Here is a 142,053-nt window from a genome sequence, read left to right on the forward strand (position 1 = left end):
GGGAGGGCTTGCCCATGAGGTTATTTTTCACCCCTCCTCAAATTCTTAATCAGGATCACTCTCATTATTCATAGCTTGCATATTTAACCTTCTTTTTCCTGTCTGGTTGCATTAGATATGCAGAATTCCTTCTTGATACTGAAGCAGACTTCAGTATGTTTCAGTCCTTTATGAAGATGTGCTCATTTAAGTTTTGGTCTCCATCTAGAGCTCCAGGAGCAGGAGGCCTGACCAAGGATCACCAAGGGCCTGTCATGGCTCCAGGTCCTTTGTTTGGGTCAGGGCCCAGGCCACTGTTTCGCAGCTGAAGGAAGTAGAAGGAGTCCACTCCGTGTGGCATCTCTACCCTACTTAGTTTCCTCTCCTGGAAATGTCTCAAGTGAGAGATGCAGGAGCCATGCCCAGCCCCACAGATGTGACCTAACCAGACATTTATAGAGATGGTTTGGTGGCCCCATTCCTCTGAGCATCGTCCCACACAAACAGCAATCTGTAACATCTTAGGTACAGCCATAGGGACAGTTTTCTTTCTGAGGAGCTGCTTTCTCACCCTAGAACTCAACACTTTAAAGCAATCTCTAGTCTCAATTAACTCCTACTGATCCCTACGATCACTTTTCAGCCCGATTCACTTTGAGATCTCAGAGACAATCTCCTTCCCTCCCCAACAGGCCATCATGCAATGCTGATAGGCACTCAGCTCCTCAATTTCTACTACCTATTCTGCTGAGGAAGAAAGCCACTGTAGGCAGTTGCTTGCCTTTCTCAGCTTATGTAAAAGCGTGTTTTTTTGTTTGTTTGTTATATTTTAAATTTTTACATTTTGTCGGCAGAATTCATTATCACTATAATCCACGCTGTTAATTAATACATACATACATATATATATATACACATTTTATATATATAGCACAAAGCAGGCTCAGGTCTAGCCAAAAATATATTGATATTTAAAAAAACAAAAAAGAGCTTCCTTAATATATACAAACCATTTCAACACATCTTAACCAAAGATTGCACTTTTTGAATAGGGACTGTGCTTTTCATCTCTGTGAAATCTGTATTGATCTCAAGTAGTCTTTAATGTCAATCTGCAACTTACTTTCCTTGAAGTATAAAATAAAACAATTAAACATTTGCCCCATAAGATTAGACGAAGTTTCACATTGGCTTTAACACTAAATTAGTGTTAGGCTGGTTATATTCAGGGTTTTTCTATTCTCTAAGGATTAAGGCTGTGATTTGTTGAATTATACTTGAACTGGACCAGATGTATTATTTATTGAGCTTATATAATCTTGTTAATTTAAGTTTTGGCTTGTAAACAGTTGGAATTTGTTAGTACTTGTTTAATTATGTAGGAACTGTCATCAATATTAACTGATCTGTGTAACTGATTGCAATTTGTGTTTCCTAAAAAGAAAGATTTTAATAAAGAGAATTAAAAAGCGTAAGTAGTGGTGGGCAATTGTCCCAGCAACAATGTGCTTCTGGCTTTCCAGGAAACCTGTTGCAAATCAAAATGAATAAAAGCTAGTTTGGGGAGTAAGGTGAAAATAGGAGGCCAAAGTGTTCAATATAATTTCTAGAAGTTGTGATTCTTACCACGTGGTTCCTGCCACACACCACGAGTGACTGCAGTCATCGGGTGCTGAAGTTGAAGTGAACACATCTTGGCGTTGCACTCCATAATTATTTTTAATTGTTACTACCTGCTCTAATACCTCCTACCTGTTACTACCTGCTGTCCCTCCAGATATGCACTCACTTCCCTTTTCTCTTTGTTTTCTCAAAATAAATTTGGCAGGCTGGCTGTCCCCACTGGCTTTTCCCTGTTTCCATCCAGACTGTCTTTTCATCCTTCTGAAAGTACCATAGAAAATAATTGTCCCTAACAAAGCTAAGCATGCCTTAAGCATTCCCTACCCGATCTCAGCCTAAGTCCCTCCGTTTGCCTGTTTCCTTCTCTCCTGTGCTCTCCTGTTGTTGAAACTCCCTATTTCGGCACACTGCCATTGAACAGCTGGGGAAATGGATCATTAGCAAAAAGGCTGGCACTCTGGTTTTCTGACTCTCCAGTTCATTAAATCAGAACTTTAATGTTTTCTAAGTAAGTGTTTTGCAGCCAAAGCACACGTGTAATGTATTTTAAGCACAAATGGTTTCAGTTCTTCTGCTGTGGATGTACTGAAACCTTCATACATGTGATTGTGGTATCATCTCTTCACAACTATGAATCTCTCTCTAAAAATCAGGCAAGTCAATTTTATAAGTGTTTATTTGGCATCACATGTCCTTAGCTAACAGAAATCCAAACTGCAGGGTGCAGGCCGCCGAGGACATCAGCATTAGTGTGGCAGGAACCCTGCCACGTTTGTGCGGGTGGCAGTGGGACAGCCCCAAAGAACAGGTTTGCCTCTGCTTGCTTTTCTGCCTCTCCCTCCACCAACCTCTGCTTATCTGTGTCAATACGCTGAGCGCTCCCCATGTGTTTGGCTCGTCTGATGCAATGCTGTGCTGTGGAAGTGTGCACCTGGAGGTAAGGTGCCTGTGTTGTGGAAAAGATGGGGACTGTGCAAACCCAGGGATCTTACCTGCCCTCTCTGGACCATCCTCAGTGGGATTGGATAATGCAGTGGTGGAACAAAAAGAATCCTTTTCCCTTGCACTAAAGAAACATCCACAGGCATCGATCAACCTCGAGCTTGGCAGCAGGCGTCAGAGCTGCAGGCCCAGCAGAACCCATTTTCCATGCACGAAGGTTTCTTGTTGGAGCTTATCTGCACACAATTGCATCAGCCTACTGCAGGGTGAGATTTCTGATCAGATACCCATGATTAAAAAGCTGGGGAGCTCTCATTTTAGTTTGTATCAGGCTGACTCTGCTTAAGCAGCACTCCGTCAGGAGCAGTGTTTAGCTACCAGAAGTAAGCTTCATTTAAGCTGAAATAGCAGCATACGTCAATATTTAATTAAATGGGTCAGATCTAAACGAGCGGGCACGTTCAAAAGCTTTTTGCGCACTAGAAAGCCCCATAAGGCAGGCTGTATCCAGCCTTTTAGATCAGTGCTGGGCAGAGCACTGGCCAATATCCCTCCAGGTAAGAGAGCACTGGCAATGCAGCCCTGGTTGGAGGCAGCTTTTCCAGCCTGGTTTCTTACCAGTGCCTTAGAAGTGAGGGATCCTGTTTGTAAGCTGCAATAATGTTGTTTGAGGACATGTATGTGAGTTCCACCTTCCTCAAACAAAGCCTTTGTGTCTTTAAGAGGGCACAGGAAGCCTGTTTTGTTTGTGGGTTTCTACTCCGGCTTGGTTGTGTTTGCATTGCAGTTGGGTTATCTTCAGCACAGAGCAGCGTGTTCTTGGCAGCAAACTTTCACCTTGTGCTCAGGGGGTGTAGCCAGGCAATGCTGTGCACACCTGTGCTGGGAAATGAGGAGAATTTGCCTGCTTGTACCACTGCTGTGATGCTAAAACCAGTTTCACAGCAGTGCTATTAGTGAATGCTTAGCAGCACTCAGCTCCCAAGGCATGGGTACACTGCAGGGCATGGGGGTGCACCTATGTGCATGTGCATGTGTGTGCAAGAGCAAGGCTTGCACTGCCTTGCCTGGATTTTAGCATTAAGCACTTGGCTCACACTTTGCCAGTGTTGCAGTAACAAGTCATGTTCTGGTGCATGCCCAAATTGTGTTTCTAACATCCCTATCTTGGGATGCTGTTGGCTTCTACTTCCCTGACACAGAGATCCACTGCAGTGGAGAGCAGCGTGTGCACTGAAGTGCATGAGGGGAGCAGTGCCTGTGTTCCCCAAGGTGCCCCCACCAAAGTGGGATCTTCAGAAACAGATCAGATCTTCAGATCTTAACCTGGCATGCCCACAGAAGGAGAATGCACTGAGACAAACAGCAGGGTCAGCCAGGTCTGTCCTGACAATAAGGGCAATCAGCGCTGCTCTGCCTGGGCTGTTCCAGGGCCTGCTTCCAGCTGACTGAAATTGGGACAACTCAAGCACAATATGCTGGATATTAGCCTGCTAACTGAACAACAAGAGGCTATAAATAATCTCTTTCGTTGTGTGACTGTTGCTGAGCTGTGTGTGGACCCAAGAGCTCTGGACGAGGCCAGTAGGACCCATGCTCATAGGCATTTTCCAGGAGCGGGCTGGTGGCTGTGGCTGTGTGTTCACAGGCTGTGTATCACCTGCTCTTCTGCTTTCATCTTTCTGCAGAGGCATATACTGTTGCCTCTTCCCAAACCTCCTACACGGGCTCTGAGCCCCAAAGTAGAGCAAGTCTGGATGAAGTGAGAGCCACTGAAGGCTTGAAGTTAAGTAAGTACCTATTTAATGCAGCATCCAATGCAAACAGTGACTCGCAGCATGAGAAAGTGCAGAGCCCAGTGAGATGAGAATAAAAAACATGAAGTGAAAGAAACCTGTCAGAAATGCCATTTGGGTATGTTTCCTCCTGAGAGCTGCTCTGTCTCTTGGCACTCTGAGCAGGCTCACAAACTCACTTTCATGAATTCTCAGCCAAGCAAAGTGAGAAGCAAAATGTGTTCGCTTAAACCAGCATGCAGGTGGTCTGAACAAGTGAGTGTGACCCCTGAAGGAGCATGTGAGAAGTGTGTACCGTGGGCTGACATGGGGCAGCTGATACACGAGCACTTGCCGTGCTGTTGTATCTTGGTTGCTTGTGACTGTGTGAAAACACCTGGAGATGCAGCTGGGACAAAGCACAGCAGTGGTCATGAGGTGCTTGAAGCTCACATCTGTTCCTGTTGGGTCCTGGCAGCTTTCAGCCATGGGCACCCACTGTAATGAGAAGAATTGCTTTCCTAAAATACAAAGGACCAAGATATATCTAGTTACATTAAATGTCCTTCTGTGATCTTGTGGAGCCTCCCAATTCCTCTCTGCCTACAAGAGGTGTACCAAGGAGCAAAATGAGTACCTAGAGCAAAAAGGCACTCCTTTCTAAGAGGATCTGGGGTGCTAATGCTCCAGGTCTTTTGTCTTTAAACATTAATGCCACAGTGTGCGTTGTCACAGGTTGCTAAAATAATCTTTTTCCCACCACTTTCCTCTTGTCAGCATTTCTGAAGCTCCACTGCATTGTGGCTGCTGCTGTTATGTAAGGATTTATGAATGGCTGCAGACTTCAAAGGCAGATTGGCAACCTCCAAATCCTGAGAAGCCAGCAGTCAGCCCAAGCCCTGCCCCATTTCCCAAGAAGTTATTTGCCAGCTACTTCTTTTCCCAACTTTAAAAAAATAATAATAAATCTTATTAGCCAATGTAATGCAGGATCTCTTTATTCAGTTCCCAATTTTTTAAGTTACTCTAGTTTCATATTTTCAAATCTTTCATCCTTGAGGGCTAGGAACATAACTTGTTTATAAATGAAAGCTACAGTTCCCTTGCTTCAAGAAGCTGGGATTTTATGATACAATCCCCAAAGCTCAAAAACTGCGATAAAATCACAGGAGCTGCCAGCAGTGCACAGAGTCTCCTCTGTTTGGGAAAGGTGTTGGGCTGCAGTGAGCTGCAGGCATCGGCTCCAGCTACTGCTGTGTTAGTGAGTCAAAGAAAAGAAATAGAAAGAACCCCTTGGCTAAGTGCAAGCTCTGCAGGCCCGGCTACAAAGACAACCTCATCTCTTTTTATCTGCAGTGCTGCACAAAACAGCTCCCTTTGTAAAACTCCAGATTAATTTTCATACTGAAAGGCCCCACAAGGCCCCTGCCACCCTGGCAGACTGCACTGGGAAGCACACTGGACATGCAGAGCACAGGAGGATGCAGGCGGGTGCCAGCTGGACGTGTGGCTGTGGCTGCTTGCAGTCTGGGAGCATTTGAGCCCGAGTAATCTTCCCTTCTCCCCTCTCCTTCCTCCTCATCACTGCTTTAATTGTGGCTCCCTGCTGCCTTTCAAGTAGTCCCCCTCAGCTTGAATCAGATCCCTATTGTGTGTGTTGTCAACACAGCTGTTTAAATCCCTTCCCCCAAATCCCCAAGCTTTCCAGAAAGCTTCTGTCTGCAAGGAGCTCTGAGCTTCTGGCTTTTTGTTGGACCCAGGCTCAGGTCAGATTCCCAGGTGGAGCTGGATGCGGGAGAATCCTGCACTCCCCCAAAGCCTGCTGCTGGTAGCTGGATGCTCGTGGCTTCTGCAGCGCTCCAGCCTGAGACCGACAGGCAGCTCAGAGGGAAGCGAATGACGAGCATTATTAAAAACGCTTTGCAATTATACAGCGCCTTTTCATCTGAAGATTTCAAAGCTTCACAGCGCTCATGCAAAGTTACTTATTATCCCTAGCGTTTAGCAGAGTCAGGAAATGAAGGGGAGCAGCTAAGTGACTTGCCCTAGGTCATGCAGTAAGTCAGCGTCAGAGATGGGAACATGGCCCCGCGGTGCTGACTGTGCTGTGCCAGGCCTTGTCATGAGGGCACCGGCCTGGTGGGCTCAGGAGGCTGGGGCAGCACTGCCGTGCCAAAATCTGCTCCACACCATGGGGCCTGTTGTGACTGAGCCTGTTGCCCAGATCACTGTTACATCGGCAGCAGCCACAGCTTGAAGCACACACTGTGAAGGGCAAGATGTGGTGTGGGCCCTGTCTCCAACACACTTCCTTCAGCCCGCTGGACCTTCCTTCATGGATGTCTTCTCCAGAGCCCCCCGGAGCTGGACGGCCCAGAACAAGTCGTGCAGGAACTGGAGGGGAGCAGGAGTGGATGTGCTTACATCAGCACTGCACTGACTGCAGCTGTGACGAGAGGGAGCACCAGATGCCAAACTTGTGTGCCTTGCAGCAAATGAGTTGAGAAAGCCAAGCCTTTGTGCACGGTCCCTTCTCTATCTTCCCATTCCATGCTGGGACTCTGGGGCAGCGTGGTGGGACCAAGAAGGAAAGGCTGATGGGGAAAGGAAGAGTGATGAGACAGGCGAGCTTCAGCTGAGGCTCCAGGCCTTGCAGAAGTAAAATACCAAAAAGAACTTTGTGAACTACCACAAAGGGCCACCTACACAGCTATATTTTAAGGTTAAAATGGATTTCCAAAAGGAGCAGCAAATCTACATCTGCTCTTCCATTCTGTCTCGCTGATATTTACCCTAGAAATATCAGAAATATCTACTTCTGTCATGTTGTGTTTTGTTTTGTTCTGCTTTTTTTTAATGGAAGACTCAGGATGCTTCAGGTTTTTTAATAATAAACAAAGCTCTGCTTGAAATACTATATCTCTGTGATGAAGACGGGCATTGCTGGTACAGCTTCAGTTTTCCAAGGGACATATTTAAATAAATAGCAAGAACTAATCCATTTTATCAGCTGTTCTAGGAGCCTGGGGATTTTTGTGTCTCAGCGCTGCTGGGATGAAGCTCCAGGACCAGTGTTTATTATGCATTACCTCACTGGAGATAAAACCCAGCAAGGGGAAAAACTGGAAAGCACAGGCTGCAGTTAAATCAATTTCAAATGTAGAAATGCTATTGAGAATAAGCAGTCATTGCAAGGAGTTATTTGATAAAAGCAAATAACTGATCGGTCATAAAACCTATGTTTCACAAGTTAGGCAGTTTGCTCTTCTAAATGGCATTAATAAAAAGGGGAAAACATTTTTTCCCAGTTGCATATGGCTGAGGAAAACGGGGAAAGAGGAAAAAGAGTGAGATTGCTCTCCAGTAAGAACGGTATAGAGGTGAATGTACATTAGGTATGTGCAAAACCCAAATTCTTTTAGCTTTCATTGAGGGTGAGGATGTTAATCATGTGGCTAGAGATGAGCATGCTGGTGGGACGGGCAAGGGAAATGTTCACAGGCAGGATAGAAGCAAATCCCAGGGATCCCTCATGCACTGCAGGCAGAGGAACGGGCTCACCCACATGCCAGAGCTCCTGCAGAACTGGCCCCAGTATCTCCAGCACATCCCTGCAGCCAGGGACCGGAGCAGAGCACACGACCTGTGAGCACTGAGAGAACCGATGTGGGCAAGAGCAGGCATGAACACTGCAGCTTAATGGTGTGTGGAAAGCTCCAGCACAAACTGCGAAGGAAAGGACAGCTAAAGAAAGGGGGGTAAACAGCATGAGATTAAATGCGTTTGCCAAACCTGTTTATCTTTCTTGGGTGAGGAAAAGCATTTACTTAGTGAGAGAATTGGGGTGGATCTCAGCCCTCTGGATTTAGATTCCATACGATGCAACATGGAAAGTTCTTAGGAACAGGGAGAAGAGATTTAGGACAAGGTGTAAATGAGTGAAACTTGCTGTGAGAGGGGTGGGAGGCTGCCAACCTAGTAGGAGGCTACTGGGGGCTGTTAGGCACCACTCCTGGGAAAGTGCTTTTGGGAATGAGCCTGGTACAAACATTGGTGGAGAACTGGTAAAAATTGCTGATGACAGAAAATATGAAGTGACCTCAGGTCAAAGGAAGCTTGAAATGTTATACATAGGAAAAAAAAAAAAAAAAAAGCCAGCTGCAAGGAGAACAATCAACAGAAAGAGAAGGTCATAGGTCTGAACCTTCTCCTACATGCAAACTGGCAGCTCATACTTTGATCACAGAATAACTAAGCTGCCAACACCATGGAAGCATGAGAAAAGCAATGAAATTGTAGAACACAATGGGAAAAGTGCAGCCCAGGCTGCAGTGAAAGCTGGGTGTACCCAAGGAGAGGCTGTCCCACTTGATTTTGCAACCAAGTGGATTTCTCTCTGTAAAAGCATCGTGGAAGTGTCTCCCAGGGAGGGCGAGGAAAGACTTAGTGGTGCTAAAGGCCAGTGCTGGTAAAGAGTAAATGAGCAAAAAGATGCATTAGAGATTTTGATTGCTGCTAACCATCTGGTTATCTGGGAGGAACAGCCTCCCAGTTGCAGTCATGCATGCAAAGTATTGAATGGCTTTGAGGACAGAACTTGTTAGGTTTATTAAAGGAATTATATCACATGTTGCCGTGATAGGAGACCTGGTGGCCCAGAAGTTCCTGCCAGTCCTATGCACATAGGTAAATATTTTGTAAGCTTCTGTCAATATAAGTGTGGAGCATGTGATTATACACACACAAAAAGCAGGCACGTGATTTATTAATCACAGTACGTCAGTTTGTCAAATAATAATTACAAGGCAATAGCACAGCTTGTTTGGTACAAGTGGCTCCTGAAGATTTTCTCCCACAGTAAACCAGTAAGAAAAAGACAATTACTCTGAAGTATTTCACTATTACATGTCTCTGGTTGTTAGACTGTAAATGCTCACTATCTGGAACACTTAACGGCCTTGCACATTTCACAACTTCAGCCCTTGCAGTAAAATGTCTTTTCAGAGGCACGATTGTCTTTGTTAAGGCAAGAATAAACAGATGACAAATGTAACACAGAGGAGACATGCCTGAAACAGTTTTAAAGAGCAAACCCAATTCCAAATTGCCTTACAGGAAGGTGCACAAAGAAACGCAAAGGGGAAAAGGTTTTTGCACACTATCAGGGGCAAGTCCTGGAAAGCCACGGCAGAGATAGTCTGTGTTTCATGAAAACGTTTGTCCAAAACCATCTCAGCAAGTGACACTTGAGCTTCCACACCCAGACAGATATGACCTGCATTCCCCCTGTTGGCCCTTCCTGGGCAGGGGCTGCAGATGCAGCATGGAGCTGCAGCACTGTTGCCAGCTCTTGTATAGAGCTGTAGGAAGATGTTCAGAAGCAAGTCTAATTAATGAGCATTAAAAAAGAGAAAGCGTGTTTCAGTATCCTTTCAACCTGGAGCTGATGCTGACTGGTGAGAATGAGATTGCTGTGCTTGCAGTTCATTTGAAGAAGGCACCTTGAAGCCAGTGCAGAAGATGCAAATGAAAGTGCAAGGAGGGAAAAGAAATCAGAAAGCCAAGAGACAGGCAGGCGAACAGAGCAGATGGATTTAGCAGACTCGATATGCTATTGCTGTCTGCATTATGTGTGGAAAGCTATATTCTAACTGTCACTGCAGCAGAGTAGATTGTAATGAAACAGAACTGCTGAGGTGTCAACATCACAGGTGCTGGCATTTGAAAACAACCAAAACAGAAAGCAAAACTCTGAAGAAACCCACATTGAGGAGTACAAAGAAAATGCTGGGTGATGTTTTTAAGTAAACACAGCCTCTCTGCTTTTCACTGCTCTCTGGGTGCTGGAGGGCAGATAAACAGTGTGAATCCTGCTGAAGTGTGCTGAAAAGCAAAGGCTGGCAGCAGGAGGGTGCAGGGTGTGTGTGCCCCCGACCCTGGGCTGGCGGAAGGCTTCTCCACGTGTTTTGGGGAACTGCAGCCAACGGATCCCTCCCCTGGGTGTTCTGGGAGGGCTTGGCCAACATGTGAGAAAGGGAGGGGAGAGTCTGAAAACAACCCAGCCAGCGCTAAGGGAGGAAGAGAGCTGGGAAGTGACCTGCTCGCCTCTCTCCCAGCAGTTTGCTCCAGGTGGGAGAGCAGGAGGGGAAAGGAATCCCTGCAGATCCTGTGTGGCAAAGCACGGCGTGGCACAGTGGAGCTCACAGTTCAGGTAAAAGTGGGATGTTAGCAGCTTTTCCTAACAGCAGCTTGTGTGGGAGCTGAGCACTGGCCAGGAACTGGGTTTGGTTTGCTTTTTCGTTTCTGTTTTTTTTTTTTTTTTTTTTTTTTTTTTTTTTCTTTTCTTTTTTTTTTTTTTTTTCTTTCCTGAGTTTGAGTGGTAGATGGGAAAGGGGAGAGTGGGATTCTGCCCTCTTGTTTTTATGGGGATTGAGTGCTGTTCATACAGCCGGGGAGGGAAGCAGGGAAGGAGCAAGCTGCTTCCTGCAGCCTGGAGATTAGTATGTAATGGACTATGTCTTTTTAACATTAAGGTTTTAAGGCAAAAAAGGCAAAATGGAGATATCTTTGAGTAGTTTGCTTGATACAACAGGAAGATACAAGTAATCTTGCATGCACATCATTCCTTTTTCAGGTCATAGTGTTCTAGAAATCAGAAATTTTGTACTGCAAATAAAAAAAAGACAAGATTTTCAGTGGTTGATAACCAGGCTGCTACTAGAGACATGCAGCAGAAGATAGGAAAAACACACTGTTTCCTTGTCTGGAAAAGCGCTGGTTGGTTCAGGAGTTTTCCTCTCCTTCTGATTTAATCAGATAGCTTTTGGGCCTTGGAAGTGATTCAGCCCTAGATATTACAAGAAAATCCTCCAGCAGTTTTACAGAATGCTTTAAAACAGGTAGTAGCAACAGGCAGGATGCACTGAGGTGTTATTTTGTGGCATCTTCTCTGGTGCGGGTTCCTGTTACTGTATCACCTCTCGTTCTGTCATCACTCCTGGCTGCAGAATCTCTTTCAGTTCCTCTGTCTTGCTGTGGGGAAGCTGAATTCCACGAATTCTTTGTTAATGGATAGATTCTATTTTCCACATCTCAGTGATGATGCTGTAGCATCACATGCTAGGCAGTGAATATGCAAAGAGAAAAGTAAGAAATATTTTTTGATTGATGAGAGAAACATCTTTTGAGAATCCGCCTTATATGAAGAAAGGCTTGTGTGATCATGCCAAGCTGTCCTGCCTGGAACATGGCCGGAACCCGGAGTTATCACAAACAAGAAAGATTTTCTTTCCACTGTGTCTGCTGGGGGAAGTGTTTATCACTAAAAATACAGCAATCATGCCACACAGTCCTTTAAAAGATCACTGTTGTTTTGGTTCTTAAACTTCCTTCTGATGATTCATGCCGAGCAGGGCCAATAAGTGAACACAGCAGCACTTTTTACACAAGGGAAATTTGGCTGCAGTTCAGACTGATTTTGGGTAGAAATACATTGGAATGATACGTAAAAAAAAAAAAAAAAAACAAAACAAAACCTAAAACCAACAAAAGTCAAGTTGTAATGTTGTAATTCCCTCGCTGGCAGCTGAAGAACCCTGTGGTGCTGTGCACTGAAGCAGAATGGCTGCTCAGGGCTCTCAGGCAGGACGGACTGCAAAGGGAGAACAAGGGCTGAAGAAGCTGTTGGGAGGGGCTGAGCAGAGGCAGAGCACTTGACAATAAAACAGGCTGTCACCTGTAATCAGGTGCCTGGTCTTAGGCACTGTGGATAGAAAAAAGGGTAGTGCAAACTAATCTGAGGTAGAAAACCTGTGAGCCGGTGGATGGTATGCAGGCTTTGGTTATCAGAGTGCGTTAGCAGCTTTTCCTAACAGACCTCATAAAAAAACGTCGGCTCCGAGACAGCCGTGCTGCTCCTGGGCAGCCCCTGTGATGCCCGCACAGAGGAGGGGCAGAGAGGTGCTGTGTGAACGGAAAGGGCCTGAACCTTCCCCCTCCTCCCGTTAGCAAGGCGAGGACGAGGTGATGCACCAATTTTCTCGTGGCTTTGTTTAAAACATAGCAAATATTGATTTTTTACAGTAGGAGCACACGCTGCTGAGCAGCCAGGCCCTGCGCAAGCAGGCTGGGCAGGCAACGAGCGCAGCTGCACAGGGAACCCCGCTGAGCACCGCCCGCTCTCCACACGAGAGGCCCTTCCCGCCCCCACACCGACGCGGCCGACATGCTTCCCCCCCCGCCCACCGTGCCTTTCCTTTCCTGCCACCCTTTTCCTTTGCCCACCCACCCGCCTCTCTTTCTTCCCGCCGATTGGCTGCGGCAGCGGGAGGGAGTCAGCCAATCGGCGGCGCCGCTCTCCGCCGTGTCGCTGGGGGGAAGAAAACAAAAACAAGCAGAGACGGGGTGCGCGCGGCTTGGGGGTGGGGCCGAGCGGGGCCGAGCGGGGCCGAGCCGAGCCGAGCCGAGCCGAGCCGAGCCGAGCCGCCGGTAACGGTCCTGCCTCGGTGTGAGGGGGCTCGGCAGGCTGCCCGCCAGGTATCCGGGCCGCGGTGAGGGGCGGCTCTCCGCACCCATCGCTGAGGTAACCCCTCGCTCAGGGGGCGGTGGGAGGCCGTGAGGCGGCGCTGGGCCTGCGGCGCGGGGCGGGCCGGCAGCGGTGGCTCGGGCGGCCGCAGGCTGTGAGCGCTGAGAGGGCGGTTTGCGCGGGAGGGAGGTGCCGAGCGGCTCCGTGTGGCGTAACGCGGCGGATTTTATCCGTACGGTGATAAAAGCGAGGTGCTGGAATTGGAGCGGGGCAGAACCTGGGCTGGGAGGAGGCGTTGCGGAGCTGAGGGCGGTCGGCATGGCAACGGGGATGGTGGAGCTCGGTTATTCCACGTCCTAGTTACAGACAAAGCGGGGTGCTGCGTCCTGACGGCGTATGGGGGCTGTGCTGACTGTTATGCTGCCATATGGGGAGGATTTCAGTTAGGGCTCCGTGAGGAAAAAGTGTGCCTCTGCCTCGAAGGGAGAGCCTTGTTACTAACGGTGAATGCCTTCCTCTTGATTGTTGTTTAATGCCGGCTTTGTGTCTTGTCTGCTTTTTATAAGAGGTGGACCAACAGATGGAACATTCCGCTAGGAAGAACGAAACTGTTCTTACAAGGTAATTTACTCCGGTTAGATTGAAGTCTGCTCAAGGAGGCTTGTGGTCAGCGGTGACTGGAAGCGCTGAGAACACCTGAGTGATCAGCTGAAGTAAGTTGGGAGCATATTTACTTAAAAAAAACAAAACCTGTGGGCTGGGGAGGACTTCATAGTCCATTAAATTGTTAACTGTTGAGACAGATGTTGAGAAATAACCAGATCATGAGAGCTCAGCGCTGTGCCCTAAGACGGTTACTTTATTTTCAACGGTCTGGGCTGAATCATGAGCAGTTAATGGTTCTGTGGTAGGAAAGTGGGTATGAGAGGGAAAAACAAGGAAAGAAAAGCGGAAGGGAGGGATGTCGTTTGGTGTCACAATGTGACGGCTCAACTGTAAGCAGTTTTCAGGGCAGCAAAAGGTGAGAAAGGGTCTGAATTCTTGTGAGATGGACACATGCCAACGGTACTTGCAGTGCTACAGGGTGATAAGTGAAAATCTTGCGGGTAAAAAGGTGTGTGGGGATTCATGAGGCTGCACTAATTTTGTGTAAGTAGAGATGGATGGTGATCCTTTTCACAGTTACCTGTGGTCATTTGTAGAATAGCAGCTGCTAGGAAGAGCGAGTAACAGAAAATAGAGAAGTGTTGGGTTGTATCCCTTGCTGATTGGCACAGAAGCGTGTGAAAATTTGGCAGCTGTACATCAACATAGTGTAAAATATGAAAACTGTGTTCCTGAAGGGAGCAATTAAAAATGTCTTGTTTTCTAAAGGTTTGTCTGAACTTGATAAAGTGGTATCATTTTATCACTGTAGTTCAACTTGGAGACTGTTTGTCTTATGGATGCAATTACAACATTAATGCTGTATGCTTATATAGATAACTGCTCTGCAGAAGTGAACAGTCTCGAGTTGATAGAGGTCACTTATCAACTTAAGAAAGCTGCATGTGGAGGGCTTTTATCCTAAACGTAATGGCTTTTATCCTGGTTCCACCTTTATAAGCAGCAGAACTGACAAGTGCTAAGACATTAAGGCTTAAATAGACGTGTTTAAGGGTGGTGCTTTCTCATGTTACATCTTCTACCTTCCCAGGAATTTTTCAGTGGATACTGGTAGTTAATTATAACTTAAAAAACATTTATTTTTGTGGGTGAAGCCTTTGCAGCTCTTTATTCCTTCAGGAGTTACTCTAGCGCTTTTCTTCCCCCTAAGCTTCTCCATTTTTGTTTAGGCCTTGAAGGGAGAACATTAAGACTACATTTCATTGTCAGTTCTGTTCAGCAGCTATGGAAATAGAAAAGCAGCATGTTTACGTTAGCACAGTAGGTAAGTAATGTATTCAGTATTCTTTTTGCCTAAAATTGCTTATCTGACCTGAGCTGTTCTCTGTTGTAAGTTGCATTTCTGGTTATTTTAGAAATAATACTACTATATATAGATATAGATATAGATATAGATATAGATATAGATATAGATATATCTTCATCAAATATTTACAGAATTGTTGTTTCATCTATGTATTACAGTATCCTGCTTGATGTTCATTTTGAACCTCCTTTAAAAGCAGTCAGACACTTAACATATCTCTAATAAGTTACTGGATCGTGACTCTGGACTCCTTGTATGCTATTTCAGTAGTGCAAATTTGAAGACAGAGGTAAATTCAAATGTGCAGCATGAAGGTACATTTAGAGGTGCAGGTTCAGCCTTACCTTTCTGTCTAGCTTAAGATTAGAAGAAAGGCTTGGCTAAAGTGAGCAGCAATGGGAAAACATTACTGAACGCATGTTATGCTGTCTTGAAATTGATGACTTTGTCCACATAAGAAGTGCTACATTATGCTTAGTCCGATTAATGCAATGTCAAGTTGTGAGGGTCTGCACTGACCTTTCTATCCCAGTGAGTTGTTGTAAGTTTTAAATGATTTTTAGAAAAAAATACATATAGGTTAAGATGATATGTGACACAGCTGAAGTTGCATCATTTTTCCTATGAACTCCTACTTTAAATCAGAATCAGTTCACTGTAGTAGGTTGCTTTTCAGCATTTTAGAATTACATTTGGGTGGTAGAGAAGAAGCTGTGAGATATCTGAACAGATCTAATTTGGTCGGATGAAACTTGTGGGTAGGGAAGTACTTGCTGAGTGTTCTTTTTGCTACTTCTTGCTGCAGAGTACCACAGATTTTAACTGGCTTAATAGCAGATTAACAAGAACAATTTGGATAACTTTTTAACACATGGCAAGCAAAGCCTTAGAGTGTACAGGACATGTTGTTGCTTGTATGTGTGTGTATAGATATGATGCCACAGTGAGAAGCTGAAAAAAAGCATTTCATTTGATGTATACATTTTATAAAAAATGATTTTTTAAAAATAAAAGTATTCCAAATTAGTAAAAGTTGAATCTGTTTTCTCCAGAGTAACGAGGTAACTAATAGTGGAGGGGCAGCAGGTCGCAGTGTTGTACAGAAAGAAGCTGCAGCTCCAAGTTGTATGCTGCTATATTAAATAATAAATACAATACAGTGTGCAATTTTAAGTCACATAGGCTGCAAAGGATTGCATTTAGTCTCAAACCTGAGATCAGGAAGGTGTGTGGAGACTGTCTTGTAGCCTCACTTTTTTCCTTAGCAAGGAGTGACGTGTTTTCATTAATTGGTGACCATTTCCTTTGAAAACTCAGGGAGAATGAAGTGATCAGTGAAGCGTGGGGTCTAAACTGGAGAAACAAATGGGAGGCTGGGCTGGGAGTTCGGTTAGCTGAGATGAGCTGGTTCTGCAGAGGGCTCCCTGGGGAATTCACTGAAGAAAACCTGTTCTCTTCAGCTTTGCTTTTTTGCCCTGTGCGAGCTTTATGCAAACCTTTCATTGTAGTATTAAAATATTAGACAAACTGAGAATGCTTGTTGTGGGAATGTTTTTCAGTAAAGGGACGTGGTTTTTCTCTTCTTAGCTCGCTGCAAGCTTAAAGGGAATACTTTTGTGGGAGTACAAGCTTAATACAAGAGTGCCTGCGTTACTGTTCAGCTGTAGCATTCACAGCTGTGTGCTCCTGAACGGTGGTTCTGTGATCATGAAGCAGGCAGTTGCATCACGCTGTCATTTTGTAGTGCAGTATCCTCTTTGATATGGATATGCACTTTGAGGTTGGAAATATTTTATTAGAGTACTTTGCTTTCAAAACCCATTTTCATGAGCCTGTTTTGAAACGAGAAAATACAATTCTGGAGCTATTGTCAAGTAGACGTTTTTAATGGAGTGGATTGGAATGGTAAAGTAATATATTCAGCTACGTTCAAATCACAGTTTAAAATATTCTCCATGTTGTGGGTTTATGGCTATGAACGTTTCTGTGAAGCAGGTTTGGCACAGCTGGAAAAGCAGCTTCTGTGTGCCTCATCTGTGTGCATCCTTGGGCTGTGGCTGGAAGTTGTATCTGTGAGTCTTCTGACTGCAAGAAAAGGAGGCTGCGTAACAGAGCTCAGGTTGTTGCCTTTGTGTGTGTCTTTAATTCACACAGAGTCCCAGAGTGCTACCTGGAATATAAAGCAGGTCCTCAGTTGCTTTTCTTTATTACTATGTATTATTCATCTTCATGAGTTGAGGAAGATGAAGAAATTGCAAAGACTTTGGCACTTAAAACATTCTACTGATCCACAGAGTTTGTGTGGGAAGCTTCTTTGTGAAATAAGACTTAATCCACGTATAAAATTTGGATCTGACTTCACAAACGAGTGACATTAAGAGGGATTTTTTCCTTCTACAGAGGGTGTTTTAAAAGGAGACCAAGCTAGTTAGTTAACTGTTACATATGACTGCAGCGAGGAATAAACCGTGGTGACTTTCAGAAACAGTCTTGCCTTAGCAGACAATAAGGAACAATCCCTAGGGAAGTGAGATCATGTTGGTTCAGAACATTTATTCTGAGTCTTTGTTTTCAAACTCTCCAAGTTTTGTATTAAACAGCTTTTTTTTCTTTCTTCAAAAACAGAAATTAAAGCAATCTCGTACGCAGGCTTTTGTGTGTCTGTCATTGATTTTCCAGACAGTGAGCCTTGTTTGAAGTTCCTTGAATGAGAGGAATGCTGGTTGATGATGTAGGAAATTAATTACAAAGTCACTGTGGTGACTATTCAGTTAATGGCATTGAGTTCTTACAACATTCACTGCACGGACAGTTGTTTTTTTCCACAACAAGCATTGAGTGGGTGGAGTGATAACCAGTCACATAGGTCTTATGCACTGTGGAATTCTGATAAATTGTTTAACAAGGGTGGAGTTTTCTGTGGTTTACCTATTTATAAATGGTTCATTCGTTTGCTTTCCAACTATTAACATAAGCTCTGTTTAGATTGTGGGTAGTATGTGTAAGGGGATAAGGAACTCCTTATTACTGTGATGTGTAGACACATCTAAATAAAACACCACCATTTATCTGTTGGAAGTAAGAGTAGTATATAATGTTGTAAGCCATTTTAAATGCAGCGTCTTCTGGTATTTTAACATAAACCAGTTCAAAGCAATAACAGATTTTTCACTGTGTTTTCTTTTAAAGAAGTGGAGAATCTGAGTGATGCTCTGTTCTCCGGTGATGAAGAAAATGGTGGCTCTGAGGAACGAAAGACTGAAATCAACGGCAATTGGATTCCTGCAACTTCTATTACCGAAGCCAAAATAAATGCTAAAGCAAAGAGGCGGTTGAGGAAGAATTCTTCAAGAGATTCTGGGAGAGGAGACTCTGTTAGTGAGAATGGAGAGACGCAGAAGGCTGGGCTGGTTGTACCAACAAGCCCTAAGGGGAAAGTCCTGGACAGGCGCTCCAGGTCTGGGAAAGGAAGAGGTCTTCCAAAGAAAGGTCGGTGTGGTTTGGTGATGAGAGTATTTGGTAAAGATTCTGTCCAGAATGCAGTGATGGTGTTTTTATTGAGAACTGCATTCGCAACACACAGTCTTTGTGCAGGCACTTGGTTCTTTGTTAGGCAATAGGAGTTAATTGCAGGTGGAATCTTACCAGGAAAAAATTGTGTGTATTCTTAAATAACTTTAAGTATCTTTTATTAGTAAATTGAATACACAGGCTTGAACTGTTGTGGTCAAGTGGTTCGCAGAAGTGTTACCAATGTAAACTGAGGGCTTGACTATATTTAGAAGTACAGTTGTTTCAACCTTCGGTAATTCTTGTGTGCTTCTGTGCACGCTGCTTTTAATATCTTAGTGGAAAGTAACAAAAAGACTGGTTGCTGAATGTCATACAGATGCTTCTGCCATTTTCAGCATATGTTGCCAGAGTCAGTGGCTACAAGCACACCTGTGAGTGAAAGAATGTTGGGTTGTGTTCAAAGTCTTGTTTGTAAACTGTCTGTCCTTGCTTAGTTTCTTACTGTTCTTTATTTTGCCAGGTGGAGCAGGTGGTAAGGGAGTCTGGGGAACACCAGGTCAAGTGTATGATGTGGAAGAAGTAGATGTTAAGGATCCTAATTATGATGATGACCAGGTAGGCAAACAAACTTCTTTGCTCAGTGCTTGTTTTGATTTTATATTAATTAAAATTACTGTGATGCTCATATTAATAAATGCTTAATCTCCCAAGTTATATGGATGTTTGACTGGCTGTATTAAGTACTCGTTTGTTTGTTTGAGAATGGATTATTGACTTAAAGAAGACTGGTATAGAAGTGTTGCAATATTCAGCATGCACAGGTCTTACACCCAAGCCCTCCTTCTGTGCCTGACTAGGCAGTGTGCCTTTCCCAGGTGTGTTCTTCTCTTGCTGGTTTTCATGGAGGTGAATGCTGCAGTGCTGCTTGGAGTTGCAAGCAGGCACTGTGTTAAAGTACGACACAGACTGCAGTTGGGAGTTTAGCTCATGAGGTTATCTGCTAGGGGCTTCTTTCTTCTTTGTATCTCCAACACTGTGGATACAATATCTTGTATCTTCTTGGTGCAAACACTCGAAAGTGGTATGAAGTTGAAGACCCGGATTTTCTGTTTATTTACATATATTTATTTAGGATATGTTGTGGAAGATTCTGCTTTACAGCTGTGTAAACACCAACAAAAAGAAAGCAATTTCCTCAGTAAATTTTTATCAGATTAAATCTCTGAGATTACAGGCACAGATTATTGATGTCTCTGTGACAGATGCATTTGTGAGACCATAAATAAAGCCCTTGTAACAACAGCAGAGTGATGGTGGTGTTCTTTGAGCTGCAGCTTTTTGTTGTAGCAGAGCTGCTGAGATGATGCTCTGTGGGTATCTTAGAATCCCTTCTTCCACCAATTCATTGCAGATTAGCAGACAGCTATTGAAAATGAAGTTGATGATTGCATAAAATAAGTTTGTATGAAAATTGAGAATTGCATTAAACTCCTGCTTAGCTTTTCTAAGATTGTAAACAAAGTGTTATGATAGAAGAGTAGGCTTTTGGATTTCTGCTGTAATTCTTGGTCCTAGAATATTTCTTTTCTATAAGCATCAGTTGGATATTTCTTTGAAACTGCAGCAATCTGTAATATTGCTCTGAATATTCTGTAGTCTGTGAGAAACTGAATCACACTGAGGAGTCCTGGCAGTGCTAGAACTCTTCAGGACCAGTTGCTGCATAAGGTTTTCCTCTTAGGGAATAGCTTGGCTTACAGATGTTCTGGAGGTGCTTTCTCTTCTGGCAGATCTGTACATGCTGTCACCTGTCTGATCATGAAGACCCCCTGAGGAAGGGGGCAGACAGACAGGCTTGCTGGCAGAAGTGTCAGTTGCAGGGAGTTGCTAAAAGTTTAATCTTGTGGAACTGATAATTCTGTGGGGCTGGGGTAGGAGTTTCTGTCACCCTCCCTTGAGTACCAGGGTACTTGATTCTGTGTTCACGTGGTGTCAGAAGAATGCTAGGAGCAGAGTGTGGAGTATTTACTGTCATTTAACAGTGAATTCAGTTAACACTAAATTCAAATACAAGAAATATGACATTTAGCCAGCACTGTCCACACTTCAACCATAGGGACATGATCTGATACTTTCTGGTGGAACACTGACTATGAGGACTAAAGCATTAGAGGTATAGTTTGTGTTTTGATGCTGTTAGCACTTCATAAAAATCTTTGTTTTGTTTCCTTTTGAAATAGGAGAATTGTGTCTATGAAACAGTAGTTTTACCTCTGGATGAAAGAGCATTTGAAAAAACCTTAACACCGATCATACAGGAATATTTTGAACATGGAGATACCAATGAGGTTTCGGTACGTCATGTGCTTTACACTTATTTTAGGGGGCAAACTTACAGTGCACAAGCGAGTCTCGAGTGCTAGCTGTAAATGAGTGTTTGCCAGAAAAGTGCATAGGAATACCTTAGCAGTTAATTCATGACATGGGTAGAAGCATACGTGTAATTGTGGAAATATTTGTTAACAGCGTACATTTCTATCATGGTGAGATCTTAACCTGTTGTCTTTTACAAATTTTATTTTAGGAGATGCTGAAGGATTTAAACCTCGGTGAAATGAAATACAGTGTGCCAGTGCTGGCTGTTTCCTTGGCACTAGAGGGGAAGGCCAGTCACAGGGAGATGACATCTAAGCTTATCTCTGACCTGTGTGGGACAGTAGTAAGCAAAACTGATGTGGAAAAATCATTTGACAGACTGCTAAAAGATCTACCTGAATTGGTGTTGGATTCTCCCAGGGCACCACAGGTATTCTGACAGATTTTTATGGTGGTCATCGAAAGTTTTTCTTTTTAAATTGTGCCTAAAATTAACGAAGCGAAATGAAGTAAGACTGTATTTTGAAAAATAGCTATGGAGAGTCTTCCAGTTTGTAATCCCCGTATCCAGTTCCCCAGGCCATGCTTTTACACTGAGGTAAAAAATAATAAAATCTGAAAAGCAAGCGTATTTTACTTGTCTGCTTGAAACTGTTTTCTGATTCAACTTTTACTTAAAAGTGCTTCTGTTTTGTTGTAGTTGGTGGGCCAGTTCATTGCTAGAGCTGTTGGAGATGGGATTTTGAGCAGTACTTACATAGATGGCTACAAAGGCACTGTGGATTGCATCCAAGCTCGGTAAGTTTCTTGCGGTCTATAGCTGTGGTTTTCGATTTCAAATGCCTAAGAAAACCAGGAATTTGGGACATGGGGACAAACCATTTGGTTCTCAGAGTTCATTTCTAATTTCAAGCAATCAAAAACGTGCAGTCTGCAATAACAACAAAACCCAGATTTGCTCAGGTCAGCTAAGAAATGCTGGAAGTGCCTTAAAAACACACTGGTATGTTTAGGTCAGTTTGTGGGGTTTGTTGTCCCACTTCAGTTTGAATGGGGAGCCTGAGGTGAAACAAGAAGTGGTTATAAAAGGTTTTGTCTTTAGGAAAAGCTTTAATGTGACTAATGAGTTACAGTGTCAGCACAGCTGCTTTAAAGTTGTTGTGAAATACACAAGGGATGAAGTGTTTTGCTTCATAAAGGTTTCAAATTTGTATATTTTGTAAGTTTGTATATTTGCAGTATATTTTCCTAGAATGTGGCACTTTATTCATCAATAAATGTTTTCAGTTCCAGGCTGTTTCAAGGAACATCAGAGAGAAGAGACATTGTAATAATTAGCCATGTTTTTTTTTTTTTATTGTTTCTTCTCCCATAAGTGTTTCAGACTTGGATAATGAGGTGCTGAACTCCTAAAACTTACAAAAGTTCCATTTGTTCTGATTAAAGCTGCATACTTCTAGGAAGAAGGCCAGGGCTGAGCCGCCTAATTTGGGGGTTAAAGTTGTGAAAACTGATAGTCTGTTACACAAGTTTCTCTTGTGGTATGAAGGATTTTAGCCTGCATATTGCACATCTGGGATGTTTTGCTGCCACTACAATTTTTTGGTCAGTCTTTGCTGTGTGTTAAATCTCAGTGAATAGCTGTTTTTTCACTAACGCTAATATGAGCACTGGGAGATAACTGGTCGTTTTTTAGCCAGATAGTGCTTAACTGGATCTGCCATTTCTTCTTTCTCTCACCTACTTCAGTTTTTTCATCTCTTTGCAACTATGTATTTGCCTTCTGAAGTGCTGTTTGGGCTTGAACTCCAAAGTTTCACAATTTTTTAGATAGCAAATTTATTTCAGCACGAAAGTCACTTCTGTTTTGAGATGTACCTGCCAAGCTGCATTCTTGGAGCAGTCCAGCTACAATTCATCTCAAAAAGAAACTATTCTTTCCTTTGAGAGCACTTCAGGTTCTGCACTGATGATTCAGACCTCCTGCCTTTGCAGGATTCTTCCCTGTCCCGAGTTCAGTATAACCAAGAGTGTAAAGGTGGTGTGGCCTCTTCCCAGTCAGGATCACTTTGACTGAAAGAGAAGTGATAGATGAGGTGGGGGGTTGCTGTGGATGTTACAGGTGTCTTTCAATGAAGTTTCCTCACTTCCTAAAACACTGCCTTTACTTTCTAGAGCTGCACTGGACCGAGCTACCGTGTTACTGAGTGTGACAAAGGGTGGAAATCGCATAGACAACGTGTGGGGCTCAGGAGGTGGCCAGCAGTCTGTGAAACACCTTGTTAAAGAGGTAGCTGACTTCTACAAGTCTCTTCCCTCCAGAGTTTACTCTTTAAGCTTATCTAGTTTGGGATGAGCAGAGAAATACACATATTCTGCAGCTAAATGATGTTTGGTGTCATTTTTAAACAAGTGTTCTTATTTCAGTTTGTTTCATACAAAGTAGGTTTTGAAAATCGATGATCATTTTGCTGATAGACGTGGCTATCCGTAGTGACCAGTGGTGGAAACATACTGGTTCATATTCTGCATTGCAAGTGCAGCTATTCTTGATTCAAGCTAAACCTCAAGCACTTACTGTTAGGGTTTATAGTACAAAATGGTGAAGTAATGTTGGATTACAAAAGAAGTTTATTTCTTGGCGCCAGTGACTAAAAGCACAGCAATAACTTGAAAGTAAAAGAGGCTGGAAGGATTGTGAAAACTTAAGAGATTCATGCTATGAAGTAGGTGGAAGGTTTAAAATAGTCATGATGTAATCGCTCGTGCTGCGAGTGCAGCAGATGATAGAGAGTTCAGGCATTAAGATAAACTGACAGATAAACTTGCAGCAAAGCTTTTAGTGCTAGCACATCTGTATTATGCTCCAGAGAGAGGTATTGGGCTTACACTGCATTTCAGGTTGCTGTTCATGCCTCAACTTAATTACATTTACTAGAACTCTAGCTGCAGGTTTCAGGAGCTGGCTTGCTACTAGGTTGATCACAGATCACCAAAAGAGTTGGTGAGACAGCTTTTAGATCTTGTACCTAACTAGTGATGGGTGTTTTGCTTGTTTTAAAATGCAATAGATTGATATGCTGCTGAAAGAGTACTTGCTTTCTGGAGACCTGCTGGAAGCTGAACGTTGCCTTCAGGAACTGGAAGTACCCCATTTTCACCACGAACTTGTATATGAGGTAAGGAGAAATGGGTCACTTTAATGACTGCCAGTACCACCAATGGGTTTTGTTTTGATGTGGGTATGCATGCAACTGGAATTTGAAGCTCAGTTGCAAGTTTTGATGTTACTTAACTAAATTATTTCATGTAAAGTTAATGGTTTATATGCTCACTTGTGTGTTGTGCAACAAGCTGCTGGTCCCTCTGGGAAGACCCAGAATTACATTTCGGTTGTTGGGTTCAGGCAGACATCTGACAAATAAGAGCCTAGCTTACTTTCTGCTGAGGAATACCAGCAAAAGCCCCAGGTTGTATTGGAGTTTATTTCCTTTTAATTACACATTACAACAGATTTCAGACATCTGGGTATACTAACAGGTGTTACCTGTCTTTGCTAAGTTGTAGTTTCCTTTTCAGTGTGGAACTGTTCCATCTAAGTATGTGTAGAAGGCTGAGATAATTCAGAACCACGCTATATGAGAAAGAACTCTGCTGTATCTAGTAGCTGAAATGGTTGTTTACCAAGAAAGCCAAACACTCAAAGTTATAAAATCATCTTTTCAATAAATTGACTCCTTATTCTAGGATAGAAAACTGATACCTGTTGTTGATGGGGTTTGTGGAGACTGGTACATTTTGAACTTAGGAGTTCTTGTTCTAAAATCCTAGATACAAAATTAATTGCCATCAGTGCTGCAGCAGCCATGCAGATGCAGTCACGTACCCCTCACAGTAGGCAGGGCTCTTCACTCTGTCTGGTCCTTTCTCTTTTTTCATACCTTCTATCTTTACACAAATAACTTTCTATCTGGCTTTCCTTTCAAATTGGGACTGCTTGTAGCAACTGGACTTGTCTCCCAGAAAACAGTGTTATGTTCACTCTTCTTTGCACGTGGGTATGCTTACACAGCATGTACTTGAACCACTATTTTATTTTTAGTTAAAACCTCTGCATGGTTTGTTTTAGGCAATTGTGATGGTTTTGGAGTCAACTGGAGAAAAGACCTTTAAAATGATGCTGGATTTGCTGAAATCTCTCTCGAGGTCTTCTGTCATTACTATGGACCAAATGAAAAGAGTAAGTATGGCATTGAAAGAATGCTGGGCGAGATCTTCAAGTAGCTTCTATTTTCTTTTAAACGCTATTTGTAATTTATTGCATCTCTCATTGAGATGTGTGGCCTTCACTCTATCTACAGGGCAGAGCAATTAATCCTTCTTCCTTGTGTTACTAGCAGCTAGGCTATCGTATGCAGTCTGTACTGTCTGGATTTGTCTTTTTAAGAAGCTGAAATACTCAGCTAGTGTATTCATATAGATACGCTGTTGTGTAACACCAGCTCTTGGAACGGGCTGGTATGACACCTTGCTTTGCCACTAATTTGCAGGTGTTCTGCTTTCAGTTTGTTGAAACTGCTTAAAGAATACATGAAATTGCATTAAAAAGAAGTCCTCTTCTGAGTGCCAAAAGATGTTTAGAAAACTGTAATTCCAGAACAACCAAATCATTATTTGCATCCTTAAACTACAGGGCTATGAACGAGTTTACTGTGAAATACCAGACATTAACCTGGATGTGCCACACTCCTATTCTGTGCTTGAGCGGTTTGTAGAGGAATGTTTTCAGGCTGGAATCATCTCCAAACCACTGAGAGACGTCTGTCCTTCAAGGTACTTGTTTTATTACAAAGAGGTGCTGGCGCTCAGTTTGAAAGCAGGATCTTATAACCTGGGTGTGACAGGCTGGTACAGAGACTAGGGAAGGTGGAGGAACAAAAAGAGCAGGGTGGATACGTATCTGAGGGAAGTGAGCCTCTGCTGGAATCCCCAGCAACGTGCTTATGTGCTGCAGCAGATGAAGGCCTGCCTCTCCTCTCGGTTTTGCTCATTTGCTTGGCAGAGATGAGCGCAGTGGAGCTGGAAGATTCAGGAGTTTTAACGATCCGTGCAGACAAACCTGAAGGGGGGAAAAAAAAAAGTTTTAAAACAGTTTAAAACACTGTAAACTGAACTGAGTTCCAGGATTAGACACCAATCGTAATGTTTCTGTCAAAAAGCAACAAGGCATTTATGTGGCAAAATCTCTACATCCCTGATTTAAAAAAAAAAAAAGACAACCATGAGATGCACGTATATTGTAGTGTTCTCTGTTTTATTATTGTTTTACTGTAGCTAATCAGTGTTCTGTATTTTCAGTCAGAATACAACCTGTAAATTTCATTTCCTATGGGGAATTCGTAAAAGTTTAAATTTGATGCTAAAACTATTCATGATTTCATGCATCAGAAATGCTGTCAGGTATTTTCCAGTCTGTCTGTATCTCAGTATCAACTTGCACGTGGGTTTGGTAGGGCTGAAAGTTGTTGCTGTGACAAAAGCTGGATTATACTGCAGCTCTCATCAATATACTGAGGTGTTTTGAGCTTGTATTTCAGTTTGGGGTAGAAAAATATCATTTTTAGGCTTTCAAGCTAGCAGCTTTTAGAAGTGTGAATGGTAATGTTCAACGTTAAACGGTTAGGAGAGTAGAAATTTGAACAGCCTAATAACCTTAGATGTAGCATTCAGGTGCCTTAGTTTGCTAGTGATCAAGACTCCTTCTGCTCATCTCATACACCTCACATTTGGCTCCCAAGACCAAGAGAAGATTCTTCACAATGACAGATGAGCAGAAGAAGTGATGCTGCTGTACACTTGCTGAAAATATACTTTCTACTTTTTTTTACAGGGGCAGGAAGCGTTTTGTGAGTGAAGGAGATGGAGGCCAGCTTAAGCTAGAAAGCTACTGAATGTTGGAACCAACTGCTGAAGACTTAAAAGCTGAAAGGGAAAAAAGATAGGTATCTATATATATATATATATACAAACACACAGGCCTTTTTGGCACGTGTGCATGTATGTATGTATATGCATATATTATATACCAAATTTCTAAGAGTTGCTTAGCACAGTTCATATTTTTTTAAGAGCACATGTTTTGGGTACAGATCATTTTTTTTAAATAGTTTTATAAATTTCAGAAAGAAAAGTTCTTTCTCCGGGCATCCAATAGACCAACTGGCCACTCTGTTGTGGTGCCTTCAGATAAGCTATCTTTTTGTAAGTGCCATGTTTATGACCTGTCATTCCATGTTTGCATCCACGTTTGACTGCCGCTGTTTCTTTCAAGGACAGTGTTTTCATTGTACAATCCCTGATTTATACAGAGCTTTCTAGAAGGGTCAGGTTAAGCCGCTGTGATCCCCTTCGCTGCTGCTGCTGAAATACTGTGCTTTGGGAGGAAAAATAGCTGTTTCTTTGTCTTAAAGAGCCCAAGAAAAGAGAGCTGGGTCATTGGACAAGTTCACCTGTTCCACTGGTCGGTTTTAGGTATTCCAGCCAGCACGTACCAAACCGGTCCTTTTTTCTATGTAACTGGAAAAGTGAAAAATTCTGGTAAAAACATATTAAAAATATTTTTTGTGAAGCTCTCCTTCCTGCCTTTTGCATTTAGGCTGTTCCAAACTCTGAAGCACGTGCACTGCGCAGCACTTCTGTCACCAATATTTGTATTACAATAGGTGTTAAGTACAGAATGACAGACAGTCCTGAAGGGGACCCACAAGGTGTGAGTCCAACTGCTGGCTCCACACGCGATGACGCCACGTTCAAGCTGTGTTTCTAAGAGCAGCTCCGTGCCGGGCCGTGCCGGGCCGTGCCCGCTGCCCTGGGGCAGCGCCTCTCTGTACCCACCCCTGCTCGGCCGCAGCTCTGTGCCGTTCCCCGGGGCTCAGTCGCTGCTCTTGCAGAGCAGCAGAGCTCAGCTGCCCCTCCGCTCCCTGGGAGCAGCTGAAGGCCGAAGTAATTAAACTAACGGTACGAATGTACGGTGCGGAATTAACAAGCCTTTTATCGCAGTGCCCCTGTGCCCTCTCAGTGCTGCACCGCGGCCTCAGGCGGGGACGCAGCTGCGGCTCTGCGGGAGGAAAGCCGCCTCCTCGGGCCGCGCGCGTCCGTTCGCAGTGCAACCGTGCGGGAAGAACGAGACGAAAGGAGGCCCCGGGCCGCTCGGCCGGTACCTGGCACCCCGCCTAAGGCTGCGGCTGGGGGCCCGCAGTGCCTTCGGGCGGCCGCGACGCCTCCATGGCCGCGCGCTGCAGCTGCTGCAACTGCTCCAACTTCTCCAGTGACACCGATTTGAGGGGCAGCACCTTCGGCTTGCACAACACCATGCCGGCAGTGTCCTCCACCGACAGCTGCCCTGCGAAGGAGACAGAGCACCGCGTCAGCCGCCTCGCGGCGGTGCCCGTGGCCGCGTCCCGCCCGCCGGCCGTACCTTGTTTGGGCAGCACCTCCCGGAACGCGCCCTTACCCTCCGGCATAGCGGCTTCCGACCGCGCGCGCATGCGCCGGGCTGCCCGGAAAGCCACAAATCCCGGCGTGCGCCGCGCCCGCACGCAGTGCATGCTGGGGGTTGTAGTCCTTGGAGGGGAGGAGAAAGGCGTCGGCCGCCCACCTCCGCGGTGGGCGCTGGGAGGGGGAAGCAGCTGGTTCTGCAGCGCGGCGCCGTGCCGGCTGCTGTCGGCGCACGCTGGCTCGGCTGCGGCCGGCCTGCCTGAGTGCGTACAGCCGGCGTGGCCGTGAGGCGCGGGGACCGCTGCTTTTCATAAAAAGCCAGCGGGTACCGACCGACGGGTGGGCTCTGCCCGGTCTGACGCGTTCCCGAGTTCGTCTCCGGGCAGCGCCTCGGGGTTCGTGGGGTGAATCACGCTGCTGGTTAGAAGGTAAACGCCGGTAAAAGCCTCGAAGGTCGAGGGCATAAATGCAGCCAAACCAGCCCGGCCGGTGCGCCGGGATCCCCCCCGCAGAGCGCGGATTTGCATTTCCGAGCTCCCTCCTGCCGCTCTGCAGCAGCTCGGCGCGCAGCCGTGTGCGGAGCCGCCTGCAGCGCGGGGCGGTGCGGATAGGTTCGGCTCACAGCCCTCGGGACGGGCCCGGCCCGCCCTCCGGAGCTGCCGTACCCCGGCTCTCGCCAGTGAAGTTGCCTGTGTTCCCACACGCACTGTTTGTGTTGGCCGTGGGTTCCTCGAGGGTCTGCAGGTAACAAAGTCTTCACAGTAAGGGCGGTGAGGCAGTGGCACAGGTTGCCCGGAGAGGCCGCATGTCGCGTCCCTGCAGACAGCCGGGGTCAGGCTGGTTGGGTCTCTGAGCACTGATGGAGCTGTAGGTGTCCTTGTTCAGGGCAAGCGTATGGACCCGATGGCCTTTAAAGCTCCCTTCCAAATCCAGCTTCTTACAATTCTGTGATAATTTCTGTGCTGGCCATGTGCTTCCCTCTGCTGTCTGCTATGGAACCTAAGGCACTCTGTGGTCTACGGTAAGACCTGGGATAAACCTTTAACTTCCAGTAAGCAGCATCTCTCTAACAGTTATTTAAAGCCTGTCTGCATTGTTCCAGAACTATTTCCTTTTTCCTCTAAGGCAACCTACAGTAGGAAACTGACGGTCCCTCAGGTAGCCAGCTTTCACTTCTCTTGAAGTCTTGCCTGTTCGTTGCATTTGGGGCCAGCAGAGCAACCTGCAGAGGCTGAAAATGGGTCCCCAACTTCCTGCCTTTTGTGGAGTCGGCCAAAGATAACACTTTTGGTTTGGTTTCAGACAGCCCAGAAGCGGGCCCGATTCTGCTGTGATTCATACGTTCCACTTGCAGGTCAAAAGATTGGCATTGGTGAGACTGTAAAATGGATGTGCTTGCTTTGGACATCCTTCTGTACCCTTTGAAGTGCACAGAAGTGTTCTCACTGATTTCAGTGGGAAAAGCAGTCTCTCTGGTGTGCTCGCTGGTGTGCCAATTGGTATTTCCTACTGATTGGAAGGGAAAGGACGAGGGCCTGGGGTCTGATTTATGAAGACTATGAATGTTTGCAGACCAGGGCGTTTGCACATCACAATTTGCAGATCAGTGACTTGGTAGTTTGTTTTAACTGATCCATCTAACATCTTAACTCTGGTTAAAAATGAATGGAAAAGACAGCCTGTTGTGAATGAAAATTGTGTGCTGTGAAACCACCAGTTACTCCTGTGGTAATAAATTTGGTCTGCAGAGAAAGAGAAAATGAACTGAAAGCAAAACGTTGAAATCAAATTGTGGGATAGGTTTTTCGACGTTGTGGATGACCATGAGGATCGGCATCTGTAGCAACCAGAGCCCATCTCAGTCCTGCAGGGAGTCACTTTGTAAACGCAGTTTTCCTGCCAATGAAGTTTGTTTGCTTGGTGATAAGAAACAATGGTCAACTTGATGTGCTACTTAAGCATTTTAGTGCTTGAGAAGAGGAATCCAGATTTGTGCTAAACCTATTTTCTTAGTCAAATGCCAGCTTGGCAGCCCATCTGGAAAGCTGGTAGCACTGAGGCAGAGTGATTATGAGGATTGTTTTCAGCAGTCTCTGGTAAGTCTGCTTTTAAGAAAGTTCTTTCGTTAAGGAAAACGCAGTTCTTATCTTCGGGATTGGAAAGACTGCATGAGAGAAAGGCACGGGCATTGCTGGGTGCTCAGGGTCATACTTTTCAAGGTGCCTGAAAAGCAGCGATGGTTTTGGCTTTGAGAAAGACTACTGTTCATCCACTAGAGTGATATTAGCTGCAATTACCTGATATTCCAGTTATATATGAAGGACTCCATTTTTGTTCTGCTAAGGAAAGCATAGTTATATTGGTTTAAGTTGGTTATTCCATTTCCTACATCTGGGGGTTGTTGTACTCTAATACATGCTCTTTTTCTTATGGTAGCAAGACATGTGCTTGCAGTGGGACAGCACGATCAGTGTGTGACCTCGGGGGGCACCCAGGCCTGAAGTTGTGCCCTCACTGTGTGCTGTGCCTTGGGGCAAAGCCAGATGGTGTCTGACACTGGGTGAGCAGACATCCAGAGACAACGCACTCTAGGTTCCATCCTTTTTTACTGGTGTTGCAAACAAGTTATTCTTGTACTCTGCAGAAAGCCTCACGACCACAAAACCAGCAGTAATTGTATAAATGATAAGCTTGTCTTCCTCCTCCTCTACCCAGATATTCTGAGTGCGACGGGCAGCAGAGATGTGCATTGCTGGAATCCAGAGAGTTTCATAATGTGGCAGTCGCTTGCTGCGTATGCCACTGCATAAATAAGACAACATTTATTTTAAGTACTGAGAAACATTCTAAGTAGAAGAAAAAAGTGTTCAGGTGAAGCCAGTCCCATTTGTTTACAAGTCTTGGTTTTTGTCTTCATACATATTAAATGCTTTTCATTTGTATGCTGATTTTTTGAACCTTTCAAGTTTATGCTTTCCTTCTTTTTTTTCTTTCTTTTTTTTTCTTTTCGTGCAACAAGAAAGTCTGGATTGAGACCTTACTTTAAAAAGGAAAATCTGGTTGAACGTCCTATATAACCATGCAACCCCAGACAAAGGGTGTTTAAAAAATACACTTTGAGAGAATTGCTCATCTTGAGAGCAGTTTTCAGCTCTGAGTTTAAGTAATTTAAGTAAATACTTCGTTGACAGTTTAAGAAGCTTTTAACAACACCTATCTCTGTTTGCTTTTCAGGGAGGTCTCTCTTCTACTCTTCTGAACATTTAGAGCTTGTTTCACCTCTGTATGTGCTGATGAAGTCAGAAATGTGGTGTACCAGCATGAATAACGTGTGTTGAATAATGCATACAGATGCTTTCAGAAATGCATGCACAGATTTCATGCAGTTGTTCCCTTAAGCTGCTGAGCAGTAGGGGGGGTGCAGAGCCGTCCTCAGGGCAGCAGGAGGAGGTGGGTTGGCATCCTGGGAGGAGCAGAAAACCTCTGTGATTCCCTGAGGAAATCATAAATGCCTTCAAGGCCTTAAGCTTGGTAGCCTGGTGTTTAACCCTGTGCTTGTTTTTGGAATGCTGTTAACATATAAGTGATTTCTTCTAGTTCAGGCTGCTGAATATACTCATTTTAAATTCGTTGTTGTTTGTTGCAGTGCTGTTCTCAAGCTGTACACATCAAGACAAGAAGGAGACATCCTTCCTCAGCTCAAAGATTCTGTCTCTCCCTGCTATGGATGCAAGTACGAGCGCCTGGCCATACGTTCCCCAGGGTGCACAGACAGCTTTCTGACCAGCTGCTCTCCCTGGTCTATCCCTAGCAGTAACATCCAGGGAAAGCAGAGGCCGACTGCTGTCCTGTGGCTGTGTAAGAGCCCCGTTCTGGGCTCGCAGGCTAGGTGCTCCAGAATGGCGTTTCTAGGAGGTTGCTGCTCCACTTGTGTGGTTTCAATCGCTTAAGTCTTTGGCCTTGTGCCTTGAAGTGCCAGCAGAGACATGCTGTAATTGCCCGTAAACGCACCTTCTGTCATATCATTGTTTAATTATTCCAGCTTCTCACCGCCACGCACTGCTTAGTGTCTCTCCTGCTATCTTTATTTAATTGAGTGGAAAAAGCCTGAGACTTGTGCTTCACTCACGTCGCTTTGTATTTATCCAGCATCACTGGATCCTGCTTTGAAGTGCCAGCTTTTGTATGCAGAAGTCAGTCTTCTATACAGAAAAAATAATGTCCATGTCAAAAGCGTATGTTAGAAATAGAATCAATATTTTAACATATGGTAAACTCTGGCCATAAAGCTCTTAACACAGTCAAATGATTGTATTATTATCCTTTGAAACTTGGCTCTGCCCTGAGAAACAAGGAAGGGAAAGAAAACTCGAATAACCAAGCCCTTGTCCTCACAGTGCAGGACTGTTCTCAGTCTGTCGCTTTGTCTGTGCCACTTCTTCCTTTTCTGTCTCCCAGCTCTGTTTTCTTCCACATTGAATGCATTCAGCTCCAGGAGCCTTCTTTCCTCAGCCCATCCCTATGGATCTGTTTTAGGGCAGTACCAGATGTCAGTTCAGTCCCAAGATTCACCCTGCAACATCCCCATGGGAGTGCCACCACCGTTTCAGACAGCTCTATGCTTCTATACCAAGCCTTGCAACTAACCAAATATTAATGTGTAGAAAAAAATAATCTGAGATCTCTCCAATGCTCCCCTTGTCTGTATGGCCTGTAAAAGACGTGGCAGCTTGTTGGCTGCTTTTCTTTTCTCCCCTTCCCTGTGTCAGTGACAAATGCACATTGTTTTTCTGGTCTTCAGTTCAGCTTTCAGTCTCTGAGCCAGAAAAACGCTTTGTGCAGCACCTAGCACACCAGATCAGTATCAGGAGCTGTGTGCTCCTACACCAACACGAAATATTAGGGTTGCTGGCACTCACTCTGGCCTAGTTTGCCTCTCTCCTGGCAGGAGTTTGATGACGTCCTCCTGGAAGATCACTGTACATCTGAACAGATCTAGCTTTCAGGATCCTATTTTATTTCTTCATAAATCATCAACTGAGATTTTCATTTGCAGGTGTGCTCCTTATAGCGTTCGGCTCCTTGACTGAGCCAGCATCATTTTTGGGGTTGTACTTTCCAGCTTCCCATAACTGTAAGATTATTCATTTCATACTATTTTCTGATTTGTTTTATTTTTCATCCATCTTTTTCCTGCTGGAAAGAGCAATTTATATAATGATTTCACTGTGGAATTGACTTCAAGCTTTACTGCTATTTGTCACCGTTCAGGAAATCCATCCCTGGCTCCAGAAGAACACTCGGTCCCTGCCGACAGTCTGAAACAGGGAGAGAAAATAGATAGCAGAGCTGCAGCTATTAAAACCAACAGGCACATATTTTATTCCAACTCAGTTTTCCATTCCCAAATGCCTTTTGAAGAAAATCTTTTTTGTTTGAGAGAACATGAAGGAAGGTTGTGGGTACTGGTGAGTTTTCGGGGGGGGATGGAGGGTTGTTTTGGTGGTGATGGTTTGTTGTCAATGTTGTTTCATAGGGACTGTCCTGTTTTTGCTCATCTCCATCTTCTTCCACTTTTCAGGCAGCAGGCTCACAACAGTGACAGGATGTCATCTAAGGAAAGCTGCTGCTGCTTCTGGCCTTGGTTGACCTGTTGGTGATGGTGCTTGCCTGGGCATGGGGCAACTGGCTTTTCATACAGCTCAGCATGGACGTGTTGCCACTCCCAGTAACTTTTAGGACACAGTCGAGTTGTTTTTCCTGAGATTACTGTACCCATTAATCTTAAGAAAAACATGTAATAAAACTGTTCAGCCTTCTTGGGGCCACCACTCCCAGAGACCTTTCCCCCTTTTGGCTTCTGCATTAGCTTCTTTCCTTTGGCTTTGCAGCTTTATCAACTAGAAATGATAAACTACAGAATTGGTTGGCTTCAGGCTCTCTTTTTTGCAGGATAGGCTATGCTTGTGCCTATTGAGGAATGGAAGATCATAAAGGACGAGGGGAGATGGAAGGCTGCTCCCTCTTGTACACAGTGCAGGGGCAGGATACAGCCTTTTATGAAGTTCAGCAAAGAAAAACTTGGGCTGCACACTGTGCCATACCAGTCAGCCTGGTACTAATGTTCCTGGACCTTTGAAGGCAAGAAACGACATGCAGTGTGAATGAAATCTAAGCCTTGCTGCACCACAGCACTGGTGCCAGCCAACTTTAGAAGTCTGATGTGAGAGTCAGGTGGAGCAGGTAGCATGGCAGGAGATGCCATGTATCACCTGCAGGCGTGTAGATCTGCAGTGCTGCTACAGCATCCAAATCCAACCGCAATGTGTGGCCTGCAAGAAGCTGGTGAACCCATGGCCACATTTGACTTGAATGCACTTTCCTTGGGAGGAAGTGGCTTTTCCCTTGAAAAGCTCAATTCCCCAGGGTCCCTGGGGAGGTCAGGGGAAAAGTGATTTCATCAGAATATGTTCCAGAATGCCTTGACAAACTCTTATCATCTTGACTATGGAGTCAAACTTAGGCAAACTTAACCTCTGTAGTTTTAAAGCCACTTTTGTGAGTACCAAACTCCTCCTCCTCCTTGCTTTGAGAGTTATGCTGTCCCTGGTAGGCACATTGCTTACTGTGGTTGAGGTGCTGCAGACCCAAGCTGAGAGAAGCTTGTCTACCAGTGTACAGCGTGTCCTTTTGCATCCTGCTCCATCCTTTTGGCTTATCCTGGAATAGGTTAGCAGGTACCAGAGAAATGAAATGAGTCAGGAAATGTTGGTTTCTTTCTGGATAGCCTGACTGGGCTGGAATAATCAGCATCTGTTTCAGTTTAAATGAGTTTTCATTCCAGCCTTATTCCCTTTTCAAAGTACAGAAAACCAAAGCCTTTAATTTGCCCTGTCTTTTACTGTAGAGAAAATTAGAAGTTTCTGTCAGCTGATACTATCCCACCTAGAAAATCTATGCTAAAAAAAATACAATGTATTGTCTATTATGAATGAAAAAGCTCTTGCTGGTTTCTCTCATTTGTAGTGTTAACTTTGAAAGATAAATTGTTTGAACTGGTTGGCTCTCCGATTGTGTAACTGAAGATCAGCTTGCTTGGTAGCCTGATGGATCTGCAGTTTTCCCTTGCACTAAATAAGCTGCAGAACTGCCAGCCCTGGGGCAGTTAGGACACAGCACATACTTGAAAAAAATTGTCACTTTTACCAGTAAATCAGAGAAAATAATCTCATGCATGACATCCTGGATGCTTCAGGATTGATCCATTTGGAACACCTCCTGTAGGGCCTAGAATGTGTGTCTGAAACTCACAAACATACGTAACTGCTAATGAGTTTAAAGTTGAAGCTGGCAGGCCCAGAACTGTTTTTACGTGGAAGTTTTGCAACCCTAAACCATGAAGCTTGGTTTTGAGGACACAGGCATGTGGAACAAACTCCATCCTTTTTTTCCTATGTGTTTGCTTTGTAGAACCAACAGCAAGAAAAAGTAGAAAGAATTCCTTGTCTCTCAATTGAGCAGACCTGACTGAACACAGAGAAGGAACAGGGTAAAAAATAGTAACATCTTGCTGCACTGTAGTCCCTCAGCAGAGAACCACATTTTCAGGTTCCCCTTCTTTGTGTCTTTTGTATTGCAACAGAAGCTTTGGCTCTGGTGGGCAGTCTTTCTCTTCAGTGTGGTGGATCTTGTTGGCCATTCTGTCCCAGTGCTGGTTCCTAGGAATTGCCAGTGGTTCTGGATGTGTACGTGCATTCCCCCAGGTATGTTTTCTGTGCCTCATATTCTCCCTCTCTCCCCATTTAGGCTGTGCCAGCTCTTCCAGCCTCCCCACTTTCTGTATACCTGTGACCATGGCTGTACAGCCAGGATTACATCTAAGGTGAAGACAGAAAAACCATGATGAAGGCTTATGCTATTTTCATGATGGATATGATGCTCACAAAAATGAAAAGGTGATTGTGGTGCCATCAGCCTTCAAAGCTTTCTTCTTTCCCACAGAACAAATGAACACGCTGCAACCCTTGGCTGAGAGACTGAGGCCAAGTTTCTCATAAACTGACAATTCAGGAAAAGGAAAAAGAAAAGGATAGGATGGGAAGGTCAGGGCAGAGTGAGGTGTAGATGAAAGAATGGTAAAACCTTAAACTGAGAATTTGGAGGTTTGAGATGAGATGGAGGGAGGCTGAGATTCACAAAGAAAGCGTAATCAGGAATTAGAGGAGTTTTGTGCTGAGACCATCTGTGCAAGGAACCAGTAGCAGGGGAGGGACAGCAGTCAGCAGAATTGTTTGTCAGTGCAGAGAAAGTCACAGGGGATAGGAAGTTAGAAGAAGAACTGGACAAAGGAGACTGAATGAAGAGTTGGCATAGGGAACTGGAGCTGGAAGCACTGTTGGATGCTAAGAAAAGAGAGGCAGGTGGTGGACATCTGAAGGTGTCAGCTGGGCATAGGCAGAGGGGAAAGGAGAGGAGTACTGGGGAGAGCTGCGGGCTGGGCAGCAGGAAAGGCTGCGGGATGGGGGGATGTGCTGCTGGGCCATCTCTGCTCTCCAGGCTGGCAGCCAAGCAGGGCTTACCCGAGGCTGGCCTTCACTGTGGCTCAGCCAGCAAAGAATTTGCCTCTTGTTGGTCTGCCCCAGACAGCGAGAATTTAGTGCCCTGGGATGAGGCGGCAGCAGCTGCCTGCTGGGGGAGCAGAGGGCTTGCTTGTAGTTAGATAAAAAATAAAATTACAGTTGGGAGGAAGTAGTGAAAAGGCCACATGAACAAGAGAGAAAAGGTCAATTCATCAGTCCGGCAGCCACTAAATTAAGAAAAGGCAGGTGGGGGCTATAATATCAGAGGTATCTGAATTCAGTCAAAGATGATTCTGAAGTTGCTGGATTGATCTTGTGGTCAGCTTAAGCAAGCTTAACAAATTAATTACAGTATTTTAGTTCATTGTGTAAGAGCTAGCTAATAAATCATGGTGCTTTGTAGAAACATGCTTGAGACAACTAGGAATGGTCTTATGAATCCACGGAATAATCCAAATTCCAGCACTCCTCCCCCTCCACTGCTGGTCTAGATACAGGATAACAGTCACTGCTGTCATCTGCTCCTTTTTGAAGCAGGGGGGGCAGAGGTCTGTGTCAGACATGAGGAGGTACCAGCAGTGCTGGGGACCCAGGGAAGTGTCGCGATGCTGTGTGATCTGCACCACAACAGTCCTTTTAGGAACATGGGGAATGCTACATGTTTTAAAGGAACATTACTATGGTTGCAAAGTCAGGCATTTAAAAGTTAGGCAATGCTCAAATGAAATGCCTCTGAAACCTTAATTCAGTCTGTGTACACATGCAGTTATGAAATGCTTGTTAATTATATTTGCCCTGCTGTTCATTTCAGCATGAATGGCAGTAATTCAAGAGCCTCTCCCAGTTCTATAGGTTTTCCTATAGAAATGGAGGCTGAGCAGCCTTTGACTTGCTGTCTTACAGAGAGGTACTCAGAGGTAAATACTATGAGATTCAAAATACGGGCCAGCTGGTGTGATCTAATGCTAAGGGACAAACCCTGCTTAGGATGCTGATCTCCCTTACTCGTCTTCTCTCCTGGCTCAGGTCTGTGTCAGTGAAGATTTGGGAAGAAATGTCCTGCTAGGGGCTGAAATTGAGCCGGAGCTCAGCTACCCGACATCCAGTGGGTGGGTATAAAATTAACTACTCAATTTGTGCAGATTAAAAACAAATCTTGCGTGTACGAACTCTGCCTTTGCAGAAATGTCTGTTAGTTTTGATTGTTGGCACAAGCATTACTGTAGTATCGGTCTAATCCCATAGTACATATTTAAGGAATTGCAGCAGAAGGGTGGAGCTAACAGTGTACATTTGCTGGCTGATCCCTGCTGGCTGACCGTTGTCCTGCCACGCTTCATTTCAGATTTTCAGTTTTACGTTTCACCTGTTTTCGGCCCTGTGCCCCATGATACAGAAGAGCCAATCCTGCTTCTAACACTGCCCAGCATTTATTAATAAAAGAGCGTGCAAGCATATTGAACTGAGAAGCGAGCCGAGGGGAGCGGGCAGACCGCAGGTAAGCCGGGTGCACAGCCCTGCTGAGCCCGGGCGGGCCTGGCCCGTGTGGTGCGGACGCGGCGCCGGCGGGAACTCCGCTGCTCTGGTCCCGCAGGGAGAACACGGCCGGAGCTCCCCGGGACGCGAAGCCTCCTCGGGAACGGGAACGGGAACACTCCGTGAGGCACCGGGCCGCCTCGGGGCGCGGTTCAAGGAGTCACCGCCCGGCCGCGCCCCGGACGGCCGCCAGCGCCTCAGCGTCGCCAGGGGCGACGGGGCCACTTCCGCCCGCGGCCAAGATGGCGGCGGCGTCGCGACCCGGAAGTAGATGGCCGCCCCGTGCCTCGGCGGGCCCGCCTCCACGGTGCCGCGGGAGGGCCGTGGGCGGGGAGTCCCGTGACGGCTCGGTGCGCACAGACGGTGGCCGGCAGGGGCGGCCGGGTCGGGCGGGGAGGGGGGGGCCGAGTGAGCGAGCCAGCCAGCCAGCGAGCCAGCCAGCCAGCCAGCCAGCCAGCCGCAGGAGGATGGCGGAGCCGCACGGTAGGCGGGCGGCGGGGCCGGGGCTCTCGCGGCGGGGCCGCGGGGCTGCGCCGAGGCGGTGGCGGCTGACAGCGGGCGGGGCGGGCCTGGCGGCGGGAGGCCGCGGGCACAAAGGCAGGGAGGGAGGGCTGGGCGGCGGGTACCGCGCCGGGCGGGGGTGGGGGCGGGCAACCTGGGGGTGCTGGGCAGGGGGTGCTCCGCCGCACCGTGCCGCCGAGTGGTGGCATCGCCCCAAAGGCGGCATAGAAAGAAGAAAGAAAGGAGGAAGCCGAGCTCCGCAGCCTCACCTCTGCTCTCGCCCGGTACCGGGGGCTGCGGGCAGGGAGGAACTCGGGGCGTCGGGCCGGGTGCCGCCCCAGGACGGGCGCGGGGTTCTCCTCGTGCTTCACGCGCTCGGCTGTTGCTCGTGGCGGCTCCAGCCGGCCGGCGTCCCTCTGAAGTCCTCGCCCTCCCGTCTGGCCGGGCGGCGCGCACAGCGTACCACGTACGGCTGGCACCGAGGGCGCGCCGACGGCTTTTCGCGGCGTTCGGAGCGCATTTTCGCCCGGCGGTTCTGCGCGAAGCGGACGCGGAACTGCGGGAGCCCCGGGGAAGGCGAAGGGCCGTGTCAGCGCCCGGCGGTGCGGAGATCCGCTGGACTGAAGTTCCGCGAAGTGCTGCTGATGGAGCAGTAGGTGTGGGAATGAAACGAAAATCGCGGCGTGTGACAAATCCGTTACCGAGTGCTGGAGTGTCAGTAGTGATTTTTGATGGATGTGTTTGGGATGGGGCTGTGGAATCTCTACGTGCTGTGCAGCGTGCACATGTGCGTACACAAAGGCACTTCTGAGGCAGAGCGTTGCTGATAAGGAGTTGTGATTATGTGTGGTGTCATTGCTGCGGCACTCAGTCTTCGTTTTTGGACTGTTGCCTTTAATAATTAGAATCAGGCTCTCAGTTTTCTCCTGTCTGCTTGTTTTCACGTTTTACTTTATACTTATTGTTTTCCTTTTTGCCTTCTGAACTGTTTTCTTTTAAATCACTAAGCATTATTGGGTGCTTCTATTTATAAAATTGAGGGCTTAAAGTAGGAAGTGTTCAAATTAAGTAACACTTATTTACAGCCATATCTCAGACATATGTTGTATGGTGATCTCGATATAATCCTAGGCTGGTTTTGGGGAAGATTTGCTGTATCCTATGAATTTATTAATATGCTGTTGTGCATACATTTTTAGTAGCACCCTTATCCTCTTAGTTCCTTTTGAATGATTTGAGCTTGACTATTTTGGTTTCCTGTGCGATTATTCTTTGTTCTGGGTAAGGAGAGTGGAAGGCTATTTTCGTAAGGTGAGGCTGGATACCTTTTAATTTTAGGCTAATATTTGCCGGTCATCAGCACTTGTGTACGTGTGGCAAGGCAAAACGTGTACATCAGGCAGAACTAATTTGTTATCTAACCTTGTAGCACAGCATGATGCTTCCAGACAAAGCTCTCCTTGTACCCGCAGCCTTTGAGGAACACATCCCCAGTGAGGATGCTGCCTTCTGCCGTGTCCCTCTTCTGCTCTTTCTGGAAACACAGAGCAATCCTGGGGCGATGCAGGCAGAGTCAGCTGGGAGCTTTCCTTCCCCGTGTGCCACGTCTGTGGTGGGAGATGCAGGAGGGGACGTTCTTTGTTGTGTGACACTGAGATCGCCCTGACGGTGCGTTCTGCTCAAGGAATTGTGCGTGGCACGGGGGATTCCTTCAGCCTATGGATGTTTTCTCTTTACGTGCTCTTAGCTCGCAAACAGAAATGATTTTCTCAGAAGATTCCTGTGTGTGTTCCTTTTAGGAAAGCCTTGGATTCATTGTTTCTTGGCTGTGGCTTTCTAGAAATGTGTGTTTCTGCATGGTGATCGTTGCTTATCGCCGTGGCCGGCTGCTCCCAGTGCCGTGTAATGCCAGTGAAAAAGGTGGATGCATGTGCTTGGATGCATATGTAATGCTCGTGCATGTTAATTGTGTAAAAGTATCCTCTGTTTGTTCTGCTGCGAGGGATCGGAGTGATCTGTGCTTGACAAGGCTGAGGAAGCTGTGCAAATAACTGCACTCCCTTTTGGGAGGATTTTGCTGGGTGATAAGGAGATGAAACTGAACGAAACGATTTCACGTTTCCATCGCATGGCTGTACGGAATTTGGGTAGGTGCTAAACACGAGCCACTTTTTTCTTCCAGTGATGTCTGAAGAGGAAAACTCCTATATTGCAGTGTGGATGGAGGACAGGAGCTGCCTCGCCCCGCTCTGCCCTGCAGCTCGCCCTCAGCTCAGGCACTGTGCTCTGCTCCTGGGCCCAGCTCTGCCTCCAGCACTCGAGGATCACTGTGAGCTCCCCAGTGGGCTTCGGGTGGGCTGAAGTTCCACCAGTGAGGGCTGGTGATTAGGCAGCCCCCAGCCCATGGCTAGCCCCACTGCTCAGCTTTCCCTTCCACTCACAGTGCTCTGAGGCTCATTCCTTCCTTTTTATTGTGCACACACACACATATATTTATGGCAGAGCTTTTTGGATACTCTTTTATTGGAATTGCTTCGTGCTCCCCTCTGTTGCTGTAATATCTTGTGTTTATTTGTATTGAATGCAGCTCTGCATATTGGCAGAGATATTTCTGCCTTTTTTTTTTTTTTCCTGGTGGGTTTGTTTGTGTGAGAGAGGGCTGGGGAGGACACAGCAGTGAAGATTAAGCAGCCAGTTGTAGCTAGATTGTGGAGATAAGAAGAGCCCTTGTTTACACTAAAATCCCACTGCTGACATATTTTAGTTTGCTTGATACAGTAGTTCTGGTATGTTACAAAACCCACCCAGATAAAACGTATAGCAAGAAGGTAATGTTTGCAGTATTAGCCATTGACCTTAATTTGCTTGGCTTTTGTTTTTACTGCATTGCTTGGGCTTGACTGTATTGTGAAATGCAAATAATGTGCTATTAAATCTGAGTGTTGCCTGACACAAAGTTTTGTTCAGTAAAGGCAGTTTGGGTGCAGTGAAACAATGATCCCCTGGTAAAAAGGGGACTTTAATTACTACAAATTTTTCTATCCTTAACCTCTAGGTAATGGATATGCTTTGTAATTGTGCAGTGTTGATTTGTTTTTAAATAGTTCAGTAGCACGTGGTTGATGTTGGCATGTTTTAGGCTCTGTGCAGCTGAAGCCCTGGGTCTGTGTTGCTGTACAGGAGAAATACGGACTGTGACAGAGCTGATGGTGGCCATGCTGATAGTGGTATGGTGAGGGGCTGCCGGTTGGTGCAGGCACACGCTGCTGTGAGTAGCCAGAGAACTTCTTAAACCAACCTGACACGTGTTTGTACTTGGTTCTGTTAGTGTTGCTTTGCTGTTGAGGTGGACGTGTGAAATAAACCAAGAGGACTTGAGGGACTTGAGCATAACGGTTTGCTTTTTGGCTTCCTTCTGAAAGGATGTCTGTGTCTGAGTGGATGTACACGAGAGCCTGATTCCCTTATTGTTACACAAATGATTGTGTAGGAGAGCACGCAGCTATGGCCTGTGTGTGTGTGTGCATGCTCGCAGATAGCTGTGCTCCTGCTTACCTTCCCGTGCTCACCCTCCACGTGCCCTCCTGCATTACCAGGTTGTGTGTAGGAGCAAGACGAAGGGCTGCAGAAGGCACCATTTCCACGGAGCCCGGCGATGCCGTAGATGCTGTATCCGGACCTGCCTCCCCCGTGGTCGGAGGCTTTGTGTTAGGCATGCATCCTAATTGTTCTTCTGTTGGCGTTGTGCTGCGCTGAAGGGCTGGGCACCAATGCAAATGGCCTTTCTAATACCTTCCGTATTTGCATTATAATGGCTGCGTAAATACTGCAGCACGTCTCGGTTCGCTCTCTGCTTTGACTGCTGGAGTTTAAAGCAGGCTCCTTCTGGAGCCTGGATCCTGTTCGTGGCTGGGATTGTTTTGCAGAGGGGTTCTGAAGCGCATCTTTCCTAAATGCCGAAATGCGTTTGCGATGCGATGCGGTTTTCAGTTGCTGGTGTTCTGGTCTCGCACTCCTGCAGCCCGCAGGCTGGGACAGGCACTGGGAGGCAAAAACCCACCGCCATCAAAGCGTAACCTCGAGCAGTTGGGCCACTTTTCACCAACTATTTCTAAACGGACTGTATTTGGGGTTACAAAGCATGCTTGCTTGAGACTTGGTTTTGCGTGTGTTCTATCTGCAGAACTCCTCTGGATGTCTGTGGGAATATTTTACGTGTAAGGAATACAAAATGTTGTGCCATCGTTGTTTTGGTGCTGAAACATCCAGTGGCTTATGAGTAACTTCACCAAAAGCAGCCTGAATTTCCTTGGAAAGTGTCGACACAGTGATGTGACTGAAACCAGAGTCTGGTTTTGGGAACTGGTGGCAAATTGCCATCACCTCTCCCTCATGACTGCCTTACAGAGCTGTTAAACAGGGCAGTGATTAGTGACACTTACCTAACTCTTACTGATCAGTAGTTGCCTAGAGATGTTGTTATCCTTGTTCAATACCGTCTTTTAAAGGTTTGGATTCACTTTGTGTCTCTACCACCTGGTTGTTAATGTATTAGATATCAAATGTAGGGAAGGGCAGAGTTTTATGCTACTGTTTGTATCTTTGGCTGGCCAGAGTGAACCAGTGACAGCTATCTGGTGTGATGTAGTTTGTGAGAACTGCAGCGAGATGTGTTTAAACCAGACGTGTTTGTGTCTTGTGTGTGTGTGGCTCTGATGTTGGTTTGTTTCCAGTCAGCACATAATGAAGCAGCGGTAATGATATGATGAGTGACCTCGTTGGAACTACAGTTAAGAAAATGCAGTTTTCTAAAGCAGTGATATTATTGCAAGAAACCACAGATCTGCTCCGCTTCTTAGGTGTCACTGCGTAGTGCTGCAAACAGTATTACTGCAACACAGCAATTTTAGCACCCTGCCAAGAGCTCGTGCTTTGTCTGCTTCAAGTTTAGAAGTATTATGCAGGTGTGAGTTTAGATCCACACTTTCAGTGTCTCCATTCTAACAGGAATTAGTAATAAACCAAGAAATTGAAGGGGTGGTTTGTGACTGTTTAAGTGGCCAGAAGAAGCCATCGGGATGTCGCGTGTTGACGAGGAAGAAAAAATAGGCATATTTATTACTTTTGTGAAGAATTACTTGACTGGCAGCCAAGAAGACTGAGGCCTGATATTTATTCATACACAAGGTGCAGCAGTGGCCATGGAGACTTGAACTTTTTCCTTCTCCTTCCTCTCATCTGTGTCCTGTTGTCTCGGTGTTGGCAGGCAGGGTTTGGATCTCTGCAAGGCTTCTCTGCAGTTCCTGGCACTGATGGCAGCCTGTGTGCCACAGCACGTGAGCTGTCTGCTCTGCTGGGTAATGAGACGGTTGCTGCTGTGCTTTTTTGTTGCTGAAAGTTTGGTTATGATCTATTTTGTAATACACAGCATTCATCGTGTTTATTGATCATTGTCTCAAGTGGAAATATTCGTGTTGTATCAAAACATTTGAAGCAAAAACAAATACTCTCTGCTTTAACTGTTGCGTATGTGTGTTTATATGTGTGTATATGCATACGTATATAGTTGAACAAGAGAGGAAGTTTCAGTATGTCACTATGGTTTAAAGTTTATGTAGCACCGCAGTGAAAGTCTTAGTAAATTTATAAATAGTTGGCATGCAGTGCAGCTGGAGGTACCAAGTGGTGTCCTGTGCTGTGAGAACATTCAGATTCTTCTCTGAGCTCCGGTCCTGCTTTATCATCATATTGTATCTATTGCATTGCTATCACGGAATCATTTGAGTTGGAAGGGGCCGTTAAAGGTCATCTGATCCAGCTCCCCTGTAAGGAGTGGGGTCAGCTATAACCCCATCAGATTGCTCAGAGCCTGGTCCAGCCTGAAATACCAGAGTTTATTCCATCTTCGTTTTAAACAAAGCAATTATAAAAACACTACAGCCTATAAACTCTCCCACCCTTCTCTCCAACTCAGCCGTGAATGACCCCAATCAGTGAATAATCCTTGCTCTCCTCATTTGATGAACAGTTGTGTTTCTGAACTTGCAGTGGTAGTTGTGTGCTTTCTGGATGGTGCTCTTGTATTCCCTTCCCCCTGCCTTGAGTCAGCGGCTGCAGAAAAGCAGAACTGCGCCTTTCTTTTAATTCTAAGTGATAACCATGCAGACAGGATTCTTCTTCAGATTTCTGTAAATGCTGACTTCTATTCAGAAGTGTTGAGTTGCATGGAGTCACTGAGCGTAGCAGAGAGAAAGTGACTTTGCAAGCAAACTCCTGGAGGCATCAGGTGGCTAAATGTGTAAACACAATTACACAATGATCTGAAATGGGTCCTTATAAAAAGAAACAGTGCAGAGAAGTGATCTCCTAATCGAGGAAGTCAACAGGAGAATCCATCTGTGTAGTCCTGCAAAGTGCTGATAGTGGCAAAATATGAAGGACTTGTAATGGAAACCCATCCTGCTGTTGCTTGCTTCTGACATCGCAGTTAGGATGTGGGGTTTCTGTCTTCATTCCTTGTTCCAGTGATGATACGATCAGTGGCTTTAAAGCCAAGAAAAAATCCTATGAAGTATGCATAGCTTGAAGTGATCTGCATAGTTTTCTTGTTGAAGGGATGAAGGGGTTAAAGGAAGCCTTAGCTCAAATGTTAACAGACTTCATCTGTAGCAATTACCTTCCTAATAAATTCAAACATTCTAGTGGCTATGTGTATTGCGCAGTGTTTGCAAAACCTAAAATATTTGTTATTAAAGAGACTTTTTTTAACACTGTCAGTCACACGGATTACAGTGAATTTGAGATGTTTGGGGGTCGGTTTTCCTAAAGAGGGAAATTTATTGCTAAAAAATACGAATTATGATGCATGGGAACTTGTGGTTGTGCGGCAGTTTTGTTCTGGTAAGTCCCCCGACGCCTTTGAACTCCTGTGCAGTGCAGTTTGGGGCAGATCTCAGGCTATCAGATTTGTTTTGCTGTGGTGAGCCCCATGTTTGCTTTTTGGAATATTCAAACAATTGTTTGGCAGCTTTCTTGACAGCATATTGTGTATGGCAGGCCTTGTTAGGAAGGAAACAGAAGTTTAAATATTAGAACCATGAGTTGAAATTCACATACAGATACAACGACCTATTTATTTTTTTCATGACTTCATCCATGAATTTATTTTTGTGCTTTAGGCTGTTATTAAGTACATCTCTACAAGTCATTTCTCGGCCCATCTCTAGGAAAAGTCTTCACAGAAGTATCAGAGCCATTCCCCGCGCTCAGCCTGCCTTCCCTCTCAGAAGTGCTGTTCTGTGTCTGGCTCTTGGGAGCAGCCCTGCTCCCATCCCAGCAGGCAGAGAGGTTTCAGCCGCGCGCTCCGACTGCAGGTTTTCTTCTTCTAAACCAAGATTCTCTTTATTGAACCAATAAACCTGCTGGGTGCAGGCCAGAACTTTCTCCTGAAATCAGAATTAATGGATAAACAAATCAGACTGGAAAGATTTCTCTTGACAGTGACAGCGTGTGACGGGGATACGGCTCTCATCCCGCAGCCATGGCGTACGCGTGCCTGGTTCTCATGAAGCCATCAGGTACACTTCTGAGCACAGATCACATGTTTGCATCGCCCATCTGAAGGCATGCCTCTGTTGGAATGTTTCTGAACCAATTCCAGCTCCTCTGCAGCAAGGAGATGGGGTGCACACGCCTTCATTAGTGAGCAGTTTGCCCTGCTGCTGGGGCTGCGGCTCCCTGCGCTCCGCTCTCTGCCTTGGCTCTTCCTGCGCTCGTGCTGCTGCTGTTTGCTCTGCTCAGAGAAATCAGGAGCTGCATTCCATGCTCCTGCCCTCCTGTGGCAATGGAAATGTGAAGGCTTTGCTCAAAATCATGTTGTGTAAAAATAAAAAAAGAAAAAGAGACGAGAATAAGGAACTGGTTTGTTTCCTCTGTAGCAGCTTCTCTCATCTCTCAAGATACGCATTTGTTTTGGTGAAGCCTTCTGTGTCAAAGGCACTAAAAATATCAAAGTACTTTCTAAACTTGCTGTTACAGTTTCGAAGGCATCTTGTAGACTTTCAGAGCTTTGAATTAACCTCTGGCCCTTTGGTGATACGTGCTGTCCCTCTGGCGCTAAGAAGGCACAGCAATTAGAGGGAAGATTCTGCCAGGCAGAAATGGAGATCGGATGCTGTGGTTTCCCTGCTGAGAGCTGGTGGATCTGCATGCAGCTGTGTCCTGGTGAGCAGGGAGCAAAGGCGGGTTACCCCCAGCTCCTGCTGCGGCCCCAGGGCAAAGCTGGTGGGTGCACAGTGGTTACTGCTGCCAAATCTTATCAGCAATTAAAGCCGTGCAGTGACGTGCTGGCCCTCCCAGCGCGTGGTGTGGATAACAAGTGGTCGTGTTGGCTGCAAGGATCCTGAAGTGGTTGTAGTGCGTGTGTGTAAGTGACCTCTTGTTTCTTTAGTGTGTCTGGGAAAGGCTCTTTCTATTTCTTGTACTTCACTCTCATTGCTTCCTGCCAAGATTGGCTGCCCTCAAACATGACCCACCTCATCTTCTTTGGAAGTATTTTTTCTTCCTAACTGCTTGAATCTGAGGGGATAATCCTCTTCTAAAAATGCTCTAAGAAGTCAGCTGGCATCTCAGTTTGAAAGCGTGTGTAAACAGGTATGTTGCATGTGGACGTACAACTCCTATCTGTAGGCTGACATTTTTGTGTTGCTCTCAATCTGTAGTCTCATAATCAGAAATCTGTCTCAGCTCTCACTCCTGTGAATTCAATTTCTATAAAAATCTGTTTTTTTTTTTAAAACATATAAAGGTGCTTCACGTTAGTTTCAGAAATAAGGAGTATATTCAGTTGTGTGCTGTGGTGATTTAAGCTCGCTTTATGGTTGTATCCACTGACCTTCCCACTGTGTTTTATTCGTTTTCATTTTTGGCCTCTCTTTGTCTCTAAAGACCCTTAACTAACAGTTTAAATACAGCAGACAGAATTCTAACAAATAAGAAATGCTCCAAAGTAATCTTTGTTGAAAATGTCTGATCTTATGATGGCCAGATGAGTTAATGCAAGATCAGATGGTGTGAATTTAGAGCAGGAAAGCAGTTGCAGCTGCTTATCTGTGTTCCCACATCTCAGGACAGTGCGAGGTGCGCAGCCTCTCTGCACCTTGACCAGGAGTGAGTGGTTGTGTGCCCCAACTTTCTGCAGGTAACTGGAGTTCTGGAGCCTTCAGCCATGAAGTTCACTATCTGTGAGCCTATTGGGCGGGTGGAGTTTTCAAACAGAAGTAAGGAGAGGGTTTGTATGCAAATTCTGGCTTCAAAATACTGCTGGTGATTAGCCTGTTGTTTAGGAAGGCATTAAGGAATGATGTGAGCTTCTCTTTCTTGCTCTTTCACCGTCAGAGCTGTGACTTTGCCACAGTTGGAGATGGTGAGCAAGGATGCTGCAGTCGTGCCCAGGCTGTGTGTGGCTGGAGGAGTTCAAGGGCTGACTTTCAGTTTGCTGCCTATTTCGGCGCAGAGTGCAAAGTGAGTGCTCAGACCTTTGTGTCCCTGTCAGCAGCAAGCTTACCATCTGAGCACGTTGCTCAAGCAGTGCGGGATGGGGAGGGTGACAGCCTTGCCTATCTATTTTTATTATGATTTTAATTTAGACTTGGTGTTGTATGAACTGTTTTATGGACTAGATGAGAGACTGCACAACTTGTTAACAAGTTTACATTTTTGCAGTTGCACTTTGTTAGCTGTTCCATGTGTGCTGCAGGTGTGTGTATGTGTTCATTCACTACAAACACGTGCTGGTTTTCACTTACCAGAAGCAAATGGTCAGAGTTTAACACTGAAAAAGTTCCTTTTTGCTCAGATTTTTTTAAAGTGGCTGCTCTGATCAGAGGTTTACCATAATCGAGATGGTAATTCCACAGCTCCAATGTGTAGCATTCATTCAAACTCTGATTTTTCTTGCTGTCAAACTCTAACTAGCAGCTCCTGGGCACTGCATTCTGTTATCAGTCAGATCAAAGGGTCAGCTGTAGATCCTTCATCTAACGTGTTCAGGGCACTGTATATCTGAGAGTACTGTCTGGCTTTGCGTGTTAGCAGGGCACAGTTTGAAGCACTGTGTAGTGCTCACAGCCTGGTGTAAACAAAATGCCTAACCTTGAACAGTAATAGAAATTTTTTCTTTCTTAACCATGTGATCACAGGGCAGAGTTATTAGGAATTTGATTTGGTTCTTTCAAATCAAGCTTTTCATTTGTCTGTAAGCTTTGTTCTTTAGTGTGAGGTGTTCTCGTATGCTGATGCTGTCGTAATTAAAAAAGGAAAAGGAGGAGGGGAGGAAAGAAGGTGATTTTGCAATGTGCTGGGCTGTGGTGCTTGGCAAATTCACTTGTGGGTTGCTCCCTGATTTTATTTTCTTTTTTTTAATGGTGGAACAGTGATTTCTGAAGGAGTAAGGTGCCTTTTAAGCAGGTCTCTTAATATCTGTAGAAATATCTAGAGATAGTGACTAATGAAATGAAAGCTTCTAAGAAAGGAAATTACAGTTGAAACAAATGGCATTTTTTAGCTCCGCTCAGATTTATTCCTTTATCCCTATGTCTATTTATTGGAAATAAGACTTTGGGGCTGAAACATACTCATTGTAACTTGCTGTCTGGAAACGTCTGAAACTTTCCTTGCGGTTTGGGACTGGGTTGTGTTTCTTTTTTTTTTTTTTTTTCCTCTGTGCTTAATCCATCCCTTAAGCTAAGCAGTCTGCTGTTGTCCTGGTGCTTGAAAAACGGAAAGGAGGCTCTGGGAGATGTTGGGTAGGTGTTGGGTTATGGCTGCAGCTCCTACTTGCTTTAGTTTTCCTTAGAAAACATTGTAGCTACTAGATTATTAATAGTTAAATTTCAGTTAAATCACAGCATTTAGAGGCTTGAAATAACCCCTTAACCAAGCACAATTGCATTTTCTTGCAGTATTCTCAGACTTCAGTATTTTTTTCTTGGAGTTAACCATGATGAAGGGCTGTTCTTTAACTGAACTTCAGTAGGAAGAACTCAGACTGCTTTGTGCTTGCTTTTGATTTGTGTGCAAGGATGCGCACCCATTTTTGATCTTGGAAAGAAGTGTTGTGTAACTTCCATGAAATACTCAAATGTTGCACTTCTGTTTTACCTTATTATCACTACATTCAAGTAATCACTGTTGGTTAAATTGCTCCTTTTATCCGCCCTTTCATTCAGCACCTGAAATCGGGTCCTCCAACAGTAATCAAACACAATTACTATTTGCAATTACTTCTGATTCCAGGGGGAAGCCCAGATAAGTGTCTTTCTTGCCACAGGGACCTGTCCTCTCCATCTTCCTTGGAAGTGGCATTCTGTGTCTTTTTCTCTTCTGTTCCCACTATTTCAGGAATGGTTAAGTAAAAAAAGAACACACAGGTATCAAGTATTAATTAAAATCAATCAATATAATTAATATGTATTGAGGTTCAGGTGCTTTGTCTTTCTGTTGAGGAGCTCTTTTTCGCATCTTCAGGTGTTCTCTCATCCTCGTTGTGTTCCTGGGATGTGGATGGCAGCTTGGGGATGCTGCATTGTGCCTGAGGAGGTGTAGAGGTTGCGTTTGCCTTATTCCTTGCTTTACAACTTTAAGGTGCTGACAGACAGATCAGGTGATTCATTGGTGAGACCTCTGTCAATGACATCTGTTTGCTATTATGAAGGGCAATAAGGTGAAAGGATGTCATCTGGTATAAATAGGCATGCAGAACAGGGTTTGTGCTTTCTGTTCTGCTGTAGCAGCTCTCAGCCTGGCTGTCTTTTCATCAGTTTTTCTAATTTCCATTATCTTATTTAATTCATTAGAAAGTGATGAAGCTTATTGTTGCATAATACCTGTAGTATTAATTCAGTTTGTCTGACTTTTTTTCCCATGATTTTTTTTAGATGAACTTCTCTGCTACTTTCTGCTTTTGCAGTAGGCAGAGCTTTCAGGCATGCTAAAGACAGCGTCATGCAGTTGATTTTTGGCAAGCAGAAATCATGTTTTTCACTATTTCTAATAAAAATGTCATTTAAAAAAAAAAAAAGAAAGGATGCCTCATCTGAACAGATTTTGAAGAATCTGTTTGGAAGGGATTGCGATGGTTTACTTCTCTCTCTTTCTTTCTTTTTTGTTTCCTTTCGAAGGAAAACATCTTGTTCCTGTGAAGATACCCAATTTATCGTGTTTTCCAGAATCGATAGTGCATGAAATAACAAGCAGCCTGGTTAAAAGATTATGAGCAAAACAGTATTCAGCTCATTAGCTGATAGATGTCCTGATCATCAGACAAAAAAAAGCAACTAAAACCTAAGTCTTAGAAAACCTACCTATATATATGTAGATGTATATAAGAAAGTCAAATATTGTCTTTGTTTTTATGATGCTTGTGTTAAATGTTTTTTTTTTTTTATTTAAAGTAAAAACTGAATAAAATTACTGTTATGACAGAAGTTATGACAGTTAGGTTGGCAGTGTGAAGTACTTAAAATTAGCCAGGTGTGAGCAAGATGGCCTCTGGTGCTTTAGGTGCCTGTGCTTGTTGGAGTATTTAATGCTCTTCAGTTACTGCATGCACCAGCCTTCTGTAAGACCCCTTCATTGAGTGTTGTACAGGACTGACACTTGTGGGATGATTGCTGTCTTGATAATTTTATATTTGTGATACCCTCCTAGGTGTGGTTTCTGGTCCCTTCCATGCTCTGTCCCCATTCCTGCCCCATGTGCTGCTTCCAGGCCTATGTTTTACATCATGCTCCTGCTCCACAGAGTCATAGAATGATTAGGGTTGGAAAAGACCACTAAGGTCATCCAGTCCAACCATCACACCCCCATCACGCCCACTAGCTCACGTCCCTCAGTGCCACATCCCAGCAGTTCTTGAACACCCCCAGGAATGATGACTCTCCCCCCTCCCTGAGCAGCCTATGACAGTGCCTCACTGCACTCTGAGAATAAGTTGTTCCTAATAACCAACCTGAACCTCCCCTGTCTCAGCTTAAGGCTGCTACCTTTTGTCCTGCCTCTCCAGGCAGGCTGTTGGTGCTTTTTTCCTTGGCGCAGCTTCTGTGACCCCACAGAAAGCTTGGAGGGCTGTAGGAGAGCACTTCTCAGCCATATAGGAAGGGTCTGTTCAGCCACTGTGCCGTTGACTTGCTCTGTGGGAATGCCTTATATCAAAAGAAATAGGTGTGTAGGAGTTGAGGAGGTGAAACAGGCTCAGGGTTTATGAAATATTTAGTCCTTTGTTGCCAGAGGAATCCTTGCAGCTTTCTTATTACAGGTTTTGAGGTGGCCCGAGGTAAACGTGGTGAAATTCAGCACTGCACAAGGCGACTTCTTAGCAGATTGCAGGTCCCTGATGTAGAACAAGAGTACACCATAGGGTTTTGTGAAATCATTTTCACATTACGTTCAGTATGAACACCGTGCTTTTAGCAGCACTTGGTCTTATAACCCCCTGAGCCAAGTAATGTCCCTCTGCTGTCTTTTCCCCCAAACAGTGAAAAAACCAGAACTGTAAAACCTAAAGCCTCAAGGATTGGCAGGCAGCTACTGGCGAGCGTCTGCTTTGAGGAGTGAAGTCTAAAGAAGGTCAGTACACTTAAAAGAGCTTTCCTCACAGAGAGCACTGGCTGTGTATAGCTCCACACAGTGCTACCTGAACCACCTATAATATACATCTATTTGCTTAAATAGTCTTTCACTGCTTTATGCCATTAGATCTAATTTTGCTTTGCTCTTGGGGGGGGGAAACATTTGAAAGCTTTGGAAAAGCCTTGGGAGCAATTTTACTCTGCATCACCTTATCATGGTGTATAATGAGCCTACGTTTGTGTGGTGCTGCTAATTTACCAGGTTCCCCAAGGTATCTTAGAGTTGCTGTGTTTCCGCAGCTGTGGCTGAGTTCCATTCCCAGAGGTGTCACAGGATGCTGGGTTGTCCCTTGGAATGTGGAAGTCGTGTAGTCCTGGAGGTGTGCAACATGGGGTGAGGACAGGAGGGGCATAGTGCAGCATCCAGCTGAGGCTGTGGGGAGTCCAGGTGAGCAGGATACAAGTGGTGGAAATACAGGGAGCGGCTGCAAGTGAGAACTTAGCTGAAGCAGGCACACGTACAACAGGGAGAAAATGTCATTTCTCTTTTTGGCAGTCAGTGGTTCTTACATCTCAGTGCAGATACTTGGAAAGTAGAAGTGGTCCCTCGCATCATGGCGGGGCGAGTGTTTGCTGGAAAAAGAGAGGAGGGGGTTATAAATGATGTTTGAGACACAGCACTCTCTTACAGTGTAGGTAGGAGAGTACAAAAGTTAGCCTGAATCCCTTTGCTTTCACCAAAGCATTTGTCTGACATGGTCAGATAACAAAAACAACCAGAAAAATCTCACTGCAAAGACATTGGTTACACAGGAGTGGGGGAAGATGGGTAGATCTTTTGATCTTTTTCACTTAAACTTTTCTGACTTTTTTTTTTTTCCCCCTGTAATTTTAAATAGCGTGAACTTTTGAAAAATGTCATTCAGAAGGAAACAACTCCAGCTCATGATTAAGCAGTTTTCAAATAATTTTTTATTTCATTTAGTTGTAAATGAAGTGGAAATGTACATTTAAATGGGAGTGAATTTGTTTCCAGTTATGGTTGTTCCCTTTTCTATGGGAAGAATGCAGATCTTTTTCAGAGAGTTCTGTTTTCTGAGAGCAAGTTAGCTGCAAAATGTGCTAATGACTTTTAAAAGCAAGGAGATTTATAATTGGAAACTTGTAAATATGTACTTTTTGGACTCTACCAGACGCTTGTCTTCCAAACTCATGTATGTTGGTTGGAAAGTGAATCGTACTGCGTACGTCCTTTTCTCTACCCGAGTTATATTTATACAAGGTGTTCAAACAAATCCAGTTTTCTCTTAGTTGAACATCAAGAACTGCAAATTATCTTAGCTAGAAAAAAATTTAACAAGGGCCAGACAGTGTGCAGTAACAAACTGCCATATGTACTTATTGTGGCTTTGGCTTTTCATGTTCTGTGTTCTTGCAGACTTCATTCCTTTTCATCTTCAGGATTACGTTAAAAGTGCCTTTTAAGTAGATTTTCAGATAGGCTCTTTTCCTAGCATGGTAACCCTCTGCAAAGGGATCTTGTGACTTACACAGTCACTAATTATGGTCAGAAAATGCAAGGACTGAGAGTCATCCAACACTGAACTTTGCAAAATGGTCATAATTATTACATAAAAGCATGTTGAAAAAGATGAGCAAACTTACTGGATCAAATTCAGAGGCAAAGAAATGAGGAGAAATGGTAACAAAACCAATAATTTAGCTTTTTTGTAAGGTAACTGTGTTGCTGGTAGAAAGTTGGGTAGGATGCTCCCCTAGGTAGTAATAGAGAAATGCTGATTTAGCTGAGCTGAGATTTGTGGTTTCTTCCTATTTCTGTGAGATAATGTAATGTAAGTTCATACAGAATACATCACTCCATTCTTGCATCGTGTGTTTACTTTCTCTCCTGCCCATCATTCTTGTTTTGTCTCCTGTTTGGTTTTATTTTGATGCGTTGTCTTGATTGCAAAGAGGAGATGATGAATAGCAAAGAAGATCCTTGATGCTGGCTTAAAGCTTGCACCTCTCTGGAGACACCAGTGATATTTTCCTATGCTGTTTGTAACAAAGCAGTGAGTGACAGACTTCGTCCTGTTTGTAGGACTTGATGAGGAGCTGTGATGGACCACTTCTGCCTTCTAAGGACCACCAATTGCCAGTGAGAAACAGTAGCATCTGAGTGCTGCGTGATGGTGACAGCAGAGCTTTTTGTGGGGAGATGTTGGCTTTTGCCACAACAAAGTAACCTTTGATCAAATGAGTGTCGTGGGTGGATTCTACCATTCGCTTTTATGGAAGGTAGTGTATGATCATAGGTGCAGAGTTTGTACACCTGCAGAAATGAAATAACCTGCAGGTAAAGGAGATGCTGCTAGTTGCTTATTCTTACACATATCTCAGTCCTAATTTATGTTAACTGAATTCATTTCTGTTTTGCTCTTGGATTTTCCTCGTCTGATGACCATTTTGGATAACTTTTTAGGCATGTCTAGTTTTCAGGACATATGCTAAGACCAGGAAGCGTGCTTTATTGAGCTAGTTCAGATATTCACATTCTACATCCTATGCAGGGTTGCACTGCCTGCTGGCACCACAAGTTCCCCTGAAAATGGGACATGCAGCCCCAAAGGTCTGTGAGGGGGGACTGGCACCTCTTTGCTTTTTAAAATAAGCTCCTTCGTGGCGTTAGCAGAATGCTTTGTACTTGTTCTTGGAATCTATTTCTGCAAACATGAAATGGCGTTTTATAACTTGGCTAACAACTAGTGGTTTTTTTTCTTTCCTGTAAAGGAGAAAAAGAGCAAATGCTTCATTAAAAGTAGTGTTGGAGCATGCAGCATGAATCACGGTACGTATATTTTGGTACTAGTTAGATGTGTTCAAAGGCAGGGCACAAAAGATTATCCCTAGGAACGTAAGATGTGGATGGTTTTCGATCTGCTAGCAGGTGGCCTTTTTGTCATGGTAGACCTGGACTTTGGTATGTGACATGGCACTGCGTGCAAGCACACAGTGGGTGAGCAGGTGAGCTCAGAAGCTTTGTAAGCAACACCTCCATCCATGCGCCTAGGTGCTTGCTGCGGAGCTGGGCTGGGTAGTGCTCTGGGGCAGGATGTCCTGGGAGATGTGCCTTGTTCTTGCAGTACAAAGCGATTGGCATCTGAGCACCTGGTGAAGCTGAGTCACTCACTCACAGTACCTTTGGCTGTAAGTGCAAATTGATTTGTGATCATATGCCCACAGTTCCAGATTTATGTACAGATTTAAGAATCATGAATAAGATATTAGGAAACCTTTGTGAATGGTCTGTTGTCCCTGCTCTGCCCTGATGCTGGTGTGGTTATTCCCCCCCATACCTGCAGGTTTTGTTCAAGTGCAAACTCAGGTTTGCTCAGCTGCTCCGCGTGCATGGAAGGTACAGGCAGGCAGAATGGACTTGGCTGTGGTCCTGTAGCAGTTAGAATATCCCAGAGGGTTTGGTGGGCAGCTGTGGTCCGTGCCTGCCCCTGGGCTGCGTGTGGAGGAGACGGGGGGAGGTGGGATCACCTGCAGGTGTACTGAAAGCAGGAGAGACAGACAGGCAGCAAGCCAACATCTGCTGGCTGTTTGCTTACGGGATAGAGGTAAGTTTAAGTTTCCTTTCTCTGTAGGATAAGGCAACCATTGCAGTGTTGTGCTGCTGCCGTTGGCAGTCCCGTGCTCTGACATAAAGGAGATTTCTATCCAAAGAAGAAAAACAAAGCAGTGTCTGGCCAGCATCTCTCAAGAGCGCTCCTTTCGTCGATACGAATTGGGCTGCTGTCTGATCTGTCGCTGCATGCTGGCTCGTTGTTCTGCTGTCTGTGTACCTCGAAATGAGGTGTTGTGTGCAGGGAGCGGTGCAACCGCTTGCTGACTGAGTCAGCACTTTGCTCCCGGCTGGTCTGTGCGGCTGCAGCAGCGCAGCTCAAATGCACTGACACAGATGAAAACTCGGTAGGTCAGATGTTTGAAGCTCATAAATCATAGAAGGAAATTTGCTTTGTTTGCAAGGGACCAGTTGGCTTTGACTTCTGGGGTTTAGAAATGAAAGTAGTGGCCATCATTTTTTGCATATGCGGTGTGGGGAATGGAAAGTCTTTGTAGCCACTTTGGCTAAATTTGAAGTTTCATCCATGGCTTATTTGTGCTTGTGGCGTAGCACGCGATGCGATGTTTCTGATACACTTTCTAAGTGAAAGGCAAGTACCTGAAGAAATAGATTTTCTTCAGTGCTTTATTTGTGAGTTAACAGGTGTTGCTGCAGTAACTCGGTAGCATGGGAACTCTGCCTTGTTGGTAGAAGCCACCCATTCTGGCTCATCAAAATTTCCTAGTGCAGAGTTGCCACCTCAAATTTATTTTTTATTTCTTTTTTAATTGCTGTGTAATGCAATCACTGTTTGCCAACTCTGTTTGCTATTTCCTTATTTCTTTGGCACATTTAATGTTGGTGATCTTTGAGATTTGGATTGAAAAGCCGGAGCTGTGGTGTGTGCCGCATTGGGTTTGGTTGAGGACAACTGTAATAAAGAGAAAGATCATTCCTGTTCTGTGAGATAAATTCATTATTACATGAATAATTTCTCATTTTATATATATATATATTTTCTCATTTCTCTCTATTTCTTCCTCTGGAGGTCTTGGCTTTCATACTGTATGAATGAAGCCTACTGGAGATCTGGGAAACCTAAGGAATTGTTGAGAGGTCTGTTGTTAGCTTTTAGGACCAGAGCTTTGCCTTTAAATACCTTGTTAAAACTAGAAATTCCTTTTTGTTATTCACGTAAAGAGGAATTTAAAAGATGGAGGGAAATCTTTGCTGACCTGGGAGGTGATATTAGCAGTGTATACATACATATATATATATATGTATATATTTTTTGTGTGGGTAGAGAGGTAAGATTGCTTTGCAGCGGCAGGTAGGACACAGTTCTCTCTTTTACGGCCTTCCCTGAATAGCAGCTGGGTGAAATCCTTTTGCTCAGACATCATATTGTATGAGATAACATTCAGGAAACGGTATTTATTTACCAGGCTGCAGGTGATTGCAGATTTAGTCTTCCTATGATTGCAAATGTTACCATTTCTCCTTCAGTATACTTCCTGTAAAGCAATTATTGCTTGAATGTTTCAGGTAGTGTTTTTTAGGGATACAGAAATCTGTTTCAGTTACTTGTGTATTTCAGTATGTACAAGGTAAGTGTGTTACAGTTTCAGGCACCTGAGGAGGGTGATGCAGTTCAGGCTACAATCAGTTGTTTCTGTAACTTCAGCAGTTAGAGCTGCCAGGAGAACAGGAGCACTTTGGGGTCTGTGTCTGTGTCTGCCCAGCCCCAGAAGAGATGAATCAAAATTCTGAGGCTGGTTATTTGTATCTATTTACAAAGATTTTGACATTAAGAAAAGATATTCAGAACAGGAAAGGGATTATATTCTCTAAAAGTTGCATTTTCCTTTATGTGCTGCACCACGTGGGAGCCTTACTCCATTTTGCAAGTTCTCCAGCGCATCATAGTTGAATGGCTTTATGTCAACTGAATGGCTTTATGTCAACTGAATGGCTTTGTGTCAATTAATATTGACAGGAAGTCAGTTTGAGCAGCACTGGAAAATGGAAGTGGTTGGCAGAACTGGCTAATTTCACTGAGTTTCCTTTTGCTAAGAATATCTTTAAAAGAAGCCCTCCTTTGGCAATACAATGAGTGCTTGTTTGGCTGTAGTTTGGAATTGATGGTGACTCTTGTCCTTTAATGAAAAGGGCTTGAAAAATATGAATAACCTTTTGAAAAACCCTCGGCTTCCTCTGTGCAGTTCGTGGTTGTGCTCGTGTCCTCCAGGAGCTCACTTGGGTAAGCTTACATAGCACCTTACGTAGATGCTTACCTCTGGTGCACGTGTAACTCTATGGGCTTGAGGGGTTGGCAGCAGCAGTGAAGTTGTGTGGTGATGCCTGTGTGAATACCCTGAGATGGAAGGGACCTGTGAGCATCATCGAGTTCATCTCCTGCCTCCACACGTGACCATCCAGAAAGATTATTTGGGATGTGTTGTGTGGTGTTGGGTGGTAGCTGGAATCCTCAGAAAAGAAAGAGAGATGCTACAGGTGCAGTCCATTTAGCTGTCAGCCTGCTGCCATGGCTTTGGCACGGTGCTTTGGAGGTGTGCTGCACTCTATGCGCTGCTCCTGGTTCTGTCACAGAGCCACGGCTGCCTGCTGCTTGCTTGCAAGCTGCCTCCTGGCATCCTGAACGTGGAGGGAAGGTTGAGCTGTCTTTGTAGTGCTGCCATTTTGTGCCAGGAATTGTCTTCGTCTTCTGGATGATGATTTCAATCCTTCTTTTTCAATTTTTATGCTTTTGTATAGGCAAAAGTATTTGTTTTTTAATAGAAACATTAAGACAGCGTGTTGTAACAGGGAGCACCACACCTGTTTTTTTTCCCCCAGGTACAACTACACATTGTTGCTGGTGAAGGCAGTGAAATGCTGCAACCTGTTTGCTCCACTGAGCTCCTTGCACCAGCGCCTATCTGCAGCTCTCTCCTTTCTCAGTCTCCTTCAAAACCTGCTCTGCATTGCCCATGAGACACTCACCAGGTCTCCGCTGTTGTCTCTGAGATTCAATTGAACTGAAAACAGCAGCCTTTTTAAAGTTTATTTTTTTATCTTTAAAAATATTCTCTTTTTTTTTTTTTTGTTGTTGTTGTCGCTTTACAACACTGATCTGTGTTTTATAGCTGTTGGGCACTGCTACATGAGCTGAGTTTACAAACATTTAGAAACAGAGTGTGTTATTGCTGAAGACCAGCTGACAGCCACAGCTCTTACCCTGCTGTCAGCTGGGTTTTTGCATGTAGCCATTGCATTTCCGATTGCTGGAGGTTTGCAAGCATGTAGATTATACAGCACAGAGAAGTTTTAAAATAGAATGTAGCGAGGCTGGTAATCTTGAGATTAGGACAGGTTAATGGATGGTTTAAAAGCTGGGTATAAAATCTTAAGTATGTAGTAAGGAACCAGCTTATGCTGTTTTGGGGACCTCCAAGAGAGTAGTTAAAAGCTGCTGCTCCCAGGCTGCTGTAGCCCTTTACAGCAGAGTGCTCCAGAATATGGTTACTGGGAACAGCAGGGTTTTGCTGGGGGGTTTGTAGCACAGTCTGTGATGCTGCCACAGGAATGAATGCGGGCGGAGGGCTGGGAAAGGTTTTGTAGTTCTAGTTCTTGCTAATGGTTCAAGCATGCAGAATATTATTTAATTGATTTTGGTTATCAGCTCTATGAACTTATGCAGAGGATGGAATGAGGGAAGAGGCAGAGCTCCTGTTGTGGGCTTGAGATTCTAGGCAGCTCCTGTGCCTGGGAAAAGCAAGGAGCTCTTCTGGATTGCCAGCAGAGCTCTGTCAGTGAATGCTGCCCTGCAAAGAAAAGTTATTTCCAGGTTAAATGGTGGGAACATGAAATTCTTGCTGCTGTTGATTGTCCTTTTATTTTCTTCCATGGAGATACATTCAAAAACCTCTTGGGAGAATTGTGAAGTTCTTGGGGGGTGCAAGGTGTTCTGAATTCATACGAGAGTCTGTGCTACTGTCTGTGACACGTGATGATGATTTTGTAGAAAGGTAAAAGGAGCTCTGCAGGTTTCAGACATCTCTTCAGTTAGTCTGCATTATAGCCATTGGTGGAAAAGGTCAAGGTACCGTTAAAAGACGTGCTATAACTTATCCTTATGAGAAACTCCTTCCTAATTTTGCTTGTCTGGAAGGATAACATGATGTATTCCTTCAGAGCTCCCAGCTGACTTCTCAGTAGGTTTATTTGAAAATGAACTTCAGGTTTTTTTTTTAATGTTCCAGCTCTGCAGGTGACTGCTGACTGCATGCTGTCCCGTGCTGGAAGCAGAGCGCAGCTCGTGGCTCAGCAGGTCGGAAGGCAGATCTCAGAGCACAGTGTTGTGTTGCAGTGCGGCGTCAGATTTCACTGCGGATTGAATCGAGGCTCTCTTGTGCTGAAAGAATGAGGCTGCATGGGTTTGTTTGAAGAGACAAGCGCTTAAAATTAAAGCAGATCTCTTCCATCAGGTCAATAAAGAACATTCATGTTTATGACCAGGGCGTTGTGCTGAGAACTGGTGATGACGTCAGAGGGTGGCTCACAAGTGCAGTGTATTACTGTACGCAAATACATAAGGCTGTATTATGTTCAAGAAATCATGTTGTTGTTGTTTTTTTTTCACGTATACTAATTACTGTAGGTCTTCTGCAGTGGGTCTTCAGAGCCATGGACGTGGTATTTTTGTATTAACACTGGGCTTTTCAGTTTTTTTTGCCGATGTTTAAATGATGGACAAATATTAACCTGAACAAGTGCTGGCTTGAAGTAGAAACATTCAACTCTTAACTGGAAGAGAGATTTTATATTTATGCTAACTTTGGCTTCTTTTCTCTCCTGTGTTACAGAAGTACTAATACGGAGCGCTTGACCTTCTAATCTCTAACAGCTGAATCTCCTGAGACCAGGATTAGGAAAAGAGTGCCTTCGGAACCAATATGTAGCAAATGGGTATCGCGCCGCTGAAGCTCCTCCCTTGGTTCAACACTTGCATGTTTTAAGGATCCTTGTAGCCACAACAGTGAATTGCTCTTGTTAACTTCAGAAGTGGATTTCATGTGGTGCTTGCTAAGTGTTGAATCACCATGAGTAGTAATCTAGGAAAAGAAAAGGACTGTAAAGAGAAAGATCCAAAAGTCCCGTCGTCAAAAGAAAGGGAGAAGGAGGCCAAAGCCTCTGGAGGATTTGGGAAAGAAAGCAAAGAGAAGGAGCCCAAGACCAAAGGGAAAGATGCCAAAGATGGAAAGAAAGACTCCAGTAGCACGCAGCCTGGGGTAGCTTTTTCAGTGGACAATACGATAAAAAGACCTAATCCAGCCACAGGTACCCGCAAAAAATCCAGCAATGCTGAAGTGATCAAAGAGCTAAATAAATGCCGGGAAGAGAATTCAATGCGCTTGGACTTGTCCAAGAGGTCTATACACATGCTTCCATCAGCTGTCAAAGAGTTAACGCAGTTAACAGAACTTTATTTATACAGTAACAAACTGCAGTCTCTGCCAGCAGAGGTGGGCTGTCTTGTGAACCTGATGACACTGGCCCTGAGTGAGAATTCACTCACCAGTTTGCCTGACTCTCTTGATAACTTGAAGAAACTGCGCATGCTTGACCTGCGGCATAACAAACTGAGAGAGATTCCTTCGGTGGTGTACAGACTGACTTCTCTCGCCACTCTTTACCTACGCTTTAATCGTATAACTACTGTGGAAAAGGATATCAAAAACTTGTCAAAGCTCACCATGCTTAGCATACGAGAGAACAAAATCAAGCAACTACCTGCTGAAATTGGTAAGCGATTGCACTGATTAAAGGCTTAATTCTGTGCTGAAGTTGAGCTTTCAGTTCAGTTAGGTATATGTAAACTGCCTCTTTTTTAGGTGCTCTGCTCCACTTAAAGTGTGCATAAAATTGTTGTCTTGATCATACTGTCGCAATGTTGGCTTATAGTGAGAGTAATCAATACCCTGGACATAATGTTTCATACAAAGCAACCTTCCTTTTTCTACATCTATCATCTTAAAACCAGCTAGATCTTGTTTTCATTTTGTCTTGTGCTTCCACATATTGTGTCTTTGGAGCCCAGATGGTTTGAAAGAAAAAGAGAAGATACAAGGGCACATCTTTCTTTCAGATCTCTTTATAAATCATTTACGAGCTGTTGCAAGGTATAAATGCATTATGGGCATGTTACAGAGGGATATGACCATGGTAAGAGAAGGTAGAAAAGGTGCCACATGCTATTACCATGAGCAAGCTGTTGGATGCCATAACAGTTCATAATGCAGGTTAATGATTTGTGAAAGCCTCTCCTGTCTCCAAGTTCTGAATATATTAATGTGTGGAAGCTTAGTATAATATGGCTAAGTGTTGTGTACATGGTTGTTGATTCTTATGACTTTTTAGTGGATGATATTTGCTTTTTCCAAATGTTGTTACAGAACGACGAAAGATGGCTATGTGAAACGATATGGAAGTGGTGTATTGATTTAAATAGTCCATGACAGAAAGTGTGCTGGAATGGCTGTATTTCAATAACTGCTAAGTTGTTCCTAATAGCTTCAGATCTGTGGGATATGTCTCTTCATCAGACTGTTTTCAAGCAGTATTTCAGTATCCTAAGTGCTTCATAAAAGGGAGAGTGTATCATAAGCTTTTTTTTTTTTTCTTGTGTGGCTCCAGTTTTTACAATACAAGCACTGGTTAGTGCTGTTAGGGAGAGGGCACAGAACTTCATGCATGGAAGAAAGTTGAAGTAGCTTCTTTAAGTGGGTAGAAAAAGCTCCCGCAAGATGCTTAGCCCTTGTAACACTGGGAGTAAAATTCCTGTACCTTTATTTGTTTATTTATTCCTAAAGTGGGTGTGGGACTTCTTCCTGTTAACACTTCTGCACTGGCTTGAGTACGGGTTACTGAAGTCGGTCACTATGTTCGCTAACTTTTACAAAGGTTGGGAAATGTTTTTGTTTTTCAAGCCAGCAGTATTTGTCTCCTCCTGCACTTTGATCTGGAGGATATCACTTCTGGATAGCGGGAACTCCTGGGACTTCTGAAACACCTGTCAAATTACCAGCAACGTGCACTACAGACAACGGGTGCAGCATGAAAGAGGAAGTGCAATGTTGGTGGTGTCAGTCTTTGGCTCCCTGCAGGTGCTGTTGGAATGGATTCTATCATAGCCACAGAAACAGGATTTTACTAAGCAGAAATTAAATAGTTAATGTGGTATGTTTTCTGATGAAACAATTTCTCAGCTGGCACTGGCATTTCGGCAGTCCTAGGAATTTCCCCTGAGAGAACTAAGGAATGGTAATTTTGACCTATTGTTTGACACTTCACTTTAAACCTCACAGCCTCTGAATATTTCACGAACTGCAGAATCATATTGGAAACCATGGAGCTGATGTTTGCAACTAAAACATGCTGTGTGTTCTTACATCCATTGGAGAAACTGTGACTGACTTAGCTTCTGAAGTTATGTTATGCATTTCTCAGTGTTTTACCCATGTCCATTTTGTGGCTCAGTTATTAAGTCCAGCAAAGAGTCAGCCCATGAAGTTCAGCTGGGGATAGTTCTGCAGAAGTTTAAATTAGCAGCATGTGAGGAAAAAGCTTTCCAGTGTTGCATTCCAGTGCTTGGTGCTGCCCTCTGAAAACCTTTTGTAGGTGTGTTTGATACTGCAGATATTGTTGCTGCTGGGAGTGCCTTGTCTCTCAGCTGTTTTGTTTGCTGAGTTCATGTGTTATGTTTCCATTTAGGTATATCCTTTTTGTATGTACTTGTTCACAGCAGTCTTGAAAGAGGTGATATGTAACAGTTTTGTGGAGAAACTTAAATAACTGAATCATGGATGCATGCGTGCGTTACTTTTTATTGCTACAGGTCAGCAGCTCAGCATGGAAGGTGTTTCAGAAGCACAAATACAAGGAGGCTGTCACTCTGCTAAGCTTCAGTGCAGTGTTCCCATGTTCAACTGCAGACTTGATGCAGAGCAAACCTCTCTGATGAGGTTGCCTGTAATTAAACTGGTTGAAAAATTAAAGAATTGTTAAGCTTAAGTAACACAGTTACAGCTGCCAAACATGCAAAATAATTTGTTTGAAAACTCTTTTCCTCAAGTGGTGGAAACAGATAAGATGGTTTCACTTCTGTGATTTTCACTTTCATGTGTCTTTGTTCTGGTACAAAGATGAAATGTTTGAGTTGGACACAGCTGAGAAATGTATTTCTTACTTTCCAATGGAATTTCTCTGTTTCTTTAAATGCTTCTTAGTTCTCTACATTTTGTGTGCATGCTTTAAAAGCTGCTGGCCTTTTCAGCCCAACAATGTTAATCTGTACATTTATGGCATTGCTCCTAAATATTACATGCCAAGGTGAACTTAACAGTAGACATTCTTGTATTATCAACTGGTAAATAACACAGAAATTCTCGTTGCTCCAAAGCAGGAAGTAAAACGAGGCCATTATCTTTTATAAAGCAATATCACGAGGAACATTTCAAATTCTTTTCAAAAATACCCCGTTGTTCTATGGCCTGAGGCTCACATATCTGATGGTAAACTCGTCTACTTCTTTGTGTTTTTGAAAACTCACAGATTATGTGACCTGCTGACTTGTTGGGGGTTGGAGATTCATGATCTTTGAGGTCTCTTCCAACCTGAGCCATTCTGTGTTTCTGTGAGAAGTCTTGCAGCGCCTAGCTGTGATGTGCTGGTTTAGCAGTCCTGGTGGGCAAGTGTGCAAAGAACCCATGGTTTGCTTTTGCTGGTAGACCTGCTGCAAAAGGTCTGAACAAAAACAAAGTCCAAGCTTGAGGCCTGCAAGGTGGGGTGCTGTGGCTGTTTGGTAGCGAGGAGTGCACTCAGAGAGCTGGGGCTCAGTGCTCTGCATAGCACTCAGGTGCCCTTTGAAATCTCCCCTTGTTTTTTCTCCTTTCTTAAACTTTGAACTGATCTCTTTGATCCTATGGTAGCATTCCTTCTTTGAGAAATGTCTCATTGACAACATGCTGCTGGTGATGCGATTTCAAAATAAGGTTCTAGGAATGCTTATCTGCTGGCAAGTGCTGGTATTTGTTAGAAGGAAATTCTTTTCAGGGAGACCTGAAACTAACGCTAAAGCATTTCTTAAAAGCTTGAGTGAAGGTAAAGTATTTTACAAAACATTTGTAAAGCATGTAATCCATCAGATTTGAAGTGGACTCTGCTATGAAACAACGGGACTGTTAGTGTAGTAAGTGTCTTGATAAGGATCTATAAGGGATGAACCTTCAACCATGGAGCTGTTGGGATACAATCTGCTATTTGGTTCTGTTTGGGATTTCAAGGTGTCCTTAGTTGTTTGGCAGTACAAACTCAGATGAGGTGACTACAGCAGGGGGAAAAGTAGCTTTGCATTCAGAATGTCTTTATATGAAAGAGGAATTGTTATTATCTATAGTTAGTGAACAGATGTGTGCATTTCTGGTCTTTTTTTCTCATCAGAATGTAGTACCAGCTTGGTCCCTTGCATCCAGTTGCTTTGTAATAGAGAGGATGATGATTTAAATTTTCCAGTCTTTCCAGCATTCAGAAGATTTCTTAACTCCAAATAATAGCTTACTGTACTTACTTACACAGTAAACCAGTAAATGGTAAAAATATTCTCTGTACTTTGGAAAAAGATTTTTTTTAACTCAGCAAATTCAGGCTCTAGGTACATAGCAAGTCATTGCTACCAGTTATTTGCTGGGCTTCCCTTACCACTTTTCCAGCAACATATATATTGCCTCTGCATTTGTAATGCAAGCGATTTTAGTAGGCTGCATGGTAACTGAGGTCTTGATATGCATCGTTTTATTTTTAAAATATAAATGGATTTGTTTGAATGAGAGCTGAACACGCTTAAAATGAGTGACTGAAAGCATTCAGAACATCCTTTTTAACTCTGTTCTGTTTCGCAGGTTTAGCTAAAAGCTAAAAGCTTGAAGAGCGACTGAACTAATGCTCCATCCTGCTGCTTTCATCTGAATGATTCCCTGGTCAGCTGATTTATCTCACTAAACCATCAGAAACATTTGTGATTTCTCTACTTTTGTTTTCTGTTACTTTAGTTAGATGAGTACAAGGAAGTTTTCACTCAAAGTGGAACTAGTGTAGGAGCAGTGGGCCTGCATGGCCTGGAGCAGGGGAGCAGGAGCACTGCTACTGGTAGCACTCAGCTGCTAGATCAGCTTGGGAAATCTTACAGGTAGGAATTGCATGGGTTAGGTGACAGCAGGTGAAATGTACTGCATGTGGCTTGAGGAAAGATGAGTTACTACCTACGGAACCACTGAAAATACACCAGTTTATCATTTCAGAATCTATTCCTTTTCATCACTGCTGTCCAGAAAATCCTGTGTGACGCTAGGAGTCCTGGTAGCAATAGCTATGCTTCGCCTCCCTGAAGGAACTTTTGTTGTGTTTGTGTTTTTATAATTTTTTTCTTAGCAATGAGAATTTATTTACACAAGTTTATTGATGGCAAAGCTGCTCTACGTTTCAATTTGTGTACCTATTTTTTCTTGTAAGAGTGCATCCTGCTCCAATTGTGGCCCTAATAAAATGTCTGCATAAAACCAGGGCAACTGTACATACAAGACTTAACCTGACCCCTTTCCCGGATCCAAACTATTTTCATATTGGGGATTTCCTGAGTCTGGTGCAGCTTTTCTATTTAGGAATTCTCAATAGACTCCTTGTCCAGGGGCTTGACCATTTTTTCCTTTAAACTCTTCTCATCCTTGGCAAAGTCCACAAGTTTGCTTTGGACACAGCTTTTGATTGCTACATTTAATGAACTCCAGCTCTTGCATTTGGAGGTGCTCAGCTGTCATCCTCATCTCCATGCAATTTACAATGTGTAAATCGGTCTTCCAAGTTCTGCTTCTGACCAAGAATGGATTGTTTGAAGCTGATCGCTCCACACATGAAGCTAGGTGTGTCTTTCTCCTGGTCCCCCACATGCATCACTTTATGTCCCGTTGGTTGACTTCACAGGATTATAGAATTGTAGGGGTTGGAAGGGACCTCTGGAGATCATCAAATCCAACCCCCTGCTAAAGAACATTCCCCACAGTGTGTCGTTTTGTTGCTCAGTGACTTTGTTTTTTGAAGTTCTGCAGTGTTTGACCTTGCTCTTGTCCTTATAGTTGTGAATAATTTGGTATTAACTCTGCTGCTCAGCCTTACGCTTGTTGAACATTTGTACGTTCCAAGTGCAAAAGCAGAACTTACCTGTTCACTTTGCTGTTGAATCTCTGGTCGCATCCATAGGGAAAAGTGTTAACAGGAAGGATTCCACATGGAAGCTTTGCCAAAACAATCTCCAAGAATAAATGTGGAAGTGAGGTCACAAGGTGGACTCTGCCTTCATCGCCATATCTGGTAAATTGTCCTTTCCAGGGAGATCAAAAGTTGAAGTTTAGAATGGAAGAATGTGAATGCTATTGTGAGTCAGGCAGGGAGCACGAGAAGGATGAAAGCCAGAGGAACTGCTTTGGGTTGAAGCCAAGCAAATGCTTCAATCTGCAGGCTGTTGAGCTTGCCTTTTGCATTTCTTGTATCTAGATTTTATTGCATTCCCCCACGCTATATTGAAAGTCTTGTTTTGCATAATCAAGTTGATATTTTCTTTGCAAAGACTGTTGCATCTTGTACAAGTGTTTGACTTTTTCTTTATTACGTAGAATTAAAATACAAATATATTGTCAACATAGTTGAAATTGCATCTACACAGTTTCTGCAAGTTTCTTAACACTAAATATTGTGTTTTCTGTCTGTGAATGCAACTTTTATTCTATGGAAATCTGGTCAGGGCTGTTCTGCAAGGGAAATATTTTTAGATTGTAATTCAGGGAATCTGCCTACACCAGACTTGGAATGTCACTTACGGCTCTCTTCTGTTCTTCCCTTCCCCCATCTACCCATTATTTAGATCATTTGTGGTTTCTTCCCTACTTTAAAACATTTTCACAAGACTTGCACCTGTTCTAAGTAGCATGGGCAGCAAACTAGATGTGTGCAGCTGCATTACTTTGTATGTCTCACACTGAGTGTAGTGCCACCTTATTCAATGGCTGGTTAGTTGCAAAGCTTCTCAGTGATGCTTTTAATTTCATTTCCCTTTTTTTTTTTTTTTTTTTTTTTTTTTAGCAGATCTAACAATATTGAGAAAAAATTACTGTGGTTTTATCTAAAAGCCCCTTCTTCAGTTTCAGCAATTTGAAAGATGCCCAGCTGTGTTCCTGGGTTTGCCTGCCATGCTAATACCTGCAAACACAGTGGTTGAGAGTATTTTCATATGTTTGTATTCTAATGTGGTTAAAGCCTGGAGCTGTGAACTGGAGTGTAATAAATAGAGGCACTGCTACGTGTACCCAAGGAGTCAGAAAATGACTGATGCGGTTCTGGTTGCTTTCTTAAGCTGCAGGAATGGTGGACCACTTGCTTTTGGCTAGCTTCAGCTTTAGAGACTGGGTTCCAATTCCTGTCAGCCCCCTGTGGGGCCTTGGTGTTGTGTTATCAGCTGGTCAGATTTGTCCTTGTCTTTTCTTTTTTTTTTTTGACTGGCTTTATGATAATGATTAAGTAGCCCTGCCTCTTTGATCTTTACTGGGTTGATGCCCTGGATGTTATTCCAGTGAATGCTGGCAGCTTGTTAGAAGTCCAGCAATTTTTTAATATCAGCTCTGCAATTTATTTGAACTTCTTGAACGCTTCTTAAGCCCTGAACAGAGGGAAATATTCAACTTCTCTATGCCTGCCCTTGCTAATGCAGTGCTACGTGGTTAGCCCTTACCAATGTCAGAGCACCATGCTGCTCCTCACTCTGAATGCCCATCACCCCAGGGCTCAGCCTCCCTGGGACCCTGGTTCCTCCATGGCTGCTCCGCTTTGTGTTCTGAGCATCCTGAGCTGCTCCACACTGCCCATCCCAAAGCCCATCCGTAGCCCTCTTGCGTGTTTCATGCGCTCATAATGGTGTTTGGACATGCTTTCATTTGTATTTCTTTATTTATAACTGAAAGTAATAAGAAGTGGTTTTGCTGTTGTCTTGTCAGAGCTTGTTTTAAACCAGATTTATAGGTTTCTTTTTGGTTCAGCTTAGCTTCTGTCTGTTTGGTTCCCATAGTGAGATTCTGCTACACATTCTGCAAATTGTAAATATTGCACCATGCTTATTACTGATTTATATGAATATTTTAGCTTCAATATGTGATTTCTGACCTTGTTAAGATTTCATTCTATCTAATCCCTAATTCCTCCTTGTAAGCTATGTGTTGTCAATAATAATTCAAAATAACTGTGACTTCCTAACTGTTGGGCAGTTGGTTATGTGTACAGAAAATCCATTCTTTCTGTTATAATGATGCGCTCAACCCTCGTAGTGAGGCAGAAGGCTCTGAAATTGTAATCTTTTTGTTTCTAAAATCAGAACGCTTCAAATAGATTTATAGACAGGCTAAGAAAATCTTTTGCTTTTTTGCCCAGATCAGGGAGCCTAGTGAGAGATAAACAATTATCCCAGCAATGGGAAAAATTTGAAATTAGTTCACAGTGCAGCTGATTGCAGATAATTGCCCTTACAGACCAGCTTGCAGGCAGAGCACCGGCACACCAGCGTGCACCTCCATTACTGCCTGCGTCCTCCTCTTCCTCACGCTTTCTGCAGGTCTTTATCCTCTTGCTGTCTGGCCCGGGATTTGTCATGTTGTGAAGGATTTCACAATTTTCAATCTGCTTAAGCACGGGCAGGCATGGAGTTAATCCTCTGGAAAACAGGTTCTGTTACAAATTGCGTTTGCCATCCAGGAGAATTGCCTACCGGGTGAGTTGGTGGTTGGAGGCACCGAAGCCTGTTTGATATTGCCCTATGCTGCCTGCCTACATTATTATTAATTTGTGAGTCCTTTGATATTTTTTAATGCAGCTTTACACTGGTTTTAAATGACCATGAGGAGCACTGGGTTACATAAGTCAGGGCAAGTAGCTTGGTCCTCTTGTCACAACAGGCTTTTGAGGCTGGCTGTGTTACGGGGCTGCTGTTCTGCCTCACTGGGTGGAAAGCACCAGGCTGCCTCTCCATCAGGCTGTGTTTTTCCAGGAGGTATATTTAGCTGTGTCATGCTGTAACATTTTCTCTGTGTACCTCTCAGTAGTAGTGAGGTGATTGCTCATAACACCTTGCTTAGGGTTTTTTTGAGCTGCACACTTAGCTGTATTTTTAGCCATGTTTTTAACCAGAAGTTAGTTGGAAGACTACAAAAACGTTCTCTTAAAAGTGCATGTGAATTGTCTGCCATTTGTAAGATTTTAAGAGCTACAAAATATGGTGTAATTAGCCGTTCTGTGAAGACTATTTATGGGCAATCTCTTTTATGTGTTTCACATGGACATTACTCCTAATTTAAAACTTCTTATTACCAAACCAGCAAGTACGTGCAGTTTCTGCCTGCTGTTTTGGCAGTCTTTTTTTAGATAGCTTTTCTTTTTTTCACGTCAATTGCACCAAAATGTAGTCCTTAAAAACAAACAAAAAACAAACAGAAAACAGAAAACAAACAGTCCAGCCCCAGCACTTGTCTAGCTTGTTTCCCAATTCTACAGTGCAGTTGCAAGTGGTCAGTAGAGGGTCCTTTCTTCACTACTCTTATGTTAAAATCCATGTATTTTGGACATTGCTTGTAGTGGGGCAGGGAATGGGTAAGGTGAGGCTTCTTTCCAGCTGTGGGCAGTGCACTTCTTTTCTTAGCTGAGTTGAGATACAAACATGTTTCAGCAAGATTTATCAGTGTTGTAAAGTAGAATGGAATAATTTTTTGGTTCTTTTAATATGAATGAGGTCTTGAGTGCCCTTCTCATTAGCAATTTTCGTTTGGTTTGGGTTTTTTTTGTGCCTGTGCAATCTTTTCTTTAGTAAAACTTTAGTTTTGATTCCTGACGTAATTAGAGAGTGAAGCAAAGTTAGCGAGAAGGCAGGCCAGGTTGTCCTTGTTGGGTGGAGGGCATGGCTGTGTTGGTTTGTAAAGGAGCGGACCCTTTTTCTTTATCCTCCTTCTTTCCCACTCTTACTTTTCCCAGACTGACTCCTTCCTTTCCCCACCCCTAAGATCTCACGGTAAGTCTTGCACTCCCCAGGTGTTCTTCCTTGCATCCACATTAATTGTCAGAGCACCACTAGGGTTCCCCCTCCAGGGCTGGAGCTCTGTGTGCCTTTATGTATGCAGGTGAGCCTCTACCACATTGCCTAAGTATTTTTACCCTTGCTAAGAGAAGCATATCTGATGTAAGAATTCATGTCACAGGGTCCATTCACTTTGCATGCTTTCTATTAACTTGCACATTATCAGTTTTGTCTCAGATAACGTATTGTAAGAATTTTGCTTCCTCCCTACTCTCCTGCCTGTAGGCTAAGAAGGACATTTTGGTGAGATGCTGTCAAACCACGAATATCACTGCGTCCAAGAGCAAGATTCCTTACAGAGCAATGTGAACTAAAAGCTGAACAGTACAGTATCATTTGAATGTGCTCTGGCCTAAACTTTTTCCTGGTTTCCATTTTAAAATCTAAAATTTGTTGGGCAATCCCCAAACTATTTTAACATTTAATATTTTTATTAAAAATGTTTTCCATGCCTACATCTTCAATGTGGAAACAATAAAGTCCTGCCCAAATCAAGCCAAAATATTAGCTGACCCGTAGCTGGCTAAATAACCACAGGTGTCTCTTTATTTCTTTCTCCTCCTTCCCAACATTAGCTATGAGATGCTTGTGGCAGTGTGTATCTCACTGTCAAAGTTTTCAGCAGGTGCAAAAGGGAAGTGCAGCAAATGGTACTGCAAAAATCCACGTCTTTCTTCAACAGATGTAGGGTGGGAGGAGTCAAGTAAATGAGAAATCGGTGTGATGGAGTGAAGTTAGTGCCACATGTTGTGTTTGACATCATTACTTTAGGTTGGAAGTGAAAACAAATGAAACCGGTATCACCAGGTCTGAAATTCAGCAGTTGTGATGTAGAAGCTGCTGCCTGAATATGCTTTGAAAATGTTTGGGTTATGTTATTAAAGATGTATGGAGTTCTTTTTGGTTTGTGTAAAGAGGAGTTAAAGTCTTCCTCTTCTTTTCCTTCTCCTTCTACGCTTTGCCCACTTGTTTCCATGAGCATCGAGTAGATGCTGCTACCACAGAATGTTAAATCTTGCTCAGCCTTTTTCTTATATTTGCGTATTTCTGGGTGCAGCAGGGTTGACTTTTGACTCTATGGCTGACCTGAAATCTACTTGAATGCTGACCTGAGAGGTGAGCACATGCAGTAACAGAGGTGACAGTTAAGTGTCACCTTTACATTTTCATGTGCCTAACTTCTAGAAAAAACATCTTAGTTTGGATCAATAAATACAAGAAATAGGATCAGTTTATGCAAAACTTCTTTTTTTTTTTTTTTTTGGCTGGCCTTTAACAACTGTTCTAAGATACATACTAAGTATTGTGGATAAATGCCACTTGCAGCTCAGGAACAGAGTCTGAGTTTGTAAATCTGTTATGGTTTAATAAATCAATGTTTATCATCCCACACTGAGCTATTGGGTGAACAGTCCGTGCATCAGAACTTGCAGGCTTGTGGGAAAATCCTTAGAGGATTGTGCTAAAGTTATCAAACTTAAAAATAGACATTCACCCCTCAAAAGGAATTTGCTGCTCTTCCAAGTTTGCTACTGTCTGCATGATGCTCTGGTACGTAGAAACAGTGACCTGGTCTTTACTGAATAAAGTTCAAGTCATTCAAACCATTTCCATAAATTTCACATCTGCCAGCTCCAGAAAATACAGATGTCTGCACCTGTGTTCATGTATGTACACGTTTTCCTTAAAGCCAACAAACTTGCTCAGAACGCAGTGCGTTTGTCATTAAAACAGGTGGAAATACTGTGCTTTGGGAGCTGTGCCTAGTTGTACTTGGAGATTGGTATGTAAAAGTCAGAGGTGAAACAGTTCAGCGTGAAGCTGCTCTGAGCTCTAAGCAAGTCCTGTCCTTTCTAAGGCTTAACAGATGTCTTTTGTTTCAAACTTTCACTGGCTATACCTGTGCTTATGTATACGGTGTGTAATAATCTGTATAGTTGGTTTTACGGTTGGCTTTTTTGATGGCCAGAAATGATGAAAAATGTCAGCCGAATAATTTAGCTATCTCTTAAGTATTGATTTTTCTGTCTGAAAGTAGTATATGCTGTACAAGCAGATCTTGATTTCTTGTAATTCAATACAGCCACTCACTGAGGTTCTGTATTTTTGGTCAGCATGAAACAGGTGTGCAGTATAGATTTTATATTCCTATATTCTACAGCTTGAATTGTCAAAAGAAAACCAGTAAATAAAGTTTCTTCAGAGACTATAAAAAGCTTTATCCAAGTTTTTAAAAATTGCTAATCAGGTTTTAGAGCTGACTGATAAAATTACAATCCCCTAAGGCCTTACTTTATAAAGTAAGCAATAGGTGATTTATTTTTTTTATTATAATGAAATCCTTCTGCTACTATCAATCGTTGTGTGAAACTAGGCCTGTATGTTGGAGTTCTTGATGTTTGGATTTTCCTGTGTGCTTTCAGGTGAGCTGTGTAACCTCATAACGCTGGATGTAGCGCACAATCAGCTTGAACATCTTCCAGAAGAGATTGGAAGTTGCACGCAGATCACCAACCTTGACTTGCAGCACAATGAGCTCTTGGACCTGCCAGAAACCATAGGTATGTCAAGAGATTGGGGAAGGGAAAATGGATGACTTATTCAAAATGTCTGGTAAGAGGAGTAAATTTAAAATAAGTAGTTGATTGGTGGATGCAGAATGACTGGTGTTCTGCTCAAGGCGCCTTCACGCTTGAAATTGCAAAGAAGGCTTGCGTCTTTAAACAATCTTACTTTAAAACAATTAAAATCCTTCCTGGTCCATAAAGTAATCTTGCTGCAATACAGTAGAGTGTTTGCAACATAGGTTGGGAGTAACAGACTGAAGTAAATGCTTTCCTGGTCATTTTCAGAATCTCATGTAGGTTGTGGTTTTGAAAAGACAAAAACCAAGACAGTCATAATTTTAAGCCCTTGTTTCTCACAACATACTCAAAAGAATGTACCTTATCACTTAGACAGTATTTAATATTGAACTTTGTTGAATGTTTTCTTTTATGTATAGAAATTTTGGCGTGAAGTTGCTCTGGTTTCTGGTTTAGAAAGTTTGACCTGCACAGAATTTACATTGATGAACTATCCAGTGTAGCTAAATTTCCTTCCTGGTTTGATATTTTTATTCTCCGGAGGTCTTATTCCATCTGGAGTTTGCATCTAACTTACATACTTCGTAAGCACAGCCTTTATTTTTGTATCAGTTTTGTAAGTCTTACTGAAAACTGTTTTAAAAACACTTGTGTGTATTATCAGTTTCATATTTAGGGAGAGAGTTCTCTGGATAAAGTGCTACTTACGGGAAAAAATTCTGTGAGCAAGTTGATTTCCATCATCAGTGCTTATAGACCACTGTTGGTGCTCCTTGGTAGGAAGATGTACCCAGCTGCCAGTACTGGCAGTCTCTGAGCTTCTCAGAGGACTTGAAAGATCTTGCTTATAATGTGCTGTGTGACTGTGCTTATGGGAAGGATTTCTGGGTAAGAGAGACAGAGTTACTTAAGCAGTTGAGCTGTTTGTGATACATAGGAGATTGCTGACTCTCAAGTTTGGACTCTTCTGTTTCTCTAGGAAGTTACTGTAAGCCTAGATTGTTTGCACTGAGTTGAGTTTACACCTAGTCAAACTGGATTTCTGCATGTTTTCTTTGTTTTGTTTTCTCATCACAGTGTTTTCATAAGGTTTTGAAGTCAATTATTTTTAAATGTATACACTGTCTCTTTACGTTGCTTATCAGAGCTGAACATCACCGCTGTGCAGCTCAGCAAGCTGCGGAAGGCAGATGAATAATTACAGCACACTCTCCTGTCTCTGCACACTGGCTAAGTGTGTGCACTGGAGAACCCCTGTTTGTACTGAGGAACGTGTCTAGGAGCTGAACACTGAAGCGTAAAACTTAAAGTCAGAAATCAGTACTTGTGCCACAAATAGCTCCTGAGCAGCCAGACTTGGAAACTTAAAGGGAAAAATGTTGAACTCCAGCGTAAATGATAACAATCAACCTACATTTCTGCCTGTTACAGAAAAGGCAGCCGTAGCCAGTTCAGCAACATTGGCTTTATTTCTTAGTCATCACAGTTTTGGTTCAACATTAAAGCAAGCTGTGGCTTGATTTCTGTATTACAGCTTACTTTGTGGTTACGATTGTTCAGTGAGAGAATGCGAGCACTGAGAAAAACACCCAGGGCATGGCTGCTGCTGCTGTGTGCGGCTGGGCTGGGCTGGGCTGGCACGTCTTGCAGCCTCATGCTCCCTCTCAGGTTTTGGCCTTTCCTTTTCTCACTGAGATGGGCCTGGCACTTGGCATTGCTCACTACCCTTAGCACTGCCAGTTTTCAGAGTGCTGCATGCAGAAGCTCTGTCAGCGTTTCGCCAGTTTACTCGAAGTGCTGTGGGGGTTGCACGCCTGTTACAAAACAGACCGAACTCATTTGCACGTTGTAAATATTAATACTCTGAACCTGTGAGCCTCCTGCAGTGGAGAAGACTTTCCATTACTGCCAGAGCTTCCCCTCCTCCTGCACCAATACCTTTGCTGGAGGCCACCTTCAGCTTGTGATGGGGGTTTTGTCACACTCCTGTGAAAACCCAGCAGCTCCTTCCTTCCCTACTGATGGAAAAAAAAAAAAAAAAATTACCCAAACTTGCAGGATGCTTAAATTTACTGCTGTGCTGTCGAATTCAGTTTTGGTTTTCTCACTGAAAGATTTCTGAATGTGCCAATATTCTTTTAATTTTTTTTTTTATTTTTTTAAAAGCTTGTTTTCTAATTCCCAGCTCTGTCCTGGAACGAGGTGGCGTTGGGAGGCAGGACGTTGGAGGGTGACGTGCAGGGGAGTGGCAGGGAAGGGATTATGCATCAGCAATGATTGCAGAGGTAGCACAGCCAACATATTCGCTCTGTAAAAATACAAAGTTCTTGTTTCATCTCACACTTCATAAGCACGCCTTCTTGCAGTAACAAATGTCAATTTTAGATATTAGTTGTCAGGAAGTGACCTCATGTCTTGCTTTATAGATATTGGCTTAATGCATTCATATCTGTATTTCTGTTGATTGAAAACCGTGAAGTACTTTGTATGTTAGGTCACTTCCTGTAAGAAAAATGAGCTTTGTGGAACAGCTTAGTACATTCCAAGAGTCTCAAGTCTAGAATCAAAATCGTAGTGGGATCTCAGCTTCTCAGTGGTGTCATTGCAGATTGCTGTGTGTGTGAGAATTATGGCATGCTTGTGTTTTTGGTGTCTTATCTCTGTATGCTTACCTAATAAGAGGCACACTAATAAGAGGAAAAATCCAAAAGATATGTAAAAGGAGATAAATTATTAAAGTTAGTAATTGGACTTCTGAAAGAGAGGAAATTTTGGGTGGAGTAAAGTGTTTCTGTTAACTGCTCATTGGATTACAAGCTAGCTTCGAAAATGTGCTGCAAATTGCACGTTGAGTGCTCTCTCGTTTGAAAATTTGATTTTAGCACTCTTTCTTTATAAATGTGTTTGCAATTTCTTATTTAAAAGCCCAGCAGCGATTTTTTTGAGAGAGAAGTTCAACAGAAACAGAACTTTGACTTTTAAAAAATCAGATTCTTCACCTATTTTGTAATTTTCCACTTCTGTGTTTACGTCTGCAGCTTGATTGTAGTCAAATGTGGCATATTCGTAGACATTTAAGGCAACAGACGTTTTAATAAGAAAAAGAATAGTCAGTTGTAAATGTTCCAAAATGATGCTTTAAAAGCACAAAAAATTCTGTCAGTGGACACGCTTTCCAGTGTCTGCCATGGCACCGTTCCTAAAAGATGGTTAGGAAAATGAGAGGCACATTCAGAGCCTACAATTCACGCCCTTCGCTTCAACTGAAGAGCTCAGAAACTGAAATCACAACTTGCATGAAAGCAAATGTTCTCTGGGGAAGCTTTGCCATTTGCATTGGTTGACACTGCACCACAAACTGTGCTGCTGGCTGCTTTAGCTTCATTTACCTTTCAGAGCACTGTTGCAGTTCTATGCCATATACTTGATAAAATGGGGACCCTTTTGAGCTGGTTTGGACATCAGCGATTCACGCAGCTTAGGTTATACAAATTGTTGCTGAGAGCTTGCAGTCCTCACAAGTCCTCATAAAGATTTTTCTGTAGAAAGTGGAACTACTTGTAAATGGGCTTTTAAGTATAGCAGGCTTAGCAAAAGCTTGAGAGGTCTTGCTCTGAATTTTCAGAAAAATGTGCTGGTCTTAATGAAAACCCGATGAAGCCGTGCACAGACTCCAGCTTTGATGGCAGTGTTTGTGTTCTTAAAATGTAAGCGTGTTGACCTGGTGCTTTGGTCAGGCGAGGTCTGAGCATTTGGTGCTCTGTAGGATCAAGCCTGTTTCCAGTCTCAGAATGAGGGGTCTGGTCAGATTTCACTCTTCTTGCGCTGTGCTGTTAATGAGGCATTTTCAATTAGATTCTGTTACTATTTGGCAATCACAGTAACCTTTTTGCCCCTTCTTTACCTCCTTGAAAGCAATGGCTCCCATTCTTTTGTTCTAGTTTTTGAGTTGTTGTATGTCTTTTTCGGATTTCATAGCGTTCTCATAAAGGGAATGGAGCTTCTGGTGATTGTTAGCTTCGCTTCTAGGTTTAGTCAATAGAAAGCAGTGAAACTGCCCAGAAAATCCTGGGTGGCACTGAGATGGTAGGTGGGACGTGACAGCTCACCGCGTCCTCTCACAGCACAGCCAGAGGGTGCGGGGCAGAGCCGGGGGTTGGCAGCCTCCAAACGTCTTTGTTTGGGCATTAAGGCTGCCCTTAATGCAGCGCAGGTAACGCCTGGGCGTCAGTGTTTGCACAGCTTGGGGTGGATGCCAAAGCTCAAAGGACAGCTTGACAATTTTGTAGAAGAAAACTGTATCAGTCGCTGCTAAATGCAGGCAGTCATCGAGCCACGTGCTGCTGAATCGTCCCAGGCTCCTGCAGTGCTGTCAGGAGGTGCTTTCCCTTTCCTCAGCTGCTTCTGTTGGCGTTGGCTGTTGGGTATTTCTTTCTAAGAGAGAAGACATTTGTGATCTGGGTATAAATTGTTCTTGGGGATTTACATTTTTTGTGAAATTAAAGATACAAAGATACAGTTGAATACACACATACTATTCTGTTTGTTTTTTTAAAAAAAAGCTTGCTTCTTTTAGTTTATTAATTCTGAGATTATAGATTTGATCTGTATTTATGAAAATGTCTCTTATATTGTATTTTAGTTGGTGTATTTTCTGTTAGGACTAGGATGGGACTGCTTAGTGTAGTGACCGCGTGTGCCATCACACAGCAGCTAGATGCAAAAACCAGTATGCAGAGATGGGTTATAACTGCAGCTCAGCATTTCCAGAGTGATTTGTATACTGTAGGGAAAAAAAAAAGCTCATAATCTTATATGTAAGAAGCAGCCATGAGGGAATAGTGCTTCAAAGGAACGCATCAGAACAGAGACAAGCAGGTCTATTAGCTAAGTGCGTTTTGAACACGTGCTAAGAAAGCTGAATTTTCAGAAACACATCACTGAATTTGTGCTCTTCTGCCTTATACTGGTGCTGTGTGTGGTACATGTCAGTACTTCAGCCTTTGTCACTTGGTTCTTGCCAGCATCAAACAAGCAGTTTGCAGTGATGAGGGTTTTGAATCACAGTTTAAAAACATCTGGTGATGTGATCATGCTTTTGTCTTAGTTCTGAAATAATGAGGAGACTTGTCTTTGGTTGATACTGTCAGATTGAAAATAAGCAGGAATCTCTTTGCTCTCTCCAAGTGGCATTTAACTCAATGAGGATGGTAGAGATGCATTTTAAAGTGATGTTAGATAGTTTTTTAATAGGTGGATGTCTTTTTAGAGAATTTCTAGGCTTCCTGTAAATAGGATAATAAGCTTTGGTTTGAACAGAGCAAGAAACAGTGGAGCTTGTCGACTTTGTAACTTGGAAGCCTGAATCTGCCTCCTACACTGTCCTCGTGCATCAGGAGGCATTGGTGGCCAGAAAGAAAAATAACAATACATTGTGTTGCTATCAAGCCAGTAAAATCCAGAGTCTGTAAGTCAAACCGTGTGTTGCTCAGTGGTCTTAAGCTCACTGTACCTTTGCATTTTGAAAAATACAACTATATTTCTTGCTTTGGCTTTGACAGTTGGTAGCAGTGGTTAGGAAGGATTCTCTTTTCTTCTCCACTACTGTTACCCTAATGTCCCCCCACTCCTTAAATCACCTTTGTTCCCCATCTGCAGTTTTCCTAAAGCATCAGTAATTAGACAGAAGGTATCTTAAACGTGAGGAACGTTCCAACCCTGCAGGTTATAGAAAGCATTTGACCTTTCTTGGTTAAAGTGTGCTTACATTCATACAAGTCCATGGGCTTTGGTTTAGGGAGGAGTCGCCCACAGATCAGATGAGAACAACAGTGGGATTGTGTTCTGCGTTCCTCTGCAGAGGGCTTACTGAGCTCACATCCAGGGCATCTTGCCTGCCCAGCTTCTTGCTGGAGCAGTGCTGGACATCGAGTGGCGTGGCCTTTGCTTACGGAGTACAAGTGGAGATTGAAATGTTTTAGCTGAAGCCTTTCGTTTTACTCTGTAGCTATCAGGAGAAATGTTTTGTTTTCTGACAAGAAATTAGATTAAACATGTCGACAGCTCCTTTCACCTAAAAATCTGTGAAACTGTTCAGCAGTTGTCGTGGAGTATGGCTGACATCTGGGAAAACTAATAATGATAAGTGCAGAGTGTGACACAGGCATCTTCCAGCCTGCCTTGCGGCTATTTTAGGTTCCAAGCACTGCTGAAACATTTGAGCACAGTGTTTAATCTGTCTTCAGTTGGCCATCTCTAGCTTGCCCAATCTCTCCTGTGAAGTTTTCAGTTCTTCTATGGCCCTTATTCCCACCTGCTTTGGGTATTATAATAATTTTTAACGTGCTCACTGAACCTCTTGTGGCTTTTTCTTCTGTACTGTCATTGTAGTTATTTTATGCAAAATTAATTCAATGTGGTGTTTTAAAGTTAATCAACGACATCTGGTACCTTTTGTATGCAAAAGAATTCATTTTCCTGAGAAGAAAAACTCCTCGGGGAATCAAGTGAACTGAGCTCTATGAAATGATAGACAGTAATAGCAAGGTGGCTGTTTCTCAGGTGGCTACCTGCTGTTTGTGGGGTTTAGTCAAATAAAAATCTAAGAATATGTATCAGATTAGAAAAGTACTTACTAATGTCATGTTTGTAGAATGTTCTTGTGAATATCTGCTCCATGAAGAACTTTTTGTATGCCTTTTATCATAGTCTTAAGGGTTTTTAAGGTGCAAGCTCTTGTCAGTCCAATTTGTGTGTTAATGTTACCTGCAAAATGCTTTTTTTTTTCTTTTTTCTTCTATTGAACAGATTTTAAATTGATCTGTATGTTTGGGCTAGCAAGTTAGCTTGATGCAAGCTAAGTTGCATAAATCAGAGTAATGGCTCCATCTTTTAGTAATGATGCAGTAGTATTTTGTGCTAAGTAGTGACCCTTTATTTGACTACAGGGGATCTGAAGGATTATTTTAACTAAGGGAGGAAGAGAAGAATGATGAATTTCAAATAAGAGAGCATGTTTCAACTCCTTTAAAGGTGGTAGCAGGACTTTGGAATAGGAATTTGGATTTCTTTATCTTATTTTATCCATCACAGCCCATTTCTCTTGATTCTGAAGTATTCAAGAAAGAGATGTGCTGCTCCTAATTAGAAAACTGCTTCATGTGGTCTTTCCAAAAATGTGTGGATAAGCATGGTGTTCTGCTTCAATTTAGTCTTCTCTCTGAGGAAATGATGGAGCTGAGCACTGAGAGGCAAGGAGATGTGCTGCTGGATGTTGTGTGCCTTAATTGTGATAAAGTCCAACAGAGCTGCCGCAGAGGTGGTGATGTGAAATGGGACTCCCAGCGGCAGCTGTTCATACTTGCTTATGCCTGGCTTGATTTTAGGGTTTAGTTAGTCTATAGTGTGATACTTTAGAAGTATCTTTTCATGGGGCAATTCAATTTACAAGAGCTTTTTTTCTAAGTGCTCTTCCTAAGAAAACAAATTGGAAGAGCTTTTACTTGCATTTTTTTTCTGTCAGTAGCTGAAAAAAATTGTGGTTATCTGACTGTCACATCTGCAAACATCTAGTTCTGCTTCTTCTGAGTCACCCTGCCTGCCACCTTGCTAAAGAGCAACCACTGAGGTATGATTTCAGCAGCAGAAACGCAACTGCAGAAGATCCTCATCATGTAACTGACTGAACGGATCGTGATCAGCTGTTACCAACCCTGCAGAATATGCAGCCTGACTGCGTGTCAGTGGAGAGCTTCGTGTGGCTCCAAAAAAGGCATCAGTAACCAAACTGGAGAAGGCAGATGGGCAATGAGGTGACTGCAGGGCTGGCTGAGGGATGTGGCAGCATTCTTCAGCTCCTCTGGGGCCCCTTCTAGCAACAGTGCAATTTTGGGCAGCAAAAGTGAATGCCTGGAAATGAAAGGATTGCTCACTGTGGTACGTCCCCAGTGAGGAGTGAAGGGTCTGACTCCACGATGGCTGCCTCGTTGCATTTTTCTGAAATGCCACATTGCTGTAGGAACAGAGCAGAGCTGTAGCCATGCAACCTGTGCTCGCAATCTGGAGTCAGCACAGCGACGTCGTATTGCTAAGCAACAGTTGGCAGCATGCTGGCTGCTACAGCCGTGTGCCCTGCTTGTACTCTTGGGGGGAGCCTGAGAAATCAATACTGGAGCCTAGCTCAAGCTTTACGTGCTGAAAAAGAATGAATTATTACCTTATTTGTGTGAAGCTTGTCACGTTTAGTAAGAGAAGTGTTGTTAGAAGCTAATTCAGAAAAGGGCAATCAGGGTATGCTTTGTTTATCCCTAGATCAGTGAATCCTCGTGTTCTCCATTCCTTACAATAGAATGTGAATCTTTTGAGGTGAGGACAGGTTCCTATGCAAACAGGTTATACTGAATATGGCATGAAATATCCCACTTCACATACGAATATCGATATTGGTGAATTATAGGATCAAAGCAGCTCTTAATTACTCTTGTACGTGTATGTACTCTAGGATTTAACATCAGAAGATGAATATTTGTGTACTAGAGAGCAATATTGATAACCTTAGATTTTAGATGCCTTTTTTGATTAAGGGAATAGTTTGCTGCTTCTGCAAAAGCAAATTACGTACTTGCTCGGAAAGAAAGCACTTAAAAATACAAATCCCAGTGGGAGATAGAACTGGGTAAGCAGCTCATGTGGTACCTGTTTGAGTTTTGGTTTCATTATTGACAATACCAAGTGAAATTTGTTGCTAAGCTTGTTAGCTTGCTATCAGATATGTACTGACAACTTCTCTTCTCTCTTGATTTGTAAGACCTGGAGGGTTTTTTTTTTTTCCTTTCCACTGTTCTTGTGAATCTCCATTTTAGTAGCTCTGAAACCATCAAACATTCCCAAAGTTCAGTTCTAATGAGGTATGCACCCAGTCTAGCTGCTCAGTGATGCAGGGTCATTTTTACAGTATAGTTTGACCAATCCGGAGAAGTCCAGGAAAGATATTTTGCCAGTTCCTTTGGTGAGATTCTTCCCTTGTCTAGTGGACCTCATTGCATCATTTGTATTACTTTTCATTCTCTATTTCCCATATAGTTAGTTTAATATGCTGCTTCCAAGTTTCGTACGCTACATTTGTTTCTTTGCTGTGTTCCAGTAACTTCTGTACAAGTACGCACGTATAGATGTTCATTTATTCTTCAGTTGATGCATAACTACTTAGACTATACATAGAAAGCTCCCTTCATATTTTTACAAAAAACCTTCTGATTATTCTTGCTGCAGTTAAACCTTCTATTTCTTTCCTACTGTTACCTTTCTGGTATTTCAGTCTGTGGAAGAAATACGTTGTTCTGTGAGTGGCTGTAAAAGTATAAAACAGGGAATGTTTTGCACGGATTGATTATGTGGATTTCTTTAGAACCTTCTGCTATTCAAATGTGCACTTGTGCACAAATGCTTTTTAATATATGACTGAGTCAGAAGACTTTGTATTGTTCTTTATACTGTGTACTAGTTGACATTTCAGTGAAATTCAATACCTTCTTACCTGCAGGAGAGTACCAAATGCTCCAGTGCTAGAAAGGCTGAAGACATCCTTAAGTTGAAAGCTTCTTTAGATTTTATTTTTTTTTTAATCACATATATGTCAACTGGAACTGTTGGCCTGGCAATATTCAAAAAATATATTTTAAAAAATGCCCTATTGTCCATATTTCCAAGGACATCCTCCAGACTTTTCCTTAAATGATTTGAAAAACTTGGAAGAATTTTTTTTCCTATCACTTTTTAAAGACTGTTGCTTCTGGAGGATGGTAAAGATATTTTAGGGTAACTAGAAAACATTTAGAGTTCTTTGCTGGTGAAAAGATCAGAAGAGAATACTTCTTCGAGATGATGTAGACATTCCTTGCTTACCAGATCACGTGCAAGTTAAGAATACGTGGTATGAACAATGTACTTCTACTGCATAGTTGATCTTAGCATTGGAAAGCACTGCAAACTATGAGCACCCTGTTTGGGAATGATAGCCCCATTTCACCCTTTGAAAGCTGTGAAGTGTAGAGTGTGAGACAACAGAAGAATCAGAATCAAACCTTGTTCTGTTCCTTGATGTTATGTATTAATGTATTAATCACTGCTTCCTCCCTGTAGGAAATCTATCCAGTTTAAGTCGTCTTGGCCTGAGGTACAATAGGCTGTCAGCAATTCCGAAGTCTTTAGCAAAATGCAGTGAACTCGATGAACTGAACCTGGAGAACAACAATATTTCTACTTTACCAGAGGTGAGAGATGGAGTGGATTTGGAGAGAATGTATTGGAAGGGGTCTCAGTTTTTAGAGGCATTGGAACGTATAAAATAATTTCATCTTGCCTTGCAATTCTGAGGAATGCCATTTGTTCTAATCATAGAGTCATGGAATGGCCTGGGTTGAAAAGGACCATAACGATGATCTAGTTTCTACCCCCTTGCCCTGAGTAGGGTCGCCAACCACCAGACCGGGCTGCCCAGCACCACATCCAACCTGGCCTTGAATGCAGCCAGGGATGAGGCATCCACAACTTCCTTGGGCAGCCTGTTCCAGTGCTTCACCACCCTCTGTGTGGAAAAACTTCCACCTAAATCTACACGTGTAACATGAAAAATAACAATTCTGTACACGTTAGATATATCTAACTCGTGTAGAAGAATGTATGTTACACGACTTCTGTCAGAAGTGGGACTACTAGCACGTGTGATTGTATTTGCTGTCCTGAGTCTCTTCAGGAAACCTTAAATAAGAAGCCCAGCTCCCTGTCATGGATACAAAGTGTTTCATGGAGGTGGGGATGATGTAGAATAGGGAAAAGTAAAAGGGATATCTCTGTCAGCATTTAGTTAAGTCAGGAATGATCTTTGAAAGAATGGATAAAGCCTGCTAAGGATACTTTGCCTTAGCATTCTCATTTTAACCTGGAAAAAGAGTATGCTGTTGGCATGCATCTGATATCATCCAGCAACTCATTGATGCTCATTTATTGAGCTATGAAAAATAAAAAAAATTGTACAGTTTTTTTTTTTTTTTTTTCTTACAGTTTGCAGTGACTGCAAAGATCTCAGGAGAAAGGGGAAGAGAATCAGCTTTTGTGCTTTTCTTTCCATGACTGCTGTCCTTGATTGTTTTACCTGTTCTCTTGCTTTAGTGCATGAGCAAAGAAAAGGACTGTAGATTTAGAAGTCGTGGAGCCACATTTTCTGTTCAGGCAACACATTTACTCTGAGGTGGAGAGTGCATCTTTGTTCCTCTTTATTCCTCGGGAATTCCCTGAAATGCAGCCCTAAGAAACAGAGAATTTAATAAGTGTTTGGATATAACTGTCATTTAGGAAAATGCAAATAAGTGAGAGCCACCAGGCTGCTTTCAATATAAGAGCTAAGCTAGCCCATCCCACCCATACATACTATAAAAGCAACTACAGTATAATCACAGAAGGATAATGTGGGAGTGATTACTTGCTTTGAAATGCATTCAATCCTAATACAAAACTTCTAGAGACTATGCTGCCTTCTTCACATATTTGCCAACAATATCTTAACATTTAAGCTGCTAACTTGCAGAAGTGTATAATTCATACTGTAATCTGTTTAAAATAAAACATTCCTTGCTATAATATAAAGAACTGCGTTTGTAAAAGAAACTTTGGAATTTCCAAACATAACTGAGGTTGCTGACACAACGCCTAATAAATATTTTATTTTAAAAGGATGGATTGGGAGAAGGCAGCACTGCTACAGATTTCATAGACATATGAGCATTGTCTTTTTGCACTGCCAAAGCTCTCTTACTTTCCTTCAAATGTGGTTAATTAATCTAGGCTGGTAGAGTGTGTTAGCTAACATATTTCTAATATTTTTTGCATGGATGCAGGCTCTAAAAAATGGCTTCTGGAAATGCCAAGATCCATCTGAAGCCTTAAAGTATTTTTGTGACAGAGCTCAGGGACTGCTTAATGCTAGGACAAAGAATATCAGTTAATTAAAGAAAGTACAGCTAGAAGGAGTATTTCCTAATCAAAGATTGTACTAGTTAATGATTAGATTTTAATTACTAATACTGATTTAACAATCCTTTATTTTGTCTTTGGGGCAGAATTGCTTCATTGACACTTACTGAGATGCCCCCAGAATTATATTTCAGTGCTAAAATGTTTTAGCCATGACATGTAGAAAATTCCTATTAAATCCCGTTTTACTAACAGTAATGTTAATAAACTTAGAACAGGAAAATTACCCAATCTTCCCTGATCAAAGCAACAAAACCGTATTCTTAAAGTTCTTACAGTGCACGTAGAGCAGTTCAGAAATACTGATATTGGAAATAGAGTTGGAATCATTATCCTGTTAGCGCTCTTTCCTGATTGCAGATGTTGCATTATTTATGGTATGTAATGCCATGCATAAATCTCCAATTTCTGTAATACTTAAGCAAATGGAGCTGAATTCAAATTGGCATAGTAATAAGCCAAGGTGACACTTCAGCAGTAATTCAGCTCTCATTATTCATCCCTATGGTTCCAGCAGCGTGCTTGGCACGTATCTAACATAAACTCTGTGATCCTTGCTGCTGAAATTTCAGAGTCTGCGTGGATTATGAAAGGGGCACAAAGAGCCAGTCGACTCAGTGGGCAACCATTGCTATCCAGATTGGCTCTGGGGTTTTGCTTTTTCATTTTTGAAGACAAGACAGGTGGAGCAATAACTATTTAGGGGTATTTTGGAAACAAGAAAGAAAGAAAAAAAAAAAGGGAATTTCCAAAAGCTTCTGCGTTCTTCTCTAGACTGTCCAGCTATCTGAAAATGTTGTAGCCTAAAAAGAAACCTCTACCAGATGCATTCACAGCATGAGTTGTTATTAAATTACAAAGATTGGAATTCGAAATATCAAACACACCTTTGAGAAATCGTGCTTGGGTCTGGTGGTTCTTTGGGCCTTGCTGTCACTTGTGAGCAAGGTTAAGGGAAGCTCAGCTCAGCAGTGCAGGCCATGCTCTTTCAGAGCCTGAATATGAGAATGGGCACACTGCTGCCAGAGTTGCCCAAGAGGTAGCAATGTGTTATTAAAAAATTCCATTTGGAGGATAAGAAAGTTACAAAACCTCCTGAGCTTTCAGGTGCAAAATGTTTGCTTTTCTTATATCTGGAAGTATATAAGCAGAACTGAGGAAACAAGGTGAAGGCTGACAACTGCAAGGGGAGTTTGCTGCTCTTGGAAGTTTTATCAGATTGAGCAGTGGTTTGGGTGTTGCAATGCTCATTGAGACTTGGGGGATAGCATTTCTAATTAGACCCATGAGGAAAAAGAGATGTATTCAAATAAATCTGTCCTAAGTTCCTGGGTGGTTTTCTTCTCTCTACAGGGTCTTTTATCCAGCCTTGTCAAGCTGACTAGTTTAACGCTGGCCAGGAACTGCTTCCAGTCCTATCCTGTGGGTGGCCCGTCCCAGTTCTCCACAATCTACTCTCTCAACATGGAGCACAACCGCATCAATAAAATCCCCTTTGGAATTTTCTCTAGAGCTAAAGTATTAAGTAAGCTGAACATGAAGGTGAGGCACAGAAACATGCTACAGTTTGTAAAAATCAATGAAGAGCACTGTTTCCTATTCCATTAATTCTGGCAAGCGTAATGATTTAAGGAATGAATTTATCACGATTGGGTAGACACTGCTGCCCTTAGATACAGAAGCAATTCTGGATTAGTTTAAAAAATATACTGTCACACTGTTATTGATTTCTGTCTTCATTTTTGTTCCTTACACGGTTGTGTTTGCAGGAATATGAACAGCAACAAAGTGGGCTGCAAAGTTCTCTAGTGTTCAAATAGGGCATGAGCATGCAGAGTAACACGTTTCTTTCCTCCTCTCTGCACTGTTTCAGTTTAGGCTAAAAACAAAATGATGTAAAATATCTTTGGAATATTTTATTTCAAAGTCTAAGTTTGGAGGATTTTGGCAGTAGCTGTAAAGCACAGAGGAAAGAGGACCTTTATGTGTGTGCTCTGTACACAGAGTGATGAGAACCTGGGAAAAGAGGTGACATCTTTCAATGAATGGGCTTGTTTTAAGTTTTTAAAACAAGTTATTAATCAACTATTTTTTAAATATTTTTTGGCACACGTGGATTCTCAATTTGCCTTATTACCATTTTTAAAAATCGTTTAGCCATCTGTAATTTCACATTTACCAGTACTTTGTATGACATACATATCTACATGCATACAGATATTACTTCATGGTGTCTGATCTAGATCAAATATAGCAGCGTTTTGAGCACAAGGATGTTTAGTTTAAGATGCTTTCATTCTGAGTCATTAAGGTGTATTTCCCTTGTGTTTTTTCTCTCTTTACTCCCCTCTCTCTTTACTCTCCTAAGCCCCATGTATCTACTGTTTCCAGACTGAGCTGTGAAGCATTGCTGGCTGCTCCTTGTGTCCCAGCTCAGCCAAGTCAGAGCCTTGAGTAATGCCTTTGCTTATGTTGTTTATCGACTTCTTATTTTTTAAACAGATTGAAAGAGGAGGATTTTTTTTTTTTTCCTAGTGAGCTCTGTGTGTTCTTTGTATTTCAGCATTGCTGATAACAGTTTTGTACATTATGGTGAATTTGCTGTTCTTTTTTCTCTCCATTGTATTCTGTAACAAAATGAAAAATGTTTTAACTGCTGGAGCATGAAATGTTTTGAATTATGTACTTCTAAGTTTTCCATTTCAGTTCTTGTTGATATCACAAAATCAATTCTGCAACTGTAAATTCGGACTGCTTATTACATTCTGAGGAATTAAAAGATATTTGACCAATTGTCACCATTTTATTCTAATGTAATTAGCTGCTATTTTGTTTTGAAGTTTAATCACTCAAATGCCTTGTTGGTCTCTTGCAAATACAGACCCTAATTGTTTGCTATGTTAAATCTCAGGACAATCAGCTGACCTCTCTCCCCTTGGACTTTGGGACTTGGACTAGTATGGTAGAACTGAACCTAGCTACTAACCAACTCACAAAGATCCCTGAGGATGTGTCTGGGCTTGTTTCTCTTGAGGTGAGAAGAATATGAACAACTGCTATTTGAATAGATGTTTTTAATCTATCTGTGGTTGTTGTGAATGGCTTTTTGAATGTTATTCTTCAGGCTCTAGGTGAATGTCTGTGCACAAAGGGTTAAGCGCAGACATATTTTCAACTGTGTGGAAAGGAAAATATTTTCAACAGAAAGTGCTGGAAATGAAATGGCACTGAGCTGGGTTTGATTCCTGGGGACATCAGCATGGAAACAAAGGGGTCAGAAAAACGTAGTGAAATGGTCTGCAGTCAGAGATGGCTGCACTGTGAACCCTGTAAGCAGCCGAGTGGGAAATCTCAGCCCTGAAGGGAGAAGAGCTCTATACTTGGAAGTCATGAACTAGACCTGTCTTGTCTCTTAGTCCTGTTTCCCAAGGTAACATCAGCAGAGACAGTCAAACATAATCATCTTGGAGGGATGTAAGGACAGAGGTCCTTGTTCGGGTAGCTCTGACATGCCATTAGGGGACTTCACAGCCTCTGTGAGTCACTGGAAAAAGTCTGTCAAAGGACAGCAGCAAATATCATGTTTGAAATCGATGGTTTCCAGTGCGATGGCTGCTCTGAGTGATTAATAATTCCTAGAGCTGTGGCAAAAGGATATGACAGAGCAGTAGCTATTAAGCAGTTCAGCTTTCTTTAAGACTCTGGCTGATATGGAAGGTGTTAACACCTGACAGCTGGATTTGCAAGTGCTCTGCTGGCTGCTGAAGCTGGAGAGCTGGGCTGTCCACAAAGCCATTACTGCTAACTTTCTCTGTAATTAAGGAATCAAATACAAAAAGCTATTTTGGCAATGTTTACTCTAAAGTTGAGGTTCCCACAGCTGTGCTAAGTTAGCTGTGCTGCACATAGGTAATATTTTTTTGTTCCTGCCTTGTGAATATAGATTATTATTCTAACCATTATTTGTCTTAGCATATTATGGAAAGCCACCATAATACTGCTCATGCTAATGCTGAATTTTTTATTTTTATTCACTTTGATTTTCACTTTCATTTTAGCCTTGTTTTCTGCTCTTTCCTGCCCTCAGTTTTTCCAGTCTCCGTGAAGCTAGTGAAAACTGGAATAGTTAGATCCTCAGTCTGTAACCCTGGCTGGCTTAGCCAGGATGAGTGTCTGCACTGGTGCACTTTCACACACTGGTGTCTTGGTGTGCCTTGTTAAATCACTAGATAATACTATTGTTTAGGCAGTGACTGATTGCATTTCTGCTTGCTGTGTAGTTATGAAGCTTGATTTTTTTATTTTTTTTTTTCCCCCTAAGGATACTGGACTTCTTTGTTGAAAAACAGTATACTAGTATGAGTTGTGGCTTAATGAGTAACTCTGTTAATTGACATTGCAAATAAGAATACATTTCCTGAACGCAGGATTTCCAATTTAGAAAGGAGAAATAAAAGAAGATAACACTTTGGGGAAAAGTGAGTGTGTAGTAGCAGACCAGTGAATATCTTTGCAATGTGCTGCTCAGGTGCTCTGACCCATACATTTACTTGCTGCTATTCCAACACGAAGAGATGCAGGGAAAAAAGGAAGCGTGTTGCTTTTCAAAGAGAACCTGGCAATCACAACAAGCTGTGTAAAATATGGCTTTGAAATAGCTGTGAGAAAGGGTAACAAAGGTGATAGGGAAGTACAAAAAAAAAGTAGTTTTGCTTTCCCTGAACAAATAAGATGTGCTTTGTTTTTGGCTTACATTTATTATTATTATGTAAAATAATATTTGTAAAAATTATATAATAGAATTATGTGTTTGTACCAGTAAGATTTAAAAAGTGTGTGTGTGTGTATTTACATCTTTTCCGTAAGTTGAATGCAGGCTAGTCTTGGACTTCACTGCTTGAAAATTCAAAAAGATCCTATCTCGTTACACATCCTGACTTCTTATTTACTTATTGCATTGCTGACATTCTGTGTCTTTTTTAAGGTTCTTATATTGTCAAATAATCTCCTAAAAAAACTTCCCCATGGAATTGGAAATCTCCGGAAACTCCGAGAGCTAGACCTAGAGGAAAACAAACTGGAATCCTTGCCAAATGAAATAGCTTACCTCAAGGATCTGCAGGTGAAACAATAATTGGCAGAGATTAACATTTTATGTCCTTAATTTACGCCATACTAACTTAATTACAGCTAGTTTGATGAGGGAAATGATATGGGACTGGATATAGAACCAAGAGTTAAGAATCTTGTATGACTTCCTCTGCAGTCTGTCCCCACTAATTCTTTCCACGGATTAATCCGTTAATTTTGAACAAATTTTCAAGAGCTTAACCATGTTATACTATGAGTACACTTCTACCACAGGAATAGCTTGTGTGGTTTCAGCCATGTTCATGAAACTTTCATATTTAAGATAGAAGGTGTATGTTTTACTGTGCGCTATTTTATTTTTATGTTTAGTAAAGGTTGGAGATGTTGCAGAGCAGAAGTTTTTTTTGGTTCAAATGCAGGAGGGTAGAATTCAGAATTCATCGCTTTGTAAGCTATATATCTTGTTATTTGCTGTTATTTGAAGACACGAGTTAATTTTCAAAAATGTGGGTTTTTTTTCCTTTAGAAATTGGTTCTGACTAATAATCAGTTGACCACCCTTCCCAGAGGTATCGGTCACCTTACCAATCTGACTCACCTTGGGCTTGGAGAGAATCTTCTCACACACCTTCCTGAGGAAATTGGTAAGTTTTTTTTTTTTTTTTTCTTTTTTAATAATGCTTCTTTTCTTTTTGTGTTTTTTTGGCTGAACCAAAGCAGTTACTGACAGAGAAGATAGGCATCTATTGTACTCAAAAGTAGAGACCACAAAATTCATGTGAAACTTCCAGATATACACAGCCCAACATGAAATATGTGCCACTGAAACAGCACTATAAGTGTGTGATCGTTATCTCTCTGAACTGTACTGAAATGAATGGTTTAGCTTTTTTCAGCTGCTCTGCAAAGAGCTGCCAAACACACACCTAACTTGGAATGGTGAGATTCCATTTTTCTGCATAGTATTGATCACGTCATAAGCCTACTCTTATTCTTGGAAAGAAGTCAGCGTTAGAAAGAAAATGTACAAGTCCTATTCTAAATCTGTGGTTTAGACAAAAAAATCTTGTGCAAGTTGTAGACAAGTGAAGCAAACATTTCTGCTGATAGTCTTTCTTCACACAATTCTGTTTGTAAAGCATCATACTGCTTTTTTTGTCTTGAGGAGGTAAGAGTAGGGATGGAAGAGATATAAGGAAAGAGGGGGAGGAATGGGTTTGTTTTATTCAGTCAGACATCAAGCCCTTGCTTCTGCTCTTTCTCTTATGGGAGATGAAATAGGTTATCAGAGCATAGAAGACATTTATGGTGTGATAGGTGTAAAATGGGGGAGGATTGTGTGTGTGCAAACTTGTATGTTTGCAGTGTATTTCAAAGTTGTATGTTTATTTTTATAATCGATTGCTGTGGAGGTAATTGAAATCTTTATAAACTTTACTCCATGTTCAAACATCTGGTTAGTCTGTATTACAGTACCTGTAGTAGAGATGTAAAATTTGGATTAAGAAGGAATTTCACACATGGGTTTGTTGCATTTAGTAAATCCACTGCTGTTATCTCTCCTGCTTTCTTCCTGTGGCACATCACAGTTATGCCTTAAGCTTCTAATAAATAGATATGTGATAGTGATATAATAGATAGATGCTAATAGTGATAGCTATGATATAGATATTTTATTAGTGATAATAGATACCAAGTAGTATAAATGTTTTCTAGACCCTTGGTATTTGGTAGCTCTTCACCATTGCCTGCATTTGCAAAGTGCTGGGCTGAACAGTTAAGGTAAAAATCCCTATCTGCTCTGTTACTAGGCATATTTTCAATTGCTGTCTACAGGAGATATTGTAATGGCCCTTTTCACAGGAAAACCAGAGCAGATGTGGGCTCTCGTTCGAATGCTTGCGAACAGAAAATGTGCTGGGCTTGAAAATAGTTTAGATGAGTAACTGACTCTAGATTTTACATTGTGAAGAGTCTCCAAGTGGACTTAAAGCTTCTAACAGTTAAAAACTGCGTGAACCAAAACGTACTTCTCTGTATTATTTTATTTTAACCAGGTACACTGGAGAATCTGGAAGAACTGTATTTGAATGACAACCCCAACCTGCACAGCCTTCCCTTTGAGCTGGCTCTTTGCAGCAAACTGTCAATAATGAGTATTGAGAACTGCCCACTCAGCCACCTTCCGCCTCAGATTGTTGCAGGAGGACCCTCTTTCATCATTCAGTTCCTAAAGATGCAGGGACCATACCGTGCCATGGTCTGATGCTGATCGGATTGTCCAATACACTGTACAAAAATACAAACTGCATTAATGTTTTAATTGTCTGCGTATGTATATATAATATAATATATGTGGTTTATATTATATTATATATATATAAATATATAAATAATATAAAACAGCAAATTTAAGACTGCATTATGTGTTTCTGCTAATAGAGGAATCATAGCCATTTAGATTTTTTTTTTTTTATCTGTAAAAATGCTTGTCTAAGTTTTCTTTGCTGAATTTGATGGAAGTTGAGTAACCTGGACATGCCAGTTCATTTAAAGCAATTGCCAATGAACTCAAATTTAAGGGACAAAGATAGTTTTGCTTAGATTTACTTTCAGTTAAGAGAAACATATAACCTTTATATAATGAACTTTTCTGTTTAATCCCTCTTTTTTTTTTTTTTTGTGTGTGTGTCAAAACCTGTAAGGGTCACGTGTCCTGAGGTTGGGATTTTCTTTTAACTTATTTTGAGATTTGAAGCAAATGGTGTTTTTATATTGTTTACAGTCAGAGTAAATCACTGGATTTTGTTTTATTTTGATTTGCTCTGTTTTAATCAATCATATCTAGAATTTATATGCCTCTGCTGATGAATTTTTATCAACCGGTTTGTATACTAAAGACATATACTCATCAGAACAACTGGCAGGTGAAAAGGATGCAGTCAAAATGAAAGAAAAGGAAAAAGAAAAAAAAAAAAAAGGAAAAAAACAAGCTTGAATTCTTTTAAGTCTTGCTTCCCTGAATTATCAGTTGCAGGCATAACATATCTGAACTGAGCCTTTTGCAATTGGTCTTTTCTAGCACAAGTAAACCTTTTCAGATTGGTGAAAACACGGAGTGAGAAGCGGTTTTCTTTTTCGTGAAGTAACGACTCCACGAGGTCTAACAGTACAGTTAAGTGGCAAGGAAATAATATATATGTACATTTTTATTACAGTGTTGAGTCATAAACTACAACAGGCAATTTTAAGGATTCCTTATAGTCCTTGTACAATAAATGAATGTGTCTTACTTTTGAACACTGCAATATATGTAAGTTTTAAAGTTGGTAACAATGTACTATGGTTTTATATCTTGACTTGCCTTGTACCTCCTTCCATTATGGAACTTCTGTGTCCAAGCACAATATCTTCACACTGTGCTGTTTTGCTGCTGAACTAAATGCACTTTTCCCCACAGCTGGGGCACTTGCTTCAAAATATTCAGTTCAGTACCTTGATTATTCTTTTTTTTTTTTTTTTTTTAACTTCATCCTATCTGTTTCAGTATTAAACCGATCTGTTAAAAAAGAGGCACCTTTTTCATTTGTGCATCGCTGTCGATAGCTCGAGAGAAACACTGTAAGTAGTAGACATTCAGTTTTACTGCAACTTCCTTGGTTGCTCACAAGGCAGAAGATGCTTCAGGGAAATGTATGCTGTTGCTGCACTTGCAGGGCCAGTTGCCCTTTTCCAGGAGGGCAGGAGCTCGAGGCGGTTGCATTCCACGTTTACTAAAGAGCTGTCCAGTTCATACCTGCTGGAGTTGCTGCTGGGGTAGTGTGGTTTAGAGGACTTTATCTTTTGAACAAAATCAAATCAGCTGATGCTATGAGAAATTTATTCCATGCGCAGAAAGCTTGGGGGAATGTTATTTCTGGCTTTCAGGCATGCTTACTTACATGTATTGCCTTGATCTAGTTTTGCTTTTTTTTTCTTCTCCCAGCATTGCATTCTGCTTTGTCTTATGTCTTTTCATTAACAAGGAGTAAGTTTTAAATGGAAGGCAGGTGGAGATATAAAACCTTAGAGGGCTTAAATGTGCTGTAAAACTATTGTAGATGTCACTGGATTTTACTAAGTAATATTCTTTTCTTTCTCACACAATAACTCTGCCCCCACCTCTTCCCCCCTCCCCGCCTTGTTTCTTTTTTACATCTACTGTAGCTTTTCAGTTTAGAATTTAGTTTATAAAAGGCTATTTTCTTACAGTTCTGCCTGAAGTTAATCGTTCTCAGCATTAAGGTGTTAAAATATGAAGATGCTGTGATGCATAATTTCAAGACTGTAATCTAACTTTGGAATAGACTGCTAAGCCCACATTTGTGCCCTCAGGTCACTGGGGGAAAATGGATTGATTAGTACGGTTCTTTGAAACAAAAGTGGCGACCCCTTGTGTTTTCAGGCGTCTCGGTCTCATTCCTTGTCTGCTCCTCAATCTCATTTTTACAAGAGCTGACAGGATTAAATTTGCTTAGTTTGTAAATACGTCAGTTATTCACCTTGTTAAGGTACATGGTTCATGACTGTATGATTGCAGCTCACCCTCTGTCAGATAAATTCTTGTGGGTGGGTTGGCTACTGAAATTTTGCTCGTTACACTTGCTTAAAAACAAGGTATTCTTTTCATTACACTTTTAGGGATAAATAAAGCTATGTTTTAATTCATTGCTATATTAAAAGCAGGATATTTTTTCAAACTCTTTGTATTAGTATGGTTGTTGCAACGCCAGATCATCCCGAGCCCTGTTTTAGAAGTTTAATTTTATGCATTCTGAAGGGAAAATTTGAAAGTTTCTTTAAAATTATCCCAAAGTTTAGATATTAAGCATATGGAATGGATTGGGAGTAGGCACGTATAAATCTCCGTATGTGCACACGTGGATTTATATCCAGATCTGTTGATAGAGCCATGCAGATCCAGCTGTTTTGATCATAACAGACTTCTACATTTGCCAGGATGCTGGCTTGTTAATGGGTGTGGGTTCTAAATGGCATTTAGTGCCTGATGACACTGGGCACATGCTGGTTTATTTCTACGTGTTTCAATATTTTGTTGGGCCTAATCAATTAAAATATGAACGGAAGTAACTTCATCCTGGCAAGTGTATGTATGCATACATACGTGTTATATGTATCTATGTTTGTGTGAAAGCATTGACAGAGTGGTGAAATGAGCTCTTTAGGGCTTCTTCCAAAGCAGGATGCAGAAACAGGTCATTCCCAAATACTCATATTTTTGTCTGCCTTGTCCTACTGTTATCTCCCAAATAATTTACAGGGGTAAAACGTGACAATCTTTACTTTGGGTGAAAATAATGACCTTTGTATCTATTTTGAATGTCTCCCTGCAATGTACATAAAAATATGTGCATATACATATGCTCTATAAAGACACTGTCCTGAATCATGCCTTGACATAGCAGAAGCTGAATTACTGTACTACAGACTACACAGTGTTACGGAAATTTGGTCAGGCATAAAACAGATTAGGGATTTCTTAAATAAGAAAGAGAAGGTTTTATTGCCATTATGACTCATTTTGGTTGCGTTGCATTTCAATTTGCTACATAGAAAGCTGTTACTCCCTGCAAAAATGTTTTAAGTTTAGATAGTATAAAACCATTACAGTTCTGTCTCTTCTTGTCCCGTATTCAACTTCCTAAACAGATTTTCTAGCCTAAACGCAGCAGAAGGGCTGCGTGTACAGCTGGGCCACAGAGCTGTCTGATTGGCACTTTGTAGTTTGTCAGATGCCATTGGAGGCTTCTAAATTCATACGCCCCTTTTTGGAAAGAGATTTATGCTGTAAAATATTTGCTTCAGTGCCTCTTTTTGGTTTAGGTTTTCCCTGCAGTTTGTCCATCTTTTGCTAATGTTGTGTGAGAAAGTGCATGTTCAGACTTCTTGAAGGTCGTGTTTGTACATGATTTAGTAAAGTAGTACTCAAACTGTCTGGCTGGTTAGCACTTAAACCCATTGTATCACGTGAAATTCAAGTATCGTCTCTGATCCTGGGAGTTGGAAAAATAGCTTTTATTTAAAAGTCACAGAGCTTTATCAGAGCGTTTTTTGTTTGTTTTGTTTTGAATTTAAATTTCTGAATCAGTACAGACTTAGCTGGAGAGTCTTCATATCTGGATTCAACTAAGAACTTTCGTATGGTCAAACCACACCTCAGTTGTATCCGATTGGCATGCTGGGAATAGCTTCTAATTAGATGTGCAGTTGGCAGTAATTTGCACAACACAAACTTCAAGGCACGGTGAGGACAATTACAAACAACCGATAGTATCTACAAGTGGTTTTTGTTTTTATGCTGGCGAAGGTCAGAAAACGATGTTTAATATTCTGATGTTTAGGTCTTAACCAGGACTGCACAGGACTTTTACTGTGGAAAAATACCAGACCACGCTAACTTTGTGGTTAAAAAGCTAAACAAGAGTGTAAACAGTCTACAAAAATGTACTTTTAATCTGAATTATTGTAATGTTGATTGTTATGTCTATATAAAAGATTGCCTTGCTTTTTTATAAGAGTCATTCTGTATCAATGCATTCATTATAAATAGTATATTTGTAAATGAGCTGCCGCTGAGTCTTTTGGAAGTTCTCTAGTATTTCTGGTCCAATGTGAGCTGGATGTATGTTGTCTTTTTGCAGCGCCCCGAGTGATCAAGAAATGCTTTCTCATTATATACTTGTAACTCTTCACAAGACGGTTTTTCAAATAATAGAAGTTTTTTTTTTTTTCTCGTGCATAGCAATTAGAGGAAACTTAATGGATTGCTTCACAGTAACTACTTTATTCATAAGGGAGATAAATTACACACCCTTATAAAGCAGATGTTGGTAAAATCTTTTACTCTTCTTTTCTACAGTACAGGAAGGCATAAAGCAAAATAACTACAGAACTTTCTCTCTGAAAAGGGAAATAAATCTCAGGTTTTAGTGCAAAATGCACTTGAGCAATGACAAAATTGAAGTAAGTATAAAATTGCTGCCTACAAGGCAGCCACCTGCATTTAAACTTCTTGCTTAATAAAAGGAGGTATGTCAAAGATGACGTGACAGAGACCTGAAATGCATTTTTTTTTTGCTCTGTACAACTCACTGAGATAGGTGCTGTTTCAAGAAGGCCGTGGTTATGTCCTGTCCTGTGAACAAAGAAATAGGTTGATGTCCTTTGAAATCAGAGTATAAAGGCTCCAGCTTTTTAGATGTGGCTTTGATGAGGATGACACCAAAGTACTTGCTATGGTAGCACGGAATGAGATCCAAGTGCCCAGCAGTCCGTGTCCAAGTGGAGGACATCCGTCTTGCTGTGACGTAGGGATCTGAGCTCGGTGAATCCAGGGGGCTCCCCAGTGCACCCAGCAGTGGCTGTCCTGTGCCGTGGTGATGGCTGTGTCCCACTCTCCCCATCTAACAGCACTGCGTGGTGGTTAGGTCTGTGAGGGCACTCTCCTGCACCTCTGGAGTACTGCTCAGAGCTTGCCAGCCAGAGCCTGTTGAGCTTGCCAAGAGAGGATCAGCTTCAGTAGCCCTTGATAAATTTGGCAAATTCACAGAAGTGCTGTTTTCTTTTTTTTTCTTTCTTTTTCTTTTCCCTAAATCTATTTACTTCTAGCCTCTACAACATCCTGTGTCTAATAATGCTACAATATAATTATGTGCTGAGTGAAAAAGTGCTTCCTTCTGTTTGTTTCAAACCACACCACCTGATTTCATTTGTAGAGTCCCCAGTTCTTGTATTCTGAGACATTTATGAAGGATCTTTCCTCTTCATTTGCTTTTTACTGTTCTTCATGGTTTTTCATGGAAGGGAGTGGCTTTCCATCAACTCATGGTTCTAGTTTTTTTTTTAATGCTCAAACAAACGCTCATCCATTCTGGGATAATTCTTGTTATCCTTCTCCATAGTTTTCCAGCCCAGGTCCAACTCCTTTTCCCCATTCATGGTCTTTAGCAAGCTGCTTTGTTCTTTGCTCTCCAGTCTGTAACATGAAAGTGCAGCTGTTACAAAAAACTGGAATTGAGTGGGTGATAAAGTTTAATGCAAAATCTCGGTGGGGAATAATCCTTCTACGAAATGATCCGATTGGGGTTTAGATTTTCAGATGCCAACCACCCACTGCGATAATAAATGGTTTCTTCTGATCAGCTGTAGCGCTGATTTTCACCGTCTCTTGTAAGTAGGTTTGAGAGGCAAAATTGATACCAAACTTTACGGGGGGAGGTTGGTTTAAATATTGCCGGAGTTTAAAACTGTATTCATAGTAGCAAGAGTGCATGGTTTGGGAAGTTGTGACTTTGAATGTTTCAGCTGGCTTTTTTAAACTGTCCAAGCTCAACATTTTCTGAAAGCATTGAGAAATTTCTAGTTTAATTTTTCTTTTCAGTTGTAGATCGGCACTGCACTGGTTGGGTTCTATTTTCCCAGGATGGGACCTTGCCAGCCATGATCAGTTTCTACTCAAATGCATCCAGAGATGTGCCTGCCCTCACAAGAGCTCCAAATGAGTGAAAAGAAAGGAAGATTTCTGTTTCTGGCACGCTGTATCCTAAGGTCTGTGTCAAGGCCTCAAAAAGCACACAGGCAGTCACTTTGGGCAACTCTGCTGGATTGCGTTTTGGTGTAATGAATCCAGCCTACATGCTTGAGGTTACTGAGTCTCCCAGTGCTGCTGTCCAGTGGCATGTCCCAGTTCCCACTGGGAAGTTGTGGATTTCTGTGCCTCGGTGTTTGGCGTGCAAACACAAACGGTGCTTTTGGGTTGGATGTGGTGGCAACAGCGGCCTATGCCAGGAAAAGAAAAGGTGTTAAAGGGCTGGAGATGGTGAGCTTTGATACAATTAAGAGAGACAGAGTGCCTTGAAAGCTCATTTATATTGCTTTTGCAAGCCGTTTCAGTCGAATAAAATATATCATCTCTTTATACGAGCCTTGCCTCACTTAGGATTGTAAGAGTGGGAGATAATTTGATTACCAAGATCAAATGATGATGTTTTAGAGGAGGAGCCATCTGGAGTATTTGAGTGAGCAGCTGGCAGCCTGGGCTGCACAGTTAATTATCTGACTGTATGCCTTGCAACTATTTTTCCACTGCAAAACCTTTTAAGAGTCTTTAGAGATCAATCTACCCCACTCCCTCTGAGTAAGATGCTATCTGCAAAATTGCACACAAGTGTTCCGTTTTAAAAGCTCTTTCCACAACACCATCCTTTTCTTTCTGTTGGAAAAGTATTTCTTTGTTAAAGCTCATAAGGAATCCTTAATTTGCTGTCCTTTGATAGTTTCTTTAGTTGACCAATTGGCTGCTTTGCTTTTTGTCCTGTGTTGTTACAGCTGGCTATGTGAAGTGATTTCCAAACTTAGAATGTGCAGTTTTAATGGAAAAGCCTTTTCTTTTTTCTTTTTTTTTTCCCCAAGAAAATCTCAAAACACTGCTTGAAAGCAGGCATGGTACGAACAGCACTGCAAAACTCTTCCCTCTGTATGACCTAAGCTTTGTTGGATGCCCTTCAATTTATTTTCATTTTTTTGTCCTTGCCAAGTATTTTAACTGGGTGGGAAGTTACAACTAAGAAGTTTGAGTCATCTGCCCTTGCCAGCAAGCAAAGGGCAAGAAGTTCAGCTGGGCAGGGAGCTGCTGGTAAGAGGCAGCTCTGATGTAAGGCTTCTTAGTCTGCAAATAAAGCACTTTTTGGCTCTGCTGAGCTGTGCCAGCCTGCCAGGATGTGGAGTCCCACATAGTGCTGGTGTGGGGACCAATGCACTTCCCAGTGGCTTCAGGCAGCTGGAAGTTTGCCTAGAAGGGGTGAGAGCAGCTGGAGGAAATCCCCTAGAAGAAAGTTGGGCCAAGTGGTGAGTGGGTCTGTGCAGCCGGCCTTCCCCTGTGCCGTGTGTTGGAGGGTTTTGGTGCATGAACACCTACAGGATGGATGGTTTGACCTGGGGTATCTATTGAGGCTCAGATAGGAATGCGTTTGGATTCAGAAATCCTGTGGTTGATCTTTGTCCAAACCTTCTAGGAAGAATGGCTTAGTTCATGAGATGACACAGCACTAAGCAGTACTCAGAGGTCTGGGATATGTGCGATGCTTCAAGCTCATCGCTTCTGCTTTGGGAAAACCCACATGCTCCCACAATTAAATGGTTAGTGAAATATTAATGGGAAAATGTCATTCTCATTTCATAGAGACATTTAATTCCCCATAAATATTTATTTTTCACAAATTAAATTTTCTCAAGGTATGTATGAAAGCATTGCTTATCACTCGTGTTTCTAGCTCAGCTGAAGGACAATTCACACCAGGTGGTACCGGTGGATCAGAGGTGGTTTTTAGCTGCTGAGGCCTGGGCTGTGCTGGCGAGGTGCTCGGAGACCTGAGAGCTTTCTGGGGTGGCCCAGGCTCGGTTCTTGGCTGTGTGGCCAAGGAAGGTTTGCAGGGCTGTTGGTTAAAGCCAGCTGAAATGCGCAGCGAGCTTTCTGGGGTTTGGGGGGCCGCCTCTAACCTGGCTGAACTGGAAGGGTGAGGTAAAGTCCTGATTCTGGTTGCAGTTTTCCTGTCAGTGCAGTTGGGATATGCCTCATGTAACTCTCAGGCACTGTGTGGCAATTTCTACTTCTTTGTGGGTGTGAGCCAGCAAACTGCTTGGGCTTAATGAGTGGAAACAAGTTCAGGAAGGGTTTGGTACTCCCCATCTCTTGAGAGATCAAGCATCTCTTCAAATTTGCTTTCCCTTTCTATCCAGTGGCATGAAGCTGTGATGAGGAAGGTCAGGTTGAATATCAGGAAAATGTTCCCTACCAGTTGTTGGTGGGCACAGGACAGGCTCTCCAAGGAAATGGCCGTAGCACCGAGCTGCTGGAGTTCAGGAGGCATCTGGGCAACACTCTCAGGCATATGATCTGATTTTTGGGTGGTCCTGTGTGGGGCTGAGAGTTGGACTTTGATGTTCCTTGTTGGGTCCCTTCTAACTCGGGATATTCTGTTTCTATGACCCTGCCCTTCATTAATTTGTGCTGGAGGCTGAATGGCTGATTTCTCTTTTCCCTCTTCCCTTTGCTCTGTCTTCTCAGCAAAGCAGGGAAGAGTGTAGCAGCAGAGATTCATGGTTGCTTGTATGCGCTTAGTTTCTTGTGATGCTTCAGAGCAAGACGTGGATTATTTTGCTCTTTAGTTCTGTGTGGCAATAATTTACCTTGCTGCCTTTGCTGTTCATGGGGAAAAAAGAAAACTGGAACCAAAAAGCCATAAGTGTGGATGCACTATACTTCTTCTCTCATATCTTGTGTACCAGCCTGCCTTCTCTGAGTGCTTTATCCTGGTTACACATTATTGCCCTCAGTAAACAGTTCCCAGATAGGATAAATGTTTCCTGGGGAGAGAGAGGCTTTGTGTAGCTGAAAAGCAGGTCATAGTGCTGAATAAGCAAATAAATCACATGCTGGTGTTTAAACTTAATTTGAGCCTCACAGGAAAAAAAAAATGTTGTACCTTGCAATCTGTACAGGGTTAATTGTATTGTAGCCAAGGAGGGAACAGGCTCGGTAAGGATGATGGATTCCCCTCTGCCATGTGCTGCACGCAGGATCCGCAAACCAAGCACAAGGATGGAAGCCCCGCCTCTGGAGAGAAGAGTCAGGGTTGGTTAAAGCCCACTGAGATCATCTAGTCCAACCATCGACCCACCACCACCATGCCCACTGAACCGTGTCCTGGGGTGGCTGTCAGAGGGGGCTTTGTGCAGGGCTGTGGTTTAGGACTAGGGGAACGATGCAGCTCTGGATGCTGCCCTGCATCCTCGTCCCCATCCCCTGCTACAGAGAGGGACAGAAGTTGACACAGAGAGAAGCTCCCCTGCAGGTCCAGCTGCAGCTCCTGCGTGATATCTCAGCGCTATTTGCTTTTGCCACTAGATGGTGAAATAAGTAATAAACAAAAGCACCTCAAGTCTCGCCGTGTTCCCTGGTGGCCTCCCTCCTCGTGGAGCTGCGCCAATGTGCTCTGCTTTCTGGGAACCCAGCAATTCCAGGCAATTATGCTCAGTGCAGCTCAGCCTTCAAGAAGTGCTGCTGCCACCCAGAGCGCTTTGATCCCTGCCTGCAGCACTGCCATGCTGGCTTCGTTTTGGCCAAGCTGGGTTAAACTGAGCCTACCTGCCTGCTGTGGGCGTGCATGGAATGCTGGTGCTGAACACTTGCCTGGGCTGCGAAGGGGTGGAGGATACAGTTCCCTCTCCACAGCAACCAGGGACAGGGACACGCCAGGTTGGCTCTGCAGCCTCAGGATGCTGCTGGTTGCAGCCTGGAGCATGGCTATGACAGCCTATATCCAGCTTTGGACGGAGATGGTGAAGAGCAGGGAGGGAAAGGGTAAAGATATGGGGGGGACCCAAGGGAGAGCAACTTGATGGAATGAGTTATGACTTCTCAGCTGAGTAATTGAGTGCTAACCTGTCTCAGGTGTGAAACAAAAAGCTTTATAGAGAGATAGTCTCAATGTTGCCTGAAACACGGGCTGGCTCTGCTGGTGAAAGGCGACCTGCTGAGCTGCTGGGGCTGGATTGCTCCCATTGAGGGAAGGCTGCAGGGAAAGCTGGCAGCACCCAGTTTCTTTTCTTCACTTTCCCCACTCAGCATGAAGTGCCTGAATGGCACTTTACAGGGAGGTAAAGCAGTGGACAAATGTGACGCTCACATGAGCGCTGTGCCTGTGCCCCAAGCTCCACCATGCTGCAGCTGGTAGCACAGCAATGTTTGTCTTGGCTGTCAGCATTGGGCTGCGCAACCCAACCTGCTGCTTAGAATCTTGCCTGACAGGGCTGGCAACCTGAGTGTGGCCTATGGGGAAACAAGAGCAAGGCTTTAAAGCTGTTTGCAAAACAGTATGGAAGGAGCTGGTGGTTGCACAGGGACTGTCTCATGCTGGTTTGAGCTAGATATGAGGATCTGCCATGGTTGGTGATACTCAGTATGCTGCTCTGCACAGCCAGCAGCAGGGTACTGTCCCTGTGGCTCTTCCCACACCTATTTGATCAAATAACTCAGGGAAGCACAGCCAACAGCCAAGGCTGAGCAAACCCTGTTGCAAAGGCACTGCTGTGAAGTGGAGGGAAAGAAGCAAAATGCACATCTGCGGCATAGCAGTGGGTGGGGAAGGGGAGGACTGTGAGGCTGGACGTGTGAGCAGGGCAAAGTGCCTGAGCAGCTGGTAGGGGTGGACAGGGGGTGGCCAGGCCTGCTACGCTTGTGATGATTTTTTTCATTTTAAACTGTGTTTTGCTTTTCTTTTGTAAGAAGGAAAAGATGAATCACAGCATTCGCAGTGCCCTGCTGGAAATGGGCAGTGCTTTGGCTGATGGTGTTGTTGGGCAGCAATGCACCCACTGGTGTCAGGTCTGAGTGCTGGAGGTCTGTGCCTCTTCCACAGCACCTTCTGAGGTATAAGAGCAAAAGAAAAAGGGAAAAGCAGTGTTTGTTGTGGCACAGCTTGGCTGTGCCCTGGGTCTGTAGCTCACAGGGCTTGAACAGCTTCCTGGGCTGTCCCACTGGTGCTGATGGAGTTGGGGCTTCAGAGCCCTGGCTGCTCACATCAGCCTTGTTAGCAGCATGCATCCAAATGCTGAGCAGCTGGATGCCAGGAGACTGATATCAAAATTTTATTTACTGTTACTTTCCCCCTTCTGCCCCCCAAGCTTTTTCTCTACAGTCTTCCACAGACTACAAATGCACGTTTCTCACCAAATCCCAGGACTCTGAGTGCTGAGGCATTATAATTACCATAATGCATGGGATGGGCTGCTACCACAGCCCTCCTGCAGGAGTGGGTGTGCTTGGGGGCTATCCTGGGGGTCTGCACCAGCCCTGGTGCTTCTCACCATCACGGCAGAGCTGTGAGACGACCTGGACAGAGGCTGAAAGGGAGATGTGATGCTACTGAGGTGCTTACAGGTGCTGCTGGGGTCTGCTTTCTCAATGTCACAGCTCAGAGTGGAAGTGGCTGGGTTGAGCTTTAGGTGAGACTGAGGGGTTTCCATCTACAAAAGGAGAGAGAAAATTGAAGCAGCTGTTGTGGTTTCATCATTTACATCTACACTCTGCCCACGTTGAGGAATTTGGCTTGTGAGGATGCGATAGGTGCTCCAGAAAAGCATGAGGTCCCAGCACAGCACTCCCAGCCTTGCTGCAGCCCCAGGAGTCCCTGCACCCTCTGTCTCCATGTGCCCTGTGCTGTGAGGTCAGATTGCACCGACTCTGATGGAGGTCAGTGAACACAGGGAAGTGTGTGTGTGTGTGTGTGTGTGTGTGTCACTGTGGCCTCACTTTACAGCCTTGAAGGCACTCTCTGCAGCTGGCATCTGCAAAATGGGCATCTCCCCCACTGCCCTCTCACCCGTGTCAGCACTGTAGGCTGTGTCCAGCAACTCCCACATCCCAGGCCCTACTTTGCGTCACTGCTTATAGCACAGTGTGGGGATGAGGGAACAGGGCTTTCTCCCTCCTGTGCAGGGAATACCTTTATTGGCTCAAGCACCTGATGTGGTGATTAACTGAGAGCTGCCTGAACCCTGATCATCTTTAGGGACATCTAAAAGTAAGAGCAAAGAGCCCATGTGTGTGTAAGCCAGGGCTGTATGGGTCAGCGCTCTGTGCGTGCTGAGATGTGGGGACCACCAGGTGTGCCACCACTGCTCTTTGCTGCTAACGAGGTGCTGTGATGCTGCTGCAACCCAGGGGGGCTAAGCCAGCACGTGGGGGTCTGAAGCTGCTCCTCTCCGTGGGGCAGACGCGGGGCTGCCACTCACCTCCCATCCTCCTGCGTGGAGGAAAGACTGCGAGAGCCTGCGGGGAACTGGCGTGTGGCAGGAGGAACTCCCCCGGCGCCGGTTGCGGCTGCTGGCGTTCGGGTGCCGCGGGTCGGGACATCGCGTGGGTGCTGTGGCCACGAGGGCCGCTGCGTGCAGTGCGGTGCGGCGGCCAGCAGGTGCCACTGCCCCCCCGCGCTGCCTGGGGCCGCCGCCCGGCTGCTCCCCCCGCCTCGCCTTTCCCCACTCGCGACGGCCCGAAGCGGCACCACGGCCGTGTGTGTGTGTGTGTGTGTATGCGTGTGTGCGGGGGGGAGGGGGCCGCGCAGGGCTCGGAGCCCGTGCGGGATGGGGTGGCACCGCGCCGTGAGGCTGCGATGCTCGGGGAAGGTGGGGGAGCCGGGGGCTGGGGGTACCCGGAGCAGCGGGCAGGAGGTGGATGGGGCTGAGCTTGTCGGCGCTGCAGGCGAAGCTGCGGGGTCTGTGTGTGTGTGTGTGTGCGCGCGCGCGCGTATGTGTGTCTGTGTGTGTATGTGCGTCTGTTTGTGTGTGCGCGGCGCGTCTGCCCGCGTCCGTGTGTGTGTGTGTGTGTGTGTGTGTGCGTGTGCGCGCACCGGGGGCAGCTCCCCACGTGGGGCTGACGCGGCAGCCCCGGCCTGATCCGGGGCTATAAAACGGCTCCGCGGCGAGCGAAGCAGAGCAGCCTCCGTCGGCTGCAGCCCAGGCTCGGCTCCGCTGCGCTTCGCGCCCGGCATGAGCCGCGCCCGCCCTCGCCCCCCCGGCCGCCGCCGCTCAGCCCCCGTCCGGGCGGCGCCGCTGTAGGAGCGCGGAGCCCCGCGGAGAGCCGGGAGCGGCGCGGGTGGGGCAGGGGGCGAAGGGCGGGGGTGTCCGCGCAGCGGGGTTGATGTTTAACCCGGAGCGCCCGTTCACGGAGAGGGGCCACTTCTCCTCCATGGAGTACCAGCGGCAGCTGGAGGAGGAGGAGGGCTACCCGCCTCCCGGCGCCAACGGGACCTTCAACGACAGCGGGGCCGGGCTGGGATGGAGCATGCCGTACCCCCTGCACACCACCGTCACCCTCATCAGCCTGGCGGGCTTGCTCATGCTCTTCACCGTCTTCGGCAACGTCCTGGTCATCATTGCCGTCTTCACCAGCCGGGCGCTCAAGGCCCCCCAGAACCTCTTCCTGGTGTCCTTAGCCTCAGCCGACATCCTGGTGGCCACGCTGGTCATCCCCTTCTCCCTGGCGAACGAGGTGATGGGCTACTGGTACTTTGGCAAAGTCTGGTGCGAGATCTACCTGGCCTTGGACGTGCTGTTCTGCACCTCCTCCATCGTGCATTTGTGCGCCATCAGCCTGGACCGCTACTGGTCCATCACTCAAGCCATCGAATACAACCTCAAGCGCACCCCGCGCCGCATCAAGTGCATCATCTTCATCGTCTGGGTCATCTCGGCCGTCATCTCCTTCCCGCCGCTCATCTCCATAGAGAAGAAGAGCGGGCAGAAGGTGGACCAGTGGCCGGCAGGGTGCAAGATCAATGACGAGAAGTGGTACATCATCTCGTCGAGCATCGGCTCCTTCTTCACCCCGTGCCTCATCATGATCCTGGTCTACGTGCGCATCTATCAGATAGCCAAGAGGCGAACCAGGGTCCCGCTGAACAAGAGGGCGGAGCGCCCGGAGAAAAAGCAGAATGGCTTGGCTGACAAGGAGGACCTGCCAGCTTCAGCCCAGCTCAATGGGGAGAAAGCGGCCGGAGCTGGAGATGGGCAGGAGGGAGAGGTCAACGGCATAGATATGGAAGAAACCTCCTCCTCTGAGCACCAGGAGAACAACCAACCCAAGAAGTCAGAGAGACCCCTGCGGGGAAAGACCAAGACTAAGCTGAGCCAGATTAAACCTGGGGACGCTTTGCCCAGGAAGACGGAGGAGGAGAGGAACACCAAAGGGTCCCGATGGAGGGGCAGGCAGAACCGGGAGAAGCGTTTCACCTTCGTGCTCGCAGTGGTGATTGGGGTCTTTGTCATCTGCTGGTTCCCATTCTTCTTCACCTACACGCTGACTGCAGTCTGCAAGAGCTGCTCTGTGCCTGCCACCCTCTTCAAGTTCTTCTTCTGGTTCGGTTACTGCAATAGCTCCTTGAACCCCGTCATCTACACCATTTTCAACCACGACTTCAGACGGGCCTTCAAAAGGATCCTCTGCAGGATAGAGAGGAAAAGGATCGTTTGAAGGACCTGTGGGCAGAACTAATAATTCAAGACTTTGCAAGAGAGTAAGGCATGGCTTCTTGGGCTGTGCTTGCATGGGATGGTTTCCTTCAGCTTGTGATCAGGAAGCCTTCCAAACCTGAGATGAGCCCACTGAAACGCCCAACAGCGGCAGCAAGGAGCGGCAGGCAAGTGGAGGTCTGAGCCTGGCACTCAGCTCCCAGGGGAGGATGACTTTCGATTCGCTCGGTTTACTTTGTGAGATTTTTTTCTTTTGCCACAGAGTCTCTCAGTGGATATTTTCTTGACTGCTCAGTTTGACTCTTTAAAGACAAATGACGCACAGCTCCGTGGGATGAACAGCAAAGAGGGAGTATGCCCCTTCAGAGGTGTTGGCTTTTTATTTTGTTGTATCTTCCCCCTCCCCTTACCCCCCATTGTATATGTAATTAATTTTAACCCCCTTGTAAAATACAGTATTGTATCTCTGCATCTGAATGTCTTGATTTCTGTAAGGCAAGCAGCTTTGAAACTCTGAATGCTTTAATTATGTTTGACACCTGAAAACTCCCTCTCTTCCCATTCCCTGAAATCCTCCTTACTCAAAACCAACAAAGAGTTAGAGCAGTTTCCCCTGCCTGACAAGTGGATAATATTACCAACATTTCCATTTCCAATGTCCTGCTGTTCTTTTTTCTATTTTTTTTCTTTTTTTTTTTTTTTTCTTTTTGGCTATAGAGCTGAGGATCACACTCCCTAACAGTCTAGTTTTGGTTGTTTTGTTTTGTTTTGTTTTGTTTTTTCATTTTCTCTCTGTTCTACCTGGTTCTGTTGAATTCAGTGCTGCCCGTGGTACGATAAGGCTGAGCTATAACTTCCATGTCCCTACCAGCTGCAGCAGAGCCGTGGGGCGGTTGCCGTGCAGGCGGGCACCCAAGGGCTGCTGAGGGCTCTTTCTCACGCCGTGCAGAGCTTGGGACCCAGCCAAGCTCTCAGCAACTTCCCCTCGGCTGATATTATACTGTATTGAAGCGCCAAAGTGTGTTCAATGCTAACTCGGTTCCCCCACCCCCGACTGTAAATAGATAACATTTCAAAGCAAACGTCAGCGCTCCGTATATCACGCTGTCTTGTTTCTATTGATTTTCTGCTGTTTTAACTCCCGCTGTGTTCCCTGAGTGAGGGAGAGTTCAGTTTGCAATCTGCCGCTCTCATCTGCCCTAGGAAATGCTGAAGCATCCCTCTTGCGGTCTTACACAGGGCAAAGCTCTGAAAGGGGGAACTTCCTGGCAGGTTCCCCACTATTTTATAGTGTAAGAGAGCCTTTTTTTTTTTTTTTTTTTTTTTAATTAAAAAAAAAAAACAAACCACAAAGTGTAAATATTGTGAGGTTGGAGCAGGAGAGAGAGTTAATGCTGCCTTTCCACTCCTCTCTTGAAATGTCTTTCAGCTTTTTCTGCTCAAAACTAAAAACACAAAGAGAACAAATGTCACATCCTTCTGCCGTGGAGAAATTTCTGGAGAATGCTGAAAGGAAAAACTTCCTGATCTCTCTTAATAAACGAGTCTGCAAGCCTCCTAATGCCACCCGTACAGCTCTTCAGTGATGACAGATCATAGGAACTGTTTGGAGAAAGCAAAGTTCAAATCTCACGTATAGGATGGATTTGCCTTCTGTAGGGTTGTGTGGTGCACAGGAAGAGACTTTAAAGCAGCACCTTTTTACTTTTGGATGTGTTCTGTTGATTTTGCTCCCTTCTGACTTTGTATTCACTCGCAGGGTGCCCGGACGCACCCTGGGACCTGGCGAGCAGTGTTTACATTCACTTGCGTTTTCAGAGTTGAATCCTCAAAAGGTGAGGAGAGCAAATAAACTGTGCTTGACTGTAAAAACAAAGCAGAAAACACAAGCAGAGGTTGCTACAATGGATGATTATTTTTAATAAATAAAAGAGTGTTTACAGATCAAGCGTGAAAGCCTTCTGAATAATCTGTTTAGCTGTGTCGTATTTTTTTCCAGCTGCTCACCGATTCTCAGGCAGCTTTGCTTTTGACACTGCTACAGGAACACGTTGGGAAAAGCAGTGGTGCTTTCTGAAGGCGTTGTGACAGCAGGTAGGGAACAATGGCTCGCTTCATTGCGCAGGGGCAGAGCAACAAATGAGTCCTTGGTGTTTCTTGTTCTTCCCACCCCCTTTCATGGCATGGTAAGAGCATTCATGTGTTTCTTAGAGAAAAGAGCTTAGAGGTGATTTGCTTTTCAGAAATGCAGCCTGACCCTGGTTTTGCCTCTTGCTGGGGCTGCCCAGCTGTGGCTGCTTTATAGCTGATTGGTTGAGAAGGTTTGTAATAATTAGGCTGCAGATGGGATTAGAAGTGATTGGGCTGGAAGGAGATATTCCTGCATGTATGCAGGAGTGCCCACGTGGCCAGAGTGTTTCGCAGGCCTGGAGGGTGTGATGGAGGCAGGTATTCTGCTGTCCCCTCTGGCTGCAGGTACACCTGTTGGCTTTGGCAGGTTTTCCCAAGCAGACCCTAGGATAGATGTAGGAGCTGGCAACTGAGTGGCCATCAGTCACACATCCCCATCCTTCTGCCTGTTGGCCTCCTGGCCAAGTCTCTAGCACAGCCGGTGTTCTGGTGGATTTGGGGCAGGGGCTTTGATGGGCTGTCACTGTGCACGGCTTAAATATGCACAGCTTCCTCCCAGTTTTCCACCAAATGCAAAAGCAACGTGCTTTTGGGGTTATGTTCTTCCCGACCCCTTGTGGTTCAGACCAGCCAAATAAAATGCCCCAGGAACTGCGGTGGGTGCAGTCAGTGACTTTTTCATCTGCCATGCAGAGCTGCCTGTCCACCCCTGTGGCTGGTGTCTTAATTTCCACCATCCTGCTGCCTTTGCCTGCTGCCTGCTGATTCTTTTGTGTTTCATTTCCCTGAGCTGCTGGACATTTGTTTTCGGATCTGTCTTGAGCCGTTTTTGTTGGCTGGGGGGATGTGTCCAACTGCAGGGCCCTGCAGGCTGTGTCATGGAGATGCCGTGGTGGATGAGGAGTGGCCTGAGGTATTGGAGCTGGCAAGGCTCAGCTCCAAGATGTCTCTATGGGTGAGCTGCAGGCTTTTCTTGCACAGCCAGCTGACAGCCTGCCCAGAGCTTGTCTCTGACCTTTCTCTGCTGGCACTCACACTTATTGCTGTGGGGTTTTGCCCCTATTTGCAGAGGCACAAGGGGCCGGTCATGTTGAGCAGCCTTTCCACGGTGACCCAAGGAGAGCTGGACTTGAATCCAGTCACTCTACTCACAAACCATGCATTTTTCAGGCTTGAGAAAGCTCCTGTGGGTTTCAGCCCATGTCCCTCAACCATGCTGTGCCAGGAGTACCCCTCCCCACACAGTAGGTCTCACTGGTTCTGGTGCCCCATGCTGTTCCTCTTGGGTCGGGTGGCTGGGAGGCAGCTTGGGAATCTGTCCTTGTGGCTCTTTGTGTTATTTTATTTCTGAATAATCTCTTTCACTGCTGGAAAAGTTCAGTCTACAGAGATTACTCCTGGGTTACAGGCAGTGCTCTGGCAGATGTGGCACCGCTCCCGCTGCAGACCTTGCTGTGCAGCTGGTTTGTGGTGATGCTCTGTGAGGTGCCAGGTCTGTGCAGCTGCTGAGCCTTACTGCCAGGTCAGCAGAGAGCCCAGCCCTGCGGCACTCAGCTCGCAAATGGAGCAGATGCTGACTGCTCTGTGAACTGCAAGGGCAGCGGGCTGAGCCTCAGAAGTACAGGTGAGATTACAGCTGTGGAAAGAACCTTAAATCACACCTTCCTTGGGTTGGGCTGTGGCTTCTGGCTGGCCCAAGGTCCTATGGACCTGTGCAACAGATGGCTATGGGGCCCAGGACAGCCCCAATTTTGGGCTTCTCTGCATGGGGGGGGGAGCTGGGACCAGGCACTTTACTTCTGCCATCCTGTGCCCTGCTAATGCAGAGATGGCTTCTGGGTTTTCTCCCACTTTGTGCCATGCCCAGCTTTTCAGATATGCCTTGGCTTGAGCAAGTTTGAGTTGTTGTTGAGTTTGTTTCATGGCAGCAGGTCTCAACCTCTGCCTGGGGCAGGAGATGCCAGAAGATGTTGAATGGAGATGCTGACATGTGAGCTGGTTGTTCAACATCCTTTCCTTCTGAGGGGACATTTTGAGGCATTTGAGCAGTTCCCCAGTAGTGCTGATTTCCCACGTGGGACCATGAGTGTGTGAAGCCAACATCCCACAGCAGGACCTGCTGAGATGAGTGGGGTGTGGTACCCAAACGCTACAAAGCAATGTGAGGATAAACTGGAAATGGAGCAAGAAAGCCTCTCCACTACTTGAGGAGAGGCATAGGTGTTTGTCAGCAAGGGCATAAACTTGCTGGCTTTTACTGGCTTCAAAGAGCTTAAGCTGGCGCTGGGTTTGTCGGTGTGGTGGTCAACTCCATATTGATCAGGTGAGGGGACATCGTGTTCATGGGAGGGCTCTGAAGTCCTGCATGGCTTTGATGTCAGGGAACACAGAGCAACAAGGACCTCTCCCAGGAAGCTCAAGGGCTGCTGGGTGTTCAGGGACTTCCTGAGCCAGAACTGCTTTCTGTGCTGAGGGAGAAATTCCACCAACATGTGTTTCCCTTCAGCATTGCTCCAGTCAGGAGGAGAGCCTCTCGAAAATGTTTTTTAAGTCAAATGCAAGAGTAACAGTGCAAGCAGGATTCATCGGGAGGTGAGTTGACCTAAACACCCCTCCTTCCTCATTTGCCATTCTTGCAGCATCTGACCTCCATTGGCTCAGGCCAGCTGGGACGTAGCATTGGCAGGAGCAGCCCTGCAGTCCTCCAGAGCTCTGGGACTCACTTGCTGTAGAGTTTGCTCCCAGAGATGAGAAACTTTTGTTTTTAATCAAGTGCTACATGGAGAATTGATTGCTCCTTTGCTGATTGAAACAGTGGTGATTTTCTGGGCCGTGACTTTATGGCCTTTTTCCTGTTTGCTTTTCAATTACTCTCTACAGGAAAAAAAGCAAAGAGCTCTCCACCACAACCATCTCTGAGAAAGCAACGCTTGCTGGAGGCTGCCTTGCCTTCCATCTGCATGCATTGAGTTACTGCAAAGCATTCAGCTATTTAAAACCAATCCTGCATTTATTATTTTCAAAGACTGACTTTTAAGCCCCAAATTTTGTGGGGCCTGAGGAGTTAAAATAACTGGTATAAGCAGAATAACCTGACTTGCTTACATTGAAGGCTTTATCTCCACTGGGATCGGGGCCTTCAGCATTGCTGTCTCGGGACGATGGAGGTACATCCATTCCATTTTGAGCAGCAGTATAATTGTTTTCATTGATGTTTCCTATCATTTGAGTGGGATGGCTTTAAGGCAGTGCAGCAGAGAGGAAAAGAAGCTCAAATCTGCTCTGCTCAACGGGACGTGCACTGAGGAAAGCAAGGTAAGCAGTGCTGTGTGCAGGGCAATCCTTCATTGCTGACTGCTCTACCAGGGTTAATTAGAAAATGAGTTCTGGCTGGTGCGACTGGTGTAAATGGACCTTGATCCAAATAGGGTTTCCTTCTGTAATATAAGGCAATAGTGGCTGCAGGTGCAATGGTGGCAGCTGACTTCATGGCCTGGCGTTAAGTGGATTAAATCCTTTGGGGTAGAAATGATCTGTTCCTATTTTAGCCCTCCCTCACCACCACCTCACCCTGGAATTCCCCTTCCTCCAGCTTAGCTTCATGGATTCCTGCTGCACTGCCTGGGTGTGTGCATTTGTGGGGGGTACAAATGTAGTCTTTCAAAGATGAGAGGTTACCAAGCAGGGTGTGGAAATGTTGGTGTAAACCAGATGATGTTACTGTATATTGACACACAAAAGATCCTGCCTTAAAGGACTGGAGGAGGCCAACAAGGAGGTCAGCTATCTGCCATTGCTTTTAAGATATTAAAGGTGGAAAAAAAACCCTTGTTCATTGCCATCTCAGTTGAGATGGTGTAAGCTGTCATGTTCAAGTTATCAAATGTTTGGAGGAAGAGGTGAGTTTTTAGCTGTTGTTTATTCAGACCAAGATTTAATTAATATTAAATAGATTAAATATTTGATGAAAGAGCCTGAAATTAAATATTTAGCTCCCTCTTCCCCCCAGACTGCAGCCTCAGTGGATTTGTGTGGGCATCTTCTGAGCATCAGGGAGTGTTAAAGACCCAAGCTGCAATGGAGCATCACCTGCAGAAGGGAATTACATTGCTCTGGGATCCTTATCAGTCTGCATGGGAATATGACCATCCTTATTATGGAGCTCTGTCCCACTGGGACCTCAGATCCCGCATGAATGGCTGTCTCTGCTCTTCTGCCACGTCTTCTGCCTCGTGGTGGGGACCGGCTTTCTCCCTGTGGTAGGAAATCCTGCAACGTGCACTGTGCTTTTTTTCCCCTGCGGCTGCTGGTGATTTCAGTGCAGGACTGTGAGTGCGGCCATGTGAACAGCTGCGCTGCTCTTGGCGGCACTGCTGCCAGCCAGCAGGTCCCCAGGAATGGCCCTGCGTGGGTGGCTGTGGCTTAATTGGGGAAGAAAACAATAAAACTTAATGCAGCTGGCATTTCCCTCTTTGTCAGACCTGAGAAAGAAAGCCGCAGAGAAACCAAGCTCTCAGCCCTTGGCTTTCTGTTTGCAGCACAGTTTGAAAAGGCCAGTGGTAAACCAGAGTATCTGGAAATTCATTATGATCTGTGTGAATGGTCTTGTAAATTAGACATGGGCTCCTTGGAGAGTGCCCTTGTACCTTTTGTGCTGGTTAGTTGGTGCTGGTTGGGTTATTTTTTTATTGACTTGTGCTGTGAGTGCTTCATTGCCTTTGGAAGAATTATGATTGTGACCTCTTCATTCACCCTGCCCAGGCCTCTGTATGCCACTATCAGAAATCAGCTGCTAGGCCTTCAGGGAAGCCAAAATATACCTGCTGGTGAGAGGAGGCTGACAGAGAGCCCGTGGTTTGGTCAAACCAAAGATCTGCATGGAGCTGAAGGTGCTGCCTACCTGCATGCTGACTGAAATTCCCTATGGAAGAGAGAGGAATTCATGTCACACTCCACATACACCAAATTCAAATATCTTATAAATATTGCAACACCTTGCTTTATCTGTAAGAGCCTGGCATTGCTTTGTAACCTAGAGTGACAAGTCCATTCTGTTCCTGCAGGAGTAGATATGGTTTCGTTTGTTAGCACAAGGGTACTTAGTTAAATTATTTAGAATTTTTCATGCAAGTTAGAACATGCTGGATGGGCAGCCATGGCCTCTCTTCAGCCATTTAGAGCACAGAGGAAGATATATAGGTTTCATGTCCCATGGTCACCTGTACCTTTTGCTGGATGATGTCTGACTGTGCTTGGTATCACACACAGGGTCATGCCACCTCCATGTGGCTGACACAGGGTAAAGCACAGGGCCCTCTGAGGTCTCATTCCTCATCACATGTCAGCGTCCCTTTACATGCCATAGCCAGTGATCCTCACAGATTGATGTTAAGAGTGTGCAAGGCACAGAAGTAATAGGATGTGCACAGCTTGTGGGAGCTGTTTGAGCATTTCAAAGAGGACTTTGAATGCCATCCTGGACATTCGGGCCAAGGAGATGGTCCTTGCTTGGGGTGGCAGGGACGACCTCAAGGCTTACAACATCACCAGAGGAGTTGATGGGCCTGTAGACATTTCCACACTGCAGCAGGTGTGTGTGCACCTTTACGGATGCAGGGAAGGAGCCAAATTCCCCTCTTCTGATTTCTCCCTTGCTGCTGCAGCACCTTATTAAACCTAGGCCCTTTTTCCAGGGATCTGAAAAAATATATCCAACCTTGTCTTTGTTTCCATAGATCACCTCAGTGCTGCTGGGCCTCCTCCAGCTCAGTTGCCAGCACGCAGCAGAGCCCCAACAGCCGGCAGATTTCTCTTCTACCTCACCCTGCCAGGCTTCCTGCCAGGCTTCCAGCCAGGCAGAGAAAATGGTTCCCAAAGCAGATTTGTGAGTGCCCCTGGAATGACACAGCCAGGAGGACAGGTCAGAAGTTGGCACTGCAGCTCACTTTTCCTTCTCATGTCATGTTGTCAATCCATGTTTAACTGCAAAGGACAGGTAGGGCTTCCTGCAGTGCTGGGCAGACTTCAGTGGCACCATGCACGGATCACTATCACTCACCTATAAGTGGCCCTCAGCTTGGGGCTCCATCTGCTCAATAAGAGAAGTAGGCTGTGGCTGAGCTGACTGTTTTTTTGCCATCTATGCGACAGGAGCCCAAGGACAGTCTGATTAATGCTCTTCCAGGATTGGGTTGTCTGATGCAAACAGTTTTAGAACTAAGACTAAAGTGGGAAAAGAAAGTTGGAAAAGACCCCATTTGGGATAAAAGCAAAGAAGGCTATTTTTTGCAAATACCAGTATAGCTTCTTCTAAAAATATTATCTTGACTGTCTGCTAGAAAATGTGAACCAAATGTGACTCCGAACAGTCTAATACAGCTGCCACTTCAGAAGAGGAGATGGGGACCTCACTGTGGTAGGAGATGTGCTTATGGGTACCCAGAGCCATGGGTGGGCACAGTCCAAGGCTGCTAGCTTCAGAGAGAAACAGGGATGCCAGTGAGCAGGGATTGCCTACGGGCAGCAGAAGTAATTGTGCCTGTAATTCCCACTTTGGTGAGTTGGAACCATCTGGAATATGTAAGAGTGTCTCAGAATCAGGAGAATGGCATGTGGATAGCTATGAATTCCCATAGGTGATGGTGTCTACTTACTCAAAAAGAGGAGTCACACTGTTCAATTCTGTTTATTTATTATTGTTAATATTATTTTTAAAGCAGAGGCAATATCAGTGGATGGGGGAGAAGAAGGAATGATCCTTGCAAGAGAGACGAGAGCAGAGCTGTTCTTCTGCAAACCACTCATCTCCTTTTTGCCATCCTTCCCTCCCTGTGCCCTGCCCGAGACTCACAGAAGCAACAAGGTGGGTTTTTTTTCATCCTTTTCGCATATTTCTTTGCCTCAGCTTCCCAAGCAATTTCCTTCCTAAGCCGGTAGCTGCAGCAGTGCTGCCAACACCGTGTTCAAAGTGAATTCAGGTTGCAAACATAGATGCTGGTGCTAAAGCCCTGTGAATGATTGAAACCTGCAGGGTACCCTTTGGTATTAACTCAGAGAGTGTACAAGTGGGTTTGGATTGTCTTCTGTCTGAAGTTCTCACTAATGCAATATTAATCTCTGCTACAGTTCTGCCCTTTCCAAGCAGTGATCCAGAACTCCTGTGGGTCTCCTAAAATCTTACAGGGGATTTTTTTTTCCTTTGGAGCTGACAAACGTGAGTATGTTTTATTTGAAACCTGCTGAGCACTCTAAGCAGCACAGAAAAACACGCCCTATGAAGTGCACACTTCTCCACTCCTGTCTGATGGCTTCATTTCATCTTCTGTGTGGCAGAGAAAGTCCTGTATGCTGCCTTCACCTCAGGAGAATGTGGTGACGAAGAGGAAATGAGGTTACCAGCCCACAGAGCACACACATCATGGCACTGGGGGCTTTCCTAAGTGACTTGGAGCAGAGTATGGCTCTACAGGGGAAATGTTCTCTTAGTCCTGATTGATGGAAATCAGTTCATCTGCTTCTGCCCGTCTGAGAACGTAGATGATGTCATGATAGGACCAAGAGGTCCAGATGGCATCAAGAGTCAGTAATACATGATCTAATGGAGGAGGTCAGTAGGTGTCAGCTGTATTTCCCAAGGCGCTTTATCGGGGTCTCACCTTGGTTAGACCATTACACAAATCCTTTGGTATCATGCATCAGGGCAAGAGAGAAGTGGAACGGGGAGGGCTGGACTGCCATATATACCCAGTTCCTTGGGCTGAGGGAGGTGACTTATGCTTTGTGCCATTGGCTGGCATACCGGCACCCAGGTGACTGGCCCAGGAGCACCTTTATGGGACTTAAGTAGAACCTGGAACATCCCATGTCCTGTGAGCTGGATGGCCTCAGAGAAATTCTCATTCCTGAGGAGAAGAGTCATTTCAGCCAAAACCACGCCTGATCACAGGGAGAAAGCCGCAATATTCCTTTAAGCCATTTTCAACAGATCAAATAACTGATGGCAGTGCTGGGAGATTCTCAGAGCCCAGCTGGGCTGCCCCTCACTAAACCAACAAAACAGCACCAGAAGGCGTTTTTCTTGTGATGTGTTTTGGTCCTGTCACTGGGTGTAATTCTGGGGATTGCTCTGCTGCCTGACTGCCTTGTTTGGGCCATGACAAGGAGGAAAATCCGTCTTTCAGTAAATACTCTTCGAGCCACCTGCTGCCACAGCAGATTGCTGCATGCTTCTGTTTGCCCAGAAAACCGAAGCTGCACGTCTGAGATGTCAGGTCTTCTGGCTTACCTGATGCTGGCCTGATCCTTATGAGATATGGAGTTCCAGGTGGGAGGAGAAGAAACATCCTTCAGCAGAAACATCCCTGGGGCCTGGCCTTTTTCAGACTCTGCCTACAGGAGGAGAGGCTTCTGCACTTCCTTGGGAAGGACCCAGGTGCCGTGTACTCAGTTCTCTTCGTGTGCTGACATCTTAACCCTTTTGCCCTTTCGTATGGAATGTGTGCTCAGCTGAATTAAGACCCTTGGGGGGTTTCTCATTTGAGCTCTGGGTTTCCCCCCTTCTGGTTCTGTACTGCAAAGGCAGGGGCTAGAAACGTGCTCCTGAGGTTCTCAATGGCTGTATCTGTGCATGAAGCAGCTGGCTTCAGAGGCAAATACTCACTCATCTTTATGCATGTCACAGATGATTAATGTATGGCATGGTCACAATGCATCTGGAAACAGCCCTGCTCTAACTGTTTGCTTCCTGGCCTTGTCACCAAATCCCAAAGCCAGGTTATTTCTGCTTTGTATCTGCTTTCTTCTGGAGGAAATTTTTTTTAAAGCGACAGTACCCTCATGGATTTTGGTTAAAAAAAAAAAAAAAAAAGGGAAAGGAAAAGGAAAAATCTTCCTGGCAGAATCCTCTCTTGTGATGTAGCAGCTGCTGGGGAGGAGAGCTTCCTAGCAGCAGGGCTTCTCTTTGGAGGAGTCTGTGGGCTGAGGATCAGAGCTTGTGCTTCTGCCCATGCTTGGTAACACAAGCTGCCTCCCCCTGGTGATGGCCAAATCAAGCCTGAAATGTGACATTTACAGCTCTAAATTAGATGCGTGCAGTTTCACTTTGCCTCTAGAATCCAGGCCAAGTGGATGACGCTTTTGCAAGAAACCTCCTCAGTGATGTGATGGGTTGATCCAGGGCTTGAGGAATTCAGCCTTAGCTGTCAGCAGGAAGGCAAGCTGAACCGCTTGGAGCATTCGGTGTTGGCAGGTGGTGAAGGGAACCTCCTGGCCAGCTTGGTGGGGAACGGTCATGAGTGGAGCTCTGGCCAGGGACTAGAATGAGACCACAGAAGATGACAGCAGTTGCTCATCAGTTGTCTGGATTTTCATGAGCTCTAGTGTGCAAATACGCTGTACTCTTTTTTTTTCTTTTGGCTCTGATAAGCCAAAAGCCATGTCTAAGTTCTGAGAAAAGTTCATTTTCCTGCATCTTCCCATCTTCTTCTCTTCCCCATTTCACACTGCTAATTACACCGGCAGGATGCCCTCCAGGCTGAAGGCTATTCTGGGAGCAGGGTGAGAGGAGGGTGCTGAGAGGGAACAGCAGGCTGTGCATTTTCCTTCTCTAACGTGATTTGCCCATGATTAATGCACGTGGAAAATAATCAGCACATTCAGCTTAATTCTGTCAAATTATTAAAGGGATCAGAGCAGGGGAAAAAGAAGAGATTTTTCTTATTTTATCCCCCTTCAGGAAGGAGGTCGGATGTTGTGTGAACATGGCTGGGTGATGGTAGTCATCTCAAGCAGAGTAAAGTTTGTCACTGATGGGTTTTTTTTATTTTTTATTTTTTATTTTTTTTCTGGAAAAGGCAATGTTTGTGGTGATGCCAATCTCAGACACAGTGGGGAATGCAGAGAGGGATCCCTGACTCTAGCAGACCTGCCCTTGAGGGGCTGAGAGATCTGGGAGGGAAAGAACCAGGCTCTCTGCTCCTATTATCTGCCACAGAAGTCTTACCCTTGGCATGCATTGTGCTCACTCGGTGCTGCTTTACGTTGGGCTGATATACTGGGGTCAGCTGAGCAACTTCGAGTGCCCCTCTTCCTTATACCCATCCCCAAATCTATTTTGTGTAAACCTAGTTCAGATATATTGTTAAATCATAGAATCCTTTGATTTGGAAGGGACCTTCCAAGGCCATCTGGTCTAAGTCCTCTGCACTGAACAGTGACACCTACAGCTCCATCAGGTGCTCAGAGCCCCATTCAGTCTGACTTTGGGTGTCTCCAGGGATGGGGTGCCAGCACCTTTCTGGGCAGCCTGTGCCAGTGCCTTACAACTCTTTAAGTTAAATAATGAAACACTGGCTCACTGGAGAGATTGTCATATTTCTCCTGCTTTTATAATGCGCTAAATAAAACACAGAAATGACTGATATGAAAAATATTAGAAAATCCCGTTCTGTGATTATAATTGCATTTCTTTCTGATTCAAAAAACTATGTTGGCTGCTTTCTTTAATTGTGGGTTTTTTTTTTTTTTATTACTTTCAATTTGCATTTTTATTTATTTTCCATTTCTGATAATTCCCATTTACCAACACAAAATTAACACTCCTTGTCCCTGCTGAGCTTACTGCTGTTGATTTTTTTTTTTCTTTCAGTTTTCTAATTTTGCAAACAGTATCTAGAGTTCTAGCATGATGCATTCCTACTGGTGCCCATGTCTGATTAAAGAAATTATTGCCCATAACTGCTTAATACCAGAGTCCACAATCTCATTGAAAATAGAAACAGAGATCTTCTGATCTCTGAATCGAGCTATCAAGAGTAATGGGGTGCTATAGCATTTAGCAGTCAGACTCTGTGATATTGGAGTGCAAGGTCTGGGATGCTCTTGCTTTGCTGGAGAGCTGGTGGTACTGTGGGTGTCAGCTGCCTTTTGGGCATGGCAAAGCCTTGGGAGTGGTTCACCAAGGGAGCAACCCCTCCAGCACCGGGCCTGCTGTGATGCTGATGAGGCTCCTGGTGGGATTTGCAGTGTGTAGCTGGGAATGATGCTGCTGCCTGGGGAGGTGGTTCCCCCCAGGGGGCTGGGACTTAGCACAAACTGTGCTAGGGCTGGGTTTCTGGGGACATCATGGCTAGGTTTCTTCTTTCAAATGCTCTGATATAGTCCATTTTGACTACAGACTGGAAATTTGCCTTTGCTGTTAACCCATCCTTGCCAGTGAAGGTGCTAGACCTGGCTTCTGGAGACTCCTCTTCTTGAAGAGCAGGGAGAGACGCTCTAAAGGAGCTATGTCCTTCTGCCACTGCACTGGGACAGGTAGGACTGAAGCTTTTCCAAGCCAGATACAGCAAAGCCAAGCTTCAGGACCTCTGGAGAGGTGTCAGGGAAGGAATCACATTCTACTGAGAGCTTAGAAATAGTCTGAATATTTTTCTCCTGTCAGGTCAACTTCAAGAATGTGCAGCAGGTATGGGAATGCATGAGGCAGGGGGGTTGGAGATTCATGATCCTTGAGGTCCCTTTCAACCCTGGCCATTCTGTCATTCTGTAACTGAGATAGAGGTTATATCTCATCATTTTAAAGGTTAGGGAATAGGAACTGAACCTCTGCCAGTCGGATCTGAAGAGCTTGATCCATAGCTCTGCAGTGGAGAACCCACAGGCTTTGCCACATGATGAGACTTTCTCAGGAGGTCAGGTTGGGATTGAGGAGAGTCGTTTTGAAGGACTGCCCTGTGGTTGTTTTGCCCTGGGTGACAGCAGTGAGCTACCAGGTGCCCTTGGGTAGCCAAAGGGCAGTTTAGAGTACCTTGCTGGAATGACATCTGGTGGCAGTGAGACCATCCCTTTGATCCCCTCGAAGAGTCCATGTGAAAAGAGATGTTGGCTCCTGCTGCAGACCTCAGACCTCCAGCCACAAGAACAAGAACTGGGCTTTTCTGTGCAGCTGATTTCCAAATGGGTTTATTGCCTCTGTAGGGCATGTTGGTCCCATATTTGCAAAATGAATTTGAAGGGGGAGGTGTTTTTTATTGGAGAAATCTGTCCTCACAAGATAAACCCTGCTGTCTTTTTTTCTTCTCTTTTATGTCAAGCACAGGAGCCCATGGTGGTCACAAGATCACTTCAGCAACTCAAGCAGCTTGTTGTGTTGTTTCTAAAAGTCCAATTTTCTTTTTGAGAAGAATCAATACAGCTCATTACTTACCTGAGAAAAAATCTCTATGTCAAGCAGCTCCTCATTCCACTGGAAGGCAGCCCCTGGGAGGGTTCAGCCACTTTTCCTAGGACAGACAACAGGCTGATGGCCTTTGTCTTAAATTATCCCTTCTGAACCAAAACTGCCCCACTGAGAAGACTGATCAGCTTCCCACAGGCTGCTAAAGAGCTGCTCAACAAGTGATCACCACCCACATTGAGCAAAATCCTGGAAAAAAAAACAAAGCAAGACTTTTTTTACAGCTGACATAATGACTGTAAGTTCTCATGCTGCTTCTATGTTAAATCCTTTCTTCTGGGCTCCGGCCACATCATTTTTGGCTTCAGTGCTAGGAGGTAGGAATTAGCACAATGAGGCTGATAGCCAAATGTTCTTTGTCTAGCCGGTCTTGAGTGGTGAGATCAAGCCCAAAGGCTTGGATCAAACTTGCAACGTGTGTAAAATCTTTCCACCAGTGCACAGAGTGTTTTAAGGTTGGATATTTTGAGAAGTTTAGTCTCTGAAAGAGCAGTGAGGTACTGGCACAGGCTGCCCAGGGAGGGGGAGAGTCACCATCCCCAGAGGTGTTCAGCTATGGAGATGTGGCACTGAGGGGTTAGTGGGCATGGGGAGGTGGGTTGGAGTTGGACTTGGTGGTCTTAGTGGTCTCTTCCAGCCTTTACGATTTTGTGAAAGCAGCTTTGGAGGCTGAGAGGGTTTGAGACTAATGGATAGACAGTGCCTTTGCCTGTTGTGTATACGTAAAGCAAAACAGGAAAATTCTGTTAAATAATGCAGACGCTCCTCATGAGCTGTCCTTAAGGCCTTGTTCCAGACAGCAGATCATTTCTGGTTGTATGGGCTGTGAAGAGACCAAGTTGCTTGTATTACCAGACTCCTCTGGTGTGTGATGGTGGTTATGATTACAGTGTGTATAACATCATTATTTGACTGCAATCACAATAGCATGGGTGGTGTTATGTCTGACTAGCTGATTAATCATCTGGAGCAATGAGCAGATCTTCCACTTCTTTAATGATAATTAACATGTAGAGCCAGATCACAGTTGGCTGAGTGTGGAAGCGATCAAGGCAAACTGAGAGCTGTTTGGCACGTTAAGGCTAGGAGGATAAACACATGGAGCAGCTGGGACAATTTTCCCCTTTTTGCTATGAGGTCTGGATTGAGGTAGGTGTCTGAGTTGCTGGACACAAGTTGGTCTGGTCAGTTATAAGGGGATGCTCTGGTGTGTAGTAAATCTCAGTAAAGCCTTGGCCAGAACCACTGGGCCGTCTTTTCCTTTCAACACTAAATTTTTTTTTGGCAGTCTCTTCATATAGGTGTGCGTACCTCAATTACACCGATCATTACCGAAAACCATGCTGTGCTTTTTAAAAGGTCTGGCTTTGAGGAAAGAGCTATTTAAGATTGTGGGATATAAAGCTCTCTCCTCCTTGCAGTGGTTAACCAAAGAGCCTTATGCCAGCATGACTGTAGCTACCCAGGAGTGAAGGGAGGGGAGAAATTCATTAGTATGATTGGATTAAATACCTGCTGTGCTGGGGACCTGCCATCATGGCTTAGTGCCACTGTTGTCTCCAAGCAGGTGGAATAGCTTTCTGATTCTCCCTGCAATCTGGGTCACATACATTCTGTTCAGATTGTCTGAAAGTAAGTCATGGGTTTGCTTGTGGGAATTTACAATTCAAATCAAGAGAAGTTGCAGCCTCTCTCCCTCATATTGTGATTTTCTTCCCTCTCCTGATACAGCAGTGATCAAGATGAAACATTAAATGTCCTCCACAATGCAATTATATCTGGTTGGTTGCAATCAATTCTCTCTGCCTCGTGCAGTTTGCTTCTCCTTTCTTTTCCCTTCCTGTAAAATAAATGGGGCTGATTCTCATCTCCCCTGTGGGCTGGAAAAGAGACACAGCCAGCTCCCATGTGAACCCACCTGCTTAACAGGAGCAACTTATGGAAATGAACGCTCATCAAAAGCCCCAAGCAGTGCACACAGAGTGAGGAGAATGCAACTAAGCTCAGATTAAGGAAGAGGGAAATCAGTGCCCTTCTTTATTTTTCTGCTATGCACTCATTATGTGCCCACATCAACATATTTGGGTCAGAGAAAGCGATAATGACTCTATTTGCCAAAGATAACCTGGAAAGTTTGTTGCAGAGAGACTGGGCTCTAGCTTTCCTAATGCCTAAAGCAATGCTCTTGCTAGCAGGCCACAGTTAAACAATGATTTCCAAATCTCAGTCTCTTCCAGGCAAGTATCTGTTTAACAATTCTGTATATTTAAAAATAGTCTTGTCCTGAGCATAGGTCTGGAAAGGCTTTGCAAGTCAGAAAGTCAGATATGTTGAACCCTGCAGGACACAGCTGTGTTCCCATTTGTATTAATGTAACACTGGGTGCATTGCACTTGGAATTTTATCACCGTAGAACACAAGATCATGTTCACATAGCATCAGGCAGGAGATAGAAAACCCTGAACACAGCAGTCCTCAGCTTGCAGCCCTGTCCATCAGTGCCTCTGTCCTGGGGACCGTCAGACCCTCCTGTAAAAGAGGTGCATTAGGACTACAACCGCTTGTTTAAAAATTAATCAGATCCTTCTCTATCCTTTAGTCCTTGCCTTATCTCCTGGAGCCGTACAGGTTGCTGTGTTTACAGCTGCTCCACACTGCCAATGTTGCTTTGTTTATGATACAGAAAAAAACCCAAAACATGTCATTTTTTATTTTGTGACTGCTAGTATTACTTCACTTGTTTTATATTTTTTCCACATCCATCTAGTAGACCGGAGATAACTCAGATGAAAAGGAGTCAATTATGTGGTGCCTGGGATACTAGAAGTCTGGACATTACGACCCAGGAAGTTTCTCTCTGCACCATGCTCCCAATTTGTTGGATTTTTTTTCTTTATCATCAGCAAATAAAACAACATATCCTGGATACTCTGCAGGCAATTGCACTCGGCTTATTTGCAATAACTGGCTTGGAAGCTACTATGTCTCCAAGATTTCAATTTTAAGCATATATACATTTTACATGCAGTTTTAAAATTAGGCTATTTTTTACTGTTGTGTTTTGTTTTGTTTTGTGTTTTTTTGGTTTATTCTGCTTCTCATCAAAATCTGAAATCTTGCTTACACCAGATTTTTGCACACATTCTGAAATGAATCCAAGCCAGCAATTTTCCACGTTTCCGCTTGAGGAGAACGTGGTATTTTACAAAGCTTTCTTTCCCACTTCATGCTTGGTGAACCTACTGCCGTTCATACCAAGAGGAGAAAAATTAGGTCAGCGCTGAGTCCTTGGGAGCTCCCTGCCAGACCTGGTAGGACTGTCAAACTCTTTGTCCAACAGATGAATTTATCCCTGATGTATTGCTGTTGGCTTCAGGAAGGTCTACGCCTTGGACAAACGTCTCCTGCCAGCGTGATTGCAATGCTTAAGTCTTCCTTCCTGAGCAACGTTCTGCCTAGAATGGTGAGTGGCTAAGCAGTAATGACTGTGCTTATGAGACTTTCATGTTTTTGTTAGTGTTTTTAAAAATTGAAGAGAAACTTACACATTTCAGTATTAGAATGTATTGAGAAGCAGGCTTGGAGTAAAGTCATCAAATTTTTGGTGACTAAGTTTTGACCGAGTTTTAGGACACTATGTGTGGGGGGAATTGTAAGGGCCTGGAGGAGGCACCCTGCCCTCTTCCTCAGGACAGCACTCATCAGCAGTCGCCTTCCTGCAGGGACACTTTCTGAGAGGTAAGTGAGGGAGAGCTTGTCTGCAGACATCATCCTGCAGGCTCCAGGGCTGCTGCCCAGCAGACTTCTTCAGAAAGATATATTGCTGAAGGGAAAAAATGACAAGAAAACAAGCAAGCAAATGCAGAATATGACGGGAGTAGCCTTAAGTAGGTTATCTTAAGTGAACTGAAAGTCCTCTTGCTGTACCACCCCATTTTAAACAGCCATTATTATCAATCTTCTTTTAATATATAATAAAAGTGAAAGAAAACACAACACGACCCACACTTCTCTTGCTAACAAGTATCCAGGAGGTAAAGTGAGTTGAAAGTTAAGAAAAAAAAAAGAGGTAAATAAAAATTTATTTATAAAGGTAAAGTAAATAAAATCCCGAGGGCAGGAATTAATCAGTGTGGAGAGTGGCAGGTAAAAGTAGTGCAAACACTTGCTATAAAAGCATTGGATACAGTAATTCCCACAGGCTCCAAAGCTGTTAGCTAATCAGATGGCGATGCACCATATGGTTCGCTGCGTAGTTAAAGAGAAGAAAAGACTGAGAAAGGGAGAAAATCTCCAAGAATCCAGACAGCAAGCATCGAACTTCCACCCTGGGGCTCTCTGGAAGAAGGGGAAGCCATGGCCGAGGCTGTGACTCACTCCTTCATTAGCAGGGCTAATGGCACCATGAGGGCTGCTGGCTGGGTTTTATGATGCGACCAGCCATGTGGCCGTGTGCTGCTTCACACACACATACATAATATACAGTAGGTTATATATATACAGTTATACAATATATTGTATATTATACCTGTATATAGATTATATTCTGCTTCTTTATGTAGAAACTGTATTGTACATCTCATAGATCATAATTTATTACAGTTAATGTATAAATTCTGTTTGCTATATATGCCGGTTCAGATCAAGAAATGCTGAAGTATTGCCACTGTTTTGCCTGGTTTACAGGCTAACGGTGCCATAAAATGAGGTAAGATCATCTCCTTGCTGCCTATTGCTCACTGATCCTTCATCATTAAACTGGCTGTTAAGATGCTGCCAGTTATCTGTGCAAGTTCCGGCACCTGCAGGACTCCGTTTATGCTGATTCAACTCACTAATCTGCCAAAAAATCAACCATAGCAGAAAAAAAATGTTGTTAGTTTAGAGCTGAGTTCATGTGCAGAACTCCTGGTTTTCTTTGCACAGGAAGAGTATTTCTTTCCCAGCATGGTGTGGAGCTGGGCTGCAGGCTGCTTGGGAGGTGGATGAAATGCACAACTGTAAATACTGGGAAGAAAACAGTGGTCAAATAGAGGATTTGGTTATTTTAATGCATCTGATAGCATCTGACTCTGTTATATTGGTCACCAAGGGGCTGTTTGTTTCTCCTTAGATTTGTATCTCCTAGATCTGTTTTTTTTTTTTTTTTTTTTAAGCAATTATTTGTCAGTGCTTAGCATCTGAAATACATTTGCTGCATAACTGCTGGCCTGGTCTGGTCTGATCTGGTTTGATGGTGCAAGGAAATGTTTTCCCTGCAGGGCAGGGGCTCTGAGCTGCCCCAGCCTTGTTGTGGGTCTTAATCCCTGTGGAGGAATCAGGGCTGGGCATGTCCCAGCAAGACTGCATTAAGGAAGCATCTCTGTTGGTACACATGTACAGCTGCTTCTCTCAGGTGTGTCTTGTGAGCAGGTTGTCCCCTGGGCAACCTCATCTAGTGCCTGAACTACTGGTTGGCCACACTGCCCACAGCAGTGCCCAAGGGGGTTGGAACTAAATGGTCTTTGAGGTCCCTTCCAACCCAAGCCTTTCCATGATTTTATGGTTCTATGAAAATGTGGCATAAGGTACTGGAGCTTGATGTGAGAAGGATGTCTGACTTCTGGACCACGAGAATGTTTCTGACAGTGATTGTTTTCTCTTTGTTCAGTCCTCAGCTGTTTCTCTTCTCTGCTACCAAACCTCTTCTTTTGTTCTGCTTGAAGCCCCTCTGAGAACCCTCCCAGAATGATACGTCTCCATTGCCCTATTCAGCTGCCTGCTTTATCTTTCTGCAGAGATACCTGGAGCAAACAGCTTTTCCTGGACTTCAGCCCATGAACCCACCTACGATCTGATTCAAGTGCAATCATAAAGGCTAATGATGCTCCATTGTCTTGAATTATATCTCCATTGCACAGTGTAACGGAGACCTATCAAACTAAGCATAAGTCAATTTAGTCGGCACAATAAGCAGTTTAGCTAAGCTACCATGGGGCTGCTAAAGGGTAATTTGCCCCTTCTAGAAACAGATCAGCGGAGACAAATCTTAAGGAAAAAAAAAAAGTGAAGAGAAGGCTTTTGTTTTATAATTGCAATTTTTGTAGTCCTAGAAAAAGGATACTTTACATTTGTATTTAATCAGCAGGTAGTATTCACTGTAGTTATACAGTTCATGGGCAATGTGTATGTTCAATCTGATACTGGAAATAGAAGTATTTTTTTTTAGGGGCAGGAAGACTTAGAGCAGCTTTGTCCGAGGAAATCCTCATGTGTGAGGAGTGCTGAGCTGGATAGGAGCCAGCATGCAACCAGTTTGTGGGAGGAGCTGATTGAGGTCATGGCTGCAAAAGCAAGTGAACACTGTTGAACAGCCTGAGAGCTACCTGGGGTGAAGGATAACCAAATGGTCAGGCATTCCAGGCAGTGAAGGAACCGATCTCATCCTTTCCCATTTCATTAGTATTCCCCATTCTCCACCTGTCATAGCCTGCATTTGACATGGAAGGATGAAATCATATTCATCGCTTCCCCTCCTACTCTGCTTGTGATTTGTTTAATTAAAATACGCTGTGGTTGATTTCAGGATTAATTAATACTAGGATTATTCCAAAGCTACTGCTCAAAGAGAATATTCTGGCACTTTTGACAAGATGCTTAAGGTGACACAGGTCTCAGGTGTGACATCTGGGCTTGAAGACAGTATGGCAGAACTGTGCCCATGCGCATTATCCTGCCACTGGACAAGTCAGTGCCTTATCTTCATTTAAGCGGTCCTTGGAAGAAAGCAAAGCTTGAACACTGAGTGCGTTGTGGATCAGTGTGCAGTGGACATCTCTGGGTTGTAGGAAGGTCTTCTCCAAGAAAAAAAAGCTGTAAAGCTGAGAATCAAAGAGCAAAATACTGACTTGCTGCTGCCTGAATTATAAGCTGGAAGGCCAGGAGCAGAAGTGCCACAAATACACCAAAACTCCTTTGCCAGGAAACTAGGCATCATGAGAAGCAAACAACACAACTTTTCTTTAGATACATACAAAGACAGCTTGACGAAAGCAATAGATAAGGGACCATATTTAATGCTGTTAGAGTCTACTTTATCCTTCAGCAATGGCAAAGGCTATGTTTGGTCATGAAATGTGGATTTGTCACCACATTCCAAGTTCTGACTGCAATTATGGATGCAGTTGGTCTCTTGCTAAGACATGTGGTGAGAGATTTCCATGTAAAGATTCCTTCTTGTCTTATGCCCTGAGCCAAGGAAAACAGAGTGCTCGAACAAGGAAATCTCACAGCAGGAAGAAATGAGTTCATGAATGTATGCTGGCCCTTCACATGTGTGGGGAAACTGAAAATGGACACTGGACATAGCCCTGCCCTTCAAGTAGAAGATGGAGGAAGCTGTAAAAGCCTCCCCGTGGGTGCAGGAAGAAAGAAGGGAAAGGAAGAGAGGATAGAAAGACAAAGAAACAAGGAAGGGCAGAAGGAGAGCAGTCTTTAAAGAAAGGTTTACATCAATCCCTGTATTACTGGAACAACACAGTCAAGTGCAAAAGTCATTATGAGAATTCATTACTCCTAGCAAGCTATGGCAAATAATTCTCTCTACCAGCAATACCTTACAGCAGTGTCCAGCTTGTGACTAGATCTCTGCATGCTGGAATGCAGAGAAGAGACATAGCAGGGTACAAATACTTGCCTTATAGATGTTAAGAAAATTGAAGAAGATGAAAACAGTGCCATGGGAAAGAAAACAGTTAAGTGGGAAAGGGGAAACAACAAATTGTTGGCAGAGATGAATCCTCTTGGCACCAAAGTTCAGTGCTGCATCCACAGGAGAAAACACCTCTTCCAAGGATGACAGATACTCTCCATCTCTTGTTTCATAGCTCATCCTCCCTGTGTTGCCACAGGAACTCTCAGTCATAAAGCACTTTATTAGCTCAGTCCTTAAATGCTCCAGGAAGGAAACAACCTGGCTGAGCAATCCTACTATACTGAAATAGCCCAAGAAATGCTGACTCTGGTTTAGAGCGATAACTCTAAGCTTTTTCTCACTACTACAAGGAAAGATGCTGGTATTTATGTAACAACCTAAGAAAGTGGATTTTCTCACCACGCGTTTTTATCCTTTGCATTCAGGGCCATTCCAACTGTTTTGCTAGGGAAGAAAAAAGAAAATACCCAACCACCCACAGACAACAAACCCAGTCTCTCAAATCCCTCCACACTCTAGGAGACCCTACTGTGTGTCTTGTGGCTCAGGGTCTTCAGACCAAATCAAGGATCAGAATCTAGATTTCAATAACAGAGGATCTTCAAAGGGAATGCCTGATCTTTCACTCTGATGCTCAGGGAAATCCACTTAAGGGCCCTGCTACTCTCAGCTCTGGCTATTGAGGCTGAGAGAGGACTGCTCTCTCACAGTGCACCCTTTAGCCACTCTTGATCAAAGCCTGGATCAAAGCCCAGCAGCTGGTATCCATCCAGAAGCAAACAAACAAATGCAGGTGAAGAAATGAGGTTCTGAAATTTGCCCTTGGGTAGCCAACGTCCAAATCAACCCTGTGATTATTCTCAGCCATTAAATAAAAACTGAGAGGATAAATCCCAAATATAAGAAATTAAAATCAATAAACTCACCGAGTTCTCCGTGTCACAGTTCAGACTCATAGAGAGATAGAACCACTAAATCCCTCCAGTGCTGCTCTTTCACAATTGCACACATTAAGAAAGGGGAGGAAAGAGTTATATGAAACATTTGGCTGCATATAGGAATCAGTTATCTTAATGATGCAATATCAAAAGGAAATATTGTCTCATTTAGAGATCTACCAGCTACAGTCACTACAATACTCCCCAAAGGCTGGTAACTATTCTCACAGATGCCTAGAAATTAAGAATTATACTCTCACTACGTTTAATATCCGAGCTGTACTTTCAGGGATCATCTATCTTAGTAAAGCTTTGGGGATCTAATTCAATTGCTTTCTATCTGCCATTCCTGATTTATAAAACACGCGTCCTTCTAACAGTACTGGATCTCCCAGGAGCTGGAAGAAGAACTGAAGTTATTCTCTCTCCCGAGCGATGAACAAGACTGAGCTGATCTGCTCACCATCCCCCTATGGCTGCGTCCTGTCCTTAACTGTCTTGCTTCCCAAAGAAAGGCATACTGAAAAAATGCATCTGCCTCATGCTGATCAAGCCATGCAGCAGGACAGAAACATACTTGCCTTTCATACTTTGAGCTGATTGTTCTGCTAAAATGGACTGCTAGCAGAGCTAGCAACATCTGCCATGCGTGATAGTCTTGTGCAAACAATAATTTATACTAGATTATTAACAATTAACATTGATGGGGCAACTTTACCAGGAATCCCAGAGTAACGTCAGATTGATAAACTATGCAAAGACAGCTGAAATGCAGCCTTTCCTCAGCTGAGACATCATGTGCATGTGCAAGAGTCAATACAAAACTTCTCAGCACAATTCCTGAGGCATTTCAAGGTGCTGATGAACGGGAGTGAACCCAAGGATGTGGAAATGTGGGACTGTGGGGAGATGGCTGCATGGGAAGGTAGGATCTCAAAAAATACTGTGAAGTTGGTGGGAGCAGAGCAGGAGCCCAAGGAGGGAGGGGATGGTGGTGGTTTCAGGGTGGGTTGTGTGGGGATGCAGAGCAAGGTGGTGAGAGGGGAGATACTGAGGGGAGGCAGTGAGCCTCCTTTGACTGCTAAGCCCGTAAGCACGTTGTTATTATCTAAGCTGGATTTCCACAATGAAAAGCAATTAAAAATATTAAAAGTATTACAAACACACTCATCTTGAAGGCCAATGTACTCATCTTAAATTTAGTGCTCACATGCTTAAAATTAAGTGTATGCTTAAGGACCTTTCTGGATGTGAGTACTGATAGGCAGTGTGAAATCCCAGGCTGACAAGTGCTTGTAAGTCTTATCAGCTTCCTATGGAAAGCAATTGGCAGTGCCTTTCAGCTTTGAAAACTACTTCCCTCAATGGTCTGGAGTGTATTGTTCTTCCGATTAACAAACCACAAGATGGATTTCTTCCCAAACATCTGATGCCTTCTGAATAATTTTCTTAATCAAAATGAACAAGCAGGAAGCACATATTTTACCATTGTTGCTATGATACTCTGAATTATGGCCTTTTTTACTCAACTACTCTCTGTGGTTTTGTTCAGTGCTAGGAAATGCATGAAGAAATCATTCTGGAGAAGGGTTTCATGTAATACTATAGGAGCTTGGATTCAGCTGTCTACCAGATGCTGAGTCACAAAGAAGGAGAGGGATGTTTCAGAGGTAATGGATTATGGATAAAGTTCGTAAGATTCAGTAGTTATTTTTATTAAAAAACAGGTGATTTATGTCAATGACCATCCTTGTTAGCCTAAGATCACTGTCAGCTAAAATTTCTGGTCAGTGTGGGAGAGCTTCTGGCCCTGGCACTGTACCAGCTGTGCAGCTGCAGTTGTACATCTTAGGACAAGAGGGAGATAGGCTGCAATACACACCAGTATGTGTAGTGGGGAGAGATGTGCTGTGAATCTGGAGAGGGAATAAAGGCAAAAGTGGAAAAATTTTAACAGTTCTTCATTAAATCCACTGTAAAGGTGAAAAACCAGCACAGATCAACAGCAGAGCCATGCAGGTAGAAGTGCAGCTGTATGGCATCACTAAATCCAGTGGTGAGTTGTCTGTCACAGCACAGCTCTGGGCTCTCCCAGGTGCTCCCAGCATGGTGAACCTGCTCTCTGCCACCGGTTCTCAGGGAAGCAGCTGTTGCAAGAGGAGATGGAGAGTTTCACTCTGCCTCCAGTTAGTGTCAGATTCAAGCCATGTCGCTGGATTTCTCTTTCACGCTCGCGTGCACGCAAACAAAATGACAATAGCAAAACACAAGATAGGAAGAGCAGCTGTCAGGAATTTCTTGTCTAGCAAGTTGAAAACAGGGGAGAGAATTAATAGGAGGAGGGCAAATCCTTTGTAAAGACTAGAAAGAAAAACAAAACAGGGTCTTCCCTAGGGCTAGAAGCAGTGGAAGGAAAGCAGTGTTGAGGGGGAGGAAGAGAGAAAATAGAAACCAAAGGAAAGCTGGGGAGATATTGATGCTGCAGGATCACAGGTATTACTGCTGCGTGCTAATTGCTCTAGGTTTATAATAAGCATGAAACTTCAGCCCTGACTGCATTCAGGGGCTGAAAGCACGTTCCAGAGCACTTGTTGGGGAAGGCTGTTTTCCTATCAAGATGCTTAGTGATCGATGGGAAACGAGCTGATGGTCACCATGTCCATTTTCTAACAGCACCAGCTGCCACAAAACCAGAAGTAGAATGTTTTCCAGCTGAACAGCTCTGTGTAAGCTCAGCATTAATTTCTGCTGGAAAATTGTGAAGCTGAGCCCTCACACTGATGAAGTATGGGAGTGGAGGTGGGTAAGGCGGCTTGCTGAGGGCAATTAGGAAGAGGAAAAGGGGTAAGAAAATGGATGGGGAGAATCATTCTGGCTGCTAGCTGTCTCTATGCGTGCTGACAACATCATTTACAATTTACAGATGCATTGCAGTGACCTCTAAAATACATATCTGATGAGAATGTTTTTGTAAATATAAGGCATTTTCTAATTCTGCAACAAAGCAGCAGCGTAAGTTCAAAGACAACCCTGGGGACTGTGTGAGGTTTCCCTTGCTACCCTTACATTTGCAGCACAGGGAAAAGAGAATGGAGAGAGCTGCAGTCACCAATGCCATATGGGGTTGCTGAAGCAGTCAGGACTGAGAGAGAAAGGCAGTCTGACCTGGGTAAGAGGGTGAAGAAAGTGCTGACTCAGAGGGAGCTTTGCAGGACTTGGAATGGGACTGGACCCACCTGGGAAGAAAAGGCAGATTTTGAAATGGGATCCAACTCCAGCCCACTTTCGAAGCCTGAAGTCTGTCCAACCATATTTGCTTCAAGGTGAGCCACTTCTGTTCATACTGTTTGTGTATGAGAACTGCAGCTCCTTATCTGCACTGAAACTCAGCCTCCCTCCCTTCTGTTGTCCCTCCTTTGCTCTCGTGCCACCCCATTCCCTGAGGAAGTGTTCCTTCAGTCACTTACCTGGGAGGTACCTGCATAACGTGGTGTTAATTCAAGGACATGTACTAATAGATGTATCACAAAAGGCACCACCTGGTCAATATGTTTAACGTTCTGTGCCACAGATAACGCCAGAAAGAGCTGATAAAGCAACAACAATGTTTATGGAGTAGTTACATGTTACTGAGCAACACAGATGAACAGAGTCCATCCCCGGTCAGTCCTCCCTTGCTGTTTTATTACTTCAGAGAAGTGTGTTTTATTCATCTGTCTGTGGAGTCCGGCTATTAATAGGGGTCTAAAGTGCACCAGATTGGCCACTGGCGGTCCCATTAAAATGCGTAAGTGCATATTACTCATTTTATAGTTTGTGTGTAATCTGAGCCTTTCAGATTTCCCTTGGAAGTCTTAGTTACTTACCATCACCTTAAGCAAAGGTCATGAAGTTCAGGGCATGTTTGCTGTCGGACTCCCTGCTGCAAGGTGCTGTTGGGTGAAGTCAGTGTGCATGCAGGACACAAGCAGCTGGAGGCTCTGCCTGTTGGTGACAGGCAGTGTGATTGATGGGCTGCTTGTCCAGCCCAGTTCAGCTGTGCTCATTTTCTATGCTATATGACAGCCCAGGGGACGGGATATGGCAGCTTTCGTTTATACTTTCTGTGATGTAGTTGGAAAGAACTCTAGACTAACGTGGAATTACACTGAGGGCTTACTGACAAACCTGCAATCCATGATAAAAAAATATGAGCATGATTCCACCTCATCAGACATTGGTGGTTTCAAATGGAACCACCAGCCTACTGGTATCTTCTTCAGTGGGATTGCAGTGGCGTTGTCTAGAGCCCTGGACATTCCCAAGTGGGAATGACTGGGTAAGCCTTTGCTGGCAATGTAAAAATCACTCTTTGGAAGAAAGCTATGCCTTCAGGAAGGGAAAAGCATGGTCTTTTATGGGGACATAAGTGTCCAGAAAACATAAACTTGCATCGTGCTGTTAAGATTGTACATACCACAGCTTTTCTGCCTTCTGGCTGTGCAAATTCTGAAGACCCTGATCACCTTGGCATGAATTATTGAGAGGAACAGAACGGATGCTTAAAAACAAGAAAATGTGTCTGGGATGCAAGATGCTTTTTAAGCATCTCTTTGATTCCTTCACTTAAACACTGCGGATGGGTGTTCTTGTCCTTACTTCCATTAGCCCTGTACGTGAATGATAAAGCTGACTACTAACATCCTGTAACTAGGAACAGACTTCCCTTAAGGGGAATTATTACACAATTATGGCAATTTTGTAACCTTTTCTGAGACTTTCAGTGTTGGCCACTCAGCGCAGACAGGACTTTGGCTGAGAGCAACTATTGGCATGGCAATGCGAAGAAGGATCTTGTCTTGGAGCTGTAGTAATATTAAGTAGAGTCAGTGCAGGAACAAAGCCAGAGGTTTATCATTCTTTTTTTTTCTTTTTTTCTTTTTTTCTTCCTGTTTTTTCTTTTTTCCTTCTTCAGAAGTTGCAGTTCAATTTCATTTGGGATGTTTCATGGAAAGGCAATGAATAAATGATGAATAAATCAGAGAGAGCAATGCAAATTGACCTAGGCTGGAGGAAAGAGGAACTGGAACAAAGATCTTCCCTATTTTTTGGTGGGTGTCATGCTAGAGACCTGCTTTATGCTTCATAGCAATGCTATAATCAATATCGCTGATACTTTTAACAAATAAGTTTGGAACCAGTAGAAGGGAAAAGGATTTCTTGTGATAATGATTATATTTCCAGGCTGAAAACCTTATGGACCAACACCAGTAATTTTGACTCTTATTGCTTATCCTTTTGATCCCATTAGTACCTATTGTTAAAATATGTCATGTTCTGCTGTGCAGAGTGCTGTGCAAACATACCAGAGCAGACCTTCAGCTAAGTTGTCATGGACTCATCGCTTTAATTGGAAAACCAATTTCATGCTTCTCTGGCAGCTCTGTGATCCTTTTCCTGGGACAGGCTTTTCAAATAACTTGGAGGAATGGTTTGGTAGGATGTGGGAAGAGGTGACGTGCAACAGATGAGTCATGGACCTTTTTACCTTCTCAAGAACAAATCATAGGATTCACTTCATTAAGAGATGGCATTCACCCTTGGATTTTGAGGGAGATGAGAGTTTTGGGGATGTCAAGATATAATAGTGGCTGCTAGTGGTTTTTCTATGGAAAAAGAGGGTCTTTATGGGTATTAAAAAATTTAGGATAGGAGTGACTCAGAAACAAGAGAGAAAGTTGGAGATCATGAAGCCCTGCTGTATTACTGGAGGACGTAGTCATATCTCTGTAGCATCTTGCTTTCTCAAAGGACTTTATGAACTGCAGCTTATCAACAAGGATCACTTTATTCACTGAATACAGCAGGTTCTGGGGTAGAAGACTGCACCTGTTTAATGGAGCACAGCAAATGAAGGAACTCTTTGGAGCTAGAGGAGTGCAGCATCTGTTGGATGCTGGCGGGGGGGGGAGATGTTAGCAGAGAGCGTGTAATGAGAGTACAGCCACTCCCCAGGGCTTAGTAATCTCCTGCAAAAGGGCTGTCAGATACCCAGTGACCATGGAATTTGGAGGACTTAATTTTCAGTTTGGGCTCTGCCATATAACTTCTCTGAGTATGGGGCCTGGGGAAAAATGACATATTGTTTAATATTTTCTTTTTCTGTTTAGATATCTGTCAATTAAGAGTGCAGAATCTGGGATGATCCTGCTAACAATCCAGTGGGCAGTATCGAGACTTGCAATTGAAGCAATATATATATAAAATAGAAGGGATGAAGTATCAGTCAAACATTCCTTCTGCTTTACTTGAACTTGCATTCCGGTGCATCATATTCTCCTGAGTATAGGTAATGCACAAAATAATGTAGCTCCTATTTCTTTTGGATAGCAGCAAAATAACAGAAAGGGAATTAAGAGTCTGATCTACATCAGAAGCAAAGGACTGCAAATGCAAATTCTGAGTAATTTAGAGCTATGCAGATCTGAATTTGGCTTCACTTCTGCCATTCCCAAAACAATATTTTATGTTCAGTGCATGAAAAGTATGTTGATTCTGAACAGAATCAACAAGTGATACAAGTTGTTAGCACAACTCCATTAAAAAAAAAGTAATCCATTTCAAGTAATTCATTAAAAAAAATGAATTTTCAGTATCCATTAAAAGTTTCAGTAATCCATTAAAAAAAAAGCCTAAGTAATGTTTTTGGGTATTTACATAAGCCCCAAGGATGTGGGAGAGGATGGCTTTGGGATTTCGTTTCAAGTAATGTAAACTTGTTGGTTTAGTGTGGCTTGGGTGTGTTGACTTCAACAGAGAGTAGGTATTGGTGGATCACTGCCAGACAGGGCCCTGACAACATGAGGAGTGCTCAGCTGTGGGGGGAGTGGAAGACCAAGGAGAGAATACTGATGAAAAAAAAGTCCATTGAAATATAACAGGCAAAGACTTGGATAGTTTTGATTTTTATTTTGGATTACTGAGGTGCTGTCCCTGCAGCTATTAGCAAACTTCCAGTGCACGAGATGTAGGTCATCCCCTATTATCATGCTAGTAATGGAGAAGAAATCTGCATGGGGGAACTTCATGGAAGACAGCCAGTCAGATCTGGTTTGCATTTGTCCAAAGCGAGAATTTCCTTTGCTACTTACTGGCGTCTGCCTAACATGAATGAGATGAAAGAGAAAAGCTGTCTGCAGTAAACCAGACTCACTCTGGGCCGATAAAATAGAAAGGCAACAGCAGGGAATTTAGTATTGCAATCTGGAAAACAAAATAATGATAATAAAAAAGGGATTAAAGTGATAATTTTTAGTTGACAGCCTTTGTTTGTAAAGCCACAGCCACCTAATGGGGAAACTGAATTTCCTGGATAGCATATATGTACTGCCTGGAGTCACTTGATTAAATAATGGATGGAAAGTAAAAATACAGATGCACATAGCATGAGAAAGCACATAGTCTTTCTCTGGCACCCCCCATTTTTGGTGTGTGAATTACTTCAGTCACCCCAGTACCATTCTGAGGGGTGCTTTGCCTTCATTCCTCAATCCTACAGGAGATTAGGCTGGTACATAATGCTGCTTTACAGCCACTGGGTGACAAGGACAGCTCTCATGGCAGTGTTTCTTCAGCTTGAGGTATGGGTTCTAGGAAAGCCTGACAGTCACTGATTTACAGGACTGAAAACTGATGGACACTCTTTTGTAAAGGAAGATGTGAGCCATAAAAGCAATCAAAGCAAACAACTTCTTCAAGAAGAGAGAAGTGGGTAGGAGAAGGCTGCAGATGGGAGTCTTTAGTGCATTACACACCTTCAAGGACATAAGCAGGAGTAAGTGCTAGCATCTTTATTGGGCACTGTCACTGTCCTTCACAGCAACAGTAAATCTGGATCATTACTTGATTTACATAACAGTAAACAAAAGGGTCTTCCAGAGGTCCACTGCACATGGAAGAGTTCTTGCCAAAATTTGTCAATGTAGATTAGTGATTTTGGGCTGTGTTTCTATTGGGTACAGATTGAACTGAGTGGGATCTTCAGAAAGGCTCTGAGTGTGAATCTGATTTAGTCCTTAGCTAGCAAGTCAGTCTGGATCAGGGATGGGGCAGAACAAAATCTCCACAGACCACAGCATTATCTACTGGGTTACAGCTAGACAAAAGAGATACAGCTATTTTGGTCAAGAGATTATTTCCATCTTTCCAGGCTTCGTTTCATGGAGCTTGTATGTGGGCTGCATGGACTCCACAAGCAAGCTTGCTCATGAAGAAACTCAAGGAGAAAGGGATCTTACTTCCTCTCCTGAGGAAGGAAATGCCCCCATTGAGTCTTATAACTCAGGTTAGCCCAAGAGGCAGCAAATACAGAAATGTTCCGTGGAGCTCTTCCCTGCACAGATGTGGAGACCTACACATGGTACATTAAGATAAGTGGGGGCAAAGGGGAAGACCTTTTCAAGGGGTGTCCCCTTGAAATCTGAGTCAGAAGCCACATCAGCATGCAGAGCTCCCTCTTACCTGCCTCCCCATTTCTACAGCTGAGCTGACCACCTTCTAGCCAGGAGTGCTCTGCATTGTGAAAGAAGCACAGAATTTTTTGGCATTTGCAATATCTCGTAAGCAATACAGAAAGAAAATGGTTACAAGGGTTTAACGCAGAATAAGCTTCTGCACAACAGCAGAATTCATCAATTCTTGTGTTCTATGCTCTCATTTCGTAATCAGATCTTCAAAGTCAGCTTTGGTTTATTTACATAATTATTATAATAGCACTCATTTAGGGTACAGCTTGTTAAAGCAGGAGGCTCAGATATTGGGCGTTCAAGTCAATATTGTACACATAAATATTCCCTATCTGAGCACGATGCTTGTTAGTATCACACTCAGGAATGGACTAATGTTATGTGAATAATTTCAGCAATGCAAGGTTATTTAGATCTATTCACCCCCAAACTCACATTATTTTTAAGAGCCGTATTTAAATTCATAGGAAGCAGAGAAGACTGCTTTATGAAAGGCTGCCTCACAGCAACCTGCAGTTTAAAAGAAATTAACCCTTTGGGAGGTATCACTTGTTTTTCATTTCTTTGCCTCCAGCTCAGTGGAGCACAAAAGAGACCCACTCCCTCTCTGAAACCCAACTCAAGTACTTTACTCCGTGAAAACTAACTCAGAGAAAAGCAGCACATAAAAGTCTCACAACTTGAATGTGTGTTTTTATCTCTGTGCCCACATTAAAATCCGATTTCTTCCAAGAATTTCATGTATTTGTACATGCTCGTCGTAGTTAAGTTTATAGAACCATGGTGACTTATAACATATCCTTAAATATCTTTCTTAAGTAACTGTTGCTAAAACTGTTAAAACTCTAATCAGTTAGGAAATGGTTGATTTGCTGTTTCAGGCACTAGGCTCATGTAATTTTTGCTGCCTTGATAGATAAAACGTGTTCGATGTCATCACCATTGATAAGCTTACAGAAGAGAAGATCCTTCTCTCTGAAATACATGCCATTTTTACCACAAAAGGCCTTTCTTTTTGTGCACACATTTGAATGGAAGACTTCTTTTAGAGGAGACACCGAGAAGCCATTGCTTTTTTTAACGGAAAGGGAACTCAGACAAGGAAGAGGCTAAATGATTTATTTTTGCTTCTGGTAGGGTAGTAATGAGAGAGATGCGTATGCTGGCAGATGTGACCTTCGATACTGATGTTCTGGGCACCCTGGAGTTCCCTGGACCAAGCATGAGAGAACAGGCTGTCTTACATAGCTTTGAAATATCTCAGGTCACAGGCTCCTGCACCCCTGTAACATACTGTGCATGCTAAAATATGCTTCAGTATCCAGCATGTCTCAGACTGCAGGGTAATGGAACTTAGTGCTGTGCTTTCTTGTGTATGAGTTATGATCCCTCCTCTGAAAAATGCCATGAAATTGAAGTAACTTAGTGAGAGGAGACAAGAAGTTGTAAAAGCGTTGTCACCTATGTATATCCCACTAAAATATACCTACAAGATATAATAAAGGAATACACAAATTTGTGCCCAGAGACAAATAGAAGTCATGTTGCCGCTACTATTATTACTACTATTATTATTGCTTGGGAAATTCATATCTGAATTCTTCAATAAATATTTAGAATTGTCTCTGTTCCCATGCAGGGACCCTTCATATCAGGGTAAGGGAAAAGGTCTGTGGGGTTGCACTTGATTATCTCTAGAGTTCTCTTTCAGCCCCTACAGCTCTGTGATCTGTGATTGCTGCTTAATAGTCCACATGCATGAAGAGTTGAGAAGCCTGGAGAGAGGTAGGCAAGTAATGAGAAACCAAGGTAAATGCTTTACTGCCTTTAGAAGGGTCTTTATTGAAAACTTACTGAAGGAAACGCAAATCTTCCTGTTGTATAAGGTGATGACTTTCTCAAAGAACAGACAGTCACCGTTACACTTGAATTCAAAACATATTAGCACATGAAGTGTTTAGCTTCTATTTGCTGAACATGGGATGAGATGATAGCTGATTACTTAAAGTGACCTCAATATGTTTTTTTTTGATATTTAGGGTGGAAAAACTTGCCACTGGTCTTACTGATATGGGATACAGCATCATTTTATTATTAGTCTAATGCTCTATTATGTATAATGCATTATCTATAAAGTAGAGAATGCTAATACTGTGCATGATCCTGGATGAGAGTCTGACTTAGCATTTTTCCAAGTCTACTTTCCTTTCATTGCATTTCCAATATGGAACATAGGTTGTTCTGTGGTTTTATTTCTTAATAGATACAATTTTATTAGGTGAGAGGAAGTTTTTATGATGTAGATGTATTGTATTACTGATTATTTAGCAATAGTGTGGTAGGATTCCAGAGCTATTAACTAGGATTGTCCAAACACAGTGAACTATAGGTAGAAACTGTGGGAAGGAACTGGCACAGTCTGGGTTGTCCACTCTGTTTCAGTCCATCTGTTATTTCAAAAAATAAACAACAAAAAAATCG

At 43.8% G+C, this 142,053-nt stretch overlaps 3 protein-coding genes and 2 long non-coding RNA genes across 11 annotated transcripts; 4 read left to right on the forward strand and 1 right to left on the reverse strand.

Annotated features, from left to right (window-relative positions):
* Positions 1-10,351: 10,351 nt before the first annotated feature.
* On the forward strand, positions 10,352-27,332 carry PDCD4 (programmed cell death 4). 3 transcript variants are annotated; one of them, XM_042863695.1, is made up of 13 exons: positions 10,354-10,530; positions 13,410-13,556; positions 14,679-14,773; positions 18,005-18,304; positions 18,849-18,943; positions 20,569-20,682; positions 20,913-21,134; positions 21,405-21,502; positions 22,880-22,994; positions 23,776-23,883; positions 24,834-24,944; positions 25,398-25,537; positions 26,595-27,332. In XM_042863695.1, the coding sequence occupies exons 3-13, from the start codon at positions 14,734-14,736 to the stop codon at positions 26,653-26,655; spliced, it is 1,404 nt and encodes a 467-aa protein (XP_042719629.1). In that variant the 5' UTR covers positions 10,354-10,530; positions 13,410-13,556; positions 14,679-14,733; the 3' UTR covers positions 26,656-27,332. The 3 variants fall into 3 exon arrangements, with proteins under 3 accessions (XP_042719626.1, XP_042719629.1, XP_042719627.1); XM_042863692.1 differs by lacking the exon at positions 26,595-27,332 and having other exon boundaries at positions 10,352-10,530; positions 25,398-25,654; XM_042863693.1 differs by lacking the exons at positions 10,354-10,530; positions 26,595-27,332 and adding an exon at positions 12,790-12,900 and having other exon boundaries at positions 25,398-25,654.
* On the reverse strand, positions 24,172-27,918 carry LOC122175768. The gene is made up of 2 exons (XR_006177504.1): positions 27,214-27,918; positions 24,172-25,823 (listed from the first exon to the last, which is right to left on the reverse strand). It is a non-coding gene; the product is annotated as an uncharacterized LOC122175768 (long non-coding RNA).
* Positions 27,919-28,477: 559 nt separating this feature from the next.
* On the forward strand, positions 28,478-38,228 carry LOC122175865. 5 transcript variants are annotated; one of them, XR_006177534.1, is made up of 6 exons: positions 28,478-28,629; positions 31,436-31,651; positions 31,848-35,750; positions 35,844-36,156; positions 37,807-37,889; positions 38,126-38,228. It is a non-coding gene; the product is annotated as an uncharacterized LOC122175865 (long non-coding RNA). The 5 variants fall into 5 exon arrangements; XR_006177537.1 differs by lacking the exon at positions 28,478-28,629 and having other exon boundaries at positions 28,802-31,651; positions 31,848-31,934; positions 33,783-35,750; XR_006177535.1 differs by lacking the exon at positions 28,478-28,629 and adding an exon at positions 28,802-28,945.
* A 484-nt stretch (positions 38,229-38,712) lies between these two features.
* On the forward strand, positions 38,713-97,564 carry SHOC2 (SHOC2 leucine rich repeat scaffold protein). Its single transcript, XM_042863852.1, has 9 exons — positions 38,713-38,799; positions 60,924-61,863; positions 73,705-73,842; positions 84,007-84,137; positions 87,250-87,438; positions 88,808-88,930; positions 90,881-91,018; positions 91,514-91,631; positions 93,045-97,564. Exons 2-9 carry the CDS (start codon positions 61,161-61,163, stop codon positions 93,251-93,253), a joined length of 1,749 nt encoding a protein of 582 aa, XP_042719786.1. The 5' UTR covers positions 38,713-38,799; positions 60,924-61,160; the 3' UTR covers positions 93,254-97,564.
* Positions 97,565-106,744: 9,180 nt separating this feature from the next.
* On the forward strand, positions 106,745-110,011 carry ADRA2A (adrenoceptor alpha 2A). The gene has a single exon (XM_042863765.1). It carries the CDS (start codon positions 106,745-106,747, stop codon positions 108,074-108,076), a length of 1,332 nt encoding a protein of 443 aa, XP_042719699.1. The 3' UTR covers positions 108,077-110,011.
* Positions 110,012-142,053: the final 32,042 nt, after the last annotated feature.

The sequence above is a fragment of the Lagopus leucura genome, unplaced genomic scaffold (assembly GCF_019238085.1).
Source record: "Lagopus leucura isolate 7727_CA_CO unplaced genomic scaffold, USGS_WTPT01 Super-Scaffold_741, whole genome shotgun sequence".
Lineage (NCBI taxonomy): Eukaryota > Metazoa > Chordata > Aves > Galliformes > Phasianidae > Lagopus > Lagopus leucura.

What these genes read in the sequence shown, in the direction of transcription:
- ADRA2A (XM_042863765.1), top strand. Translation starts at nt 106,745, where the DNA reads ATGTTTAACCCGGAGCGCCCGTTCACGGAGAGGGGCCACTTCTCCTCC.
- SHOC2 (XM_042863852.1), top strand. Translation starts at nt 61,161, where the DNA reads ATGAGTAGTAATCTAGGAAAAGAAAAGGACTGTAAAGAGAAAGATCCA. An exon ending in TAAGTAAGCTGAACATGAAG is followed by an intron (nt 87,439 to 88,807) that starts GTGAGGCACAGA and finishes GTTAAATCTCAG; the next exon opens with GACAATCAGCTGACCTCTCT. An exon ending in CTGGGCTTGTTTCTCTTGAG is followed by an intron (nt 88,931 to 90,880) that starts GTGAGAAGAATA and finishes GTCTTTTTTAAG; the next exon opens with GTTCTTATATTGTCAAATAA.
- PDCD4 (XM_042863692.1), top strand. Translation starts at nt 14,734, where the DNA reads ATGGAAATAGAAAAGCAGCATGTTTACGTTAGCACAGTAG. An exon ending in GAGATACCAATGAGGTTTCG is followed by an intron (nt 20,683 to 20,912) that starts GTACGTCATGTG and finishes ATTTTATTTTAG; the next exon opens with GAGATGCTGAAGGATTTAAA. An exon ending in ACCACGAACTTGTATATGAG is followed by an intron (nt 23,884 to 24,833) that starts GTAAGGAGAAAT and finishes GGTTTGTTTTAG; the next exon opens with GCAATTGTGATGGTTTTGGA.